Source organism: Carettochelys insculpta, chromosome 15, assembly GCF_033958435.1.
Source record: "Carettochelys insculpta isolate YL-2023 chromosome 15, ASM3395843v1, whole genome shotgun sequence".
Taxonomy (NCBI): Eukaryota; Metazoa; Chordata; order Testudines; family Carettochelyidae; genus Carettochelys; species Carettochelys insculpta.
Window position 1 is genome coordinate 32,772,996 of NC_134151.1, and position 136,701 is coordinate 32,909,696.

A 136,701-nucleotide genomic window follows, 5' to 3' on the forward strand; every position below is an offset into this window, starting at 1 on the left:
GACCACATGGCTCTGGAGAGGGGAGTGGCAGAACAGAACCCCTGGGCCTTTGCAGGGATGCTCTTATGCCAGGGAATGTCCTAAGCCTGGATCTCAGGAGGTCGGAGGAAGAACGTCCTGCCTGACCAGGGAAGTGACAGCGGGGCTGGAGATCAGGGAAGGTGCAAGATCCATTGTTACTGACTACTTTCCCGAGTCAGTTACACAGATGTCACTTCTGCTTCCGGGAGGTTTGTGTGATTGTCAGACACAGCAGCATCTCACGGGCTAGAGGATGGTCTCTGAGTTTCCTTACAGCATCAGAGACCCGCTGCTTTGTTTCCCAATGACCATACAACTGCCAACAGTGTAACTCTGGCTGCCTCCACTAGCTGTGCCGGGGGACTGTGCATGGAGGTCAGAGTGGTGTGCTGGAGAGGCACACCCATACCATGCATGAAGTACTGCTGCTCCAAGGTTACAGTGGCTTTTGGGAGGCTCTCAGCTTGGGAAAATTCCCCAGCCTGTCACTGCAGAGGGGAGTAGGCTTTTTGAGCTGTTTGATCTCCTAAGCTATTGGAAACCTGCAACTGACACCTGTTGCCTTATCTCTCTCTCACACACACACACACCCCGCCCCTACCGACACCATCACTTCTGTTAGTGGTGTGCACAGTTGCTCAGGAGCAACAACGCTGGATAATGGCAGGAAAGAAAAGCGCGAGTGGCAGCCACAGGTATTTCCCCCATTTTCACACTGTTCCCAGACACTGCCCTGATGGTCACTTTACTGGACTCATTAGCTACTTTTTTGCCAGTAATGTGCTAGGCCAGTGGTTCCCAACCTGCAGTGGGCAGGCCCCTCGGGGGTCCGTGAGGTTATTGCAGGGGGTCCATGAAAAAAATAAGATACATAAAAAAGATAATAGAAAATAAGTTTTAAATAGATTGCAAAGTTACAATCAAGTGTTTTCACATTAAATACCTTCTAATAATGTTATTAATCACTGTCTGAAAATCTATGCTGTGGCTTCCTTTTTCATTCAATGACGTGTACGTAGAGGCTAGAACTGGCATTGGTGAGGGCCTGCGAATGGTGTGAGGGATGAATGGGGGTCCATGGATGGGTTGGGGGTGTTGATTGGTGGTCTGCCCTAGTGAAAAGGTTGGCAGTAGGCACAGCAGGCTGTGGAACAAGCAGAGGACGCACACTGCAAGCAGAGACATTTAACCATTTCCCCACAGTTTTCAGCCTCTGCACCTCCAAACGGACCTGTAGCAACTTCTGCTTGCCCATGGGATGCCCTACACAGGCAATCATTCCAGTCTTGGATAGCTGCAGCCTGCTGCTCATGCATCATAATCACTTGAAACTGGCGGCTTCAGGAAACACCAGAGAACACTGTCACTACAGTACATTACAGGGGTAAACTCTCTGTCCCAGTTCCTCTCTGCTCCCAACAGAACAATGTCTTACAAGGTTTCATCTCACAGGTCACCTTGTTCTCAGACTGATTGGAGGACCCTCATGTCCTGCTTTTTGACCCAGTACAGGAAACATGGATGCCTATGTACTATAGCTGAGTATCTCACCCAGGCACTACAGGCACTCAGGAATCTATGGGACGCCTGGGACTGAAACCCACTCAAATGATCTCCACTTCCCCTAGAACCACGGGAGCTTTCGTTCTGGTTCTCCACAGCCAAATGCCATTCCATAAGCCAGCAGAAAGTGGGGAGTCAAAGCTAACTACAGCCATACTGAGCCACAAAGGGGCTTTTTTTAAAGATAAAGCCTCAGTCGAGCCTGCAGACAAGTAGCCTAGCACAGTGGAAAAACTCTGCTCTAGTCCTGTCCACGAGAGTGAAAGGAGTCGTGTCTCTCTGCCACCAGCGTTCCAGAATCTCAATAGACAACGTACCAACTGGGTCCTCTCACCTTCACTTTATCTAGCCTGTGCTTCAGCTAAAAAGAACCTTCTGCTACTCACCCAGGTACGGCAGAGGGGAGAGACAGCCTTCGACCTGGCCACCACAGCTGTTCAGCAGACACAGGAAGGAGAGCGCAGCCCTGTGTACTTTTAGGCAGGAAAAGGGGAATTCCCCAGGATGGGGCCCCAAACAGCCAGAGTGATTTTGGTAAAGAGCCAGGCACAGAGAAGAGCTCTTCTGTGTCCGGCCTCCTGCAGAGGGGGACTGGATGTAGCTAGTAACTGCAGCCAAGAGCCCCAGCACAGTGATTCAGGAATCCTAGAAAGACTGATGAGCTAATCCAGTTCCTGCCTGGCCCCTGTGTAATGCCCGCAGGCAGAATCAAACCTGCAACTTCTGAGCTTAATGCATATGAGCCTCTAACCGTAGGAGCTGAGAGCCCCTAGCTCTCTGTTAAGGCTGTCGAGGAAACAATCCTTCCCCTCTGAAAGTGGTCCAAGTGCCATTACATGGGACAGTCACCCACACCCCTCCCCAAGCATGTGGTTTGCATCTGGAAGATAACTCTTTTTCATCTGCAGATGTGGGTTTTACACACAAAAGCTCATGACCTAATACATTTGTTAGTCTCTAAGTTGTCACAGGACTGCTTGTTACATGTGAAGCCACAGACGAACACAGCTGCCCCTCTGAGAGCTGGAAAATTGTTCTCTTTACCACATCCCCTGTTTAGTGACTTCCCTCGGAAGCCTTGTTTGCTGTTGCTAAGAAATACGTCCTCCTGCCCAGAACAACAAGAAGTCCTGTGGTTGGCCTTATTCTCCCTTAGCAGTGATCAGCACTTCCCATTGATATTCCTAACACATCAGAGAAGTCCAGTGACCCCAGGGTACAATCCTGACGCCAGCCCTGCAGTCCAGATAAACCACGGCAAGTGGCTACCAAGTTCTGTGACAGGCTGCTCAAAGGCTAGGACTGGTTGGTGCTGAAATATATGTGAAAGAGTTTTAAAGAGTTTGATCCAACTCTCCGGGGTTCCTCAACAGAGGCCCAGGGTTGCATTAATTGTGCTCCAAACACTGCTCTGACAGCTGGGGCTTTGCTCTGCAATGATTCCCTCATTCTACAAGTAAAAAGATGACGGAGGCCTAGGTTCTGTTTCCAGATACACTCCTGCAGCCCCACTGATTCCAGCAGCTTGTCGATTCCTGTTTGTACTGCGTAACAGCTCTTGCATTGCTGTAAGCACCAGTGTAGACAGCGCTCAGACCGTGGTACCATGCGAATAGGCTTGGAATATATCCTGGCAGTAAAAAGGCCAGTGCCCCATTTCCTTGACAGTGTAACTCCGCTCCAGGCAGGGGGCTCTTGGCACTTTGAGCAGCTGTACGATTGTTGGCTCCCGCTCTATTGTGAGCATTTATTTTTCTGTTCTAGTCGTTCCCAGTGCCAGGTGCACCAATATAACTGACAGCCCAGCCAAGGGCAGGGTTGGAGGAGGGGCTGTCTTTTATTGGACCATCTGGCTCAGTTTTCCTAGCTGCCCGCCCTGCACCAAAGCCCTGCGTGAGAAATTCAGGCTGTGCCCTCCTGCTCCATTATCTCATCTCACTGCCACCGTGAGAATTAAGGGTCTCCTTGAGTGGTGCTGCATGAGGCAGACCGGCAGCCAGCTTGCTCCCCCTTGGCACTACCACGCCCGGCTTTGGCATTTGGAATAGGCACACTGGCATGCGTTAAGTTTTTCTTGTTTGGTTAAATGCCTGCAAACCCCGGGCTGTGTGCACTTTGTTCAGACCAGAAGGGGCTTGTTGCAGTTTAGCTTAAACTTGTTTCTAGTGATCAGCTCCTGCTCAACCCAAACAGACCTGGTATGAACCAGAGTTCTCCCTGCACCCCTCACCTTTTGCAGCAACTGATGCAGACCAGTTTAAAGTGGCATCTTTTGCTGATCAGGTGGAGATCTGCACGCAGCGGAGCCCTGAGTAACCAGACCCGGTGGCGCTGCCTGTTCACTTGCATATAGTCCGAGCTCTCTCCCTATAACTCTATGTACAGGAGAGGGGGTTAAAGAAGTTGGGGACAAAGGACAGGAAGCAATTACCAGGCACAGAGGCCACCTGGGAAAAGGCACAGGTGGGAGTGACACACAGTCACTGGCTTAGTGCTTTTTCTAGGCCATTTTTGCACTTGGATCCGCACCGGTCACCACCCCGCTGTCATTTCGGCACCTGTTGACATCAGAAGTGGGGTCGCACTGCTCCTGCGGCTGTAGTATTTACCAGCGCGGGCTGCTCTGTTGTGTTGCTCTGGTTGACAAAGGAAAGCAGAAGCGCGAGGATGACGCTTTCAGAGCGCAGGGAGGAAGCTTCGGCCGCAGAAGGGGATTTCCAGAACATTAAGATCTGACTATGTAAATCATGCACTCAGCCTACCCTGGCGGGAGGGGAGCCGAGGGCTCAGGGACAGAGTGCAAGGGAGGGGAATGAACAAGAAGGCTGGAGACAGGATAGGGGCAGGGGTGAGTCCGGAGAGGAGGAGGGCAGTGGAGAAAGGATACCGGGAAGGGAGGAGGCAACAGGGCACTGAGAGAGAGAAGAGAGCAGAGTTAAGGCGGCCAACCAGTCAGAGTCCAACAGCCAAAATAGCTGTGGCTGAAGCGTAAAAAACCACATGTTGTGTATTTATTGCAGTAGCTCTATTGGTCTCTCTGTCCATAGATATTATCTATCTTCTTATAGAGAGACAGATAAACACAAATATCTAAGATGTGGCTCAATACCCTCCCCCACAGACAAGCACCCCCAGCCACCCAGCTCTAAGCCTCTCCTCCCCACCCCTCCCCTTCCCCACAGCCAGGCACCCCCAGCCCCCCGGCTCTAACCTTTCCCTCCCCTCCCCCAGAGCCAGGCACCCCAACCCCCCCATTCTAACCCCCCCTCCCTTCCCCCAGAGCCAGCCCCCCCAGCTCTAACCCTTCCCTCCCCTCCCCCACAGCCAGGCACCCCCCAGGCCCCCTGGCTGTAACCCCACCCCCACCCCTCCCTAGAACCAGGCACCCCCAGCCCCCCGGCTCTAACCCCACCCCCTCCCCTCCCCCATATCCAGGCACCCTCAGTCCCCCGGCTCTAACCCCACCCTCTCCCCTCCACCAGAGCCAGGTACCCCCAGCGCCACCCCTGCCCTAACCCAACTCACTGTAGCCACCACTGCCGCGCGCCTCTCCCTCCAAGTGGGGCATGTGTGCAGAGCGGTGGTCAGCACGCCCAGGATGTGGCTCGGAGCAGGAGCTGCACATGGCTTAAGAGCCTCGGACTGGCCACCCCGCCCTATGCAATGCCCCAAGTCCTGTAAGCCTATGCCAGAGGGGGCAGGCTCCTCTCTGACCCATCTCATCTGCTGCGGCTTTCCCCCTTCCTTTAAAGCAACTAAATCCTTCCACTTCCCCGCACGTGCACCAAAGCTCTCTGCTACCCAGCTGCCCACCATGCAAGCAGCAGGAGCTTTGGCGGCACAATGAGATTGTCAGGGATGGACATACGTGCCTGCCCAGATTTCCATCAGGACCCAGCCAGAGACAGATCTGAGCAGCACTCTACCAGCAAGGAGGCCGTGCCCCTTTGGAATTTGCTCCAATGACTCCCCCGCTCCGCCCAGGATGGGCCACACTCTGGTGCAAATGGTGCAGCTCCAGTGATGGCCAGGGCACGCTCACCAACCTGCAGCCACAGAGCATTGGCTCAGAGGAGAGCTCCAATCACGCTTTTGCTTTGTTTTAATCTTTAGGTATCTCAAGCCTGAACTAGCGAGGCGGGTACCACTGGGGATTCTCTGACCTCACAGACGCAGGGTTTGCCACCAAATTGCCTTAGACAAGACACAAAGTCAGGAAATGATCAGCAGGGGCTCTCTCTCCTGGCATGCTGGCAGCACCCCAAAGATAAGCAGGCTCCTGGGACAGCCCCGTGTGGGTGGGGAAGGGGGTTTGCCGCAGGCACAGAACAAATTAAGCGGGGGAGACACAACTGAAAGTGTGACGCAATGGCATAACTCGGTCGTGCCTGGCAGGTTTCTTACGGGTAAATGGAGCTGTTGGTCTTTAAGGTGCTACAGGAACTACTTGGGAAGCTGCAGACTAACACAGCTACCTCTCTGCAGTGATGTTTCTTTTAACTGCCCCACGGGCTACACACCACCAGCATGGACCTCTGGAGACCCTGACTCTGGTGAGAACGCGTCTCTTTCTGCACGAGCCATTTTCCGGAAGCTGGCTTGCTCAGGTGGGCCATTAAAACTGGGATAGGGACTTTTGGCTGAATATAGCAGCAGGAAGGATTGCTAACCTTCCAGGATCGTCCTGGAGTCTCCAGGAATTAAAGCTTCAGCTTTAAAGATTATGTCACAGGATGACATCTCCAGGAATACATCTGGCCAAGCCTGGCAACCCTGCAATCACCGCTTTTGTCTCCTCGTCTGTCTAGCCAAAGGAAAAACAAATTCCCTTCCCACACGTACAGAGCAACATATTGAAACCATGGGTCCCCGCCTGAGCCTTTAGTGCTCTCTGAATTCTCCAGACGCACCATCGGTTTTGGCCAGAAGACAGCGGCCACCACGTGGAACGTAGGGAGGGGGCCCAAAGCCATCCTCACGCTGAGTAAGCTTGCTAGACCCAGCGTCTCTCAGCTGCGAAAAGGATCTGAAATGGTGTCATCCACTCAGGACTCAGATCGCTGGCTTGGGGAGGTTCTTTATGCATCGCAACTAACGAACTGCAGTTTTGCTGTGCCTGGAAACCCTTCCTCCCTGGCAGCCCTGCTGCAGCAGAATGCTCTGCAGCCGTGCGCCGATGGCCCTCGCTCTGCTCCTGCTGGTACATGGACCTTGCAGACGGTTTCCTGTGGGAACACCAAAGGCCTCGTTTTCCAGGAAGCGGGGGCAGGGCAGACCCAGCCCTGCATTCAAACCTCACCCACGAGCCAGCTTTCGGGTGCTTCCCTTTTTATATTACACCCCCTCACTTCCTTCTAGAGCTCTGCGGCTCTCAAACCCTTAGAACAACTTTCCTGTTGCATTTCTTTCTGTGCCTGCCCTGGCCCCTTTTCACAGACCTCCAGGAAGCAGGGGGAAAGCGGATATTTGGGGTGTGATGGGGAGAGAGGAAACAGCATTGGGGGACCAATAACTTTCCTGCTGACAGGTGTCTCAAACTACCAGAGGCTGATGATTGCCTTCCGAACCACATACCCTTGTCAGGCGAGGGCCTGAGAGAGATTTCAAGGCTAGGAAAGTTCAGCCCATGGGGCTGAGTTCAGCACAGGCTCAGCTCCAACTCACAATGATGGAGAAAGGTGTGCTGGAGGGACCCTGCCAACTCTCCTCTGGAGACCAGGCCGAAAAGCCTGGCTAAGTGAAGATGGCCTGGACCCCAGGCTTCTCACCTTCAAATAGCTCCGTTTCTAAAGGCCACACGTACTCCCCTGCCTGCAGACTCGCACAAGGAGCATCACAGACTCGGACAGAAGGGGCCAGCATTCCCCACAAGCTGTGTGCTCATGCAGCCACTCGGGCGCGATTCACATGCCGCCTGGCTGCTTAGCAAGGCACCCACAGGCAGGTCGGCATTGTGATAGGTGGTGCACATCACACAAGCCTTGGTGCACATAAACATTTTATTCCACCCATAGATGGAAGAGATGAGAGGGAACATTGGCGGGGACCTGGCAGAAGAGCATTCAGAGATGCTGCCAGAGGGGATCACAGGGCATGGTTCTTGCTGCTTCCATTAACCCTTTACTTTTAAAATCAGCCAGCACCTCGCAGCAGAGCCTGTTCTTTCCCCCAGGGTGACGCAGCACCAAGAAGAGCTTCAAGGTGAAATAAGATCACTGCTCCTGCCCCCACCAGCTTCCTGCACAGCAGAGAGTGCCAGTTGTTTACCCGGTGACTGAGTTATCCATCCAGGGCATGAGAAGTCAGGCTCACAGCTCAGAGCCCCAACGGCAAGAATCCCCCATTTCCTCCTCAGTGGCGGCTGCTGCGCTGCTGGTTGGTTACATCCCTCACTGCAGGGATAGCTGCTCCCTTCTGGAAGCGTCACTCCTGTCATGGGGGAAGGCAGGGCTGAGGATGCCCTCCCCTCTTGTACATGATGACTAGCAAGGACAATGCCCGGGGTGGAGGGTCGGCCTGGTAAGCAGAGAAACCAGTGGAACTGGATTATTTCCCCCAAGCATTGCAGGGTGGGGGGTGAAGAGGGAAAATATTCCAAATGAAGTCTGTAGACTGCATGTGAGTCCCCCAGAGATCTACAGGTCTCCTGCTCTTCTGGGGGTGGGGGTGAGTCATGGGGGAGCCCATCTCCGACATGCTCAAAGACCCCAGCGACTGCACCCTCCCGGGCGGGGATGCTCTTCGGGACTGCTGAGCTTCCCATTGTGTTGGGACACAGCTTGCTTGGGCTGCGTCTGCACTGAGCAGCTTCTGAAATACTCCCACTAGCGAGTGCTGGGACAGCCCCGCCAGCCTAGCAACCGCGGGAGCAGACACGGAGACCAGGGTGTTAGGGTTAGACCACAGGGTGGTTACAATGGTCATGGCTTGTTTCTGCTGGAGCTATAAGTAGCCGCCCACAGGTGGGCTCAAACCTAGGATCTCTAGAGCTTAGTGCAGGAGCCTTTACAGTTTGAGCTAAAACAGAGCGTCTCAGCCTTTTTTATTTTTTTTATAACGTATAAAAACATTATTTTAAAAGAAATTACAGGTACCCCCAGACTTCTCTCGGGTACACGTTCCTCTGGTTGAGAAATACGGTCCTAAGGAAATCTGAGGTCTTGAAACAAGTGCCATTCAACCTATATGGTTTCCTGTACCCTTTTCAAGAGCCAGGTGTGTTTTGCATATCACCAAGTTACACCTCGCTTAAAAATGCCCACCAAAAACACGCAGGACTATCACAGAGGATGAGTACTGAAAATGTGCTGCCTTTCTGCCATCTTATCAAATACGCGGATTGGAGCAGAAATATTGTACTTGCCCTTCAGCGTTAGGCAGATGAAGCAGTAGAAACAAGTCATTGTGTGAATGAAATTTTAGGTTGTACTGACGTTACTCATGTTTTTATGTAGCCTGTTGTAAAACGAGGCAAATATCGAGATCAGTTGATGTACCCCCTGGACGATCTCAGTGTACCCCCAATGGTACGTATACCCCTAGTTGAGGAACACTGAGCTAAAAGCCAGCTGCCTCTCAGCTAAGGCGGTAGAAGGGACTCATTCTCTCTCTTTCTAAGGTGCCACTGTATGGGACAATGAACCACTCCTCGGTGTGTGGATTACATATGCAGTAAACCCTGGAGACACACACAACCAAGTTGCACTTGTCACAGGTTCATGTGGCTGCTCACCCTGGTAGGAGCAGTTTCCTGGTCTGCAGAGTGGCAGGGAGCTGGGTACCAAGAGGCAGCCTGATTCCCGGCTCCCCTTGCTTCCCTGCTCAGTTTCCCCTCTCTGCAAGCGGAGGGGAGCCAGGCTGCCCACAAGTGGTGGGGAGACGGGAATCAGGCTGCCCCATGGTTCCCAGCTCTCTGCCAGTGTGGGAGCCAGGAAACTGACCAGCTGTGGTGGGCTGGTCAGTTTCCTGGCTCCCGCAAGCCCAGGCTGCAGGCTGGTTCCCATCTCCCCTTGACTTATGCAAAAATTTGAGTTACACGGGGGTTGCAGAAACTCGAGGGTTTACTGTATGTAGTGGAGCTTCCTTACCACAGCAGTAAGGGCTGGATAAGCTCCTAGATAGAAGGATGCCCTCTAGCTAAACCATCACTGGGGGGTTGTCTGAGAATTGGTGCTACAGAAAGAACCCCATTGACAGAGATTTCTCCCTCTCCACAGAGTCACTTTGGTGTCCTCCTCCACTCAACAGGGAGCAGCCAGGACTTGCATTCATGGCCACACCCTCCTAGGGAAATTCCTTGTGCACGCAAACAGAGTCACCGGTCTCGGTGTGTCAGGTTCAGCTGGAATTTCTGGCAGGTGGCGGAGAGGGAGTGTGGGCAGGACAAGCTCCTCTGAGCACGGCGCCAAAACAAACAGACCTCCTGGACTTCGGGGGACCACTGCCCTACGTGTGGCTTCCTAGGATTGGGAGTGGCTTGTCTAGTTGCGTGGTTCAGGGTGGCCCCCAGCAGGCCGCACCTTCCAGAGTCAGAGCTACACAGGGATGCCATGCCCAAGAGGGCAGTGGCAACTCACCGTCACATTTGGCAGCAGTGGTGTTGTGTGTTGCCGTCAACTTCCTTGTTTCCAAGCGACGGGTGACACTTGACAGACAGAAGAAATTCCTCTTCTGGCGGTGCTGTCACGTCTCCAGGAAGTCAGCGGAATTACTCTGAATTCATCTTTGGGTGACTAAAAGCAGTAACTGGCTCACAGCTTCCACAAAATAGATGCCTAGAACATCCTCCATGAGCAGAGAGGAGCAGGGAGCAGGTCAGAGCAACCACTAACTGGCTCCATTCATGAGTCCAACCCACTCATGCCCTCAAATCTGACAGGCCCAGCACTAAGCTGGCCTTCAAACCACAGCTTCAGCTCCTTTTAAAACATCCTTCTGCACAATGCTCTTAGCTCTTTCCAACAGATGGCAGCAACATGGCTTAAATCAAGGGGTGAGCAAACTTTTTACTTTGGGCCCTACTTTTCATCCCTGCAATTAACAGCTCCCACCCCTCCCCTGTCACATGTCATCCAAATCAACAGACATTTCAGTTATGTTCATATGATATATATATATATATATATATATATATATATATAAACCCTTTTGGCACATGTAAGAAAATAACAACAGAGAGGGAGCCGTGCTAGTCTATATATTATCAAAACAAAAAAGCAGTCCTGTAGCACTTTAAAGACTAACAAAATCATTTGTTAGGTGATGAGCTTTCGTGGGACAGACCCACTTCTTCAGATCTGGAAATTCTGAGGATTTCCAAAAAGGTCTTCACCTAATAAATGATTTTGTTAAAGTGCTACTGGACAGCTTTTCTGTTTTGTAAGAAAAGTCTGGGGAATGCAAAAATGTTATGATTTCGCATATCAGTGCGAATACACATATATAAAACAGTAACGTATTTCAACATTTATGAGAAGATCGATGAGCTTGGGATCCAGCAGCTGATCATGCTATGCCCCCATCCTTACAAAATTTCATGCCCCCCTCTTTGCACACCCCCTAGGTTAAATCCACGGTGTGCAACCGGTTCTGAGGCAGTAGCTGCTACAGCAAACTAGCCACATTATTCTAAAAATAGATTTATTTCTCAAGTCAATTAGCCATACTCAACTGCCCAGTTAGCCACATGTGGCTCACAGCTAGTGCATCGCACTCTCTAGAGTTAAAAGCTGCTAGTTTAGGTGGCCCATCCACAACCCAGCTATGTTTCAGGGATTAGGGGCTTGCATTGCAAAATTGTCTCTCTGCTCCGGCTCCCTGTTTGTCAGACACACAGCGGCAGGGTGTGGTAGGTTACGAGGAGAGTATGGCAAATGATTTGTGATGAAACAGTTTTCCGCTGGAACATGCCCCTTTGTCCAAACTCTAACATTTTATAGGAACACATCAATTGCAAGACATTTTCAGAAGCACTGGCTAAAGATGAGAGGTAAATAGGCTCCATTAGGAGCCTCTTTGTTATTTTAACTGGGGTAGAGCTTTGTTTCTGCCTGCTAAGAGCTAAAATGACAGGAAAGTGAAATCACTAGAGACAGGGCCCGGCTTCTGTCCAGCCTGCAAGAGCTGAAAGTTACGAAGTGAGTGCTGTGCAGCGGACACAGCTGAGAGATCTACGACAGTGGATGGCGACAGCCAGCAGAGCAGCGTCAGACAGGTGCAAAGAACAGCCAGCAGAGTGAGAGGTCTCTTTGTCTCCAGACACCCAGGGTGGGAGGTGAACTCTGCAGATGCACCTCTGACCTCTGATCTACCCCAGGGTTCCCTCTAATCTATTCCATTCATGTGCAGAATAATTTGCTGTGCACCAAGGCACGTGCGAACGTGCACCACCAGTAGAAACCAAAAACCCAGCCATGGGCACGCTGCCAATTGGCTGGATGGCACATGACTCACTCCAGAGCAGCTGGACAAAGGCACAGCCACCAGAGAACACTGGCCTGCACTGACCAACTACAACAGCTGTGAGTGGGGTGCAGAGAAGGGTTGGACATATGAAAGGGACATTCAGGTTGCTGAACTTATGAACCTGAATGGAAAAGGACATGACCCAACCTTCTGGGGGTGGGACTTTTCCTCTTGGGTCCAGGCCGTGGTATTTTCCCAAATTATGCCAAATTACTTCCTTCCCCTTCGTTAAAAGTTTCTGTTCTACATTCAGACTCTGCTGGCCAGAAGGGAGCCATTGCCCCTCAGAGGCACCCAGGGGTGGGTGTGTATTTCCCACAGTATTGAGCGGGGACACAAGCTGGTTCTGTGTTGGATGGATGGAAAGGAGCCCCTACATATTGAACCTGGCACTGGCTGTTGTTGGCTCCGCCCAGGTGAAGGGTGATATTTTCATTAAGTTTCCTTTGGCCGGTTATGCTCTAATTATTTTATTATATTTATAACAGTTTGAAGGTGCCAAATTGATTTTTTTTGGAACTTCCATTCGGTAAAAAAAGTTTTAAAATTTCAATCCCCACCCTCACCCCTCCACCCGCTCAGAATGAAAACAGTTTCCAAAGTGTTGGAATTTCTTGCAGAACAGGTAGTCCAATTTGCAACTGGAAACACTTGCCAGGAACTGAAGGCAATATCAAAGTAAGTAAGTGTTGAAAGCCTATTACAGCCTTGGCCCATGCATTCTGATGCCTCAGTAGCAGCTTGTAAAGCCCATCAAACCATGAATGGGACCAGAGATGAGAAAAGGAAGGTTAGATTTTTAGTTCAGCATGAACATTCTAAGGCTACAGTAACAAAGAGGAAGCCGTGCTAGTCTATACGCTATCAAAACAAAAAGCAGTCAAGTAGCACTTTAAAGACTAGCAAAATGGTTTATTAGGTGAGCTTTCGTGGGACAGACCCACTTCTTCAGACCATAGCCAGACCAGAACAGACTCAATATTTGAAACACAGAGAACCAAAAACAGTAAGCAAGGAGGACAAATCAGCACCTTGATTATCTTTTTCTGATTTGTCCTCCTTGCTTACTGTTTTTGGTTCTCTGTGTTTCAAATATTGAGTCTGTTCTGGTCTGGCTATGGTCTGAAGAAGTGGGTCTGTCCCACGAAAGCTCACCTAATAAACCATTTTGCTAGTCTTTAAAGTGCTACTTGACTGCTTTTTATTCTAAGGCTATGTCTCTAAGAAAGTCAACTGCAGCTATGCAAGTCCAGCTATGCCAACCACGTAGGTAAAATCAATGTATCAGGAGCCGGCAACTTGCCTGTTTATCCAGGGGCAGGTCGATGGGGTTGACCTCCCTTACTCCTCACATCTCGCGAGCAGTACAAGGGTCGACTGAGACCCCTGAGAGCTCGATTTCGCACACCTAGCGTAGATGTGCGAAATAGAATCAAATCCTGGAAGATCGACCCTGAGTGGGTCACTCTTCCACGGTAGTGTAGCTATAGCCCAACATCTGCACACATACCTGATGTCAAGAACTGTAAGCACAGTCCACAAGGGTACAGGAATCCACTCCAGATTTTTCACCCAAGAAAAAGGAGGCTTATGCAGGTTTCAGAGGTAACCCTGTTAGTCTGTTTCAGCAAAACAAAACAAATAAAACAAAAAAACAATCCTCCTACCCAAACAAACCCACAACCAAAGAGTCCAGTGACACCTTAAACTCTTAACAATTTTACTATGGAATAAGCTTTCATGAGTGGCAGCTCACTTTGTCAGATGCATGAAGGGGGAAAAAAAGAAACAGATACTAGGGATACAGAGCTGGGAGTGCTACGCTGGAGCTGATTCGACCAGGGTGGCTGTGGATTAGACGGTGAGAATACTGAAAGTGAAAAATTTCATATTGTGATGAGCGAGCCATTCCCAGTTCCTATTCAGACCCATTGTGATGGTGTCAAATTTGCATATGAACTCCAACTCAGCAGATTTTTTTTTGCTTGAGGCTGGCAACTTTTAAGGCTGTAGCTATGTGTCCAGGGCGGTTAAAATATCCTTCCGCTGGTTTTTGTATGGCACCACTCTGGACATCTGATTTGTGCCCATTTATTCGTTGCATAGAGACAGTCCAGTTTGTCCAGCGTACCTGGCAGAGGGGCACTGCAGGCACATGATGGCATATATCACATTAGTAAATGTGCAGGTGAATCACAGAATCACAGGGGGGGAAGGGACCTCAGGAGGTCATCTAGTCCAGCCCCCTGCCTAAAGCAGGATCAACCCCAACTAAATCATCCCAGCCAGGACCTTGTCAAGCTGGGACTTAAAAACCTCTAGGGATGAAGAATCTACCACCCATCTAGGTAATGCATTCCAGTGCTTCACCACCTCCTGGTGAAGTAGTTTTTCCCTAATATCCAACCTACACCTCTCACTCTTTAACTTCGGACCATTGTTCCTTGTTCTGCTGTCTGACCCCACTGGGAATAGTTTCTCACCCTCCTCTTTAGAGCTCCCCTAAATGAGCCTCTGATGGTGTGGTTGATGTGGTTAGGTCCTATGACTGTGTCACCAGGGTACATGTGTGGACAGAGCTGGCAATGGGGTTTGTTGCAGGGGTTGGTTCCCGGATTAGGGTTTCTGTTGCAGGGTGTGTACTTGGTGCTATTTGTTCCAAGTTGTAGGGCCGTCTGTAAGAGAGGACCGGCCTACCTCCCAAGGTCGGCAAGAACAAGTGATCATCATCTAGGAGAGGCAGTAGATCCTCGATAGTTGTTGGCAGGGCTTTTGTCCTGCTAGAACACCACAGAACAGCATTCTGAAACCATGTTTCTTGGCTCCACCATTTCAGAAGACAACTGGGTGGCTCTAGGGCAGCTGCATTGTCCAATGCACACAGTGAGGTGTGATGAACACGGCTCAGAATAGCCACGCATGTCGGGCACCTCTCTACGCAGATGCCCTACCGCTTGGCTGGACAAGCGTGGCAGCAGTGAAGGAGATGGCCCACCCCTGTTTCCCTGGCGTGGTTTTTGCAGCTCTAGCCGGGAGCTGTGTGACTTCTTCAGCCCCGGTGCAGCTCCAGCCAGGAGCCATGCAATTCCTGCTGCCCGAAGCTGCCCCAGCAGCTGTGACCTGGCACAGTGTGTGCTGCGCCTCAGCCAGGCTCAGCCTTGGGGCTTGGCACGGCACCTGGTCAGCCCAGGAGGCCAGGTTCAGCCCCGGAGGCCCAGTGTGACACATTCATCCTTGGCTCCATCAGTGGGTCTGGTGAGTTGGGTTGAATTACAGCAGTGGGGTGGGCTGGGGGTGCCTGGTTCTGGGGAAAGGCATTGATTTAGAACTGGGAGGAGGACTGGGGGAGCCTGATTTTGGGGTCCTGGCTCTGGAGGAGGGTGAGGGCATTCATTTAGAGCAGGGAGGGAGAGGTGGGGGTGCAGGGAGTGGTTAAGCCCAGGGACAGTTTGGGGCTGTGGGGGGGTTAAGCCTGTGGGCAGTTTGGGGCTGCAGGGGGGGGAGGTTATGCCTGGAGTGTGGGTGGTTTAGGGCTTGAGTTCCAGCACCTTTTTTTCTCGAAGAAGAAAAGCCCTGGTTGTTGGAGAGGGTTGGGGCTGTAGGAAATAGCCAGTGATGTTCTGTTGCTTTTGTTGTTGGGTCTGTCCAACAGTAGATGACTTATGTGTTCACTGCCAGTGAATAAACAACAGGTTTCATTAACCAACCTCTTCCCAGGTCAGACAAATCCTGGACTGGATTTCTGTTTCCATTTGGCGTGAACTTGGTCCCAGGATGCAGGAAACTCCTGGTAGTTCCATATCTTGGCATTTAACCCTGAAGTTCCTTGATGGCTTTTGCATGTGTCCTTCCTGCTATTTCCCCTGGGTACTGTGTTTCCCACTCCAGCAGAAAGAACACCGCTTTCCCACAGAACATATTACAGTAATGAAAGGGGCACCGCATGGGGCAGCCAATAAGATCATCTACAGGACTAAGAGGCACCTCAGCCCTACACAAGGCAGCTGAGAAGATGGGCTCTCTCACACAAGGGTCTTGCAATAAGCAAACCGGAGCCCTTCCACGGTCAGCAACATTAAGGTTTTATTTTGGTGGCTTAGACACTTCCTATATCACAGTAACGTCTTGGGTTAGTGACACATTTGGACACGAGTCATCTTGCACCAGTTCAGAGAATACTCCCCCTCCCCTGGCACTCCCTCCCATAAAGCCCCAGCCAGCTGGTCTCCACTGCTTGCAATGTTATGGTCTTCCGCGGTGAGTAGTTCTAGCACAAGGTGAATCTTCTTCCAAGTGGAACTGGACATTCCTCCAAAGCCCCTAGAAGCTACAGTGACAGGCTGCGTGTACGTGACGGCTCAGACCCAGGGACGGGCTTTTGCAGGGCGACTCAGTCGTCCCCTCCGCAGACGGCCAGCAGCGCTTTGCAGTAATCGCCGGAGGTGTCCTTCTGCAAGCAGGAAACAGCCGCCAGAGAGAAACGAGAAGCCACAATGCATCTGTGATCTCTGCCTGAGCAAATCAGTCTCATGCTCTGGGAAGGAGGAGACTCCTGTGTCAGCGCAATAAAGGGATCACCACGTGGCCCTGACAGCACTTTCCTCTCCTCCAGTCCCAGGCACGCTAGCAGTGATCAGCACTAGCGGTGCCCAGACATTAAGGGGCTCTTCGAAATACCTGGAATAACTTGGTGCTCTGGCCATCCCAGCAGGATGTACAGAGCAAGGAGTTAAATACCACAGTCCTCCAGCCCAGGCCATGGCAGCACAACAACAGCCAACGGAAACGTAAACATCTCAGCATCATGACTCCCCTGATTTTGGGTGCTCTGCTGCCCCGCCCGTAGGTGCTGGCGAGCTCCGTAAATGCAGCAGTCTCCGGATGGTTAGCAGCAGCTCCCGGGTTCAGCCCGCCGGATCTGCCTTTCTGAGGCAGCCCAATCCCTGCACTTGGCAGCCAAGCGCACTCTCTTTGTGCAGTGAGACTCTCATGGCTAACAGCTCACACCACTCCCTTTCCTCTGGGCACGTGTGATGTCCCTGTGTTTGAACTGCCTCCTGGCTCCTTCAGCCACATCCTGAAGATCTGATACCCAGGGACTTCCCTGCCTGGGACCTTTACAGTCGCAACGGACAACGTGCTGGTTACCATCCAGCAGGGCACAAACCTGTGCTCCTTTGGCAGGTGGACTAGGTGGCTACACAACGCCAGCCTGTCGAAAGCACCCAGCAGGCCCCACGGTGACTCTACAGGCCAGTGGTTCACAAGAGCCCAGGATACTTCCCTGCAGTCAACTTGAGAGACAAAGGCCCAGCTAAGAGGCATGTCTTTAAATCGATGGTGGGCAACCTGCAGGCTGCACATGGCCTACCGGGGCTCCAGCTGAAGGCTGCTGGCTTTCCCTGGCTGCTGTGGCCCACTGAGGTGAAGAAGGGCCACTCAAGCGGCCCCCTCAGTATTCATGGTGGCCCATCACTGCTTTAAAGCCAGACCTTGCCTTGGTCCATGGTACGGCGAGCGCCCAGGGGAACATGAGCAGAAAGTTCCCACCCCCTCCTCACCTCAATCATGTGGTGGAGGGACTTCTCATGCATCTCCTTGAACACACGCCGGATGTTCAGCAGGTCAGTCTCGCTCCTGGAAATCATGATCCTGGTCAGGGTTCTCTCATCGGTGCCGAGGCCCTAGCAACATGGGGGAGAAAATACAATAACCAATACAGGCAGGGCAGGGGAGTCGGGGGAGAGGTGTCCCCCCTCATCATTCCTCCCGGCTGATGCATGATACAAGTTACCCAAATCTGAATGCTGGGGTGGCCAACCCGCAACTCCCAAGCCACATGCAGCTCTTTGAGCAATTAAATGCAGCTCCTGCTTGGAGCCCTGCACCAGGGGAGCCATCAGCTGCCCTGCATGCGCGCCCCAGTGCTTGGTGGAGAAGCACATAGCGGAAGCAGCAATGGCAGCTCTGATGAGTCACCGGCATCGAGTTTGAGCAGGGGGCTGGGGGCGTCTGGCTCTGGGGGAGGGCATTAAGCCACATATTATACATTTATTTTGATCCCTCTATCTACCTTTCTATCCACCTATCTATCTATAGAGAGAGATCGATCAAAATAATTGTATAATACATGGTGGCTCTTTGCACTCAATCCACACGGCTCTTCAATGGCTATTAGCCAGGCTGGGTGGGAATGGTGTCACTGGCCTCCAGTTGTCAGAGGCTGGAAACGGACAACAGGGGATGGATCACATGATGATTCCCTGTTCTGTTCACGCCCTCTGGGGAACCTGGCACTGGTCACTGTTGGAAGACAGGACACTGGGCTAGATGGACCTTTGGGCTGACCCAGTGTGGCTGTTCTTATGGCTCTCAGTCCCTACCTGGTTGGCCTCCCCTGCTCTATGCTCAGGGAAGAGGCAGCAGCGCACTGTTCTCAGACACAGAGCCCCAAACAGGCTGAAAAATGGGAACCAGGCTGCCAAGGGAACCCCAGCCAGTGCCTCTGTTTTACCTTCATGGAGTCGTAGAGCTTGTCAGCAAAGAACGCCGGCTTGTCCTTGACACTGCGCACTGCAAGCAGAGCGAGGAGAGAGACAGCCTGGAAACTTTGCCAAGGACCATCAGTAACCAGCCCTGCCGCACACCCAGCAATAGTGGTACAGCTCTGGGATACCTAGTGGGCCTGGCACAATGCAGCTGCTCTCACGGCTTTGGCCTTGGGACTGCTGTTTGCTCTCCCACTGGGAATTTCCGAGAGCAGCCACCTTGAGCCACCTGGGGGACACCTGGTCCTACTCAAATCAGTGGCAAAACTCCCCTGGACTTCAGCAGGGCCAGAGTATCACAGCCTCAGATCATTAAGGGTCCCCCCTTCCAGGCAGGTAATTAGCAGGCTCTGAATTATCCAGCTGCCTCATCTCCACTGAAGGGAGAAGATGGAGTAGAAACAATCACAGATTTTCTTTTCTTCTCCCAGGTATTGTTCTGATCATGGTTTTCATCCAGCAAACAGGAGAGAAGAGAAGAGAACTTCCCAGATCCCATCACATTAGGTAAATAATGCACCCCCTTCCTATCCACGGGCCTTGCCCCTTTCCCACTGCAGTCCCCTGAGCCTACAGAACAGCACCAGGCAGTCGCTATGGCCCAATCCAGCAGAACACTGACAGCAGGGGAATGTGAGCAGCTCCACACACACCGACAGGATGTTCCTTGCCTACATTTTGCAAAGGGGGCAGAATATTGACGCCAACTATCAGATAAACCGACCCAGTGCTCTGGTCCCACTGGATTAGGTTCAGGAAGAGAAGAGACACCTCCATGGCAGCCCTAGGAAGGGTGGCACCCACGACTGATTGCTGGCCTACCGTGGATGGTGAGTCACAGGACCGAGGAGAGGAATCCCCTGCATGGGCAATGATGGAGAGAGCCAGAGGGCTATGCACCAGCAGATGCAGTAGGGTCGCAACAGTCGTGAGGGTTCGGTTTCGAGAACCCTCGCAAATATCATTTTATCCCATTTGACCCCAGCTGGGGAAGCAGAACTCGGCGGGCTCCTGGCCAGCTCTGGGCAGCAGCAGGGGCAGGAGAAGCCTGGCAGCGGGACCCTGGGGAGTCGGTCGCTGGCCGGGCTGTGCCCCTGGCTGAAGGCAGGTTTGGGCACCCTGGTCTACACAGGCCAGGCCGGGGCTGGCAGCCGCCGCTGTGGTGTGGGCCGTGTTGATGCTACCGGAGCTGCTGGATGACGGCCAGCAGGGGGCTTCGGTGGACCAAGGACCGAGGGGCTGGGTGAGATGCCTTCCTCTGCTGGTACCACACAGGGGACTCTGGCGTCCGCAAACAACTGAATTTGCACAGGTTAAACTTGCCAAAATCATGACCTCTCTGTACTGCACACGGCTGAACCCTGGGCCACTGAGCACCCAGCGGGGAACTGACCTATGGCCACAAAGGCGTCCCGTACGTCTCCAGACATGTGCTTTCGGATGGTGTGTGCCACGTCATGGTTGGTCATTTTAATGAACTCTTGGAACACTAAGGACCAAAGGAGAAGGAGCAAGTCACAAGACAGAGCAAAGGAAGCCCCCATCCTCCCAGTGCCAACGCTGCTCTACGTTCTGCTGCTGGGCAAACCAGCCTCTAGGTGACCCCCAGAGTCAGGGGGGAGCAGGGTACAAAGCCAACTATGTGTCTCCTCTGGGCCCTACCCCTGTCTCCTCGCCGCCTGACCAAATATCAAGCCCTCTAGTCTGGGTTTGGAAAGGCAAAGCAGGTGCCTGAAGGGACCGGGAGAACATTGCAAATGGGTATTTCCTTGGGCAGAAGTAGTTGGCAACCTGAACCCAGACCTTGAGGTGGGGGCCTGCCATTCTTCCCCTCGGACACCTTATCAGTACTGCATCACCGGACACTGGGGTGAGGCCGACACATGCTCATGCTTCCGGGAAGCAGCAATGTGGGTATTTGCACCTAGTTTCAGGGCCAGCTACTGGGGATTCATGGGCTCCTACCTCTCCGGAGATGGGGGTAGCTCCTGGTGCACAAAATGCTCAAGAAATGGGTTTCCAGGGACGTGGAGTCACCGCTGGAAACATCAGAGAGTTTCTGCAAAACCAAGCAAGAGTGAAGGGGAGAGGAGATGGGGGGCTGCTACACACACATTTCTTCTGGGGGGAGTTTACTGCAAAATTTATCAGCCGAAGAAGCTTCACAGCAAGAAAAAAGCTTCTTTGACAAAGCTGCGGTTTTTCCACAAAATAATTCACTTCTCTTGAAAATACTGGAATTAGCACTGGAAAGCAGGGAAACCCAGAAGCTGCAACACTGTGGTTTTTCAGCAAAAATCTGAAAAATTGCAACACAGGATTTTCTCTTTTCTTTTTCTGGAAAGCCATGAACAGGGAAAGTTAATTATTTCCCAACCAGCTTGACTGTCTAGCTTTGATTCTCCTCCAGGGGGCTGGACTTGACTTCCTGAGGTCCCGTCCAGCCCTGCGCTTCTGAGATCACATGTTTTACTCAGCACTTGCCTACACACAAAAGCTGTAATGCTTCAACATTCCCAGTGTAGTGAAAGATGCACACACATTGAGCATGTGTGTGTGTACTGGTGCCAAGGAGCCTTGCTCCTCTAGGAAGTAGAAAGAGGCTGGACTGACATAAAGCACTTTTAACCTGGTAGAATCCACCCATGGGATCGCACAGCTTGAACTGTTTATAAGAAAGTCACACCCCACACAGACATAGTTTAATCTGTCTAGAAACTGCGCAGGCCTGAGCACCTACAGCCAGCATGACCCCTGTTAGCGAGCACTCTGAGCAGTTGTGTGGTCCTGAATGGGCTGTATGCAGCTGGAACGCCCCAGCTGCGCGTTGTGTGCCAGGTCGTGCTGCATGCAGGGTGCCATTTTCAGAGCCATTTTCAGAGCTGGCGTGCTGGTCTGGCTCTGTGCTCCTGAAACACGCTGGCACATCCAGCTCCTGTTCTATGACCGTCTCTTCTCTCAGCCCAGGGGCCTGGACCACTGCAGTCTGTGGGAGTTTTGGCCTGGACCTTGTCAAGCCAGGACTTAAAAACCTCTAGGGATGGAGAATCCACCACCTCTGTAGGCAACACATTCCAGGGCTTCACCACCTCCTGGTGAAGTAGTTTTTCCTAACATCTAACCTACACCTCTCCCTCTTCAACTTGAGACCATTGCTCCTTGTTCTGCCATCTGACACCACTGAGAACAGTTTCTCACCCTCCTCTTTAGAGCTCCCCTTCAGGAAGTTGAAGGCTGCTATTAAATCACCCCTCAGTCTTCTCTTCTGTAAACTAAACAAGCCCAAATCCCTCAGCCTCTCCTCATAGGTCTTGTGCTCCAGGCCCTAAATCATTTTTGTTGCCCTCCACTGAACCTGCTCCAGCAAATCCACATCCTTTTTATACTGGGGGGCCAAAACTGGACACAATATTCCAGATGTGGCCTCACCAGTGCTGAATAGAGGGGAAAGAGAAGTTACTCACCGTAGTAACGATGGTTCTTCGAGATGTGTCCCTGTGGGTGCTCCACATTAGGTGTCGGGCTCGCCCCGGCGCCGCAGATCGGAATTTTTCCAGCAGTTTCTGCCGGACTGCGCATGCGCCGGTGCGCGCCGCTCCCTTGCGTGCTCCCGGCCACGTGCGCGATCCAGTCCCCGCAAGTTCCTTGACCAACCGCCTTGGATGCTCCTGAAAAACACTAAGCAGAGATCCGAAGCGGGGAGGATGGGCGGGTGGTGGAGCACCCACGGGGACACATCTCGAAGAACCATCGTTACTACGGTGAGTAACTTCTCTTTCTTCCTCGAGTGTCCCCGTGGGTGCTCCACGATAGGTGACTACCCAGCAGTAACCCAAGATAGGAGGTGGGTAATCGGTTTATGTGCAGCTTGCCCCCGAGAGGACTGCTGTCGAGAGGCGGGTATCCTCTTGGAATACCCGGTGTAGGGCATAATGCTTGGTGAAGATGTCATAGGATGACCAGGTCGCCGCTCTGCAGATGTCTTTTAGCGCGATGCCCTTGAAAAAGGCTGTTGATGCCGCCACCGCCCTGGTGGAGTGAGCCCTAGGCGGGGCCAGTAAAGGAGTTTTTCGAAGTTCGTAGCACATCATTATGCAGGACACAATGTGCTTCGAGATTCTCTGTGAAGAGAGACCCTCTCCTTTTGACCTGGGAGCGAGAGAGACTAGGAGTCTGTCCATTTTCCAGAAGGACTTAGTCCTGTCTATGTAGAAGGCCAACGCCCTCCTCACGTCCAGGAGGTGCAGGCGTGCCTCCTTGCTGGAGCTATGAGGCTTCGGGCGAAACGAGGGTAAAACTATAGGTTCAGTGAGATGGAACTCTGAAGAAACTTTCGGAACGAAGGCTGGGTGCAGCCGTAAGGTTACCACCTCCTTTGAGAATACTGTGCAGGGCGGCGTTGCCATAACTGCTGCGAGCTCACTGACCCTGCGAGCTGACGTGATTGCAAGAAGGTTGTCTTTATCGTAAGGAGACGGAGGGAAACTGTGGCTAAGGGTTAAAACGGTGGTCCCGTTAGCGTGCTGAGCACCAGGTCCAAGCTCCCCGATGGTGGAAGCGGTTTCCGAGGAGGGTACAAGTTTACCAGCCCCTTCAGGAACCTGGTAACAATAGGATGGGCAAACACCGTGGGCCCTTCCTCTTCATGCCGAAACGCCGATATAGCGGCGAGATGGACCTTCAACGAGGAGAGGGAGAGCCCGCCTCTCTTGAGGTCCAGTAAGTACTCTAGTATTACAGGTATAGGCACCTCAAGGGGAGCTAACTGCTTGGTGGAACACCATGCAGTGTATCGAGTCCATTTGTGCTTGTAGGTCTTCCTGGTGGAGATCCTTCGGCTACTTTCCAGGACTTGTTGTACTCCCTCCGTACATGTACTTTCTAGGGAGCTGAGCCATGAATTAATCATGCTTGGAGGCGCAGGCCTCAGCGGTGTGGATGCACTATGGACCCCTGGGCCTGCGTGAGTAGGTCCGGCGCCACTGGAAGGGGAAGCGGTGGACGATCTGACATGCGCAGAAGCAAGGGGAACCATTGCTGTCGATCCCATGTTGGGACCACTAGGATCATGTGGGCTCTCTCCCTCCTGGCTTTCTGCAGGACCTTGTGGATGAGCACTGTGGGGGGAAATGCGTAAAGCAGGGGGCCCTTCCACGGAATCGCGAATGCGTCCCCCAAGGACCCCCGCCCCAGTCCTGCCCTGGAGCAGTATTGGGGGCACTTCTTGTTGTGTTGAGTGGCAAACAGGTCTATCTGGGGAAATCCCCATGCATGAAAGATCGGTCGTAGCAGATCGGAGTGGATCTGCCACTCGTGTGTGAGTGTGAAGCGCCTGCTCAGCTGGTCTGCCTTCACATTGTGAGCGCCTGGTAAGTACGAGGCTTTCAACGTTATATTGTTGGCGATGCACCAGTTCCACAGGTGGACTGCTTCCGCACATAAGGCACGGGACCGAGCTCCTCCTTGTCGATTTATATAAAACATGGTGGAGGTATTGTCTGTATTGATCCCGACTACCTTGCCTTGTATGTGGTCTCGAAAGTGTTTGCAGGCGTTGAACACTGCTCTGAGCTCCAGTATATTTATATGCAGTGACTGTTCCGTAGGGGACCACAGTCCTTGCATCACCTTTTCACCAATGTGTGCTCCCCACCCTATGTGGGAGGCGTCAGTGGTGAGAAAAATACAGATTTGTGGTTGGTGAAAGGGTACCACTGTTAGCATGTTCTTCGGGTTTACCCACCATTGCAGGGATCTGCGCACCTCTGTCGTGGGCGACACCACCCTGCGGACGGTGTGGGACGCCGGCTTGTAGACGCTCGCCAGCCAATGTTGCTGGTCGCACATATGCAATCTGGCGTTCTGTACCACGAACGTTGCTGCTGCCATATGGCCGAGCAGCTGCAAGCACGTTAAAACCGGCACCGTGGGGCTGTATGTAATGACTTGTACCAGGGAACAGATGGTGCGAAAGCGAGCGTCGGGTAGATAAACCCTTGCTGTGATAGAATTTATGCGTGCCCCTATGAACTCTATGTCCTGTGTGAGGTCGATCTTTGACTTCGCAAGGTTGATGACCAGGCCCAGCGAAGAAAACGTGTTTGCTGTTACGCGTATCATGCGTAGACCTCTGCCTTCGAGGCCCCTTTCAGTAGGCAGTCGTCCAGATATGGGAATATAAATACCCCCTGTCTGTGCAGGCTGGCTGACACCACTGCCAGGGTCTTGGTAAAGACTCTGGGGGCCGAGGAGAGGTCGAACGGCAGAACCTTGTATTGGAAATGTTCTTTGCCGACCACAAAGCAGAGAAAACATCTGTGAGCCGGGTGGATTGTTATATGAAAATACGCATCTTGTAAGTCGAGGGCTGCAAACCAATCTCCATCGTCCAGTGCCGTGAGTATAGAGGCGACTGTGATCATCCGAAAGCGTTGCTTGCACAAGTACCGGTTGAGGCCTCGAAGATCTAAGATGGGCCTCCAGCCTCCTGTTTTCTTCTCTGTGAGGAAGTATCGTGAATAAAACCCTTTCTCCTGGAGTCGCTCCGGCACTCTTTCCACCGCCCCTATAAGCATCAGGTGGTCCACCCCGTGCTTGAGTTTCGCCTCATGGGAGGCATCCCTGAGATGAGGCCTGGGCAGAGGTCTTGGCGGTGGGAGCGACTGAAAGGGGATCACGTAACCCGTGGCTATGATCTCCAGTACCCATTTGTCTGTGGTGATCTTTTGCCATTGTGAGTGGAACGGTCGGAGGCAATGATGGAACATTAATTGTGGATGACATTGCGCGATGGTAGTAATAGTGCAGCCCTCGACCTGTCCGTCAAACTTGTTGCCTTTGGGCCTGCCCCGAGGATGCACGGCCTTGTTGGGAACGTTGCCTAGGAGTTCTATGCTGTTGTTGCTGTTGATGCCGCCCTTGGTCGTAGCCCCGTTGGTACTGAGCACGCTGAGGTTGGTACGGGTATCGCCTTTGTTGAGGGTAATACTTTTTCTTTCTGTATGGAGGGGTATAAATACCCAGGGTTCTAAGAGCAGCTCTTGAGTCTTTACTGGAATGAAGGACCGAATCAGCTGACTCTGCAAACAACTTCTGCGTGTCGAAAGGGAGATGGACAATTTTTGCCTGCAGATCCCTCGGGATACCCGATGTCTGGAGCCAGGATTCCCTGGGCATGACCACTGCCGTAGCCGTTGAGCGTGCCGCCGTGTCCGCTACGTCCAGGGCGATCTGGACTCCTGTCCTTGAAGCTGCATAGCCCTCTTGCACGATGGCCTTCAGCACCGGCTTCTTATCTTCTGGAAGTGAATCCATGAGAGAAGTAAGCCTGGAGTAATTGTCAAAATCGTGGTTCGCTAGATGTGCTGCATAATTAGCCACTCAGCAGCAGGGTGGAGGAGGAGTATACCTTTCTGCCAAACAGCTCTAGCTTCTTGGCATCTCTATCCGTTCCCCCCGCTTTGTACTGGGAAGTCTTCGATCTCTGCTGAGACGATTCTACCACCAGAGAATTTGGTTGTGGGTGACTGAACAGGAACTCCATGCCCTTCGCCGGGACAAAGTATTTCTTATCCGCCCTCTTGTTTATAGCTGGAGCGGAAGCCAGGGTCGGCCATATGGTGGTAGCAGACTCCATGATTGCTTCGTCGAGCGGGATAGCGATTTTGGACGAGGCCGGAGGCCTCAGGTTTTTGAGGAGCCTGTGGTGCTTCTCCTGCACCTCTGCTGTTTGGATGCCTTGCGTGAAAGCCACCCTTTTAAACAGCTCCTGAAACTGTTTGAGGTCGTCCGGGGGGGAAACATCCCTGGGGGCCGTAGCGTCGTCGGGGGAGGACAAGGAGGAACCACTAGGGTAGACCTCCCTTGAACTCTCAGGGTCCTGCTGTCGGTGGTACTCCCTCTCACTAGAGGCTTGCGAGGGAAAATCTCAGGGTTCCAAAATCAACTCCCCCTGAGACAGCTGTGTTTCCGTCCCCGTCCGTGAGTGCCCACGGGGGTACTGGGCGGTCGAGGGGGACCTGCCCCTGGGTGTATGCCTGTGGTGTCTATGCCCAGCGTGATAAGGACGACCGTGGCAGCATGGGCACGGTTCCTGGGATGGAGACCTGGACCACTCTCGAGGTGTATACCCCCTATGTCTGGGGGAGCGAGATCGTCTGGATGACTGAGACAATGGTGAAACTGGTTGGTGGTAGTACTCCAGGGGGTCAAATCCCAGAAAGGGCGAGGGTGGCCCGAGCCATGGTGATGCTGGTTGGAGGAACGGAGAACGAGGCTCTGGGTAGGCTGGGGGAGACCCATGTCTCCTGGTTGGTGTTCGCAGCATAAGGGGAGGACTTGTTGAGAGCAGCCCTGAAGCCCTGTCCAGAGAAGGGCTGCGGTGCCGGGTTTTCACTGCTGCCTTTCCCCTCCCCTGCGGGGCTGGCTCCGCCCCTTCCCGTGCTGGGGATCTCGGCCCCGCTGTCGTCGCCGCGCTTGGCACTCTTATCTGTGGTGCCACGCGGGTGGTCTCCTCCGGTGCCTGCAGGCTGCGTGCCTGTTGGCCCTGCACCATTGGTGCCGCGGGGGTCTGTGCCACTTGCGGTGGTGCTGCTGGTTCCGGCGCTTGCCTGGCCGCCGCTCTGAACGCTGCGCGGGCCGGCTACTTAGTAATCGGAGGCTCAGCCTCTGCCATGTGCGCTGCGCTGCCACTTGTTTGTGACTGCGGCTGGGGGCTGTGTGCTATGCCCGTCCCGCCCGCTGTGGCCGCCGGCAGGGATCGGGCTGGAGAGAGCTTCCTCTGCTTCTGCACCGAGGGGGTGAGGGACACTGCCTTCCTTTTATGGAGCCCTGTGGGTCCCTCCGGTTGAGGCCTCTCCGGCACGTCTGGCTGGAGGGCCTTATCAAACAGCAGCATTTTCAGCCACATTTCTCTATCCCTTCTGGCTCTGGCCGTGAGCTTTGCACAAAAGGAGCATTTCTGGGTGACGTGTGATTCCCCCAGGCACCTAATACATTGACTGTGTCCATCAGAGGCCGGCATAGCTTCGCGGCACGACTCACACTTCTTGAATCCTGAAGAGGACATTGCGGTGAGTCTTTGAGCTGTTAATAGGGTACTTAGCACCTTCTCTGTGCCTGTTCCCCTCTCACGGACCCCAGCCTGCCGCGGCAGGAGGCCTACTGGCCTTCACGTCCCCGGGTTGCCTCCTCTCCTCCTTCTCGTTTACTAAGACTTTCTACTTATGTATATATATATATTTTTTTTTTTTTGCAATAAAGAAACAATCTAAGAACTCTGAAAAGAAACTCTAAAAACTCTGAAAACTCTAAATACGCTGACTCTGGCCGCAGCCTGAGCGGATTCCGTCTGCAGCTGATGGCGGTTAAGAAGGAACTGGTGGGGACCGGATCGCGCACGTGGCTGGGAGCGTGCAAGGGAGTGGTGCAGACTGGCGCATGTGCAGTCCGGCAGAAACTTCTGGAAAGATCCGATCTGCGGCGCCGGGGTGAGCCCGACACCTATTGTGGAGCACCCACGGGGACACTCGAGGAAGAACAACCACTTCTCTAGATCTGCTCGAAATGCTCCTCCTAATGCACCCCAGTATGCCGTTAGCCCTCTTGGCTACAAGGGCACACTGTTTACTCATATCCAGCCTTTCATCCACCATAACCCCTAGGTCCCTTTCCATCGTACTGCTGCTGAGCCAGTCGGTCCCCAGCCTGTAACAATGTTTGGGATTCTTCCGCCCTAGGTGCAGGACTCTGCACTTCTCCTTGTTGAACCACATCAGAGTTCTTTTGGCCCAGTCCTCCAATTTATCTAGGTCCCTCTGGATCCTCTCTCTACCCTCCTATGTACCTACCTGTCCCACAGTCCTCCTTGAGGCTGGGCCAGACTCTGCCGCAGCAGGGCTAGCACACAGTCAGCAGAGCCCCCTTGCACACTGAGAGGCTTCTTAGTCTGCTTGGGGCAGCAATGGGCAACCTAGGCTAGGGAGTGACCCTCCTCTGTCTCCGTGGGCCACAAGATTGCCCTAAGCAAGGCGGTCTCCTGGCTTGGTAAGGTTTGCTCACCGCACCAGCATACCCAGCATCCCCGGGGAGCGCCGAGTGACCCGTAGCAGCGCTCTGATGGGTGGGAGAAGGAGCACACGGCTCTCACGGTCAATGTCGTGTGCAATCAGCACGCCCCTCCCTCCATGTGCCTGGGTTTTACGCGTGTGTCACTGCAGTATTACTGGGAGGGAAAACCTACAAGGGTGGAGCCCAGCGGAATCTGGCCATGCTGCACGTAGGCAGAGGTAAACCAAATGCCTTGTGGGCCTGCCCAGAACCCCAGGGGGCTGCGTGTGGCCCACAGGCCACTGGGTGGCCACCACTGGTCTGGGGTCTGCAGACACCTCTGTGGGCGGCTGGGAATGCAGACATAAAGCTTGCGCTGGTGTAAATGAGGAGTAATCCCGTGACAGACAATGGGGCTGCGTGGCACCGGGGTGAGCTTGGCCCAGGGGCATTGTTTCAGGGGAGCTGCGTCGGCACACAGAGCCCCGCCTGTGACTGTATTCCAGCCGGCAACGTGGAGGGAGGTGGAAGGTACAAGTGGAAGTCATAATGGAGAAGACAGACTTATAAAAAGCTCGGGGGGGGAGGCAGGACAAACCAAACTTGGGGGGGGGAGGGGGCTGCCCCTGCTTGGGCCCACAGTGCTGCCCCCTGGGATGTGACTTGGGACTGCCTTGGGAGGGACCCAGCCAGTACTCGCATTCCCAGGGCACCCACCTCTAGTCTTGTTGTCACTCAGGTTCCTATGGGGGGCGGGCGGGAGTGGAGGAGTTGGGCCATTGCCTAGGCTGCTCCCCAGACCCAGCGTACCCGGGCTCAGACCCAGAGCCCTCGTCACGCCTGCAGAATCCCCCAGCTGACTGCAAGGGAGAGCTGTGACAGCGGAAGCAGGTGGGATTTGGCCGGTGGGAACTTCTGGAGCGAGATGGAGCCTGGAGAACCCCGGTAGCCTGCAGCCTGGTCTGGGTGTGCAGTGGGTCGGCTTTTACTGCCCCCTCCCCCCCAACCCTCGTCCCCAGCACCGCAAACTACATACTAGCCACCGAGGGGCAGCCGTGTTAGTCTGTAGCATCACAAATAACGAGCAGTCCTGTGACCCCTTAGAGGCTAACAAATGTATTAGGTGACGAGCTTTGGTGGGTAAGACCCACTTCTTCCGATGAAAATGGAGCAGAAAAAACAGAATCCAGGGTTTATATAGCAGGGAGAGATGGGGGTAAGTTAAAATAAGGGGTTACCCTGGCACTTATAGGACCAGTTAATGAAGCAAATTAAGAGGAAAGTGTCTCATTCCTGGGAATATCAAAGGTGGGGAAATCTTATGCATTACAAGAGCAATTTTCCTACCTTTGATATTCCTGGGAACAAGACACATCCTATGTAACTGGTCCTCTGAGTGACAGGTCATTAACCCGTTTTCCCCTTCCCCACCCTCCCTGCTACCCAAACCCTGGATTCTGTTTTTCCACTCCATTTCCATGTAAGGAAGTTGGTTTTACCCACGAAAGCTCATTTGTTAGTGCCTAAGGTGTCACGAAACTGCTCATTATTTCCAGAGAATCCTGTTAATCATGCAGGGGGCTCAACGAACAGAAGGGCAGGCACTCACCAGGCTCTCAGCAACCACCTGGCAGAGAGAAAGAGGGAGGGAGGGAGAGAGGAAGGCAACAGGGTCAGAGCTGGGCAGCACACACCCCCGGCTGGGGGAGGCACCCATAATCTACCCGCCCTACAGAGAGAGAGGGAGGTGAGGGTGGCAGAAGAGGATAGAGGTCTCCACACTTCTGGCCACTGTGTGGCTCTGCCAGGCCCTTTTCTGAGCTGGCTGCTGGAAAGGCCGGCAGGAGCCAGGGCAGGCAACCAGGCCATTAACAAGTGCCAGGAGCCCTCGCTGCAAAGGGTCCCTTGAAGAGAGGAGCCTCCCGGGGTAAAGGAGACTGAAGAGTACAACCAGCACCCCTTTTGGGAGGGGGTCCCTCAATGGGGTGATGGCGGCAACATCGCTGATATTCACAGAGCTCTGTCAATGCCCCCGGAGTTTGCAAACACAACAGCAGACACGGCCCCTGCTCTGACGCGCCTGCAGGCTCTGGGGAGGTCTGTGCTGCAGTCCCGGAGGGCGATTACAGCTTTAATCTCACTACCTCTGGTGCAGTAGCAGGGAAGCACGTCAGGCCAGGCTGTCCAAGCCAGCCTGGAGCCAGATGTAATTACGACTGTCACAGCTTCACTGCTCTGGTACCTGACCTGGCTGGACTACAGCTCGTTCAGGTGTGCCCGTGGGAGCTGCAGGCACACTTCGGGAGTGTGGCTGTACCTCCAGAGAGGCGGTTGGACAGGTAGGATCACCTGCGCACATGCCAGAGAGGAGCTGGGGACACAAGGCCAATTCAAAGGACCTGGAGGAGGTCGGGGGCGTGGCTTGGTGCGGGGAGATGGGAAAGGCGTTTCCACCCACAGAAAGTGGTCCACGAAAATTCACAGGGACTGTTGTTCTCTTCTCTCAGCCTCCAAAACCTGCTCTGCCCCACTGACCCCCTGCTGCTAGAACTAGGAGTGCAGCTGCCCCACCCCCCCACCCCAGCTGGACATGGGCTCCATTCTGCACAAGGTTCACTTGGGTTCAGTGGCTCTCATCACCCCCACTGTACAAGCTGCTCCAGCCCACTGGCTCACTCCCCTGAGCCCGCGGGAAGGTTAGGCGCCGGGCAGGGCAGCTCTCCATCTCGGTGTCTGATAAAATGTGAGATTGTTCCAGTGCATCCCTCCAGGGCTGACCCAGCAGCAGTTTGGCTGGATTGGCCTGAATAGAACAGGCCTCAGGGGGGTTGAATTCCTCTGCTCAGCCAGTGCTGGTCATTTTAGCCGTTGATCGCTGCCTCTCTTTCCCTGGTGCTCTCTGCATGCAGCATTTGCACAGGACAGCCATGGGAATGCTAGCAGCATGCAGCCGTGACACTAGCCCCTCCGCCAGTAGCAACACTAACGACAGCCTGCAGGAGAGCAGCCGCGACAGTGCTAAGGAATGGCACAGGCCCGCATGCTTCAAGTGCAGAGAGCTGCAAAGAGAGGTGTCACGGAGCTGCCATGTCCACAGGCCTTGCAGCAGCAGGATACTTAAGCTAAGGCCAGCGCAGTTCCTAGTGTCCCGAAATCAGCAAGCCCCAGACTGTGCTTCTGGTCTGGACTTTGCAGCTCAGGCTCCCTCCTAATTAGGAATTCACCCTGAAGCACCCTGCAGCCTCCAGGCCTGCTGGTGCAGTGTGGGGAGGGGAGGGGGTGATGATACTCATCACAAGGGTTGAAATGTCTGCACTGGGGAGGTCACAGCTGGGCCCTGGATGCTGGACCCCACCAGGTTCACCTTGCCTGATTCCAGTTGACTAACCCAGCTGGCACTCAAGCTGTGCTCGCTGGGGACCAGGGGACTTTCAAGAAAGCCCGGCACGGTTCAGGGGCTTGGGCTGAAATCATGCAAGGAGCAGCTCTTTGTTGATTCTGATTAGGAGCCAGGGGCAGCTCAGCCACGGCAGCTGCATTTCACGCTGACTCTGAGTCAGTGCCAGCAAAATGCAGGGGATCAGTAACTCCTGCGGATCGATGCTGGAACAGCTACTGGCCCCGGCCTGCGCAAAGCAAAAGCTCTGAGCTGCTCCCCAAGGGACAGACTTCCAAAGCTAACTGCATTGGCCGCACCAGCTGGAGGATGGAGGAAGAGGCAGAACAGCTGGGCCCCTGGGCAAGGTATTGGCGGGGCAGCTCCAGGCTCCTGGAAGGGGTGAGGCCTCAGGTGGAAGGGCAGAGCTGGGGGCAGCCAGCCCTGAGTGCTGCCAGGACTGGGCCGCACCCCCACCCAGCCAGCCCTTAGCACTGCCGGGGGCTCCAGCAGTGATTTAAAGGGGCCAGGGCTCCAACCAACTGTCTCTGCTGTAGTAGTGGTGGCTGGGAGCCCTGACCCCTTTTGAATGGCTGGGCTCTGGGGCAGGTGGCCCCTTTGCCCTGCCCCGCTGCTGGTGGGCCTGCTGGGGACATCTCACTTTTACTTGTGCAGCCCACGAAAAGGGTGGCTCTTTTGCACACAAGCTTCGGAAAAACCTAGTGGAGGCGGTCATTGTGGTGGGGTGTGTGTCCCCCTTTGGTAAGCACATTTCGAATGCAGGGGACAGGCCTGGGGGCTTCTCAGGAGAGGGACCTTGTCTTCTCTCACAGTTTGCAGCCATCATGTACAGTGACAGAGCTCTGCCAACAGCAGTGGCTCCAGGCTGTTAGAATCAGGGCTTGCACAAATCAAGGGCGGCAGCTTTATCCCAACACACATAACCTCGGCCAGGACTCCCTCGCATTTTTGCCATCCGGGGCAGAATAAATTTTGTTATGTGCGCCCAGGTATGTGCAGATGTGCACCACCAGCAGAAAGACAGGCTGGCAGCTTGGATGGCTGGGGGCGTGCTGCTGATCAGCTGGGTGGCATGTGACTCCCTCGTGGGTGGCTGCCCAAGTGGTCATCTTACAGGGAACACCAGCCTTGTCCCAGAAAGGCTCCGCTTCACAAGGCGCATGCACACGCACACAGGAGTGCGTCTGTACATGGGACCAACTGAGCCATCAAAGCCAGTCGCTCCAAACAGGGAGGCCTGATGGCAGACACATGAAACCTTGGCTTGTTTCACAGGGGTGCTGAGTGCATGCAGCTCCCCCGGGAGCACCTCTGAAGAGTGGGCTCCTTGTGTGGGTACCAGACATCCGTCTCCCAGTTTGAACCTTTTGGCTTTGATGACTTTCCAAGCACAGCGGCTGGGGTGGTTCAGGCAGCTGGAATGAGCACAGCCACAGCCAGAGACAAACGGGACAAGAGTCAGCGATCACACAAACCTGCGTGAAACCCTCTGGGAACCCAGGAAGGAAATCCCACCAGAATGGTCTGCAAATCCCATCCAATTCAATGGCAAAGTGGTGTCTTGGCAGATGGACACATTACAGTACTTCATCCAGGGCCTCGGACACCAGCCCGCTCACAAATTCTACAGCTTTTTAACTAGTAACATGATTTAAAATCTATAAAGAAGAACGTTCGTCCCCTCCGATTTCTCCCAGTTCTACCAGCACAGTATGATTTCTGCAAGCCCCTGCTAGACTATTGTCATGGAAAATGTCCCTGAGTTTCCCATTAGGTTGGGAAAAGAGCAGCTAGGAAATGCAAACTCTTTGAAGGCTATGAACAGCACCGCTGGGCGGAGGGAACCCCCAGAACTGGAGAGGGCAGGCAGTCTCCGTCAGGGTGGGCATCCCCAGACCCACGCAGCTGAGCAGAGGTTGGTAAGTAACACACTCCCGCTCTCATGTCCGTGCACACACGCGACATCACATGCCAGAACGCGCAGCGCTCACCTTAGCATCTTCATGAGCTTGTGAGAGGTCTTCTGCTCCTTCGTCACGGTTGCCCTGTGTTTAAAAAGAATAGTAATGGAGACAGGATCTCGGGAGAAACGTCTGCTCGGAGCAGAAAGGCTCCCGGTCCTTGCTGCAGACCAAAATGACGTTTCATAGCCAGGACAAGTGACAGCAGAGAATTTTTCACAGCCAAGTCACGTGGCTCATGGCAAAAGCCTGACAATGGTTGGTGACCTCTGCCTGTTCCTAATGCACGTCTCCACCCCAAAGGCACTCTGGGGCATGGAGCTGTGCTCCCTTTTCACCCCAACAAGGAATCTCTCCATAAAGAGCCTGACCACACATGGATGGGACGGGAAAGCCTGCAGGGCTGCTGCCTATTGCGTGTTGAATTAGAGGACTGGAGTCTGTTGTACTATCTGCGTAGCCGCAGCCCTTTGAACCACGTGGCTTTCTGTACCTTCCCTGTTCTCTGTAGTGCCCATCTATTTAACAGGACTTTACCTGGGGCATAAAGGACCCCAGGACCATCCCGTTGGCCCAGAGACAGTCAGATCTCCAGTCCCACCCCAGCATGTGGTCCCAAGTGTGTTTCCTCCAACACTCCTTAACCAGCTGTGATGGAGCATCACCAAGTCCTGCTCCTTAAGGACAGGCTGTCCAAGAGCCCTGACCATTTCCTGTCCACCACTCAATGACGACCTGAGAAACCGAGATGAGACAGAGCCAGATCCTCAGCTGGGGTCTATCATTACAGCACCCTGGACCTCAGAGCAGGAGGAGCGTTCCCCGTAAGCTGAGCACTTGGGCAGCCACCCAGGAGAGATTCAGGTGCCGCCCAGCTGATTAGCAGAACGCCCACAGCTGGCAGCAGTCAGTAGCATGTGTTTCCATTGGTGGTGCACATCAGCACATGCCTCGGTGCACATCACAAAATTTATTCCACCCAGGGATGGAAAACAGAGGGAACCCTGAGCAGGAGGTTGACTTTAGCAGAGCTACACCAACTGACCCCCAGCTGAGGATCTGGTCCAGTTACTCCAGAGACATTTTTGTTTGTGTTTATAGGCTCCTCTCCCCCATTTCCTCTCTGGCTCTAGAGCTTCATCTTTTCGAGAGTCTGCACTTCGGCAGGCTGGCCATTTGTTTGCCCGTAGGCTCCAGGAGCTGGAAGTGAAAGATCTGAGCCAGCACAGCTCACTGAAGGCCAAACACCGAGACATCCCGGCATCTCCTGAGTTCTGCAAGCTCATAGGCTCTGCCTGAAGAGACACACTCACACCCTTCTCGGCTCTTGGGGAGGAGGCGGACTATGAGGAAGATGCAGTTTTGAGAGAGGGAAAGTGGAAAATGGATTTCCATCCAGCAAAGTGCACTGGAGAAAAAGTGACCCTACCAGAGCCAGGGAGACAAGAATCCTCTTGAAATGTCCTGATGTGTCAGAGCTCAGCGCATCCTCCAGAGATTTGTGATAGGCTGAGGAGAAAGAGCCGCAAAGGTGAGCACAATAGAAATGTGAAGCCCACCAAGAGTCAGCCCCTGCTGGCCGCCTATACATCTGTTTTGGCTCAGGCAGCTGATGGTGCTCACCACACGGGCCCTGGGCATGGAACGGTGCACACGAGAGCCGGCCTGGGCACCTACGCCCTGAGTCCAGCTGCCTTATGCACACATCACACTGCGACATATCAACGTCTAGAGGCACAGATCTGAACGCAGAAAAATGGGTGCTCGGAATTGAAGCCCTGCTGATAAGCCTTGCCCGGATCCCTCGGGCTGAAGGACACACCCATGGTCCCGCAGAGACCATAATGAAAGGGATAGACGGAGGAAGGCTGGGCGGAGGTGAGGGCCAGCCATGTAACCGGGCCATGGTGAGGTTCGGGAGCGGGTGTACAGCTAGTTTCCAGGGATGGAGCTGCCTGAATTGTGTTTGGTCGGCAGAGCAGTGGGAGGTTGGGAGACAAGAGGAAGGGCTTGGAATGGGACCCTGCTCCGCTCCTGTTTTCTATCGCCAGACCCTCAGGGAGGTGCAGTCACAACAGGCACTAAGGGCTTGGCTATACTTGTCGCTGGCTCGACGTGCCGGAGGCCCATCGTCCAGCCTTTGATTGGGGGGTCTGGTAGGGACCCATTAAATCGAACGCTGAGGGTTCCCCTCATCAACCCCAGTACTCCTGGCTGTCACGAGGAGTCAGGGAAGTCAATGGGAGAGCTCCCGTCGACCTCCCGCTGTGGGGATGGTGGAGTAAGATACAGCAACTCGAGCTACGTTATTCTCACTGCCGGAGTTGGGTATCTTAGGTCAACTTTCCCCCTGAGGGCAGATCTGGCCTGAGACAAGACACTTTCGGAGGATGGACGTACAGACTCATGCCAAGCATCCGAGATGCTTCTGTCACCCCCACTTGGGAGGTGCTGGACAGGCCTAGAAGGCTCGAAGTGCCTTTGTAGAGCGGTGTGAGGAACCCAAGCCTGGAACAGCACCAGCACATAGACCACCTACCCTGGCAGAGCTGTACTGGGAAGTTGGGCAGCACTGGTTGAAAATCACTTATTTCCACTGGCACGGACCTGTAGCCCTCTGCTCCCTCAGCTCTCCACCCATGCAGATCCCTGGCATTGCCCTACCATCTCTCCTCCGGCCAGCTCACCTGCTCTGTATGCCTCGTTAATGGCCTGGATCTCCCGATTGTTCCGAGTGGTCAAAATTTCAATGAGAATGCTCTCATCAGTGCCGGCTCCCTGCAAGCACAGGGGAGAGAACAGAACGTCCGGGGAAGCTGAGAAGAAAACCCCTCCTAGCTGGGCAGTTCCGCCTCATCCCGGTCATGCAATAAGGAAGAGCTCTTTGACTCACATGCCAAAATGCATAACTCCAGGGTAAATGCTCTGCTGCTGTGTCAGCACTTCTTTTTATCTCCCCCCCTTCCCTCCCGCAAGGCAGTGACACACAGTGCTGCTGTGTCTAGGGTCCACAAGCCACGACTAAGTCCCAGCACAGCAGACAGAATCTGTTCTCCTTGGATTGCTGGTTTGGGCCCTTCAGAGCTCTCAGGATTCAAGGTGAGAAAAATCCCACACATGCCCGGTGGGTTTTTCAAGGGAAGCTGCGCTGGTGTATACGCAGAAGCGGCAGCAGGCTCCGGAGAAAGGAATCCCAGCAACGCACTTCTCCATCATTACGATGTTTTCTTGTTGGGGTGGGGACATTTCCAACACGGCGGGGCACAGCCAGACTCTGAGCTGCATCAGCCTCAGAGCTGCTGCTCTCGCTCTTGGCTGATGAGCAGTGCTGTGCCAGGTGGATCGTGTTCTGCTTTCCCTCCCGTGACGGCGCCCATCCCAAATCCCTGCTGGCACGGCCTCATGCAGGGGTGGAGAACTCTGGGGCGCCAGCCGCATGATGCTTGCCAGGTGAAGCCGCTGGCGGGCTGCCAGATGGTTTCTTTATCTGAGTCTCCCAGACACAGAGCTCTGCAGTCCCCAGTGGCTGCGGTTCGCCAATCCTGGCCAATGGGAGCTACGGGAAGCAGCCCAGGCTGGACCACAGCTTCTTGGGATTGGCTGGGAGCCATGAACCGCAGCCATTGTGAGCAGCCCTGCCGGCAGGCGTTCAGACGGCTGGCAGCCTGCCCACAGCTAACCTTAATGAACCATGTCTGGCCTGTGGGCGGGCACTTCCCCACCTGGCCTAGTGGGTAGAGCATTGCATTGGCCCTCAGTGGACCTGTGTCCTATTGCCAGCTGTGCCCCAGGCCTGCTGAATGACCTACAGCAAGTCACATCGCCACCCTGTGACTCAGTTTCCCCTCCTTTGTTAAGGTCTATTGACGACAAGAGCTGCAGGAGGGCCTGACATTCAATTTCTGATTACTTCTGCTTGGGGCCTCGGTGGCCCATCCCCTGCCTCTCCCCCTCTTTGTTTGTTGCAACAGGAGATGCACACAGAAGCTGCCGGTTGGGTAACAGATGCCACCCAATGGCACTGCTCCCACACATGGGGCCACACAGCCCTGGAGGCTCAGCTAGAGAGCAGTGGGAGCACCAGGTCTGACTCCAGACACTGCCATGGAGAATTTTTCAACTGGACAATTTACCTCCATGGCCTTTTTCAGCTGCTTGGCATCATACTCTGCTGGGGTCATCATCAGTCCAAGGATCAGCTTGGCTAGGCTCCCTGACAGCTCTGACTTCAGATCGGCCATCAGATCCTGCAAAGGGACAGACGGGTGTTGCCACAGTTAGCTCTGCCTGCCTCCCATCCTGAAAGCTCAGAGCAGCCAGTGACGGTGGGAGCCAGGACTACCCCAAAGCTTCAGCGCTCCCTGCTGGCCAGCAGGGGGAAAGGGGCAAAGCACAGGAACCAGAGAGGAGAGCAAAGAAATACCAGGGGCAAAGACTTAGGCTACCCCATGCCTCAGTTTCCCTGCTAGACAAAGCAGTGAAATGCTGTCACATGTTGCGTGGCAGAAGGAGGAACTCCGTCAGGGAGTGCGAAGTGCATGACAGCGAGACAGGCAAGTGGTATATCCGGGGCCGAGTTCTCCAGCGTCACCTGTACTGACGGATGTCTCAGTTCTGGGATGCCCCACATCACAGGCAGGAGCTCAGAAGATCTGCGCCGCCCCCCCACCCCGCCCTGCTCCCACTCCATCTCTTCATTTAAGCTCTGCTTCTGCTCCATCCTGACCCACTTCTTCCAGCCCGCTCCCCTGAGCAATGCAACTCAAGAGGTTACTGGGGGGCCTGGTGTAGGGCGGCAACGGGGACAGGGCTGCCCTGCACTCACCGAGGTGGTGGGATCTGCAGGAAGTGGAGTCACCCAGTAGCTTACTCTGCTCCACTGCCCATCCCCCAGCTGGGTCATGGTGAGTGTCGGGGGGGGCAAACCCCACTGCTGGCCCCGGGCCCCCCAAACCCCCACTGCTGTCCCCAGGCCCCCCAACCCCTGCTGCTGGCCCCGGGCCCCCCAAACCCCCGCTGCTGGCCCTGGGCCCCCCAAACCCCTGCTGTTGGCCCCGGGCCCTCCAACCCCACACTGCTGGCCCCAGGTCCCCCAAACCCCCACTACTGGCCCAAGGCCCCCCAACCCCCGCTGCTGGCCCAAGGCCCCCCAACCCCCCACTCCTGGCCCCAGGCCCCCCAGTCTCCCACTGGTGGCTCCAGGTCCCCCCAACCCCCCACTGCTGGCCCCAGGCCCCCTGGGCCTTGGCTAACCTCAATATGGGGGACTGTCCCATCCATAGGATGGTTGGGGCGGCTGGTGCAGGGCCCCCCAAAGTGCAGAGCCTGGGGCTGCTGCCCTGAACCGTCCTATGGCTGGGACAGCTCCACCTGGGTATTCTAAAGCTGGGTGCTCAAAACCTGAGGCATCCAAAAGTGGGGGCCATTTGAAAACATGGCCCTTCCTGGTCGGGTTATTTGGGCGCCGGGAAGACCAGCCTCCTGACTGCCTGGAATTCCTGTCACAGGAAACGGAGCAATATGAAGATGGTCAACGCTGTGAATCCTTCTCCCCCTCCCAGCACCTCAGGCCAGGGAGAGACAGAGGAGCCAGTGGCTGGGAAGCAGACGGTGCAAGTGAGCAGCCAGAGGGACGGGAGAGAGCAGAAGGAAGGGAACGTGGCAGGAGGCCTCGGGCACAGGAGCCAGTGTCGTTACCCGGCCAAAGTGGGATTTGTAGGTTCTCAGGATCAGCTGCCTCTGGGCGTTGCTCCTCTGTGTGACCACATCGATGATGGCGCCTTCGTCCGTGCCTGCAGTGACACAGAAAGCAGCCCACGTACAGACCAGGGGGCTTTGCGTTCGGGCAGTGGTGGGCACGGACTGGCCGTGGCTTGTCAGGGTAAGTCCTGGCAGACCACCAGACAGGGTGTTTACCCTGTCAGCAGGTCCAGCCGCTCACAGCTCCCGTTGGCTGGGAATGGGTGAATCACGGCCACTGGGAGACAATGGACGCGGCGCAGACTGCAGGGACTTACTGGCCACCGCTTCCCACAGCTCCCTTCAGCCGGGAACAGCAAACCGTGGCCCAGGGGAGCTGCAGGTGGCCGCACCTGTGGGCATAAGGTAAACAACTTGTCTGGTGGCCTCTCAGCGACTTACCCTGATGAGCCACCTGTGGCCCACAGGCTGCAGGCCGCCCACTGCTGCATTAGGGCATGGGCCTGCAGGGCAGGTTGGCACAGGCTGAGCTGGCACAGGCTCTGGACAGGGCCTCTCAGCAAGGCCCAAGCCCCTGGGACGTGTTTGCTTCCACCGTACCTGTGAGGTAGCAAGTTGGGTCTCCAGGTGATTGAGAACCCTGCTACCTTGACCCTTCCCAGCAGGACTGGGAGGAGCAGAAGCCTTCCTCACCCCCAGGCCATTTCTAACACCAGGCCGCGTACTCAGAGGCAGTCTGGGATGGCTGGGGCGTTACGGCACAGCACCTCTACAGCGCTGGTGTCACACAGTCACCCCAGGCTGGCTTGTGCTGCGCCTGTCGGTCACAGAGGAGCACCTGGCCGGGAAGCAGAGGAAGGCTGGAACAGCAGAATTTTCCTAAGCGTCCAGAAATCCGCAAGGAGCACATCCCATGTTCCAAAGTGACACAGGCACCTGAATCCCACGGGCAGTCCACAGGGTGTTCTCTCACTCGGGTACCTGCAAGACTGGGATTCTCCGCTACCAGGAGAAGGTGCCGTGATAACAAGCTGGGAGGCGTACATTAACCTGCTTCCTCTGGACCAGCGTCCCCTGTAAGCGGGGTGCTTGGGCGGCTGCCCAGGGGAGATTCAGGGGCTGCCTGGCACAAGAGCAGAGCGCCCATAGGGGGCAGCGTCTGCTTCTATTGGTGGTGCACATCTGCACATGCCTGGGTGCACATAGTAAATGCACATTAATGTTAAAAATTAGAGGGAACCTGCCCTGGATTCCAGCGTGTTAGCTGTGGGCTTGTGCTCTAGGGCTAAACGTAGCAGTGTAGGCATTCTGGATTAGGTTGCAGCGTGGGCGGCAAGACCCTCCTCCCCACTGGGTTTCAGACCCAGGCACCAGCCTGAGCCCAAGCGGCTACCCTGCATCGCATGCCCTGAGAGCTAGTTAGCTGAACCAGGCTGTGAGATTTGCACCCCTGGGTACCCCAGACACCTTCCTCAGTTCTTGACTGTATGATCTCCAGTCTAATTTTCAATGGCCTAAGAGATGGGCTTTAGCTGCCCAGACAGAGACGCAAGCCCCAGGAAATGCCACTGGCAGGAACAGGCCTGCTGTTTAGTCTAAATTTTCCTTTGGTCACATTTCAACCCATCCTCTGATATCCCACCTGGGCCATCGCAAACACCCCCACTGCTTCCTACTTGCAGACCAGAGCTGAGTGAATCGAGAGCAACTATCCATAAACATCTCATTTGCCTAGTGCTCATCGCTGCTTCTCGGTCCCTTCCCACAAAGACGTGCACAAGAAAACTGCAGAGAAGAAGAGTTCATGGGCTGTACGTTTGGGGCCCATGGCCCAAAATCATCTGTTTACTCAGGAATCAGAGTTTGTTCCTTAACTAAATCAGATTCGTGTCAGGTGGACGTCATTTCTCATAGTGAAGCCATCCAGCTGGCGAGGAGAACAGAAAAATCACACAACTTTCCTGACCTCTCACCCAAGTACGAATCTCTAACACTTGAAAGAATGCCCCCCCATTAGGAGGCGTTTGCACAGGCTTCATAGGCAGAAATAAGTTTGCAGAAAACACGCAAACCAAAGTCCGCCTGTGGAGGAACAATTCGTGATATGGCAAATGGGCCAAACTTGCCAAGCAGATCCTTCCTGACAAGCTTGCTGCTCTCCTGCAGCTCCCACTCCAGCAGCCTGAGCTTAATGCAGACAGTTCTTTCCTCTAGTTCATCTGCAGAACTGTTTCCAGATCTCTGTTCAGATGGGCTCAGTCCTTTGAGGGTTTTCTGCTCTAGAATCCACTAGGGAGTGGAACGTTTCCCTAGAAGACAGACAAGACGGGGCCTCCCCACCTTCCACCAGTGCTATCGCCTACGACGTCCCACTTACCAAGTCCCTTCATTGCCTTCCTCAGCACCTTTGCATCATCATCGGCATTGAAGACTGCAGCCGGGCGCACGGTTCCTTTCAGCTGCAGAGATGTTGAGAGGTTTTAGATGAAAGCCAGAAGCCACCGGGGCCAGCGAGGGGACAGAGGGGAAGGCGAGTTAGCCAGCAAGCCAAAGGCAGAGCAGCTAGTGGGATTAGAAAGCAGTTGGGAGTCTGTGTGTGGGCGCCAAGCCAGCAAAGTGTCCAGATCCTGGAGCCAGGGAAGGAAAAGAGCCAGAAAAGCCCCGGGGAAGAGGTGCCGTTACTTGTATAAATACCGTCCTTCCCTCCAGCCACATGACAGCCAGAGTGGGCTCCACCACCTCGGACCCAGCAGAGGGACAGAGCTGAGGAGTAGGAGTCAGCAAGACAAAGGGATGAAACTCTCTCCCCTGACGTGCTAGACCAAATTCAGCCCCCGGGTATCATCACGCAGCTCCCACCAAAGGGAAGGGCGCTATGCATGCCTCTCCAGAGCCTGGCTGGGCAGGGAAGGCCCTTGCCAAACAACCCAGCACCGTTCCTGACCTAATACACAGCCAGGCAACAACGGTCCTGCAGGGCTCCTTTGGCAGTCTCTGTGTTGGGGACACAGCTCCCAGCCAAGCAGATCAATCAGGGAAAGACTAGCAAAATAATTTATTAGGTGATGAGCTTCCGTGGGATGGACCCACTGCTTCAGAAAGCTCATCACCTAATAAATTATTTTGTTAGTCTTCAAAGTGCTTCAGGACGGCTGGCTTGTTTCTATAGAATACAGACTAACTCGGCTGTCCGCAATCTGGGAAAGGTTCTAGATCTGCCACCCAGCCATTCCTCAGGGGCATGAAGGCACATCTACCCACCCCTCCAGCCCCCAGAGACGCCTCATCAGTGCAGCCCCATTAACGTGCAGTGCAAGGACACGCAGCTGCCTATGCCTGGGATTTCCACGTGGCACTGAAGCCGGCCTCCAGCCTCCAGATTGCAGAGTGAGCTGTGCTGACGTGGCACTGGGCAGCACCAGCACCCCGCAGGAACCACCTGTCCTGCATTTCAGGGTTAGCAACATGTTAGTAGACATATGCACTGTGCCTGGGCATAGGAGAGCATCCAGCACCTCAGGGGTTAATTCACACTGACCCATCACTCAAGATCAGAGCAGAAATCAAAACCTCAAAGGAAGCCACTGTTAATATGTGCGGTAAAGAGGCCTGATTGGCTAGGGCAGCAGGCAGTTGGAAGGTGCCAGTGCATAGAGGGGGGAAGCTGTGATTTCCAAGCCAGCAGGGAGCAGAGAGGCGGGGATTGGAGCGGGTTCTGACCTCCACTTTAGCCACTGCACTAAGCTCCCACATCCGATAGGCCACCTGCGCAGCTTCGGGGAAGAACTCACCTGCGGCACTGCAATGGGAGGGGACAGGACAGAAGGACAATGAGCAACCAGGGAACTCACTGACGCAGGACAGATCAGCCAGCAACATGGCCCAGATCCAGAATCATTCCACGCCACATCAGCCCACGCCCCGGCTGACCTCTAATGCCCCCACACCACGCCAGCCCACGCCCCGGCTGACCTCTAATGCCCCCACACCACGCCAGCCCACGCCCCGGCTGACCTCTAATGCCCCCACACCACGCCAGCCCACGCCCCGGCTGACCTCTAATGCCCCCACACCACGCCAGCCCACGCCCCGGCTGACCTCTAATGCCCCCACACCACGCCAGCCCACGCCCCGGCTGACCTCTAATGCCCCCACACCACGCCAGCCCACGCCCCGGCTGACCTCTAATGCCCCCACACCACGCCAGCCCACGCCCCGGCTGACCTCTAATGCCCCCACACCACGCCAGCCCACGCCCCAGCCGACCTCTAATGCCCCCACACCACGCCAGCCCACGCCCCAGCCGACCTCTAATGCCCCCACACCACACCAGCCTGCCCTGTCTGCTGATCTCTGCCACCCCCACGCCATGCCAGCCCACCCCTGGCTGACCTCTGTCACCCCCATGCCACACCAGCCTGCCCTGTCTGCTGACCTCTGCCACCCCCACGCCATGACAGCCCACCCCCAGCCAAACTCTGCAACCCCCACGCTATGCGAGCCCACCCCCGGCCAACCTCTGTCACCCCCACGCCACGTCAGCCCACCCCCCAGCTGACCTCTGACACCCCCATGCCACGCCACCCTGCCCTGTCTGCCAACTTCTCACACCCCCATGCCACGCCAGCCCACCCCTGGCCGACCTTTGTCACTCCCATGCCACATCAGCCTGCCCTGTCTGCCGACCTCTGACACCCCCACTCCACACCAGCCCACCCCCCAGCCGACCTCTGTCACCCCCATGCCACACCAGCCTGCCCTGTCTGCCAACCTCTGCCACCCCCACGCCACGCCATGCCAGCCCACCCCTCAGCCGACCTCTGACACCCCCACGCTACGTCAGCCAACACTGCAATTCAGTTCCTAACACCTGGGTAGCAAATCTGCCACCATGCTAATCCGGTCCCTAGACGCCCCTCAGGATAAATCATCCAGCGTCCAACCCTACACCTACGGCGCCTCTCCCCACAGCCTGATTCTTAACACGACCCAGAGCTGCTGAGACAGCAGAGGGGCGTCTGCACGTTGCCAGGATCACCAGACCGGGAGCTGGGTGCACTGAGCCTGGGGGATGAAGGTGTGTTTCACGCTAGCACTGCATGACTTGGGGCGCTGTGGCTCACTGAGCTGACGCTGCATCGGCTGTTCACCTGCTTCCCTGCTGCTCCATAACCTGTGTGTGTGGTGGGTGGGAACAGGGCAGGGAGATTTCTCTGATCCTGGCACCCACCACCCAGGGGGCTCTTCTCCACCCTTGCCCGCAGCAGGGTGCCACTGCCCAGTCCATATCCTGCATCTGCGGCTCTCTCCTATAACATCCCGGCCTTCCTCCAGCTTGCAGCATCAGGCTGCTATGGGAGAGGACTGCAGGGCTGGGAACCAGGTCGGTTTCTCATCAGATGGTGCTGGGGCTTGCACAGGACTGGCCTTGGCCCTGTCCCCTGCAAGGTAGAGGTGGAGCTGAGTCCTCCCAGCTGCACTCGGGGGCAGCTGCTACGAAGCGAGGCTGTTTGGCGCTGGCAGGGCACCCCGGTGAGAGCAACTCAGCTGCAGAGGTGGAGCTGGGGCTACAGGCTGGGGCGGTATCGCTTTGGCAGCTCCCCCAGTCCCACGGGCTGGGCAGCTCCCCGCAGCTACACCTCAGGTAGGGGCTGCCCCCAGCAGCGCCGCTTGCGAGGGGTCTCCAGAGGCAATGATGAGGGAGGGGACGTGGGAGGGAGATGGAACTGGGGGGACCCCTCTGTCTGGGCTGCTGCTGACGACGGGGCCTGCTCCTGCTCCCGCTGAACACAATGGCCAACCCTTTCCTGTGTCAGTGATGGAGGATCTGGCCCAAGACGTGGACGCTCCACTTTGGCCCCAGGCCAGGGCGGGGTGGCTGTCCCTGGACCGCAGTGGGAAGCCTCCAGTGGGCCCCAGACGGCGCTCAAGAGCCTTGGGCCTGGCCCTCTCCACAGGCCCCCGGAGCAGCTGGTGGGCACGGCGGGCGCACTCACTCATCATCTCCTCCGCACAGCTTCAGCAGGGCCTTCTTGTACTCGCCCGACGTGTCGTCCTGCAATGCAAGCAGCAGAGGGAGACGCTAGAGCCGCACGTGGGTGGTGACAGACCTTGAGGGGGCCTCCAGCCGCAGGCAGGAGCGTCGTGTCAAGCTCAAGCAGGGCAGGATGCTGGGGCTCACCCCATAGCTCGTGAGCGGGAGGGGCTTTCGGGGAGCACCTCCAAAGGAGCCCCAGTAACAAGGCCCATTGGGCTTGGCTGGGTGGTAAGATACCCAGCCCTGGGCGGGGGAACCCCTGAGCTCACCTGGGTGTCCTGACCCAGGCGGGAAGGCTTTGGGCAACTCCAGGGAGAATCGGACAATCCCTCCCGGGGGCTGCCCCAGCGCTGGGTGGGGATCGAGGAGATCTGCGCCTCAGAAGTGGGGGAAGAGCTTTTCACAAAGCAAAATGCAATCCCCACAGCCACCAAGGGCGATGCCTGGCAGGGGGTGAGGAGACACATGCAGGAGGGTCCGGGGGCCGGCCAGCAGCCAGCGGGGCCTGAGTCCCCGGGCGTGCTGGGGAACCAGGGTGTGGGGCCTGGGGCCCACAGCAGAGACCCCCTCCCCTGAATTGCCCAGCAGCGGCAGGGAAATGGCGCAATGCAGCCCCAGCTTGATCTGCTCTCCAGGCTGCCTTGCTTGGGGTGGGGTGGGACCATCCTCCGCCCTCACCGCCAGGGAGTGGAGCGATATGTCTGGGGTGCAGAGCGTGCAGGGGCTTTGTTGCTCCGCTTCCCCCCACTGCTGCCGGTGAGGGGGGCGGCCCCCCCGCTGCCAGTGCCACCCTCCAAGCCCTGCCAGGCCTTTGGGCTGCGTCCCTCAGGGCAGGGGCAGAGCAGGTGTGAGGCAGGGCCTGTCCTGACCCTTCCCTGGGCTGGAGGGAGTCAGATGGCTGCACCCTCCCGGCCGCCTCTCCTTCCTCAGTCGCCCCTGCAGCTACGCAATGGCCTGCTGACAGGTCCGTGTGCCCCTCCCTGCCCTGTCAAAAGGTGGGAGAGGAACCCTGTGGGCCGGGTGCTTGGGTGGCTGCCCAGGAGAGAGTCCAGTGCTGCCGCTGATTAGCAGAGTGCCTACAGCCAGGGTTGTGTTTCTTCTGGCGGCGCCCATCTGCACGTCTCAGTGCACACAACAGAGTTTATTCCGCACATGGATGGAAACGATTAGCGGTTACATGGGAGGGGCTGGGACTCCCCAGCTCTACTTGTCTCCTTTACCTACGTGGGCATGGAAGTGAGGCTGAATTGCTGGGTATTCTCCACTCACCTTGATCATGCTGTGCAGGGACTTCTCATACTTGGTCCTGAACACTTCCCGGACGTCCAGCATGTCGATCTCGCTGCGGGATACCATGATGCGGATCAGTGTGTTGTCCTTGGTTCCCAGGCCCTGGAATGGGGGAGGAGGGAGGCCCCAGGCCACAGATTAACCACACCTACACCACCAAGTCACAGCTTGTTGCCAGACAATTCACCGGCCAAGAAACAGGGGAAGCTCTGTAGGGTGGGTTCTCTGCACAAGTCACCCAGCCGGGCTCCTAGCATCTGGCTAACCCGCCCAAGTGGCAGCCAGGCAATATCCCCAGGGCCCGCTGCCACACTGCTAGTCCACAAGCCCTTGATGGTTAAAGCTGCTGGAGCTGCAGCCGCGTGATCACCTCCTGCTTCCGAGGAGAGCACCCAGCACAGAGCCTTGTGTGATGACGTTAGCCTGGACTCACTTTTCCATGGAAAGTGCATCTGCCCCGGGATTCCCCACACGGGATTCTCCTCCACCCCCTGTTGGGTGGAACTCTCCCTGTGCCTGCCTCAGAGTTTGAACAGTGCCAGGCCTGGGCCCAGAAGAGACGCCCTGCGCCTCTCCCGGACTAAAGGAGACTGGGCTTGTGCCTTCCTGGAGGGATTCCCTGACGTCTGCCCCACTCACCTTCATGGCCTTGTAGAGCCTTTCCGCGAAGTACTCGGGGGTGCTGCGGGTGCACTTCACTGCCAGAGAAACACCGCAAATGAACAACCAAGAAGAGTCACCAGCAGAGCCCAGGGACCCCATCAGACAGAGCTCCCCACTGGCCAGCGGAGCTCAGCGGCTTCCTCAGCCCTTCAAACCAGTTTCCCAGCTCAGGGCATGAGTGACCCCCTCAAATCCTCCAGGCTCCTGGTCTTTCCTCCTTCACCTCCCAGTCCACATTAGATGCTGCATCCTAACCTGCACCTCCAGCCTTCCGGACCTTAGTCACTCTCCCTGTACCTTCTGGCTCAGCTCAGCTCCAGGGGCTCCCACTAAAGCGCATTGTAACCCACCTGTATGGCGGTGGTCTCCCTCTAAGGCGCATTGTAACCCGCCTGTATGGTGGTGGTCTCCCTTTAAAGGTGTATTGTAACCCGCCTGTATGGCGGTGGTCTGCCTCTAAGGCGCATTGTAACCCGCCTGTATGGCGGTGGTCTCCCTCTAAGGCGCATTGTAACCCGCCTGTATGGCGGTGGTCTGCCTCTAAGGCGCATTGTAACCCACCTGTATGGTGGTGGTCTGCCTCTAAGGCGCATTGTAACCCGCCTGTATGGTGGTGGTCTCCCTTTAAAGGTGTATTGTAACCCGCCTGTATGGCGGTGGTCTGCCTCTAAGGCGCATTGTAACCTGCCTGTATGGCGGTGGTCTGCCTCTAAGGCGCATTGTAACCCGCCTGTATGGCGGTGGTCTGCCTCTAAGGTGCATTGTAACCCGCCTGTATGGCGGTGGTCTCCCTCTAAGGCGCATTGTAACCCGCCTGTGTGGTGGTGGTCTCCCTTTAAAGGTGTATTGTAACCCGCCTGTATGGTGGTGGTCTCCCTCTAAGGCGCATTGTAACCCCCCTGTATGGTTGAGGTCTCCCTCTAAGGCGCATTGTAACCTGCTTGCAGGGCATTGGTTACCACTAAAGAGCCAGAATGAGTTATAGTCTTGCACTGTCTCAGCTGTCAGCTAATCTAGGTCCAGGGAAAGCAGTGTGACATCGCAGATGCTGCTGAGATGTAATTGCCAGCAAGGGTCTTTCTAACGCTGGTCATCACGGAGCTCTACTTTCCAAGCAGTAACTCCAGCAGACGTGGGGCCCTCCCATCTCCTCCTGCGCCCTTGCTCGCTGCAGTAACCAGGGTACGGACTGAAAGATTGCAGGAATCGGCCCAGCATTTACACACACACAAGGTTTGCTCCTATGACACAGCAAGAATTTGCATCTATTTCCAAGAGTCCACCTTGCCATTCATCATGGGCAGCTTTCTGCTGTCCAAGGCTCTCCAGCCATTCGCTGCCCATTCGGCTGAATGGTGCTGAATCCTGGACATTACACATTTTAGCACAAATGACTGCCCCTCCCAATCTCCTTTGCCACTAGGACAGCAGACTAAACAGCCCCAACCTCATGCGGTAGGGCAAGTCCTACATTCATTTGCATACGTTTGGGAGGGGGGGGGAACCGCAAGGTGTTTTTTCACAGGGCTCAGCTTCAACTTTTCAAATTTGGGGGCCTACAGCTGAGCACCTGGCAACAAATCCAAAGCCCATTGAGACCGATGGGAATTCTGCCATGGACTTGAGTGTGCTTTGCAGTCTAAACATCGAGATGGGCCTTTCACTTTCAGCGCCCACATTTGACCCCTTTGGCTCCAGCGCCTCCACCAGACAGCACCAGCTCACCCACAGCCAGCATCAGCTGCTCAAAGTCCCCGGACAGCTCGCCGTGGATGCTCTGCTCAATGGGTTTCCCGGAAATCTTCATATACTCATCGAAAACTGCGGGGTGAAAACAGGAGAGAGGTCCCGTCACACACCAGCGTCGGGGGGAACAGAGGCCAGGCTCTCTATGAGTGAGCGGACACTGCTCTGTGTGCTGGGGACCCCCAGCGGTAGGGATTATTGCCTTGCATGTGTTTAGCTGGCAGAGGCAGCAGAGCCTCTGGCTGTCCTCAGTAACCCTGCCCAGGGCCGCACGGGACAGTGGGAGGAACTAGTCTGTTGTGTTTTCTGGTCACCGCCTACGCCAGGGTTGCAGCTGTCACTGCAGTGCTCCCCCAGTGGGTACTGGGAGGGAGGCAGAGAGCGTCAGCCTCCCTAAATCTTCAGCTGACACGCTGGGGATTGACCTGGGAAACTTCAGAACGAAAAGAAGGGGCCCCTACAGCTTGAGTTAAAACCCCCAAACGCCTACTGCGTGGGGCTATAATAACTCCTCGCCTGTGTGTACTGGTAGAGAAGGTCCCTGTAACCAACACCCCTGGGCTTGGAGCGGCTTCCATCATATGCAGGCTTTTACTGCTGGGATGGGCAACCCTGAATAGAGGGTAGGCTGCAGGCGAGACCCTCCTTCACCACAGTGGGCTAAGGCAGCTCGCAGCCCACTGAGGCTTCACTTGTGGCCTGGCAGTGCCCCCGCCTACCCCTCGTGCATTGGGACACTGGGGCCAGCACTTACCTGCTCCTCCCCCACCTGCCCAGCACTTCCGAACCACCACGAATTCCCTGATTCATGCGCCACCTGTACTCCTCCCCGACCCTCCCAGAGCCGGAGAGCTGCCAACCAGCTGGCTACAGCGGTCCCAGCTCTGGGAGGGAGGGGGGACAGAGCATGTATCTCAGGGCTCCTCCAAAAGTGCTGGGAGGGAGGTGGAGACGTACGAAGTGTGAGGCTCTGGTGCCCCCCTGCATGAGAGACATATGGGGGGGACAGTCAGGGGTCTGCAGGCAGCAGGTGGAGCCCTAGTGGCTGCACGTGACCCCTGGGCCGCAGGCTGCCCACTGCTGGTCTACAGTGTGATACAATGGCTCTGAGCACCCCCCCACAGTACAAGCTGTCCCAGCACTACTGCCTGTAGCACACACTCGCCCATGAGCCAGACAGGCACACGGCAGCCCTTTGCGCAGTAGCCAGGCTGAGAGTCATTCGGGCACTACAGCACGAAGCCAGCCATCCAATGGCTGCCTAACGCTTTCCGAGCACGGCTGCTTTTAGGGCAGCTGCCCAGCAGCCGCCTCGCGGACGGCTTTTAATCGGCGTAGGCGCCACTGACAAGGAGGAAAGTGACGAAGCAGCCCTACAGACACAAAATCTCTCGGGGTGACCCAGTGACTGCAGCCCCGAGGCCTGAGAGCCGATCCCGAGAGCAGGGTCCTTCGGCAATCAGCGATATCCCAGCAACAGCCCAAAAGATTTTACCAGGGGTGGTGGACACTGGGGTCTCCCCCCGTCAAAATTCATTAGATGGCATGGAAAGCTGCTCCTTGTCTTTCCCATCATGACCACCAGATGGCAGGAGTCCAGACTGGCCCCTTACAGCCAATGCTGCCAGCTGCTTTGTCAGAAGGGAGGGGCATTGTGGTTCAGCCAAGATCCCTCCACAAGTGGCTCACCCAGGCGGAGATGCTGTTTGCTTCGGTTTCCCAGAATGTAGATGAATTGGGCCTCGTCTGTGCCCCATTTCAACTCACCGGCTTCCAAAAGGTCCTGGTGCAAAGGTGAAAATAGCAGCAAAAGCGCAGTCAGAGGGTGCTAAAATACCAGCAAACCTTCAGTGCCAGCTCCAAACTCTCATGTCACTGCTGACAAAAGGCAACGCTCCTCCCAGATGTCACTCAGGTGCATGGAATATTTCAGCTGGATCCTTTGTTTAACTGACTTCTTCTCTATAGGGCCGTTGTCAATTCAAAAATCTGACCTGTCTTGTCTTCCTTCCCCTCCACTAGCTCTGACTCAGTGTCCACTCAGTGCCAGAAAAACAGTTATAGCCCCACAAGATCACAGGGCTGGAAGGAGAAGCTGGGGGCAGGGTGTGCGCATAAAAATCACTTACAATCGGGGTGAAAGCGGATGCACACTGGTGTGCAACTCCGGCAGAGCTGGCTGAGCTGCGGCAAAAGCCAGCAGGGAGCTATTTAAGGAACTGGCAGGGATCTGGGTTGCAATAGGACAGCACCTGTGAGAAACTGTAAGTTAGGCCAGGTGTATGCTAGACCTTAAAGTCGACAGTAGCTGGGCAATTCCAGTACGGCAACTGTGTAGCTAGAACTGACTCACCTACAGTCGACTTACCTGGCCATCCTCCCTGAGGGAGGTCGACGGGAGATCAAGGAGTATGGGGGCTGACCGTCAATAGTTTGATTTTGCGTGTCCCCACTAGGCGCGTGAAATTGAACCCCGGAATATTGACCCTGACTGAGTTGATCTTCTGGGTAGCGAAGACACACACTTACTTTCACCCCGTGGGATCACAAGGCTGGAAGTAAAGGCTTCTCTGTGTGTGTGTGTGTGTGTGTAAAACCAGTTATGACAGGATGCAGTGTCTGTGAATAAAACAAGCTACAGCCACAGCATTGTGTATGTGTGTGGGGCGGGGTGAATAAAACAAGTTACAACCGCAGCAAGAGCAGGTGGCTGGAAGTGGCGGGGGCAGGCTCTGCAGAGCAGACAAGCACAGCAGCTCTGTGTACGTGTGCATAAACCACTGAAATGCCTTCATGATCCTGTGGCCGGTCGCAGGGGGTGTGGGGGCTCAGTTAATTAGCTTCCCCAGCCTGTTGTTGCTGGAGACCTGGCAGCCTTCTGCTCAGTTACAAAGGCCCAGTGGGTGGCTCTTGTGCATGCGACTTCTTAAATACTGCGAGACAAACACAGGCCTGAGCCGCAGAAGTTGGTACCAAACTTTCCCACTGTGGGGTGCCCGCAGCCGGGGCCTGGGGTGCCCTCCATTAGCGCAGCCACACAGCAGAGCAATGAATGAACTGCAAAAAGCATGTCTAAAACCGAAGTCCCAGGGGCTAGATTCTCTGCTGGTGTAAATCAGCTTTCCTCCAATTTGAGCCAGATGGAGATCCAGCCAGGGCTCTGAAAAAGCTCAGTCTTTGGCCCTGATTCATCTGGCCTGACATTCTTCCTCTCAGTCACCGGCTGTGCCAGGGAGCCAGTCCCCATTCAGCTACACCTACCTTGGCATCTTGCTCCACCAGGTCCTCGCTCACAACATCGTCCTCCTCCCGGGTGCCCTGCAGCAGAGACAAGAGGCCGGTGCTGCAGTCGGGGCAGCTGCTGCATGGGGAGGCAAGCTCCCCAGCCTGTGACCTTATCCATCCTCCAAACCTGCTCCTTCTAGACCACGCCCCCTCCCCACTGTCCCCCTCTTCTCTCTGCTCACCCACTCCAGCAAAACGGCACTCTTCTAACATTTCTTTCCAAAGAAAACATTTTCCGCTGCAGGCCAGGCTGTGATGCTGGGACATACAGAAGGCACTTAATTAAAAGCACCAAATTTGGGAACAAAAATATCAGTCACAGGTTTTGCAATATAACCTGAAGTTTGTCAGAAAGTTCTGGGCAAAAAACCTCTGTAATGAGGGCAAGTCACTTGTCCTGCTGAATACAACATTAAATATTATGGAGTACATGGTGCAGCCCTTCTCTGTTTCACATTTCCTTCATCAATATTTCTAAGCTGATTTTACATTTTAAATAAACCCTTAAACCTTCTTAAAGTAATTGTTCTAGATTACTGCATATTTAAACTTCCTGAAACAAAGCCATTGTTTGAAACTAATCAGTCAGAGCTGTTTAGTGCGTTCATAGCAAAGTTCATTGCTTTTAGCTAAAGGGAACAAAAATTTATTTTGTGTGATTTTCATAACAACAGAAGTTTATAAAATTTCACTGTAAGTTTAAATATGCCCATCTCCTGGAGCTGGAAGGGACCTTAAGAGGTCCTCAAATCCAGACCCCTGCACTGAGAGCAGGACCTATTCACCATCCTTCACAGGATTTTTTTTCCCCCTAAATCTCTTTGCCCCAGATCCCTCCACGGCCCCCTCAAGGATTGGGCTCACAACCCTGAGTTTAGCAGGCCACTGTTCAAACCACTGAGCTATGCGTATGTTTCCAAAGATCTCAGGCATGACAAAGGACTGATTTTAGTGGCAGGCGCTCTTAAAACTAGCCCATCAAATAGTCAGAAATAAAAGGGAAACTCATTTGCCCAGCTATCTGTAAGGAAAGGAATGTTGTTCTCTTCAAAGGGAAAGTGCGGGGAACAAGAGGAGGGATGGCTAGAAAGGACAGGAGGATTTTGGAAGCAAGTGTTTGTACTGTGTTTTTATGTAAGGGTGGTCTTTTGAAAAATTTGGTAAAAAAGCCTGTGTCTGAAGATCCAGGCATTTAAGACTAATGCTGAATACTCAGATCATGCATCTAAGTATCTATGCAAGGGTTTTAGAGATGGGATTTTATACGATTCAGCCACAAACTAAGGAAATATTTAAAGCAAATTTTAAGCTAAGATCCTGTAGACATCATGATGCACAAGTATTGGAGGGGTAGCCGTGTTAGTCTGGATCTGTAACAGCAACAAAGGGTCCTGTGGCACCTTATAGACTAACAGAAAAGTTTTGATGATGCACAACTGTTTGTTTCAGTAGATTCAAGTTTGGCACATGCCTGCTAAATGGTTTTAATTGCTACATCCCGGATCTTTCTCAGGTTCAATGTTATGCTAATAGATCTGGCAAGCTAAAAGGCTTTTCACTTTTAAGTTATCACCCTGGGGGAAGAGCCACCTGTCTGCAATGCAGCCACCTGTTTCAGGAGCCTCCAGGAGCTGTCAGAATAGGGATAGGAAGAGAGCAGGTGCTGAGTGCTAAGACCCAGGGAAGACGTTGCCTCCCCTTGCCTCGTACACCCACTGCCCATGGAGGGCAGCCAAGACAGAATGAATGGGGAGGCGCAGGCAGATCCACATACCTGTGGGTGATGGGTATTGTAGGCAAGGGGTGGCTGAGCCTCCCCAAACAGTGAGACCCTCCCCAGGCGTGGCTCCCAGCATGCCCGGAGGTGAATTTCTGCTCTTTCATGGCCCAGCAGGCAGGCTTGGGATGGGCTGGAGTTGGGTGGCCTGAGGATTTGGGGAGGCTCGGGCTAGGGCCTCACCTGGTGCTCCAGAGGGGGGCGCTCACTCTGGGGCTGGGGAGCTGTGATGGGGCTACCCACATTGGGCTCCTGGGTGGGGGTGCTGTTGCCATCCTGCCCACTCGGTGCTCTGCGGCTGGCTTGGGAGCACTGCCCTGGTGCCCACTTTGGAGCTGGGGAGGGAGGGTGGCACTATCCTGAGGCAGGGACCAGCAGCACGGGGTCAGGGCTCTGGACTCCAGCGAGGGAAGGATGGGGCCTCCAGCAGAAGGGAATGGTGGAATGGGGAGGGGACCAGCCTCCCCCACCTGCCAGTTCACTCCATGCCCACAGCATACCTGAAGCAAAACAACGAGCATCTTCCTGAAGTGGCCGGAGGTGTCCCCCAGGACGTCTGCCTCCAGGTCCCGCTCGTAGGCTGGGGAGGAAAGGGAAAGGGGAAGCTCTTCAGTTCTGGGTTCAAGTTAGGCTGGAGCCCAACACAATGGAGCTTCCCTGGCTCCCTGCGCCCCTCCCCAGGCTCAAGGGGTGGTGGTGGCACTGGGCTGGCAGCACGCCATCCTGCATGCACAGGCGAGCAAAGCTGCACCACCTTTCACAGCCAGCCCCAAACAAGCCACATCCACGTCAGAGGCAACTGCCCCTGCCAAGAACTCCCCCTCCGGCACAGCCCCTCATCATAGGCAGTGTGAATTCTATATGTGGGGGCAGCTCCAGTCTAGCCAATGGGGTTTAATATCATCATGTATTATTACTCAGCTGCTCTTACTGAAGTCCGAAGGAACAAGCAGTCCTGTAGCACTGTCAGGGAAAATGCATTTATCTATTAGGTAATGAGCTCTCGTGGGCAAGACCACTAAGTCGGATCATCAGTCGGACCCGCTGCACGTTGTTGCCCACAGAACCTCCCCCTCACAACCACTCCTGTCAGAGACTCAGAGGCAAGAACAGATCACCACTTGTCATCACCCATAGCCCCCAACTCAAACCAAATCTACAACCTATTCTGGATCGCGATGCTACACTCCAGAAGGCTCTAGGTGACAGGCCTGTCTGTTCCTGCAGACAACTTCCTAACCTGAGAAAGATTCTCACCAGCAATCCCAGCCTACACCACAGTAATACTAATCCTGGAACTCTTCCTTGCAACAAACTCCGCTGCCACCTTTGTCCGCACGTTTATTCTGGGGATACCATCACTGGGCCTAACCAAGTTAGTTACAAGATCAAAGGCACATTCTCATGCACTTCTAGCAACATCATATATGCCATTGTGTGCCAACAATGCCCTGACACTACGTACATTGGACAGATGGGGCAAAACCTTCGCCAAAGAACAAATGGACACAGAGCAGACATCAACAAACTCAATACACATAAGCCAGTCAGTGAACAATAGAGTGGTCCATTCTGTTAAAGACCCGTGAATTTGTGTCCTGGAAGAAAAAGAATTTAGTAATGGATTAGAGGGAGAAATTTGTGAGTTAGAGTTCATATTCAAATTTGACACATTAACACGTGGTATGAACAGAGACATCAATTACCTCATGCATTACAAGGACTGCTTCCCTTCCTTTGATGCTCGTAATTATCTCAGACAGGACAATTAGCACCCCCCACCCCCTTCCTTCAATCCTATTTGATTTTTCAGTTTTTATTGCAATTTTTTTTGGCCCTCTGTACTTACAAATGTCAGTCTGTATTGGAAATAAGTATCAGAGAGGTAGCCATGTTAGTCTGTAGCTTTGAGAACAACAAGAAGTCTTGTGGCACCTTATAGACTAACACATTTTGGAGCATAAGCTTTCATGGGCAAAGACCTGCTTCATCAGATGCATGAGTGGGGGGGTGGTATGACTCATGCATCTGATGAAGCAGGTCTTTGCCCACAAAAGCTTATGCTCCAAAGTATCTGTTAGCCTATAAGGTGCCACAAGACTTCTTGTTGTATTGGAAATGAAATTGAGCTGAAGAAGTGGGTCTGTCCCACGAAAGCTCATGACTGAATAAATCATTTTGTTCATCTTTAAAGTGCTACATTTCTGCTGTTTTGTTTTGCTGGAGCACAGACTAACACAGCCACTGCTCAGTTACAAGACTCTGGCTGAGTTAAAGATGTCCTGAAAACATGGTTTAAAGACTTCAGGTGACAGAAAGTTCACCATGTATGCTGTTTTAAAGCTACCAGTGACCCCAGGCTACAGGAGAAGCGAAAAACCACAAGTGTGTCCCATCTGACTTGGGGAAACCGGCACTTTGCACTCCACAACTCCTCTCTTCCTCTCCCTATCTGCACAATTAAATATCCTCCGATTTCCGTTCTGCCAGTTGATAAGGCCATCCAGCTCTTGTACGATCTTCCGATCCTTCACCAAACTGACAATACCTCCCAACTTCATGTCATCTGCAGATATTACTAGCACACTTCCACTTCTGTGCCAAGGTCAGTGATACCATAAGGTTGGTCCCAGGACTGATTTCTGAGGAACTCCACTATTAACTGCCCTCTCACCTGAGAGTTCATGCACCTTCCAGTATGACTCACGGTAGTTTCTCCTTCAATCAGTTCCTCACCCATGTTTCACTTCTCATATTAATCCCCATCTTCTCCAAATTTAATTTATAATTTCTCATGTGCCACTGTATTAAACGCCTTACGGACATCTAGGTAGATTGGATCCATTACAATTCCTTTGGCTAAAAAAATCCAAGTTCTCTTCTCAGTGAAAAATATTATTGGCTTTGACAATTGGAACAATTGTAGAAAAAAATCTTCCGTTACTTTCTATCATTTATGGTAATCACTTTCTCCATTTTTCATCTGAAGATGTGGGTGTTACCCACAAAAGCTCATGTCCTAATACATTTGTTAGTCTCTAAGGCAGAGGTGGGAAAAAGTACCCAAAAGTTACTTAAGTACATCTAACGGGGAGAGGAAGGGGTGGCTTGTGTACAAGCCACAAGGGGTGGCTTAAGTACAAGTCACCGGTGTCTGTCTAGAAAACTACTTGAGTAAAAGTATACCCACACAAGTATGCACGTGTCACATCTTGATTGTACTCATGTACCCAGAAGTAAAAGCAGCGGCACTTCTAAAAGTAACTTTTGGGATACTTTTTCCACCTCTGCTCTAAGGTGCCCCAGGACTGCTTGTCACTTTCTGCAGCTCACCAAGCTTGGAACAGATCACTGGACTTTAGGAAACACCCATCAGCCCTTTTACTCTCCTGTTAATCGCGCCATTTATAAACACAATGCTGACTCCCTGGGATCCAATCTGCAATCGGCTCTCTCTAAGTCCAGACGCCTGGCACCAACCAGAAAGCTGGACACAAAGGCCCAGAAATATTTGGAAAGTGCAAGGCCTTCTCCCAGCCTCGTGTCAGGCCGTGGTCCTAGGCCACCATGAGCGTGCATGGAGTTCTGCCGGGAAGAGTCCATCTTAGGAGTGTGGGGAGGATGTGTGGATGTCCTGTGCCCCATTTGACTTTTCTCCTCCCCTGCCCATAGGGTAGTGACTGCTGGCCTCCTGGCTGCACTGCCAGCCCCAGAGAAGCCGAGACACTCCTGTTTCCCAGGCTCACCATCTCTGTAGGCTTCCACCAGCTTGTGGATCTGCTGGTTGGTCCGGGACGCCAGGATCTCAATCAGGCACTTCTCATCGGTACCGATGCCCTGCAGGCAGGAAAAGCAACCGCGCTGTGAGATGCCATGCACTGACACCAGCTGGGCCTCACTCTGAGGACAGCCTCTGAGAACTGCACAGAGGAGCTGACTAAGTACACGCGCCCTTAGAGGGAGCATTGCGTGCTGGGCTGTTCCCTAGGATGGTCAGAGTGCCCCTTCCTGCCCCTTACCTGAAGCGCATCTTTAATCTCCTTGGCATCAAAGTATGCCAGTGGGCGCATCAGACCCACAATCAGCCTCTCAAATTTCCCCATCAGCTCCCGCTTCAGCTCTGTGATCAGGTCCTGGCCATTGGCACAGAAAAGAGGGCAAGAAGAGAGAGAGAAAGGAGGAGGCATGAGCTCACCGGAGGAAGGACTTACGAAGGTAGTCACCGTAGAGGTTTGAGAGGAGGTCCTGACTTTCTCAGCAGGGCTGTTGGGAGAGTCCAGGCCAGCCACAGGCAGGGCTCCCACTAATTTTTACCATCCATGTGCAGAATAAGTTTTGTTATGTGCATGTGAGGATGTGCACCACCAACAGAAATGCACGCTACCAGCTGTGGGCGCTCTGCTAATCAGCTGGGCGGCACCTGAATCTCTCCTGGGTGGCCGCCCAAGCGCTCAGCTTAGAGGGAACCCTGGCCACAGGTGTTGGAAGGCTGTCTGAGTGTCACCTGCCCTGCAGTCAGCCAGTGAATTTTCCCAAGGGAATGGTTTTGTTTTGTGTGGAGCCACCGCCAGCGTGGCAGAGACAGACAGAGCAGGGGCTGTACCCCCTGCCTGATCGGGGTTGGCGGAAGCTGCAGAGGCTCCCTCTCCTGCGGCTCGCAGAGCAGGGTTTGGCGCCATCTGATTCTCTGGAGTTACCTTTCCGTAGAGCGATTTGTAGGCCTGGCCGATCTCGATCCTCTGCTTGTTGTTCCTGGAGGTTATCAGGTCCAGTATGGCCTCCTTGTCACTGCCTGCAGGGAGAGGCGGTCAGTCACCCTCCTCCCACAGCTCAGATGTGCCCCTGCGCCAAGGCCCAGCTTTGCCTGGGCCAGAAGAGGATTCCAGCTCTGCGCTGGAGTTGGTAGGACAGGGAGCTGGTCTGCCTGGGGAAAAGGCAGGGACTGGCTGGTCTGTGGGGCCCCACTGGGGCAAGGGAGAGAGCAGGGGGAGTAGCATGGAGTCCCCAGTTCTTTCGCTCTCTTATAGGGATCCTGCACTTGGGCGGGAGAGACTGTCCCTGGTCAGACCCAGAGGGAAGTTCTCTGCCTTTCTACCTGCCCCAGATAAAGTGCAGACATGCTGCTTCCCCTCTCCCGCACAGTGAGGCAAGCCACGGCACCCCCCAGCCCCCTGCTTTAACCTAGTCCCCCTCCCCCAGAGCCAGGCACCCCTCAGCCCCCCTCTCTAACCCAATGCCTGGGACTTGCCGCAGCCACGCACATCTCCCTCCCGGCGCCGGGGCGCGTGCGTGAGCAGTCTGGTGCGTGGCTCCGAGCAGGAGCTGCATTTCTTTGACCCAAGAGCCACATGCAGCTCAAGAGCTGCAGGCTGGCCACCCCTGCCCTAGCGGGAGGGTGGTGAGAAGCCATTCCAGCACCCTCCAGCCCAGGCAGCGGTGTCTGGAAAACCCAGGCACCGTGTCTCCTTGTTTACCGGTTCCGCCGTGGCGGCCCAGGGAGGCAATGCCATGTGTGTTCCCTGCCAGCACCCGAGAGTGCAACACTCATGGATGAGGGGGTGCTTTCACAGCCGTCTCCCCCTAACACTCTCCCTTGCCTTCAGCAAAGGGGCCCTGCATGCTCCCACACCCAGGCACCCTGCCCAGAGGTCAGTAGCAGGCTGCTGGCACCAGGCCCCCGCAGACTCAGCGGACATCAACCCGGGCGCGGTGACAGGGGGGCATACGCACCGAAGCCCTTCATAGCATTGTACAGCGCCTCTGCATCCTGGCTCGCATTGAAGTTGGGGAACTCCTTCACGGAACCCCGGTACCTGCCCACCTAGAGAGAGGGAAGAAGAAAACAAAGAGGGAAGAGCTGGCGCGAGGGCGGCAACCTGAATGGGGGTTAGGGGCAACTCAGCATCTCATCCCCACAGCCACAACTGAGTTAGAATCATAGAACCTGGGACTGGAAGGGACCTTGAGAGGTCATCGAGTCCAGCCCCTGCCCTCATGGCAGGACCAAGTACTGTCTAGTCCATCCCTGACAGACATTTATCTAACCTGTCCTTAAATATCTCCAGAGATGGAGATTCCACAATCTCCCTAGCAATTTATTCCAGTGTTTGACCACCCTGACAGTTAGGAACTTCTTCCTAATGTCCAACCTAAACCTCCCTTGTTGAAGTTTAAGCCTGTTGCTCCTTCTTCTATCCTCAGAGGCCAAGAAAAACAAGTTTTCTCCCTCCTCCTTATGACACCCTTTTAGATACCTGAAAACCGCTATCGTGGCCCCCCTCAATCTTCTTTTTTCCAAACTAAACAAGCCCAATTCTTTCAGCCTTTCTTCATAGGTCATGTTCTCTAGACCTTTGATCATACTTGTTGCTCTTTTCTGGACCCTTTCCAATTTCTCCACATCTTTCTTGAAATGCGGCGCCCAGAACTGGACACAATATTCCAACTGAGGCCTGACCAGCACAGAGTAGAGCGGGAGAATGACTTCTCGTGTCTTGTTCACAACACATCTGTTAATGCATCCCAGAATCATGTTTGCTTTTTTTGCAAGAGCGTCACACTGTTGACTCATATTTAGCTTGTGGTCCTCTATAACCCCTAGATGCCTTTCTACAGTAGTCATTCCTGGACAGTCTCTCCCCATTCTGTAAGCGGGAAACTGATTCCTAAGTGGAGCACTTTGCATTTGTCTTTATTAAACTTCATCCTGTTTACTTCAGACCATTTCTCCAATTTGTCCAGATCATCTTAAATTTTGACCCTATCCTCCAAAGCAGTTGCAACCCCTCCCAGCTTGGCATCATCTGCAAACATAATAAGCCTACTTTCAGCCTCCACGGCGGGACTGAGGGGAAACAGAGCCATGAGCAGCAGTGGCCGAGGCCCCAACAGCTGGGTGTGGCTCTGCCCATGCTCTGTCCCCAGACCCCCCCCCACTCCTGTTTCCCACTCGCTGTGGCTCCAGCCGCCCTGAGGGGTGCCCTTGGCTCAGGCCATGCCCCCGGCCCTGCCAGTATTCTGGAACTGGGGTTGCAGAAGCATGGTGCCCACCTTTCCCGTGCTCTGGGAGCTAGCTAGGGGCAGGGGCTGGCAGCTCAGCCCCACCAGCAAGCAGCAGTGCCACAATCGCCTGGGCCCCAAACTTTGGCCTGGGTCTCACGGAGACACCTGAGCCTGCTCCAACCACAGGGATCAGGCCCCAGGACGCACTCTTAACCCTTCGTCTTTGCCGTCCTGCTGCTCCAGCGCACACGGTGCTAGCACAACGAACCGAGCCAGCTGCAGGCAGGTGGGTGACAGGCACGGCCTGAGGCGTTCTAGAGAACCCAGAACCAAAATGCTGTGGGGAGACGCACACACATCTGCTTCCTGGCATGAGCCAACCTACCGCCATGGGGCGGGGGCAGAGTGGAGGCCTCCTGAGGGGCAGCTTATCCCACCCATCTCCTTTGGGGTTCACACCCCTTCCTCTGAGGCAGCTAGGACTGACTAAGGCCATAGGCAGAACCCTAGAAGAGGGGGACCCTGGAGTGATGCCCTGGCAGGTGCGCTGTCCCAGGCATGAGGATAGGTACATGGTGGCCAGGAACGAGCCTGGATTACTGCTGGGTGGGGGAAGGAGATGTTTCCAGGTGAGCTCGGTCTCTCCTGGAAGCCATGTGCTGAAGCGGAGTGAGAAATGGCCGAGGTTTAGAAGCGGCAACCAGAATTTTCTGCCAAATGCTGCCAGACTGACAAGTGGCAGGCGGGCAGGAGTGCTGCCCATAGCAATGTCACTTGGGGCGATGCTTCGGCCCTGTCCAGTCAGTTTACAAACCGCAGTGCTGCTAACCGCGAGCTCCTCATCAGCAGATCGCCAGCTCCTTCCAAAAGAGTCAGTATCACAAGTCCCATTTTACAGATGGGGAAACTGAGGGCAAGGAACAAGGACGTGAATGGCTGATTGTCCCCCAGCAAGTCGGTGGCAGAGCCAGGAGCACAACCCAGGTCTCCCTGGATACAGTCCAGGGCTCTGTCCTCTGAGCCAAGCTGCTTCTCAGAATAACCAAATGATTCCCCCTCCAGAGCATGCCATCCCGCAGCACAGTGCTGTATGCTTCCATACCAGCCAGACACAAGCCAGCTGGACCCGGGCCTTGTAAATCCACCCACCCCCACAAATCAGTGCACGTTTTGTCTCTACATTCAGCAGGAGGAGGATTTGCCCAGTTTCACGCCAGGAGCTGCACAGATGCTGAGCTCTCGCAGTGCTAAGATCTAGTTTGGTCCCATCTCCCCCTTCCCCCACCAACGACGGAGGGGCTGATTGCCTCGGCCTTCCCGGGGGGAGGGCATGGGGCATGGGGAAGGAGCTTGTGGCTAATTTACTTAGTAAGGTTGAAGGCCTAAGCCCATTCAGCACAGGCCTGGTGTGAGGCCCGAGGCCTAGCAACAATGGACAAAACCTGGCTCAAAGCAAAGCTAAGCTGTGAGCAAGAGGCAGGCCCCTGCTAACAGACTGTGGCACAGGCAGGACTGAGAGTACAGAACACTCACTGGTAATCGGTCCGGGTGCAGAACAATGACTGGTATACGTTGAAATCACCAAGTCTCACCAGCTCTTTAAAAAAGACCTCGGAAGCCACCCCTTACAGATACAGACCCAGGTCTAAAAGGAGAGCGTGATGGATAGAGGTGATCTAACCAGACCTCGGGGTACAGGGTCCTGGGGGATATCTAAGTAGCATCAGAAGGAGGTAACCTGATATGCCAGCGGTGAGCTGTGCTTGTATAGAATGTGGTTTTTTTGGGGACCGTCTTTGTCTGACCTGGGGGGCAGTGGAATTCCCACTGGTTGTATCAGTCCATCGCAGCAGGTGCCTACAGTATACCGTACCGAACAGCTCAAAAAAGCAGCCCAGCAACACCTCAAAGACTCACAAAATAATTTATTAGGTGATGAGCTTTCATGGGACAGACCTAATCAACTATTTTGTGAGTCTCTAAAGTGCTACTGGACTGCTTTTTTGTTTCAATGGTATATAGGCTAGCACGGCTTTCTCTCCATACCTAACAACTGTTACTCGTACCATTCTTAGCAATAAATCCCAGCTGGGGGCCTTCCATCCTTGCCTGGTGTGTGGTTTTTGGGAAGCCTCAGCTGCAGTCAGTGGGCCCACTTCATCACACGCACACACACACACACACACGCAGCCTTCTGATTATCCTCACTGATGGAGCCAAAGACCCGTGAGGACACCGGGGCAGTAAATCCGCCAAACTACATCTACCTCTTCTTAGGGACCTGTGCACAGACACCTCTGCTCTAGCCATGCCCCCCACCCAGAGCGGGACGAACTGGTCGTGGGCACAGCCCCTGGCGTGGGTACTAGGAGATGCCACCATTCTCCTGCTGCCAGGGCAGGCTCATGTGGCGGGTGATTCACGGGGAGGGCCAGGTTTTACCCCTGCTTTCCCAGAACGAAGTTCCTGTGAGCCTTTTCATCAGCGTAAGCCGCTTCCCACACAAATGCCTTAGAGAGACAGGAATAAAAGGTTACACGGCCCAGCTGCTGGCTGACAGCTGTTGGCTGAGGAGTCATTTGTCACAGGCTCCTGCCAAGCGTGCGTGGGTGGTGGGGGAGGTTCTCTGGGGATAGTTATCTGAGGGGGGAGCTCAGAACCAGGCTAATTGGATACCAGCAGGTGAGGCCTAACTCAGGTCTACCCTCTTCCTACCAAAGGCAGGGGTGCACTCAGCTCCCACCACTCAGGCAGAGGCTTCAGTAGCACCCAGCACTAGCAAAACACTTCCGACTCCTAATGTGCTCTACAAAGATTAACTTGTTCCTCTTCACTACCACTCTGAGCCTGGGGCTAAGAGTCATAGGCAAGGCTGCACAGTGCGCCAGTAGCAAAGGAGAGAACCGACTACAGGCACTTGAAATGAAGCTGTATATGTGCTGAGCAAGAATGGGGGGGAACCTCTGACACCAAATGAGGAGAGAGGAAGCAGAGGTTGTTCCATGCTGGTGCTGAACTTTCCCCTATCCCTGCCTTGCTGGGCAGTGGCAGAGAAAGCTGCTGGAAAGGAGCCTGGGGGGCTTTCGTCCCGCCCTCCATTTCCTGTGCTGTTTCAGTTAGTGCACAGGCTGCAAGACTCTCTCTTGCTTCCATCCCCCACTTCTGAGTCACGCCAGCCTCCAGACAACTGGAGCCCTTGACGTTATAAATAGCAAGCTGCTCTGCGCTGGGGGGGAGCCGAATTCCCTGCACAGCTTCACTCGCTTCTCCTCACACAGTGCCATGCGGCTGGCTGCCTGCCTCCATATCCACCCAGGGTCCAGAGAGCCCGGGATGCACATCCTCCCCTGCCCAGCCCCTATGCCTGTGCCACAGTTCTCTCAGAGGGCTCACTTCCTTTCTAGTGTACCTATTGGATGCCGGGGGAGTGGGCAGGCGTAGCCTGCCCACGGCTACAAGGCCCCTCTCACGATGAGAGGGGACCCATTAAAAACAGCCCGGTTCCAAGTAAATACGGGGGACAACGAAAGAAAAACCAGGAGCGGCAGTGAGGGTCAAAGGTTTAAAATGAGGGAGCCGGAGGGGGACACCGAGCAGAGGACCCCGGACAGCGCCCACCGTTCCTCAAAGGCATCCAGGGAGTTGGTGGACGCCGCCCAGAGGAACTCTGCGCGGATTCGTGAGCGGAGGGAGGAACGGAAGTAGGCCCCACAGTCGCAGGTCACCCCCCCTGCCAGCCCCCTCTCCCTGGTTTTGTAAATGGCCATTTTGGCCGTGGCCAGGAGGAGGCTGACGAGGAGGTCCCGCGACTTTGTGGGGCCACGGATAGGGTGTGAGAGGATGAGAAGGTGTGGGAAGAAGTGCAGCCAGAACCTCAAGAGGAGGTTCTGGAGGAGCCGGAAGAGGGGCTGCAGCCTGGCGCACTCGATGTAGATGTGCGCCAGGTTCTCCCTCGTGCCGCAAAAGGTACAGGTGTCCGGGATGGGGGTGAATCACGCCAGGTACACGCCCGTGCTCACCGCTCCGTGGAGGATTCTCCAGCTGATATCCCCGGCGGGCCGCGGGACCAAGGTGGAGTAGAGGCCGGCCCACTGGGGCTCCCCACCCTCCGATGACGGCAAGAGGTCGCGCCATTTGTGATCGGGGCGGGACACGAGGGTGGGGAAGTGGAGCGTGTGAAGCACGAGCGCGTACAGAAGGTGTCGAGGCGCGGTTCGGAAGGGGACCGGCTGGAAAGTGTGCAGCCGGCTGAGGTGATGGGGGGGAGGGGGGCGGGCAGGATCGCGAAGCCGGGGGCCCACGAAGAGGTCCGGAGGGCTAGGAGTGGGAGGGGGGCGGGGTGCACCCTCTCGCAGGACCCGGCCGAGGTAACTGTGAGCGGTGGAGGGCAGGGCAGCCTTCACCTCCTGGAGTACGAGACGGGGGGAGCGTAGGTCGGAGAGCCCCATGCGCCGGGCGAGCGCCGGGGCCTCCATCCAGTCCCCCCACTCGTAGTCCAGGAGGTCTCCGACCCTGGTGATTCCACCTAGGACCAGCCTCCGGCGCACCGTGCGAGACTCCGCTGCCTGCACACGAAGGTGGGGGTTGTGTAGCAGGGGCTCCGCGAGGAGGTCTTCTCCCACGGTGGCCCCTAAGGACCTGGAGGCTGCGAGCAGCCGCGAAGTGCGGAGGAGGTCCTGGTAGAAGGCCGGCAGCTCCGAGAGGCCTCGCGGACGGTCTCTGCAGGATATATAGAGGAGCTGCCGGTCGCATCGGAGCCCTCAATAACGGCGGAGGAAAGCGTGCGCCAGCGTGCTCCACGCAGGACTATCTGCACTGTTGGTGTTGAGAAGCCTCTGCAGGGCCCGGAGGCAGAAGACATGGACCTGAGTGCGCGTGCAGGTCAGGCCCTGTCCCCCCTCCTCCGGGGGAAGATAGAGTACCCCTGCAGGGACCCAGTGCAGTCCTAGCCAGAAGAACTCCAGGATTAACCTCTGGAGCTGGTCCAGGAACCCGGGGGGTGGGACCAGGGTGCTGAGGCGGTGCCAGAGCATGGACAGGACTAGTTGGTTCAACACCAGCGCTCTCCCTCGGAGGGAGAGACACTGGAGTAGCCCTGTCCACCTCCGCAACCGCTCAGCGACCCTGCTCTCTAGGCCTTGCCAGTTTTCCGGCGGAGAGGGATGCATGGCGGAGAGAAAGACGCCTAGATAGAGCAGCGGACCCGCGCTCCACCGGATGGCCTGAAGCGCGGGTGGGAGGCGGCTCGTCTGCCATCCGGTCCCGACCACCAGGCCAGAGCTCTTGACCCAGTTGACCCGGGCGGAGGAGGCTGCCGAGTAGATAGCTTGGCAGGCCTCCAGACGCGCCAGGTCTCCCGGGTCCTGGACCACGAGGAGCACGTCGTCGGCGTATGCCGACAGGACTGGCCGCAGCCCTGCCTCTGGAAGCGCCAACCCCGTCAACCTTCGCCGAAGGAGGCAGAGGAAGGGCTCGATGGCCAGAGCGTACAGCTGTCCTGAGAGCGGGCAGCCTTGTCGTACTCCCCGTCCGAAGCTGACCGGAGCGGTCAGGGTCCAGTTGAGCTTGACCATGCACTCCGAGGCAGCGTACAGCACCTGGAGAAACCCAACGAAGCGGGGTCCGAAGCTGAAGGCCTGCAGGGTGCCCAGGAGATACCCGTGGTCCACCCTGTCGAACGCCTTCTCCTGGTCCAGGGACAGCAGGGCGAACGACAGGCCGTCCCTACACCCAAGCTCTAAGAGATCCCGAACCAGGGACAAATTCTGCAAGATGGTGCGGCCCAGGACGGTGTAGGTCTGGTCGGGGTGGACCACGTCCTGCAGCACGGACCCCAAGCGACGGGAGATGGCTTTGGCAATGATCTTGTAGTCCGTGCTGAGGAGCGAGATGGGACGCCAGTTCTTGAGGTCGTGGGGGTCCCCCTTCTTGGGTAGCAGGCTGAGGACTGCACGCCTGCACGAGAGGGGGAGCACCCCGCTTTGCAGGGCCTCGGCCCAGACGCCGAGCAGGTCTGGGCCGAGGACGTCCCAAAACACGCGGTAAAACTCCACGGTCAGCCCGTCCATGCCCGGGGATTTATTGGTGGGCATGAGACGGAGGGCTTCCGAGAGCTCGGCCAGAGTGAGAGGAAGCTCCAGCTGGTCCCGGTCGCCCGTGCTGACCGACGGGAGTTGGTCCCAGAGCGCCCTGCGGGCATCGGCGTCAGTCGGATCCGGGGAGAAAAGGGCGGCGTAGAAGGCGCGAGCCCTCTCGCGCATCTCCACCGGATCCGTAAGAGGGGTGCCATCCTCCGCCAGAACGCAGAGGATATGTTTTTGGGCGCCCCTCTTTTTCTCCAGGGTGTAGAAGAAGCGGGAGCCGCGGTCCATCTCCCGGAGGAGTTGGATTCGCGACCTCACCAAGGCCCCCTGTGCCCGATGGGCATCGAGGGTCCTGAGCTCGTCCCGCTTCTCCTGGTACGTGCCGCAGAGGGATGGATCTCCGGGGCTGGTGGCTAGACGCCTCTCCAGCTCAAGGACCTCCCGTTCCAGCTGCCCTATCAACGCATCCCGCCGCCGGCTGGCCCCCCGAGTATAGTCGCGGCAGAAGAGCCGCGCGCGCACCTTTCCCAGGTCCCACCACCGCCGTGCCGAGGGAAAGGCGTGCCGCTGCTCGCGCCAGACCAGCCAGAACTCCCGGAAGGACGCCACGAAGCCCACGTCCTCCAGCAGGCTGTTGTTAAAATGCCAGTAGGCCGACCCCCGCTTCCCCGGCGAGAGGGAAGCCTTCACGGCCACCAGATGGTGGTCCGAGAAGGGGGCCTGCCGTACGCTGGAGGCGTGGGCCTGGAAGAGATGGTGCCGCAAGATGTAAATGCGGTCCAACTGGGAGTGTGCAGATTTATGGCCCACCACCCGGACGTAGGTGAAACCGGCGTCCTCGTCCAGGTGGTGGCTGCGCCAGACGTCCACCAGGGAACGACGGTTAATGAGCTCCCTGAGGACGTCTGCAGCGGCCTGGCACTTCTTGGTCCCCGTGCGGTCCCGCTCCTCTCGGGTGCAGTTGAAATCCCCGCCGAGGACCACGCACTCGCAAGGATCGATGGTGTCGAGGAAGGCCACCGCCCGCCGGAAGAAGGGGGTTCTCTCCGGGCCGAGTGTCGGGGCGTAGATGTTGACAAGGTGAAGAGGCAGCCCCTCCACCCGCACCCGGAGATACAGCAGGCGGCCCGGCACGACCTTGACGCTCCCCAGCACCTCGGGCTGCAGGTCTGGGGAGAACAGGGTCGCTACCCCGGCCCGCTGGGCCGAGAGATGACTAAAGTGGACCCCGTCTCCCCACTCCAGCCGCCACTTGGCTTCGGCGGCCGGAGTAGTGTGGGTCTCCTGTAGAAAGGTGACCGAGTACCCCGCCTCTCGGAGGAAGGAGAGCACTCGGCACCTGCGGAGACCTGACCCGCAGCCCCTGACGTTTAGTGTGGCAAAGATGAACGGTGCCATTTGGAGGGCTGGGGAGGATCCTCGCCAGAGGGAGCGCCGGCGGTTCCCGTGGGGCCACGCAGCAAACCGTGAGCGACGCCAAAGGTGACGAGGGCGTCACGGAAGCCACGGGCCCGTTGGTAGACCGTGGCGTCCCTCTTCCCGGTCCCCTTGCCCTCCCTCAGAAGGGCCCTTGCGGACTCCAGGGCAGAGTGAAAGTCTCCCCAGCACTGGAGGGAGAGAGTAACCTTGTTCTTGGAGCCGTGAACGTCCTCCAAGAACTGGCGCATCTCGCCCGCCAGCGCGTGGGGTGCCGAGGTCTCGGGGTCTTGAGAACCCGTCGGCCTCGCATTCTTTTGGGCCCCCCCGGCCAGAGAAGAGGTTGGGGTAGGGACTGGGGCCTGAGTTTGGGAGGGATGAGGGCGGCGGGGGGAGAGCAGCCCCGGAAGTGCTGGGAGAGGGCAGTGCAAGAGGGGCCTCCTGAGGGGTTACGACCTCGGGGGCAGGTATGAGTGGGCAGGGGTAAAAAGGAGGGGGGGGGATGGGGGCAGGGGAGGTAGAGATCAGTGGGGGAAGAGAGGGGTCATGGGGGGGAGGGAAAGGAGGGAGTGGGGGGGGAGGAGGAAGGGGAGGGTTTAGAGTGGGGGGGATTATGGGTTCTGGAGCGGGGCATTGGCCGGGAAGGGGTATGGCGGGGGTGGCAAGCAGTGAGGCCAAGGTGGGAGCAAGGGCGGAAACACGGGCCAAGGAGGTCTCCAGGAGCGGGGCTTCCTCAGGCAATGGCAGGGTAGAGGTTGAGGTGCCGGCACTCTCAGCGGGAGGCGCCGGCAGGTCGGGGGAGAGGGTATCGGGGTTTTCAGTTGCGGGGACAAAGGGGGGGGGCAAGGGGAGCCCTAATTCTCCTGGGGCGTCCGGGGGCTGGCCGACCTCCGCCGGGGGGTCATCCCTAGTTGAGGGAGGGGTTGCCCCTTGGGACAGCTCAGGGCAGAAGGAGGTGGCAATTGAGGGGTCGCTGGTGGGAGGGGTGGGGGAAAGTGGGAGGGGTGGGGGAGAGTCCATAGGCGGCCCACAGGCCTCTAATAGCAGGCCTTCCATGTCCAGGGCCACCGGGTGAGGCCCAGGGCCTCGACCTCCTGCGAGAGGAGGGCGAGGCCGGGAGCCACCTCCTCCGGGCGCTCCATTACAGCCGCCTGGGTAGCGGCCGGAGGGGTGTCGGAGGAGGGCGCGGGCACAGGGAGGGCCGTCTCGGCCTCTTTTGGGCCGAGGGGGTGTTAATCTCCTCGGCCACCGCTGTGGCAACCTCCGTCGCCTCCGGCAGATGGTTGGTAGCAGGGGGTTCGGCGGGTGGAGCGGGGCTGGCGGATCTCTTGGGTGCCTTGCGCGGCACCTCCACCCCGTCCTCCGGCAGGGTGGGGTGCCGGACGCGCGCACCCCCTTTTTTCCTTTTCCCCCCCACCAATACCCAGCCCTCCGAGGAGGCGGGCTGGGCAGTAGAGGAGGAGGGGCCAGGGGATAGGGCCGACAAGGAGGGAGGGAGGGAGGAGGGGGGTGGGGCGGCGAGGGAGAGGAGCGACCCGCCCTGGGGTGGGCCCTCTTTTGGTCCTGCCGCCGGCCCTGCCTCCCTCTCCTCCACGGGCCCGGCTTTTGTGCCCGCTCGGGCGCCGGTGCCCGCTTCTTCTCTCCCGGCACCATGCTGCCGGGCGCCCTCCGATGCCCGAGCGGCGATGGATCCGTCCGGGCCTAAAAGAGGAGGGGCGGTCCCAGGGTCTGTCGCGGTCGGGGCGCCGCCGGTCTCGTGGCTGACACCCCCCGGGTCGGAGGAGGTCCCGGGCTCCTCTTCTTTGTGCCGGGCCAGGGGGCAATCCCTCCGCACATGCCCCGCCGCCCGGCACCCAAAGCACCGGGCCTCCCCCAGGGTGTAGAAGACCCGGTACTGGGCCCCTTGATAGGGCACCAGTATAGTCCCCTCCTGGGCCACCCCGCCCTGTGCTGCCGCCGGCGGCAGTTGGACTCGGGCCTGCCGGCGGAATGAGAGCACGTGCCGGAGGGCGGGGTCTTTGCAGCCTAGGGGGAGGGGACTCAGGACCGTCAAAGGCCGGCCCAGGGCGGTGAGGAAAGGCAGAAGGGCAGCGTTGGGAAGGAAGGGCGGGACGGACGAGAAGACCACCCGCACGCCCAGGTCTTCCAGCGGCTCCAGGGGCACGTGCACGCCCCCAACCGCCAGGCCCCTCTCCACCGCCTCCTGGGCGGCGGCCTCCGAAGCCAGGAAGAAGACGATCTTCCCGAACATCCGGGAGGCCGCCACCACGGCCGCGGACCCCACCACCCGTGCCAACGCCCGCATGTAGGTTTCCACGTGGGGCGAGGCAGCCACCAGGAGGCAGCGGACCCCGTGCCTCCTGGTGAGCGCGGGGAAGGGGCCGCGACCATCGGGGATGGTAGTCCTGGCGGAGGTGGAAGGAGCAGGGTGCGGGGCGGCGGCCGCCGCCTGGGCGTACGACCTGGGGGCCGAGATGTCGGGGCCCCCAGGGGTGGTGGAGGGAGCAGGGGGAAGGGGAGAAGGGGAGGCTGCGGCGAGTGCTTAGGCAGCGGGGGGGAGGGTCCCCGCCGCGGGGGGTTTAGCCTTCCGGGCGGGGCTCTTGCCCTTCCTTTTCCCCTGGCCCTTCCTGCCCTTTTGGGGGGGTGGGTGCGGGGCCAGGTTGCTGGAGGACGCCGCGGCGGAGGTGGTGGGAGCCCCGGAGCCTGTGCCCGCGCCCTCAGCCAACATGGCGGCAGAGTCTTGGGCGGCCCTGGATGAGTGGGCCGCCGTTTCGGGGGTGGGAGGGGTGACAGTGGAAGACGAGGGGAGGAGGGGGTCACTGGATGACCCTCCGGCGGGTGTGGGGGTCATGGTGGTGGGTTTGTAAGATGGGGGAGGTTTGTTGGGCGTGGGGGCCTTTAAGAGAGAGCGGGGGAGGGGAGGAGAGTGGAGGGGAAGGAAGGGTGGAGGCGTGGCTGCCCCTCCCCCACCAGCCGGGCTGAGGACCCAGTCAGGTGGGGGAAGGGCAGAGCAAGGGCAGTGAGGTCAGGGGAAGGTGAGACCTAAGATGGCCGCTGCTCCCAGCACAAGATGGTCAGATGGCTCCTTTTCTGCACTGGGATGTGAGGGAGTAAAGTTTGTGCGTGTGTGGCGGGGGGGAAGGGGGGGGCCTCAGGCGGTTGGGTGAAGTGAAAAATAAAGGGGGGTGGGAGGGGGCGTGGGCACAGCCAACCTGGGGGAAATGGGGGGGTGGGGGTGCCCACATGCGCCTGAGGGTGGGGGGGGGCCCACAGCAGCTGCTGCAGAGCCCTCAGGAAACCAGGGGGAGAAGGAAGGGGCAGCTGGTTAGAAGGGGGCCTAGGTGGAGGAGGGGCCCCCAGCGGCGGCTGGGTGTGGGTGGGGGGGCAGTAAGGGGGGGTGGCTGCAGGGGTGGGGCAGGGGCACACCCTAACACCCCACCCCTGGCTATGCAGCCACCCCTCTGGAGCCCCGGTGGAAAGGAAGGGCTCTGCCCAAACTCACTCCTCCCAGGCCACTCCACAGGAAGAGGCCTGTGGAGGGGGCCCAACCGCTGCTTTCAGAAGCCCCTTACCTTTCCTGGGGGGTGAGGATGCAGCAGCTGCTGGATGAGGAGGTGGGCTGCTCAAGTGGGGGGCAGCAGCAGTTCCCCTGTCTTTGGCAGTGTGGGGAATGGGGAGCAGGAGAGCGCAGTGTTGCTGAAGGCTGGGAGGAATGAGTCTCCCAGAGGTCATCTGCATGAGAATGCAAAAGGTGTGCATGTGTGATACCTTTTCAGGCAAAGCCTAATGGGTAGCAAGTCAGCCATGAGATTTGGTCTATTGTAAACGTGTAGTTGTAAAATCACAATTTAAGCTGACACTTAAGGTGGGAGTTGTGAGATCTCACCAGTGCTCTGGGTTGTTGTGGGGGACAGGGCAGTCGCCTTAGCTGTGTAAGACATTGATTACACAGGGCTCCCTGGTTTAAAGCATTGTGAGAGAGAAGTGGGAGGGGTACTGGTTGAGCCAGCTTGCTGAGTGCCTTGGCCCTGCCTATGCCTTGGCTGTATACCTGTAAACCTGGTTCGACTAACCCTCCCCACCTGTTGAAAGATAGAGCTGGATACTAGGGTGTTTGTGAAACCCCACACTAGAGATACCAGGAGTTGAAATCACAGAGTGGCAGCTCAGGCCACACAGAGCTGAAATCACTGGGTTCTGCCTTAGGGCAGTCTCAAGCAGTGGGGTTAGGACCAGCGAACAACAGCAGGACCACCGGGTGGCTAGTAGGAGCAGTGGCACCTGCTGGGCGGCTCGTAGGAAAGACGGCGACTGGCGGGCGGCCGGTCAGAGCGGCGGTGGATGATGGCGGCGGATGACAGCAAGGGGAGGCTACAGACAAGTGGACAGCTAGTATTGCCCTGGTGATGTATCTGTGGGCTTTGGGTTTGGGACTGCACCGCAGAGGGTACACCCTGTAACTGTGTGTGTGTGTGTGGAAAAGGGCCAAGAGCCCCAGCAAGAGACTGGGTTCTACTGCATATGGGGATGGTATCTGGGTAAAAGGGGTTCTGTCTCTTCTCTGCTGAGATATACTGCATCTGTCGCTGTAACCTTGGGGTAGGTTACGGTCATTAAACAAGCCATTTCTATCTCAGACTCAGTACTTGCGAGGGGGAGCGGGGGAAGAGAACCGCCTTACAGGCACCCAGCACAGGGGTGAAATTGTCCCAGGCCACTGGGTGGGTGCTTGAGCCGGTTGGTTGTATCCTTGATAGGAAAACCCCACAAGAGTTGAACCCGGCCCTTCTGGCAGGCATCTGGCGTTAACAGAAGGGTTACACCAGTGTGCCCAGATGTCTGTCCCTGAAGGGAGGTCCCTTGTCTGGGGACAGAACTTCCCCAGCAGAAGAGAAGAGAGCATGCCAGCTTCCCCGCAGAGACATGGGGACCTCCGTCCCCCAGGGAGGTAAGCAGTGCTGCTCCCTGACAGCCACAGGGTGGCCAGCACCAGGATTGAACCTGGGCCCTCTGGATCAGTAAGGGGCAACGTGGGCTGCTGGCAACCATGGGGGTTCCATGTGCAGCCTGCAAACCCCCTAGCTGCTTGCACCATGCATACACTTCTCATGCACCAGAGCACCAGACCCTGCATGTCCAATGCCGCCCCCTCCCTCCCAGCCATGCACGGCCTGGTCGGTGCTCCATCCCCTCCCTCCCAGCCACACACAGCCTGGTCTGTGCTCCATCCCCTCCCTCCCAGCCGTGCACAGCCTGGTCTGTGCTCCATCCCCTCCCTCCCAGCCGTGCACAGCCTGGTCGGTGCTCCATCCCCTCCCTCCCAGCCGTGCACGGCCTGGTCTGTGCTCCATCCCCTCCCTCCCAGAGCTGGAATGCCACAAATCAGCTGTTTGCGGCATTCCAGCTGTGGGGAGGATCGGGAACAGAGAGTGAATCAGGGGATCTGTGTGCCCCAAAAGTGCTGGGAGAGGGGGGGAGGAGGAAGCAAGTGTGTGGCTCTAGTCCCCCTGAGTGTGAGAGATGCGTCAGGGTGGGAAGGCTGATGGGGCCTGTGGGGCCACAGCTGGAGGCCCACTGGGCTGCAGGATGCTGTGGGCCACTGAGACAAAGGAGGGCCACTCGTGTGGTTCACCCACTATTGGCGGTTGCCCATCCCTGCTCTAGATCCAGACACACAAGGCGCTGCAGTCTGAACTGAGCAGGGAGACTGTTCAGCCAGGGGCTCTAACAGACTCACCCTGGTGTGGCTCGGGCACAGAGGGGAGACACAACACACCCTGCAGGGCGACTGGGCGCATGGCATTGGGAAGACGCGCCAGCCACACACGCACATGGGGGCTGCTAGGGATCAGCCAGCAGGAGCTGCCCTCCAGCAGCGGCTGTCGTGGGTGCCATGCAGTCCACTGGCACCAGGGATGGGATTGCCCCTGCCCTGGCCCAGGGTTCGTCAGCAAGGGGGTGTTTCCTAATAGAGCAGCCAGATGGCGAAGGGACCAGCTTTCTTAGCAGAAGGGAGTTGTTCTTTTGCAGGGGAATCACCACATGGATTTCCTCTGGGTGTGAGAAGTCAGGCTGGGGCATGGTAGGTTCACGGAAAAGCCCACTAAGGACACAGCTGAGCACTTCCTAGTCCCAATATGCGCTACAAATACTAACTTGTCCTTCCTCACTGCCACTCTGAGTGCGGTCGAGAAACTGCGGAGCACAGAGGCTAAGTGTCATGGGCAAGGCTCCACATTCCATTGGTAGTGGAGCTGGGAACAGAATGTGGGAGCCTGAAACTGAGCTATACATGCACTTAGCAAGAATGGTGGGGAGGAGAAGGATTCCTCCCCCAGTCTGATAAGTGCAGGGTTTGCAGCAAACTGCATCCGCCATTAAAGGTCGCTCCCAGGTGGCTGTCCCTGCTCCAGGCAGGGGGGAGCTGCGGTAACCTGTCCCTAGACTCACTCATCCCCATCCTCACCCCGGCTAGGCTACAACAAGGGGATCGCACAAAGCTCTCCCACCGAACTCCTCAAGCCTCCAGCACCCGACTGGCATGTGGCATCCAGCCACAACCGCCCCCTGGGCACTTTAAAACCAGGGCAGTGGGGCCAGCCTGCGACCTCCCTCATGTAAATCTGGAGCCAGCCCTTTGGCTTCTGCAAAGCTGCTCTGGATTTCCCCGGAAGCAGTGCAGACCACAGTCAGGGCTGAGATCCGTGTGAACAGGTCTGATGTAGAACCTCCCCAGAGTGAAGGAGAGGGTTGCTGAACACTCCACTTCTGGCTCTGGCCAGGATCCCTGCACTCCTCTCTCTAGTCCCAGTTTCCTTTCTTCTTCTTACTAATTCTTTCCCCCCTTTCTGTTCCCCTTTGTCTTTCTTCCCAGATCACAACCACTGGGATTTTACTGTACATCTGCTTCATGTTTAACCAGAGAGCCAGCCGAGCCCAAAGCCTGTGTAAACAGTCTCTGTCAGCAAGACCTCAAGCCTCTTTGACGTCCCTCCTGGATGAAAGGCAAGGCCAGCTGCCAAAGCCAGCACTCCTTCACTGCTGCTCAGGCTCTTAAAGCTGCACAAACAAATTAAGTCCCCCAGCGCTGAGCAGAAAGGCTCAATTATCCATTACCTCTATGGCAAGAAACACAAACTGGGTCCGTAGATAGTGGCACTCAAGGGCTGGGACTATCAGGGCTCCCTGATAAAACATGGCACAGATTGGTGGGAGTCAACCCTTCAGCCAGAACTCTGCCTGCTTTACACCGGCAGAGAGACGCAAAGCAACCAGAGCAAACCCAAGAATCGGTCCCAAGCACAACATGGGAGATCCCTGAGCTGCTCCGTTTCTGCAGAGGAGCTGGCAGGAGGTAACCAGTGCTAGGACACATCCCCTAGAGCATGTACAGTACCTTTCCCGTGGGTGCCATGGCTTCGGGATCAGAGTCAACAGAGGAGGAGGAGGAGGAGGAAGCTGCAGAAAAAAAAGGAAAGAGACGTCAACCAACCCGTCCTTTCACCCAACAGTCATACGGAGGGGATTGTGCTCACAGCCACAGCAATGTAAATTCAGAGAGATGCCACGGAAGTCACCGGATCCACTTCATATTTACACCAGCACAGCCAAGGAGACGTTTAGCCCATTATCAGGGCAGCAGGTGGGCAGAAATTTCGAAGGTGCCCAGCATGCAAAGAGGTCTTTCCCCTTCCTCCACTGTAAATCCCTCCCCCCCACCTGTCTAAGCCTTTGGGCGGGAGTTTGGGTGCTGGGTGCAGGCTCTGGGCTGGGGCAGGGGATTGGGGTGTACGGGAGGTGGGCTGCAGGCTCTGGGAGGGAGTTGAGTGACAGGTATGAGGAAAGGGGTGCAGGCTCTGAGAGGGGGGCAGCTGCAGAGACACCCTCCATCCCAGGGCCAAAGGGTTGTGCCAGCAGCCATGCAAAGTGGGCGGAAGCCATTCTAGGCCCATTGTGTGGCTAGTGGGGGGCCTCCTGGCTGTTTTAAATTGCTGGGGGGTGGGGCAGGGAATTCACTGGGGAGGGGAGAGCACACAGGGGTGGCCAGCTGGGCTGGAGAGAGACCCAGCACCAAACTCCAGTGGAGCGAGGCCCCAGCCTGGGAATATTCCTGGTGCCTGGGCACCACGCCCCACAGAACTCACCTCCCTTGACCGTTATGGCCAGGCTCACACAACACACCACTGCAGGGCATGGAGGCCTCTGTCGGGCGGACAGGCCGCCCAGGTTTGCTCTGCCCTTTGTGTCCTCTCTTCCCTAAAGCCATTCTGCAGGCGTTGATAGAGCTGGAGGGCGGAAATCAGCCAGCGCGTGCTGGCACATGGCGCACCATTCCAAGAAATCACTGGCACTCACCAGCGAGAGCCGCACACACACCTCAAGACAGACACCGGGTAGGGCACGGGGCAAAGGAAGACACACACAGCTTTGCCCTGAGGCAGTAAGGAGCAGAGTGTGGCCCCTGGAGAACAGCTGCATTCTGGGGTGCCAATAGCAGCCCGCGGGTGGAACACCTGCTAGAGCCGCTGGCCGTTCAGCACCTGGGGCTTAAGTGCAGTGCTGAAAAGACCTCGGTGCTCAGGAGACAGCCTCTCCCCCTGCATCCTGAGTGCTCGAGATGCTCCTGCTGTTTCTCCCTCAGGCTGAGCTCCCCACGGCTGGTGAGAGATGACCCCTCTCCCGAGGCCAGGTTTGGGGAGATCACACAACGGCCCTGGCTCCTCTGGGCCCTTTAGCCCCTGGCTGATCGCTGCGGCGCGTTCGGTCTCTTGCCGCACACTTGGTCTCCGCTGGAGACAAGTTCTTGCCATGGCTCAGGTCACACCTCCTCCTGCTGGGACTGGTGATGGGCCCAAGCCAACACCTATCAGTCGATGGAATATCTCCCACTGAACTCAGTGGACTCTGGACCAGGCCCTGTGTGTTTCCACGTGTGTAATTAACCCCCAGCATTGCTCCAGTTCCAGTAACAAACTGTATGGCCCTACAATGAAACAGACAGACCCCACGGGAGCAGGCCAGGAAGATTCAGATGTTGCCCCAGGTGGAAGAGCTTCCCTCTTCCTGCTCCAGTCGCCTTGTATTCTCCTCTCCCTCGGCATTCCCAGCTGTCCTCTCGGGAGCTCATTTACTGGAGATCTCTAGGGGAGGGATGAATTGCTCTGGATGGCTACAGAGCAAGCAGTGCTAAGCAAACTTCCCCTCCAGGGCTCTGCCCATACACCTCGGGCCTGGCCTGCACTAGCCCCTGCTATCTCAGCTCTTGGCTTCTCCCAAGGAAGCCACCCACTGTGTTCAATGGGCTGAACTGTGTCATGAGCTCAACCTCCACCTGGAGCTGGCTGGAAGCAGCAAAGAGGTTTTATTTGTAATCAAAGCCTCATTCCAGCTCAGGCTCATCAGGAGTGGAACACAAAGGCTTGATCCTGGCAGGCCCGATCCTGGCAGGTGGGGGCAGGGAATTCATAGCGGGGAGAGCACACAGGGGTGGCCTGCTGGGCGAGAGAGAGACCCAGTACCAAACTTCAGTGGGGCGAGGCCCCAGCCCGGGAATATTCCTGGTGCCTTGGCACCACGCCCCAGAGAACTCACCTCCCATGACTGTTATGACCTTTATTGGCCCCCACGCAAGGCTGGGCCTGACTGCTGAGTGAGGACTCAGAATGGAGCTCGGCATTCGGAGCTGGCTGAGTGATAACTGTGGGCGAGGCATTTGCCTCAGGAACAGCACCATGTCCCTGTCGCTTGACGTCGCCCTGTGGCGAGCTCACATCCCGTACCAGCCTCCTGGGTGTGGGGCTGGCGGCCAGACAGACCAGGCGGGGAGTGGGGCCCTAGCTGAGCAGGTGCTGTAGCACCACGAGGAGAGAAAGCCGGAGGGAGCCAAGCCATTCAGGCACATCTTACAAAACCCGGGGGCAGCCCTGCCAGGCTGGAGAGCCAGCTGAGGAAACTGCCATATGGGAACCAGGAACAGTCCTGGCTTGGGGGCTCTGCTCCTTCAAAATCTGGGGCCAGGTCTCCCCCTCAGCCCCACCTGCTGCCCTGCCCAGAGTCCCTCCCCCGTGCAAACTCCGTCCCAGAGCCTTGTGGGGGAGGGGAGCGTTGAGTGGGGGAGGGGAACTAGCTCTGAGCACCACCAACGTTTCTGCAAACCTGAAGTCCCTGGAAAGAGGGGTGGCAGGTGCTGCAGGGCGGCCACCTCCAGGTACAGCCGTGGCACAGAGCACCTGTTCCAGTGCCGACCCATTCAGACACAAGGGATTTTGGCTCAGCCTTGCCTGGTCTGGCACCGGTGAGGGGAGTGAGTGCAGGGCCACAGCATGTTGGGGGCCTGAGAGAGAGGGTTGGCCAGAGCTCCCAGGTGGACACAAGCCTGCAGGGGACAGGAGCTGGAGAGGAGGGTGTAGGGGAGAGGGAGCAACAGTCTGAGGAGTGATGGGCCCTGCCCCAAAGGGCGTGATGCAGCAGGAGGCAGGGCGGGCAGCTTGCATGCTGTGTGCTGTTAAATTGGGCTTCCAGCAGGGCTGTTGTGATATACCTGCAGGGGGAAACTTACTGAGGGAAGAAGGGAAACTGAGGCACCAGCCAAGGCCAGGGGCTAACTGGAAAAGCCCCTGCTACAAGTGACAAGCTCTCAGTCCGGACCCCCTGCCATGAGGGGCTGCGTTCAGAGACCTGGCAGAGCTGGGCTCCCTGCTCACCGTTTCACACCGGAGTCCCTGGGGAGACAGAACCCACCTCAGCCTCACCCCATCCTCTGTTTCTCCGGGGAGCTGGTGCTAGAACCAACTGCTACATTTCCAGGTGTGCGGTGCCGGGCAGCCCCCACTCGGGGGCTGCGCCCTCTATCCGGACGAGAAAGCAAGCCCATGCCAGAGGCACAGAGCCCCGACCCCTGGAAATACGGCTCGGTTTCATGGCAGCTCACTGCAAAAGAGAAACTTTACCCCCATGGAAACCAGTCCTCACCGCTAAAGCCACTGCAACACCCATGGCCTCAAGGGCAGAGATTTGCCCAAGAGGGGAGGCCATTCTCCTTTTAGAGAGGAGCAAAAGCCCACTGAGAGAGGCAAACAGCTGGAGATCGGAGCCGGGAATGAATGAGTTGATTGTTATCTGACACCCATTGGGTCTCCACGTAACTTATATCCCCCCAGTGTCTTGGAGCCAAGGCAGGAAAATTCCACGGTGGCCAAGCTCCAGTCAGGCAGGGCTCTCATGCTGGGAGCAAACCTACTTTACATGCATTTTGCTCCCCCTCTGATCTACCTCCCCAAAGCTGGGCTATGTTTGCAGACGGCCAAAGCTCACTGCACTCTCCCATTCATTCCCAGACGCATCCATGGGGAGGTTGTGCGGCCGCAGAGCTGGAAGAGCGGGTTTGCCTCATTGTTCCAAATGAGGCGTCAGAAGTTCTGCGTTCTCTTCTTCACAGCCACAGACTTCCTGGTGGCCCCAGGCAAGTCACTTAACCTCCTCTGGGCCTCAGTTTCCCCCTTGCTAAACTGGAAACAAAATTGTCTCAGGAGTGTTGCAGTGCTCTCCAAATGGGAATTAAGTGCTTTGAGAGGCTACAGAAGTAGCCGGCACCCTCAAGGTTTGACTTGAGTCACAAAACATGAGCACAGGGCAGGATTTCAAACTAGCGGGCCCTGCTGCAGGTGAGGAGGAGGGGCGCTGGCGTCTGCTCTGCTGGAAATGGAGTGGACTCTTCTGCCCCACTTTGCTATCTTTTCTTTCTAAGGCTGCCTCAACTGCTGCTTTGCCCAGAGAGGGTGGGAGAGACCTGCCTGGTGGGGGCTGAGAGCGCTCAGCTCAGATCTCCAGCTGGCAGCGAGAGGCCTGGCTGGCTGCTGGCAGACAGCCTGGTGCTGCATTGCAGTCTGGCTGCAGGGCAGAGATCCAAAAACCAGCCAGAGTCAGCCCTCCGCCTCCGAGCTACGCTGCCTGACTGCAAACCAGGCAAGAGGCACAGAACCCGGCCACCCGGCTGGTCGTCCCGACCTGACCCAGTGGGAGCTGGTGTGTGCTCGCGGAGGCAAAAACCTCCTGGCAGACTCTTTGCCTGCTGTATTGTCTCGGGGCCGGGTCCCAGAACTGGGCTTTGACAAATGCCGAAGAAAGAAGCCTGGAGAGTAAAATACCAGCACCGGGCAGGGCTCAAGGCTGAGAGCAGCTGAACAGACAGGCCTTGCAAAGGGAGCCCAGCACCTGCCATGGCTCCTCAAGGCCCAGAGCTGTGCTGAAAGAGGGCGGGGGTGTGTGCAGGGTACATGCACAGATGGGGCACTGGGTGGGGGAGGGGCTGGTTGCAAACATGGCTGCGAGGAAATAAAGAGACTTGTAGCTGTTGCAAACTTCCTGCCTTACTTCCTTTGACAGAACACCTGCCCAGGCCTGGCTCCCCCCTCTGCATGTAGCCCCAGGGATCTGAGCCACAGGCACTAGACAGAGACAGCCACACTCATCTCACTGGTGTCTGCTAACTCCTAACGGACAGCATCTGGATCATAGAACCCGAGGGCTGGAAGGGACCTCAGGAGGTCATCTAGTCCAGCCCCCTGCCCAAAGCAGGATCAACCCCAACTAAGTCATCCCAGCCAGGACCTCGTCAAGCCGGGATTTAAAAACCTCTAAGGATGGAGAATCCACCACCTCTCTAGGCAACGCACCTCATTGGAACAAGCAGCTGCCCAGGGCTGCAGCTGGCCGTCTGCATCATCCCTGCTCTAGGACGGTCCACGCCCATATGGGAGCCCCCTCCCCCATCCACCCTGGTCTCTCATGGAAGAGGCAAGGCCAGGTCCAGCTACGCAAGACAGGCAGCCGGAGCCAGTCGCCCCTCAGGGCGCTCATCAGAAGACAAAGACGGGGGCGCAGATGGGCGATGAAATATTCAACACGCCATTGTGCTGCACAGCCCCCGTCTGCAGCACACCCCCTGATGGGGGGCAGACGGGCCCCTGCTTGGGGGGCTGGCCCTACGGGACACCGCGGTGCAGCTCCTTCCCAAAGGCCAAGCACCAGGCAGAGCGGCTAGCGCAAGGGAGCCAACAGAAAGCCCTGACGGCTGGGGCTGGGGCTGGGGCTGGGGGCTGGGGGCTGAGGGCGGGGCGGGGCGGAATCTGGGAGGTCAGGCAGCCCTGTTTGTCCGCTCTTGGGCAAACACAAGGAGTCACTGCTCATTAGGTTTTGTCAGAGCTTCCAGGGATTTCCTCACTGCACCTAATAAATCATTGACCCAGCGGAGGGAGAGCTCTCTGCTGCTGCATCCAGGGTCCCTGGGGACTCAGCAGCCCCACCCTTTAAATCCTTGGTAAAGTGGCAGGATAATGGGGTTGAGCTCCCCTCCCACACAGGGCCAGGGAAAGCCTTGGTGCATGGGCCAGGCACAGCCCCTGCCTTCTACAGGCGGATTTGCTTCCCCAGCCAGCCTGGCCCACCTTGGCACAGCCCCTCGGAGCAGCAGGGCTGTGGTTTTCTGTCATTCCCAGCCCTGCCAGTTCATGCTAGGGTGGCACATGGACCCAGACAACGGACCCAGAGGTTATTTTTACAGCTGGCAGCAGTACTCTGCAAACCCCTCCCCAGCTCTTACCCAGGCTCCTATCAGGCTGCAGAACCAGGAGGGATTCACTTCTTCTATGAACAGGAGGGAGGTTTTCAGACAGTCACACCCAGAGCAAAAGTGAAGCCACAACCCCCACCCCCCCCCAGCCCAGCCCCCTGCAATCAGGGCGTTGGCTCGTAGACCCTGGGCTCTTCATGTTAAAAGGAGCACCTTGTAGGGCAGCACACGAAGCATCGGGAGGGTTAAAAAAAGATGCAGGAGCCGCCTCAGAAGGCAGAGACATGGGAGTGACAAAGGCAACGCTGTCCGTGTTTTACAATTCAGCCGCAAGCCTAAGGAGAGACAACCCAGCTCTGCAAAAAGGGCCTAGAACTCAAGCTCCCCACACCCCCGGCCCACGAGTCACTCAAACATGCATTATAAAACACCTATTGCATGGGAGATTTAGGAAACAGGAGAACACAATTCTCTGGGGCGGGGTCCGCTGTCCTCAAACCAAGTTCACAGATTTAACTCATCCCAAGGGGAATTTTGCAGGGAAATTTTCCTTTTTCGGTCGTCCGCCCTAATGCCACCACCAATGCCCTTCAGTTGGGGTTTGCACCCCTGGCACAGGGCCCAGGACACACCCACTAGCTCCCAACCATCTCTGATTATAGAAGCGTCACCCAGACTCTCCCCCAGGGGATCTCAGGGGTAGAGGGGGCTGGAATGAGGCTTGTTTGCTGTTTGGAGAGCGCCAGGGAGACTTGTGAAGAGTTTCAATAATATTATAAATAATAATTAATTTGCTCTAAGAAGAAAATGACCCTGAAACTCTCCAGGAAGCCAACAATGTTGCAATGCAGGCAGGAGAGGCTATTGGTTTGCCTCAGTCCCATTGCTTGCCAGACCCCGCTTCCCTGTGACCCGCCCTTGTGCTCGCCAGCTGCCCCTCTGAGTGAGGATCCACCCCCGGGATGGTCCAGACTTACATGTTCAGCCAAGGCCTCTTCCCCTGGAGCAGCCCTTCTCAGCCTGCAGCCAGACAGCCCGGAGCTGTGCAGAGCCGCGCTCCGTATGGCACTGAGCAGCCTGGCCTCGTTGCACTGCAGCTGTTTCCTCTCCTCTGGCGGAGCAACGTCACACGCTCCAGAGCCTTCCAATCCGGGCTAGCCCCCGGCTGTTACCCTGACCTCCCAGGCAGGGCCGAGGCCACCAGGAAAGCCACTGGTGGGGTCCCCGCTGCCCGCCTCACCCGTGGCAGCAGAGAAGGAACAGGCCCCCAGAAACTGACGTGTCACCCTCGTGGAGAAAAGGCCACAGGGGGCAGGGGAATAATCCAGCTCCCGCCTCAAACTGGATTATATTAACACCCGCCATGCCAGAGCTCAGCAATGCTGCTTAGGAGCCACCTGCAACAAGAGGGATAACTCAGGTGCCTGTACAGGCTGCAGAGACAGGACCGCAGCCCCCCGCGTGGAGGGCACAGCATGGTGGAAAAGCCATTGTGCTTTCCCCAGTGGCCCTACACCACCAACTGCTGTCCACCTGGTGATGTGCATTAGGTGGCATGCACTGGGGAGAACCCTTGTGTGCACTATACAGCGTGAATCTTGTCCTTGCAGCCGTGCTGCGCTCCGATCAGCACCAGAGCATCCGCCACGGTTACGCTGTTGATACATACAGCAACCTGCCACCGACCACCAGTGTAACCACCCACCAACCACCAACCCTCAGCCCCATCGACTCATCCCCGGCCCTGAGCCAGGAGAAATCACAGGCTGTAGGAAAGTTAACTGAGGAAGCTGTGCCCTTGTGCAGCTGCCCAGGAGACAGTCACAGACTAGCAGAGCGCCCATGGCTGGTTTTTCTGTTCCTGCGGGTGGTGCACATCCACACATGCCTCAGTGCACAGAAAATTTATTCCACACATGGATGGAAAAGATTAGAGGGGACATTGGCCCCAGCTCAAGCACCTCTGGTGATCAATCGCGCGTGGTGGCAGCATGGCACTGCATGGGAGCAAAGGAGAGGAGACAGAGGATGGCGGAGTGGCTGTAGGCATGCATCCTTCCAGCGCCGTCTGGTCCATAGGATGAACTGGGGTAGCCATTCCAGGCCCCAGAGGCCCCTGTGGCAGTTGCCCCAGCTGTTCTACGGACAGAAGGGTCAGATGGCAGAGGGAGCAGGGGTCAGATCACCATACAGGCAGCAGGAGGGCAGCCTGCTCCACCCTGCTCTGCCACGCCCCACTCCCAGCTCCGTGTCTCGCCCCTCTGCAGCAGTGGGAAGCAGGGCATTGCTCCGGTTCCCACCCCCTGCGGAAAAGCAGGGTGCAGCAGGCCGGGAAGGTGGCACAGTACAGCAGGGCACAGCAGGCTGCTGCTTCCACCGCCTATGTGGTGAGTTGAGGAGGGAGGGACAACAGCCCCTGTTGTATCCACTGTGCCTGGCCCTCTGTGTGGAGCAATCTGTGGGCCCCCTTGCCTGAGGGGAAGGGGGCAGGGTGGGGTGGGAGCAGGGCTGTGGTGGAGGGGGGATGAGGCCTGCAACTCAATGCAGATTACCTCAAGCCTCACGCTTTGGACGTGGGGGGGCGGGAGAGCGGCCCCAGCTCCCGCCTTGGGACAGCCCTGCATCCTCCATCTCAGTGCAGAGAGGTCTAGCAACAGCCAGCCCATCGGTAGGGCCTCTCCCACGTGCTCGCTGAAGAGGTGAAAGACTCAGTCTCTCAGGTCAGACACCAAGCAGGGTTTTCCACCATTCACCAGCTCCTGAAAAGTGGGCCTGATCCCGGAAAGACGATCTTCACGCTTGTGTGGTGGTAGGTCTGGGTGCGCACTCAGAACTCTGGGGCCCCTGGTTTTCAGGGCTTTGCACCCTGAAATGTGAAGCCCTCTTCCTGTTCCAGCAGCCATTTCCATCTCCCCAGCTGCTGCAGCCACACAGGGAGGAGATGTGCACACTGTGCTCGCTCGCTCTCTCATGGAGAGTTTACTTTGGTTCTCATTGATTTTTCCCAGGCTCTTTGCTTCTGGAAGCATCAGCAACAGCCCCACAATTCAGGAACTAATTAACACAACCCATAGTTGGGGCCTGTGCTTTTTTTGTGTGAAAGAAAAAAGGAACCAGTACTCAGCCAGCTTCCAGCGCATCCTCCCGCTAGCCCCACCAATCCTGTGGCTGGGACTGCTGCAGTGCTGGTACTCAGTGCCAGCAAGTAGCAGCTCAAAACAAGCACTGGTTGGGACTGAAGAAAACCAGAACCCCACTGATGCATTCAAGGGAGCAGGAAATCTCAGCTGACAACACACTTTCCTTTAAAACAAAAAGCAGTCAAGTAGCACTTTAAAGACTAGCAAAATGGTTTATTAGGTGAGCTTTCATGGGACAGACCCACTTCTTCAGACCATAGCCAGACCAGAACAGACTCAATATTTAAGGCACAGAGAACCAAAAACAGTAAGCAAGGAGGACAAATCAGAAAAAGATAATCAAGGTGAGCAAATCAGAGAGTGGAGGGGTGGGGGGGAAGGTCAAGAATTAGATTGAGCCAAGTATGCAGATGAGCCCCTATAGTGACTCAGAAAGTTCCCATCACGATTTAAACCATATGTTAATGTGCCGAATTTGAATATAAAAGCCAGCTCAAAAATTTATGCGTGTTACTGAAAAAAAATTTTCGCACTGCTATTCAAAGGGAAGCAGCCGAGCTGTCTTTTATATTCAAATTGTCACGTTAACATGTGGTTTGAACTGGGATGGGAATTTTCTGAGTCACTACAGGGGCTCGTCTGCATACTTGGCTCAATCTAATTCTTGACCTTCCCCCCACCCCTCCACTCTCTGATTTGCTCACCTGGATCATTTTTTTCTGATTTGTCCTCCTTGATAACTGTTTTTGGTTCTCTGTGCCTTAAATATTGAGTCTGTTCTGGTCTGAAGAAGTGGGTCTGTCCCACTAAAGCTCACCTAATAAATTATTTTGCTTGTCTTTAAAGTGCTACTTGTCTGCTTTTTGTTTTGATAGTATATAGACTAGCACGGCTCCCTCTCTGTTACTGTCCCCAAATGATTATGGGAGACAACTAAAGAAGAAAAAATACCAGAAACAGGTGTGGGAGTCAAAGGGCTAAAATAAGGGAGCCAGAGGGGGATACCGAGCAGAGAGCTCTGGACGGTGCCCACTGCTCCCCAAAGGTGACGAGGGAGTCAGCGGACACTGCCCAGGGGAACTCTGCCTGGATCTGTGAGCGGATGGTGGAAAGGAAGTAGGTCCCACGGTCACAGCCCCGCCCCCCACTCAGCCAGCCTCCTCTCCCTGGTGTTGTAGATGGCCACCTTGGCCATGGCCAGGAGGAGGCTGACGAGGAGGTCCCATGACTTTGTGGGGCCACAGATGGAGTGTGCCAGGATCAGAAGGTGCGGGGAGAAGTGCAGCCAGAACCTCCGTGGGAGGTTTGGGAGGAGCCGGAAGAGGGGCTGCAACCCAGCACACTCAAGGTAAGTGTGTGCCAGGGTCTCCCTTGTGCCACAGAAGGAGCAGGTATCCGTGATGGGGTGCACTGTGCCAAGTACACATCTATGCTCACTGAGGTTTGTTCCTTGGTGTAAGCTTGGTTATTTTCAAAAAATGTGTCCCAAGCCCCAAACACAGTAAAAATAAACACCTGCCACCAGTTTCCTTGCTCAGAAAGCCCTGAATCTGTCCCTCCACCATCACCAAAAGCTCTGTGTGTCTCTGCTTTCTCTTTGGCTCAGACTCACACTCCCAGCTCTTACTGCCTGCAAAGGATGCAAACCCAGAGTCACCCCTAACCCCTGCATCTGCCTTCCCACCAAAGAAACCCCTGTTCCTCTACCTGGGATGGCTCTGCTCAGGCCCTAACCACCATGTGCTGCAGCTGTTTTAACACCTACCTACTACTGCTGCTCTTTCCATTGTAGCTAAAGAGGGAAGGGGAACTTGGCCCACCCCTAATAAGGGCTGTGATTGGTCAAAGGCTCACCTGGTGGCACTGTGGCAGCCATTAGCACCATTCAAGGGACTAGTGCTTCTGGGAAGGAATTTGAACAAAACCACCCACCAGCATTGCCTAGCTGGAATTTAAAGCAGCTGCTGAGGGCCTGGCTGGTACTGTGGTATGGGGGCTCTGCTGCTGGCTGGCGTGGCTTGCCCCAACTTAGGAAGGCTTTTGGATTCTTCACTGTGGTTCCTGCAAGCAGCTGGGACAGGCTCTCATGCGCGAAGACACGTGGTTGTGCTCCTAGAAGGCTGGTGAAATAGTTCCCATTGAAATCACTAGGGGCCTGATTCTTATGTACGCAAAGGTGCTTTTGCACCATGCTGGAAGGGTAAAGAGGCTTTACTAGCTTTGAAGCCTCTCCACTGTCTTAATGCAAATGAAAATTGGGCCTCTGTTTTTTTCCAGAAAGGTGTTTTGGGCCTGCTGCCCCATATTGCACAGACCTTACAGCAGATCCCTCTCTAAAAGGTTTTTAAAAGGGTCAGTTGTGTGACCCCATCACCTGGCTGTTTCTTTGGCACTTCCAGTCTGTTTGCTGGGGTCTTCTCCTAGATGTAGAAAGCAGAAGGGATGAAATTGACAGCTGACAATGCGAACAATCCCTGTGCTGCATGTGCAGATACGGGCAGTGATCCTGCTAACTTTTTCCATCTGTGGGTGGAATAAACTTTGTGCACAGAGGTATGTGCAGATGTGCACCACCAATAGAAACACAGGCTGCCAGCTGCGGGCTCTCTGTTAATCAGCTGGATGGCACCTGAATCTCTCTTGGGCAGCTGCCCAAGTGCTCAGCTTACAAGGAACACTGGATATGGGGTGTGATACAGGGGCAAATGTGTGGGTGGGGGAGTGCACGGGTTTATGCACAACTCTTTTGCCTGCAGACCTGTGCCCCCCTTAATGAAAATATTTGCACCCTAACGATCTTGAATGGGCAGGAAACTGGTTTAGTGGCTTGTGAAACAGCACAATCACACTCAGGGGACCTGAGCCATTCCTGAATTTGAAAGTCCTTAGAGTTGAACACATCACTGTTACAGGCACAGTGCAGGCTGGCCTCTCTCATAGCTACCCACAGCCTCGCCAAGTTGTCTTCTGGAAAAGAATCAGGGGAGGCAGGCTGGTGTAATGCAGTGGCTCCCAGCCTTTCTCTTTCTGGGGTCTCTGCCCAACATGCTCCAAAACTTCACCGCTCAGCAGTGCCACAACGTCTGCTTTGCTGCTCTCTGCCTCAGTATCCCCATCTGCAAAAGCAGGCTACTGATCTCCTTTGTAAAGCTCTTGGAGAGCTCAGATATGGAATGTGCTCCCCCACAAGGCACATTCATCACCAAAAGCAGTGGCAGAACTCTCTTTGGTGTCAGGCAGGTGGGGATTTCACATTCAGTGACTAAGAGGATGTGGTGAGGAGATAAGGGATGGCTCTTGTTTGCAAGAGGTCCACCCTGCCTGCTCTTGACAACCAGCCCTGCATGTGGTATGACGCTGCCAGAAGACGCTGCTCAGCACCTCCTGCTCATTTACAGGGAAAGAGAAGAGCTACAGCCATCTTTGGCAGTGCCACACATGTGGCGACAAGGCCTTTGGCCTGGGACCTACCCTATATTTATGGGCAAAATGGCTCGTTTTTTCATTCTACTCAGGCATGGCTTTCGGGTCCCAGCTGCCTCTGGCTGGCAAATTCACTGGGAAATGCAGCAGTAGGGCCTGGAAAAAGGATTCCTAGTGGCTCCCCATCAGGAGCCCCGTACTCCATCCCTGCAGAAATGGAGTCATAGAATCATAGAATCCTGGGGCTGGAAGGGACCTCAGGAGTTCATCTAGTCCAGCCCCCTGCTACAAGCAGGATCAACCCCAACTAAGTCATCTCAGCCTGGACCTTGTCAAGCCGGGACTTTAAAATCTCCAGGGATGGAGGTTCCACCACCTCTCTAGGCAACACATTCCAGTGCTTCACCACCTCCTGGTGAAGTAGTTTCTCCTAATATCTAACCTACACCTCCCCCTCTGTAACTTCAGACCATTGTTCCATGTTCTGTCAAGAGTAAAAAGAGAATGAACCAAACAGAGTGTGTTGGGGCGATCTAGCCCTCCTCCTGCCCCAGCTTTGAGCAGTCAGAGGTTGAAGGACCCCCAGAGTATGGGGGTGCATTCTGGTGACCTTGGCTAGCAGCTGCTGTTGGACCAATCCCCTACGTAGAACATGGTTCCCCACAACTGTTCCAAAACCACAAGGCAGCTCCCCCCAAGGGAGAGCTTTGTTTGAACTTCAGGGGATTTGTTTCAGTCGCTGGGGCTGGGATCCTTTTCTTTGCCGACTGGTTTCTGGGCCTTGCAGCTGCACTTGCAGCAGGTTTCCAGGCTTTCCTCTGCCACCGCAAGGGCTCGAAAGTCAGGTCCCTCTGTGATTCACAGATCAGCAGGGATTCTCCTGCAAGCCCTCGATTCCTATGTGGGGACTTAAAGAGAAACACCAGCTATTACAGAGTGGGCCCTGCTGCATGTTGCGCAGTGTGGCTGGGAGGCACAGCACCTGGTGAGGGGGCTCAAACCTAGCTGCAGCCTCACCAGGCCTGGCCGTGAGGGGACAAGGGGCCCAAGTGCATAAGGGTCTGACTCTTCAAAGGGTCCAGAGATCCTGGCCACCTCCGCAGTAGCAGTGTTGTTGCTTGGGAGCTGCGGGTCTCTTTGAAACACCACGGGAGTGTCACTATGGCTTCAAGGGCTGGGAGCGGCCCAGCGCCATGCTCTGAGCCTCGCTAAGGGCTGACTGCTTTTGGCCACACCCCTTCCACCAGAGGCTCCACCCCTTCCAGGGACATGAACCCCCCCCCCCCCCACACACACCTTGCCCCCAGGCCTATGGTGACTGTCAGCCCTGCTGGGCATCCCTGAATTTTCTCTTCTGCAGCCTGTCTGTAGCTTTCACTTGCCAGCAGGTCTCATGGGGAGACTAGATGTCCTGAGATTCAGAGCCCTGGCTTACACATGCAACTGTAACATCCTCCCCACACCCCCAATGCCTGGCTCCTTCCCATGTGCTGTCTGGTCTGGTGAGGTCGGACGGTGCCTGACACTGCGCCAGGCTCCTTAGCTGCTTCAGACCCAGACAGTTCAGAACCGCTCCCTGCAGGAGCTTTGGGGTCAAGGCACAATGTCGCTCCTGCCTCTGCCCACCGCAGGCTGAGATCTGCCTTCCTCACTGCAGGGGCAACAGCCAGCCCTGCAGCAGGGCCTCAGGACTCTGTGCGTGGCCACGCTGCCACCTGCTGGCTGGACAGGGCCAAGCACGGCCCCCCGGGGCTGGGGGGCACCAGAGCAGTTTGGGTGGGGGTGGCGGCACAGAGGGTCTTTGCAGAGGAGCAGCACTGCAGGAGCAGAGAGGAGCACCCCACCACCAACCTCCTGCTGGCTGCAGTGACAGCGGCATCCCAGCAATTAGCAGAACGGGCACCCTGGTCATAAGCCCCAGCTGCTTCCCAGGGCCTATTTCTGCTCTCCCATGGGCTGTTGGGGTCAAGCGGGAAAGGGCAGAGACGACAGCAGGACAGAGGGGAGCTGCCCTGGGTGTGGGCAGGCAAGGCTTTCTCCTGGATCGAAAACCCAGCTGAATCTTTGCTCACACCCATTTCCCACCCTGGAGCTAACTAGTGCTGGCCGGGTGCAGTGCTACCTCCCCATGGAGCGCTCACCCAGCTAGCCTTGTCATCAACCCTGTGCACCAAGCAGTCCCAGGCACGGAGCGGGAATCCCTCTGCGCTGTGCAAACACAGAACTAAGCAACGGGCCCTGCCACAAAGAGCTACGGGTGGGACAAGAGACAGACAGACAGACAGGCCCAGAAGAACAGGTGGGGGAGCCCAGGGAGACAACACGGCTCAGCCGGACAGGTGGTGGTCTTGGCACTCCCACCAGCTGTTTTTGTAGGCATCCTGGCGGAGGGGAGTGTGGGAAGGGGGAGCTGAAGGACAAGCAAAGATGTTTGTGGATGTTGATGGAGAAGACAAGTTTCCTCGAGTTTGGTTACTCCCCACTAGTCATTCCAGCAATGCCCCAGGCTGCCAGCCAAGCCTGGCTATCTGGCTAAACCAATCCATCAGCTATGGCTGCAGTGACGGTCACAATGGCTGACATGATCGAGTGTATTTGGAGCAGTTGCTCCCTGCAGATGGCTGCAGGAGATAAGAAATGCTTTGTTAACATCATCAGGCTGCTCCCTTCTATGAGACAGAAAACAACATTTGTCTCCATTCTTTGCCCTCTTACCAGCTAGCCAGAGGCAGAAAGAGTACCCCCGAAGGTTACTTGAGTAAAAGTATAGCACACCTTGATTGTACTCAAGTATCCAGAAGTGCAAGCAGGTGCACTTTTCCTCAAGTAAGCTTTTGGGTACTTTTTTCACCTCTGGCTGGGACTCCACTCCAGGCAGCTTGGCCATGACAATTTTGCCAGGCACCCTCTCAGAGGGTGAGCATGATTTCTCACTACACAGCTGAAGTAGCACGCTGGAACCCAGCAACTTATTCTCTCAATAAGCAATGCCTAGGACATAACGACAGAGCAGCTGTGGTCTCCGCAGCTCCCGGTGGCTTGGTCCCTGGTATTTCAGCTGCAGATTTTTTGGCAATGTTGTATTTAGGCTTGGCAGAATTCAATTTTTAATTATTATATAAATATCATTTAATTTGACATCATTTCAGAAGAGATCCCATAACAACCATGATAATATCACTTAAATCAAGAGGCATTTCCTTACTGGCTCAATTCACTCCTGTCTATCAGACCCAGACAGCTCAGCCACCTCTTGGGGTTGGTGTACATATGTCATAGAGCTAGAAGGTCATCAAGTTTAGTCCACTGCTCTTTTAGCAGGACCCTTTTTGCCCCAAATGGCCACATCAGGGATGGAGCTCACAACCCTGGGTGTAGTAGGCCAATGTGCAAGCCACTGAGCTATTCCTTAGGGCTAAGCCTCACTATTCTCTGTTATTTGTCTGGGCTCTGCAGCATCATCAAATGAGCTGGAACCTGTTTATCCAAAGAACCAGTTGCTCTGTGCGCATGGTTAGTATGAGTGGGACCAGCCTCTAAGCATGCGCCTGACTTGTTAGGTAGCCAGTCACACTGTCTATCTAAGGGACTCATCTGCTCCCCCATCCCCCATTGTGTCTGGGCACTTCACATCCCATCATTACAGCCCTGTGATGGAGGGACATGCTATTCCTTCCATTGCACAGCCAGGGAACTGAGACCCAGAGAAATGATGGGTATGGCTATGCTGAAGCTGGAGGGGTATTTCCAGCTCGGGGAGACACTGCTCGCTCAGACCCAGCTAGCACGCTAACAATAGCGATGTGGTCGCCACAATGTGGCAGGCTAGCCACCCTGAGAACGAGCCTATTCGAAACCCTACAAGCAACCAGCCTGTCCCGTGGTTCACAGCACGGCAGCCACAGGCTCTTTTGACCAGGCTGGGAGCAGGACATCTACCTGAGCTGGAAATTACAACTCCATCACGGAGAGCACTGTAAGCCATCTGCCCTCAGGACAAGGGGAAGCCTGGGGGATTAAGCCTGGCTCTCTCAGATGCTAGGTGAGTTCGCTGGACCATCCGTCCGGTCTCCACCCCTTTCTGGAATTCACTCCCCTTTGCAGCCTGTCAGACTGAGCCCAGGGCACAAGGCCTGGGTTTCGTTTGGCATTTGGATGAGCTGGTTTTGTCTTCAGGCACAGACACAAGACAAAAGCACTGAAATCCTTGGGCCGGGGTGCTTCCCATGCCTGTCAGAGCCCTAAGGCCCTGCTTTGTTCACCTCCTCCACACCCAGCACCCCAGCCCTCATATCACAGTCGCTCCTGAGAGACGAGCAGACAGTTCTTCCACCAGTGCAACTCTTGCAATGACCTCTAGGGGTCACTGCTGCCTGCCAAAAGTGCTGGGAAGCAGCGCCATGGGGGGAGCTGTTTAGAGCATCTTTGTGTTGGTTGCAAACCAATTCTTTGGGCTGTATGACACAATCAATAACAGTTGTCTTAGGCGAATTGGCAGCAAAGCTGCTTTGGCAAAGCAGGCAGCTTAGCAGTGCAGGTCTGCAGCATGTTCTATGGATCTCTGTGTGGGCGGCAGCCTCCCTCAAATGAGCATCCCCCCTTTTGAGAGCATCACCAGAGCCCTCAACCCTCCACATGCCCCAGTCCAGGTCCCCCTGGCCCAGCCCTGCCTGTGTAGCACACAGGTTTTCACTGACATGGCTTAGAACCTCACCCAAAGCCCACTGAAGTCAATGGGAGTTTGTGGATGTTTATAGGGAACAAAGGTTTCCTCAAGTTTGGTTGCCTTAACTCTGAGCTCTGAAGGGGCATCTGTGAGAGTCAATTATTCCTGCCTTGTGTGGATACAACATTGATATCCATATGTGCATCTTCAGAAATGATCCATGGATACCCATGGAGGTGAATACCTGCAGCTACAGAGCAGATAGCCACACATTTGCAGAGTTCTAGATGTAAAATTTGTGTCTGCATCTAAATCTGTATCTGCAAAAATGAGCTGTTAATATCCTCATGCATGGATATGAATACCCGCAGATATAACTTGAATTCCAAGCAAATCAGTTGAAACTATAGTAAAGAACAGAATTGTCAGACAAACAAATGAAACTAATTTGTTGGGGAAAAGGCAACACGATTTTTCCAAATGGTTTGCGCAACATGGTTTTTGTAAAGAGAAATCGTGCCTCACCAATTTACTAGAATTCTTTGAAGGGGTCACCAAGCATGGGGATAAGGGGATCCAGTGCATATCGATTACTTAGATTTCCAGAAAGCCTTTGACAAGGTCCCTCACCAAAGACTCTTAAACAAAGTATGCTGTCATGGGATAAAAGGGAAGGTCCTCTTGTAGATTGATAACTGGTAAAAGACAGGAAGCAAGGGGTACAAATAAATAGTTCTCAGAATGGAAAGCATTAACTACAGGTTGAACCTTTCTAGTCCAGCACTTTCTGGCCTTACATGATTTTAGTTAGCTGGATGTCCACTTATCAGGAGTGTGGCCAAGTTTCCCGTGGTCCCATAAAGTTTGTTTACAGACACCAGTCCTGGCTCTCACTATTCTATGCTGTTATTTAGCTCTAATTTTAGCCCCGAAGAGCCCAGTAAGCAGTGCAGGTGTTGGTAATGCTGCTAGACAATACTGACCTCCTGTGCTTTGGCAAATTCTCTATTTCAGCACCGGTCAGGTCCTGAGGGTGCCGGGCTAGAGAGGTTCAACCTTAATGCTAGCATCAAGTTTGGATGAGACATCAAGCCTCATTCTTCAGGGCTAGAGCCATGTTCTAATTGCTAGGGATTAGGAGGGTTCTTCTACCTTCCTTTGATGCCTCTGGCCCTAGCTACTATCAGACACAGGACACTTGGCCAGATGGTCTGGGGTCAGATCCAATTTGGTGATTCCGACGTGAGGCTCTAAGCAAAACTGACCCTGCCTTGTTACAGGCTGACTGTGTGGTTGGTGATGAGGGTGTAAGTGGGCCGAGGCCTTTCCCTGCTGCACACTCAACAAACCTATAAACTTTGTGTTGGTGCCTGAATGCTCCCTTCTTTCTGGCAGCTTGTCTCTTCTGTCTGTTGAAATACCAGTCACACAGCACAATGCTCAGCCCAGGCCCATGGCTCGCAGGCTTTTCAGACTACTGCACTTCTTTCAAGAGTCTGATTTGTCTTGCATGCCCCCAGGTTTCACTTAAAAATGACCTGCATACAAAATCAGACATAAAAATACCAGTGTCACACCACAGTAGCACTGAAAAACTGCTGACTGCCACATGCTCACCGCATAATCAGAAAATAAATCAACTGGAATATCACTAGGGTACTTACATGTCCGTGTATAATATCGAAAGCAGTATAAACTAATCACTATATGAAATCTTAGCGTGTGCTGACTTTGCTTGTGCTTTTTGTGTAGCATGTTGTAAACCTAGGCCAACCTCTAGAGGAACTGATGCAGCACTGGAGGTTGCCTGAATACCCCCGAGATACACACCCCTGCTTCAGAGCCCCCAGCCAATACTGTCACCTCCAGCTACCCTGTGGCTAGGGGCTGGTTTCTTGTGGGAACTCACATCGGCGTAGCTGTGTCTTTCAGGGGTGTGAAAAATTCACCAGCTACATGACACCCCCCATATATGATGCCTCCCCACGCCACCCCTAGCTTGAGGAAGAGCCGGGACAAAGCTCCCTCCACCCCAGGCTCTGCTCCTGCTCTGCCTCCCCCAAGCCCTGTGCTGCCCCCACCCCACCTCTTTCCCCAACTCTCCTCCGCCAAGTGTTGTGGCCCAGGCGATTAACAGGGACCTGGTGCCAGCACCAAGGTTTAGCCCACCCCTCCATGGCTCGCAGTGCCAGGGGCAGGTGGAGCCATGTGGCCCTCGCTTACTGCTCCCCCAGCTCCTGGCCGCCTTGCTCCCGTTTCTGCCAGCAGGTACAGGGGGTGGTCCTGCTCCCTCCCTGCACGAGGTGGCTGGGAGCTGGGGGGGCGACACCCAGTTTCTCTGCTTTCCCCTACCACTGATGGTAAGCCCAGGGGGGCTGACTCCTGTTGCTGGCCCCGGGCCCTGTCGCTAGCCTAGGGCCCCCTCAGCTGCTCCTCATGTGCCACTCTGTAGGGTCTGAACCACCAGGCCCGGAGGTGCTGAGCTCTGCCCTGCCACGTCCAGAGGTGCCAGGCTCTGCACCCCCGGGCCTAGCCCCCATCGACTCACTAAGTTTCCTTGAGCTAGTCCATTCACGTCTTAGTGTCTCAGCTTCCCCAGCTGTGCTGCAGGGATGGGGCTTTCCGGTCGGAGGAGCACAGTGTTCCGTTACTGCCGGCTGCTGGCCTGCATTTCACTGCACTGCAGCATTTGACCTCCCGTGCTGGGTGTCACAGGTGCTAGCTGGGAGGGGAAGGAAACCACAGGCTTCCAACTAGCAGCTCCCCCACCCACACTGCTCTCACAGTCATCATGGCAGGAGCCTCAGGTTTGGCCCCTTGCACTGGAAGGGTGTGAGGGAGAGCTCAGTGCTTTGCATCAGCCTTGCCCAGCCAGGGCTGTGAACTAGTTCAGTCCTCAAAGGGGCTATTTAGAGCTTGGGGGGAAAGAGAGTTTTTTAAAGAGTCACAGACAGTGCTTGGCCCTGACGTGAGGGCAGGCAACTGGCCTCGATGACCCTCAGGTCCCTTCCAGCTCTGAGATATGGAAATCACTGGGGCCCAGCCGGCCCCTTCTCCAAGGCACTTTGCCTCTAACCACCCCACCTGCCCTGTGCTCTCCATTGCCTAACTGGACCGGGCACAGCCCGGAAATGGGATAAGTGCAATCTGTTTGCTTTCGGAGCCTGGTGTGTGACTGCTGGAGCCCGGCTCTGAATAGCTCCTTTCACCTCCTCCGAAGGAACCTGAAAGCCTTCATGGCACGCGGGGGTGAAAGGAATTTTGTTTAACCAGGCGAAGAGTCAAGCCTTTGATTTGCTTTGAAATCTCTCCCCTCCATCTCCGGGTCCTCTGGCCTCCCTGGCCCCTCGCTGGCCCCCTCCTCCTTGGGAGAGTGTAAAAGTGCTGCAGTTGGAAACTTGCCTGCTCCTGGAGCCATTAGCCTCTCACACTCCAGCCCGTCAGCAGCACAGCTCCATGCTCTGTGCCCGCTTCGCCCCAGCATGAGCTCCAGGGCACTGGCTGTCCTGGGCTGCAGCCTTCTCCTCCTCCTCTGGGGTAAGTCTGGCTTTTCCCCTTCCTCCTACTCCTTTCCCAAGCGCATATGATTCCCTCCCCCTAGCTAGCATGGTGCTCCCTGCATTCCTCCCAGGGCTGCACAAAGATGCCTTGTTGGAGGGCAGCACGCTGGAAAGGCAGGGAATGAAGACAGTCACTTATCACCGGCAATACCAGCAGGGACTCAGGGACTGGGCTGCCCAGGGACTTGCTTCTGCAGCTTTGGCCACATACTGGCACTGACACCACTTTGCCAATGGGCCGCAGCCTCTGTTGTTGTCACTGGAGTGTCATCCAGGGAATGAGTCCAAGTTTTGCTGGCGCTGAATCAGCAGCAAAGGATGGTGATGAGTTGCCAGTCAGACGTGCACCAGGCAGAGGAGCTGTCCCTTCCCTGACCTGGGGATGAGGGTTGGGAGCCTATCGGATGGCTCAGCAGACTGCAGAGATCCACATCTAAATTAGGATGTTGGCGCTCTTGCTCTTTGCTAGGTGCAGCCCAGAAGTCCTGTGCTTGGGCGCAGGTGAGGTGGGCAGGTAAGTAGCACAAGCCAATTGCTACAAAAGTCTCCCCACAATCAATAACCAGAGAGGAGCAAAACAAAGAGTGAACAGAGAGGCCTCTTGTCAACTTAGCTCTGGCTCTGTCACAGCGCCTGCCTGTGCCAGAACCCAGCACCAGCTTAGGGCTGGAGGACAGCTACCTGTTCTAGGTAACGCCTTGTCTGAGAATTTGTGTCCTGGAACACAGGGAATTTAGCAACAGATTAGAGCGAGAGATTTGTGAGTTCGAGTAACATATTCTAATTCCACACATTAACTCGTGGTACGAACAGAGACATCCATTACCGCAGGCATTACAAGGACTGCTCCCTTCCTTTGATGCTTGTCATTATCTCAGACAGGACAATTAGCATCCCCCCACCCCTCAACCCCTTCCTTCAATCCTATTTGATTTATCAGTTTTTATCGAAATTTTTTTTCTTTGTGGTCTTCTATACTTGTAAACGTCAGTCTGCATTGGAAATGAAATTCATCTGAAGAAGTGGGTCTGTCCCACAAAAGCTCATCACTGAATAAATCATTTTGTTAGTCTTTAAAGTGCTACATTTCTGCTGCTTTGTTTTGCCTTGTCTCAGGGTCTATCTACGCTGTGAAGCTGTTAGCCACAAGGTTGTGTCGACACAGCCCTGTTGCTAAGGTCCGTGCCTGTGAACGCTGTTTGTTGGCACTTTTGCTGGCAAAAGACTGCCAACCCCAGGAAGTGGCTTTCACTTTGTCAGCATTTGGCAACATTTAGCCACAGCAAAACTTCTGCCATTCACAGGGGTGGCTGGGGGGGCAGGGGGAGGTTAAGCACCTGTGAATGACAAAAGTTTTGTCGAGCAAATGCATGTGTAGACACAGCTGTATGCAGCACAGAGCTCTTGCCAGTCACATTCTTTGCACAGTAAGCAGCTAAGAAGTTCCTTGGTAAATAACTGTACCCTGCAAGAATTGCAGATTCCTGCTGCTTAGGGATACGAGGTGAAGGCCCAGGCTCCCAGAACAGGCCTCTCAGTTTTCACACACAACTGAGGGAGGCTGTAGGGTCAGGCACACGCCCATTTTGAAATGCAGACAGCTTTTTTGTAGATGTGAATTCTGGGATCCAAGGACCTAGGACCAGAGGCTCAGCTGGGGTAGTGTCCCGCATTCTCTGTAAGCTGAGCGACTGGGCAGCTGCCCAGGAGAGAGTCAGGTGCGGCCCAGCTGATTAGCAGAGTGCCCACAGCCAGCAGCCTGTGTGGTGCACATCTTCAGTGCCTTGGTGCATATAGCAAAATGTCTTCCACTCATGGATGGCAAAACACTAGAGAGACCCCGGGTAGCTTCATCAGCGTCACTGGAATAACATTGGTGAAAATCTGCTGAGCTGCTGGGCCCCACCCCAGGTGATCTGTTGCAGCAAATTGGTCCCCGACCCGCATTTTGAGGCTCAAGTTAGCTGCCCACATAGACATGGGGCATCTCCTAGCTGATCCCTTGGTGTGCCCGGGAAGCCTGTGCTGTGGGTTAGGAGGGGGAATAGGCCTGTACACTGGGGCTCTGATCTAACTGTATGGAAGCTCGTGTAAGGCCCTTTGCCTGTGGCCGCTGCAGCGCTGCTCTCAACCACGTCTCCTCTGTCCTCAGGTGAATGTCAGGAGAGGGAAAAGCCCCACAAAGCTGCCAAGAAGAAGGTTGCCACAGAGCCCAAGCTGAACGAGCTCAGACCTCCTAAAGCAACAGGGCACCAGCGCCAACCGGCAGCAGCCAAGGCCCTGAAGGCCAAAGCCCAAGTGAAAGCCCCAGTGTCCCCCAGCCAGGTGCACCCACCGGTGTCCATCCTGACTCAGGTGGTGGCCAAGGGGCAGTTCCAGAAGGTGCTCGACTCCCTGACACTGGCAGCAGGTGACACCTTGGAGCTGCGCTGCAGAGGGCGGTCTGTCCGGTGGAGGTTCCCTGCCTACCTGGAGGACGAAGATGAGGGGCGGCTCAAGTGCGTGTCCATGACTCGTGAGGGGCTCCGGGGGGCTGTCGAGGCCTGGGGTGTTTGTCCAGGCCCTGTTATGGACGAGGGGGTGCATTGAGCGGGGCCTGTGTGGGGTCTGTTCCCCTGAGATGCCAAATGGCTTCACTAAGCGACCTGCAGCAGGCCTGGCTTTGAGGATGCTGGGCAGACCCTCATTCTGGAGAGGCAGCTGGAGGCCAGACAGGGGTGAGGGCATGCACAGACCTGCCTCAGAGGGAATTAACAGAACAAGGCAGTTCTTAAGTGACCAATCTCCTGCCTCCAGCTTCTGGCAAACAGAGGCTGGGGACACCCAGAGCATGGGGTTGCTTCCCTGACCATCTTGGCTAGGAGCCCTGGATGGACCTATTCTCCAGGGACTGATCTAATTCCCTTTGGAACCCTGTTGTGGTTTGGGCCTTTACAGCATCCCCTGGCAAGGAGTTGCACAGGTGCGCAGTGCACTGTGTGAAGGAGAAAAACACCCGTTCAGTGCCACGCCCACAGTGACCCCCTGGGGAAAGGGAGTGGCTCCCTGCAAAGCCTGAGCTAGCCTGGACCCTGCTCCTGAGGGCAGAGGGTGCATGTGAGCAGATCCCACCTGGGACAGCGTGACCTACTGGCTAGGCCCCCTGGCCAGGGCCTGGGTCTTCAGCCCCATCCAAGAGTCTATGGGATAAGTATGGGGCATGGCCCCAAGAACCTAGCTCCCCCTTTGGTGGGAGAGGGGCTCCTCTCCATGCCTGGGGGAGGTCCTGAGGCCATGGCCTCTGGCGGCCCACCGGGTTGCAGCTCTGGCTCAGGCCCTGCTGCCTCAAAGCCAGCTCCTGCCTCTTGGCTTCCCTCCCTTTATACCCCTCCAGGGCTGACCTTGGCTGCAGGTGAACCGGGGTGGGGCTGACTGGGCCAACATGCTCTGTTTATCCCCTGCCCTGCCTGGCCTCCCTCTCACACTCCGACAGTGCGCGACAGGCTTGTGGTAGCAATTCCCACTGGGCACTGAATGCCAGGCTCGCTCGCTCTGGCCCGCCTGCCCGGAGGGGTGACGCTGAGGATGGTTAGTAACCGGAGACGTGGCCAGCGCTGAGAGATGGCCAGTGGCTCATGGCACAGCCCCTCCTTGTGTGTGCTCCTATGAGCTGTGTAGCATGCACTGGCCCCTGGCCCGTGGGAAGTGGAAGCTGCAGCCAGGCTCCCACCAGGCTCAGGAGCACCTAGGGTGGGCGGCGGCGGGAGGACAGGACCCAGGGCGAGCTGGACCTTGGAGAGAGCCTGTGCGGCTGTCAGCCTGTTGCTGCGGTCGATTCAGAGCCCCGGGTGACTCTCTCCCAGAGGCTGAGCGGGGCCCTCTCCCCTCTCCTTCAGAATCAAGCACTTTGAGAGGTACAGCCAGCTGCTGGTGCTGAACGCCACAGCTGCAGACACGGGCGAGTACAGCTGCTGGGCCTTCCAGTGCCGGGACAGCGCGTGCTGGGACAGAGAGGACAGGACGGGCCAGGCTTTCGTCTTCTTCACAGGTCAGGTGGAGAGCGGCTTGGAAGGGGCAGGGGCCTCGAGCTGGACAGCATCAGCATCAGCTCTCATAGGCTGGTGGGCAGGGCAGCCCTAAGTGTGGCCTGCCCCAGGGTAGGACGTTACACAGGTGATGGGGGTGTGGGAGAGCCAGAAAGTGTCTCCCTGCCTCCCTCCAGGGCATAACCCCACTGTGCTCCTCCCTCCCCAGACCCCCAGGAGCTGTTTGTGCCCACAGAGGATTACTATGAAGTGGTCCAGCTGCGCACGAACCACCCCACGCTGCTGCCGTGCCAGGTGACCAGCCCTGGGGCCCAGGTGACGCTGCACCGTGAATTCCCCCCCGAGGAGGTGGCCGTGGACGGGGTCGACATCTCATACGACGTGAAGAGGGGGTTCGTGATCCACCGCCCACAGCCCTCCTGCGCAGGGTCACTCTTCTGCATGGCCAGCCTGGGTGGTGTGCGGCAGATATCCACCAAGTACATGCTGATCTACATCAACTGTGAGTGAGCGCCGCCTGGCAGGGGCGCGAGAGCCGGCGGCCAGAGCTGCTTTCGCCGTCCCAGCCTCCCCGTTGGTTTGGAGACCTCCCCCTGCCTGCTTCCTGCTGTCCTTACCTTGAACTCAGCTAGCGCAGCTCCGGATCTGTGCTAGCGAGCCAGAATCGCTCGGCTACACTAGCAGCGGGGCCAGCAATAGTGGTACACAGTCCCACCAGTCTTCCTAAGACAGAGCGGGAGGAGTTGGCTCTGGAGAGTGTGTATTGTCCTGCTCTTCTGGCTGTCACTAGCCTGTACGGGAACTGCTGCCGTGCCGAGCAGTCCTCCTGCCAGCTGAGCTACCAGGGCATGGTAACATGGGGATTCCCTGTTCTAGGGTGGCCGTATCTCCCCCAGCCAAATATGGGACAAGGGGAATGATGCTGTCCCGGCCAAAATGGGACGGATGGTCACATTAGCTGGGAGGCAGGAGATGGCTGCCCTCTGGGGTCTGTCACCCTCCCAGTGAAGCTCCTGGCTTCCACCAGCTGGGGCGGGGGCCACCGTCCTGCGGCTCTGGCTCCCCCAGCCGAGGGAAGCTGGGGTTGCAGCCATGGCATGGGTCCGGCTCCCAGCTCCCGCAGCTGGGGAAAGCTGGGGGGCAGCTGTGATGCTGTGAGGGAGCTGAGGGAGGCTGGGGGGTGGGGAAGCCGTGGCTGGGTCCAGCTCATGGCTCCCCCAGTCAGGGGAAAGCGGGCGGCAGCTGCCTGAAAATATGGGACAATTAGCTGCTGGCATCCCAAATACGGGGCTGTCCTGCTGAAAGTGGGACGGATGGTCCCCCTACGCTTGCCACCTGCACCAGCCTGTCAGCCCTGCGGGCCACACACGCATTCCTCAGCCAGCCAGAGGAACACACACCATCCAGCACAAGCAGACGTACTACGCTACATAGATGGTAAACAGCCCTAGCAACCCCCTTAGCTCGAGGTACCCGGCAGCAGGCCTGTCCCTGGCTGAGCCCAGCCCTGCAGCCCAGAAGCGTTGGCAGGGGCATGGTAGGTGGATAGAATCTCAGCGGTATGGCCCCTCAGCGGTATGGCCCCATGAACTGCCATTGATTGACTAGAACGTCTCCGCTGTTTAGAGGGATGGTGGGTAACCCCTGGTAGCGTGCAGCCCTGCAGATTCCTGCTTCTCACCCCTTCCCTCTCGCCCTCGCAGACCCACCCTCAGCTCCCAAACCTACCGTCAGGGCCTCAGCCACCACCGTGGGGGCTGGAGAGAACTTCAACGTGACCTGCACAGTGTTTGGGGAACCCGAAGTCGCCGTCGATTTCACCTGGGAGTACCCTGGGCAAAAGGTAGGGAAGAGAGGTGTGGGTCAGTGTGAGGGGGCGTTGTTAGCCTGGTGTCTTCGTTTTACAGCAGGGTCGAAAGTCTCCAGCCAAGATCAGGGCCCCTTTGCGCCAGGCACTGTACCTACAAGGAGTAAGAGAGCCCCTGCCCCAGGCGGTTTGGACAAAGAAAGAGCAAGGGAGACATAAAGGCCAGAGCCAGGGAGAAGTTGCTCCAGGTCACACAGCAGCTCAGAACCAGCACCAGAACCCAGTTCTCCTTCTTCTCAAGCCTGGTGCCTCCCAAGCTGTAAGGGCCTCCGGAGAGAACGGGGCTTGTGCTGCACTGAACTGGCCTGTCAAGGGCTTCTCTGCCGCGGACCGGTGGCATTTTGCCCCATAGAAGACAGCACAAAGGGCTGCCGGGATCTTGCCAGTAGCTCTGTTAACTCAGCCCAGGAAGGACAACAAGCTAGACCTGAAATGGGCTGGGGCAGCTGGGAGCATGGATGGTTCCATTGAAACAAACCAACAGGAGAGGGGGAGGGATGCGAGAGATGGGGCAAATTCATTGGACGTGTTCCTGTTCGTGACATGTACAAGGGCACCGGTCGCGACCCAAAAGCAGCTTTGGAGCAGCGGGGGGGCTGCACGTCCCTGCCTGGCCCTTGTCCTCACCATGACCATCTTTTCTTCACACCTCTGGCCCGTGCCAGCTCCCAGGAGAGGGCGTGGCCTGCTTCATGCTGGGCAGCCAGCTGGCGTAGCAGGAGCCCGTGCAGCCCAGCCTATTGTTGAGCCAGAAATGGGATGAGTCCAGCGCACGACAGCCTGGGGCTGGGTCATATGGGGCGGGGATGGCACAGTTGGCTGGACCACCCTGTGGACCAGGTGTGAAGTTGAGGTCCCCTCTGCCCACCTCTGGTGACACTGCGGAGGGAGGCCCAAAGACCCCGTACTGGTCTGTGAATAGAAGAGGGGCTGGCCCGGAGCTGGGGAATAGACCCCCTCTTGCTACAGCAGATTCCAGGGCTACATGGGAGGGGCTGATGAGCGTCACATGAGCCCTTTTCCTGCCTCCAGCCCTACACTTCCCAGTCCCTGGCCCGCCTGCAGGTGCTGGGAGCTGCCTGGGGAAGGAGAGGCATTCTCCAACCCCCGTCCCTCATGTGCTTTTCAGATTGGCCGGCCGCCCTATGTCCGCGAATGCGCCGACCTGGCGCGCCGGGGTGGGCAGGTGCAGCAGGAATCCGAGAGCGTCTTCTACGTGGATGAAGCGCGTGCCATAGATGAGGGGCTTTACACCTGCAGTGCCACCAACCTGCAGGGCACCACGGCTGTGTCTACCCGGGTCCGGGTACTCCCAGCCTCCCTGGCCAGGAGAGGGGCCCGCTCTGGCTAGCCAGCCTGTGCTCCGGTCAGTCAGTGCATCCTGAGGTGCTAGAAATAATAGAAGAACCAGAGATGGATTTGTGACGCAGGGACCACGCCTGCTTCCATTCCCCACTCCTCACCCTCATGTGGTTTATTTACTCATTAAACAGACCAGCTTCGTCAAAGAGCAGAGACTTTGTTTTGTCCCTGGGGTGCACTGCAGGGAGGAGAGAGGCAGGGTTCCCACTAATTTTTGCCATCCATGGGCAGAATAAATTTTGTTACCTGCACCGAGGCATGTGCAGATGTGTACCACCATAGAAACACAGGCTACCACATGTGGGCGCTCTGTCAATCAGCTGGGCAGCCTCTGAATCTCTCCTGGACAGCTGCCCCAGCTTAGAGGGCACACTGGTGAGAAGCTGCCCCAGGTGTGTCTGGGTCTGCCCTGCGCAAGCAGAGCATTTCAATGGGATCCCAGAGGGATGGGGAAATCAGTCTCTCTGGGTCCCATAGTCCTTGCAGGGCTCATGGCTGCCTGGTGGGTTCTATCACTACTTCTGTTCTCTTGAGCTCTCAACACACCCAGGCACTAGGCCCAGGGTAGCAGAACCATGCCAGTTGGGTCACAGCTGCTGGGAAAGAAAATGGATCTGGACAAAGCTTCCCAAAGGGAAGACAGAGCTGGATGGTCTGAGCAGTTACGGCCAGATCCAGAGCAGTGTCTGGATTTCTGCCCATATGACTTTCAGCTTCTGCCCAGGGCTCATTGGCTATAGAGGGGCAAACCCACTGTTCGGATGTGAGGGCCCAATCCAGACTAAAGTTCAGAGCTGGCGGGATCCATCTTGTTCAGGCTGGCCCATGGCCCTGTCATATTATTGTCACCAGCGAGCTGTGTGTGACCGCACCTGCATGTGGGTGTGCAGTGCACGGAAGTGGGCATGTGCTTGCATGCACACTCATGGGTAGGGCCCTACTGATTTCACGGATGTGAAAAATGCATCCTAGTGAAATAAGCCCTTCCTTGCGAAATCTGACATCTCCTTGTTCCTAGGGTTGCCCTATCAAAGAGGCTTCCTAGCTCCAGCTGGGCAAAGGAATGACAGAACCAGTGCTCCCTGGAGGCTGAGCACTCGGGCAGCCACCCAATGAGAGATTCAGGTGCCACCCAGCTGATAAGCAGAGTGCCCACAGTCAGCAGTGTGTGTTTCTTTTGGTGGTGCACATCCACACATGCTGTGGTGCGCCTAGTAAAATTTATTCCACACATCGATGGAAAAACTTGAGGGGCCATTGGACAGGACATGTCCCTCCCCTGCAGTCTGCTCTGGTGAGGGAAGGGAGAGACCAGACCCACCTCTGGGTGCCTCCCCCAGCTGCAGGACGCTGTCCAGGACTGGGCAGCTGGCTGAGGTTCCTGCTGCTGAGTGCAGGGCAGGGGGTGCAGAGAGCAAGTATTGTCTCTCCCAAGCCAGCCAGAACAAGCAGTGAGGAGCCCCTGGCTGGGGCTCTCCCAGCAGCAAGAGGAAATCAGACCCACTTCCACCTCTTGGAACCTCCTGGGATAGCAGGAAACTGGGGTTGCTGCCTTCAGAGTCCAGCCCTGAAGGCAGCCCAGGAGTGAGGTTTACACCCCTGTCCCCTCTCTCCTTTGGATTGGAACCCCACAGTCACCATGCTGTGAAATTTCAGGTTCAAACAGTTGAAAATGTGAAACTTACCAATTTCCAAACCCTATGGCTGTGAAATTGGCCATAAAGGAGAGTGGATTTGGTAGGGCCCTACTCAGGGGGACATGCGGACAGTCTGCCTACATAGCTCTGTGTGTGCGCGCGCACTTGTCTGCTCACCTCCACATCAGTACAGGCATATGCCTGCATGTGCACGTACCTCCCCCGTACACGCATGGATTCGTGCAGTGCAGAGGGGTCCTCACACACCTACGCTGGAGCTTGCTTTCCCATGTGCACACCAGCCTCCACAGGGACACCTGTATGTCCTGCCCAGCAGCCACTAACTCTAATTTCCCCGGGAAAGCCCAAAATAGCCACAAGGAAGAAATACATCCGGCCTGAACTTTGCTGCTCTCAGTTACTGCCTGGTTCACAGCTCACCCAGGAGCATCCCTGCCTGCAGTCCTTCTGCAGACCAGGCGCCCATTGCAGCCAGCCCTGTTGTGGCCTAGGTAAAGACTGTCCCTCGGGGAGATGACAAATACCCCCTAGGAGAGCAGGCCAGAGAAATGACTGATGGCTGAGGCCTTGTCTCCCTGTACCGCCCCCGCTTCCTTCCTGACCTAGCAGGCTGGACAGAAATGATCAGACTCCCAGTCTGGGAGAGAGACAGCAAGCACCACAGGGCGTCCTGCAGCCGAACTGGTCCCAGGCATTGGTGACTGCTGGAGGTGTGACAGCACCTGGCCAGACTCCAGCAACCCTCTGGGTCAGAGACAGCAGAGGCAGCCTTGGTGCAGGCCCAGCCAGCTCTCCTGGGCTGGGTCCCCAGTGTAACTATGCGAGTGCTGCTGTGGTCCTGAGGGTCCAGCTTGGAGCCCATAACAGCAGCACCCAAGCTGAACTTGGCATCTGCCCATCCCTTCCTGTCCCCTGGCTCACAAGGCAGGGAGACTTCTCTCAGGCAGCTGCTTCCTTTTCAAACAGGCTTAGTGCTGGTGACAATGGCTGGACTGACAGCTCTGGAGAGCCCTGGCCTCGCTGTCTCTGCAGAGTGGTGGTGGGTTTTGCTGGTAGGACAATCACAGGGGGAACCAGGCTGTGGCGTTCAGGTCCCAATTCTGCCATGGACTCCTGGCACGTCCTTGACAACGTTGCAGAGGGCCAGATTTTCCAAAGAGCTCGGCTCCCCTATTCCATCTTGGGGATTCATTCTGCCCATCTCCGTCAGCTCTCAGCACCTTCTACACACAGTCAGAGGTAAGAGAAAGGCTCTGGTGAGCATCTTGGTGTCTCTGTTAATGACACCAGGAGGATGTTTTTAAAAACAAGGATTAATTTCTTTCTGTTGTGGAGTTCATTCAGTGCCTCCTTGCAGGGTTTGCTCTGGTTGGGCAGTAAGGGGACGTCCTTCAGGCAGGTTGAGAAGGGCCAGAACTTCTACTGTTCTGCCCCTAGGAGCTCCCATTGCAAGACCAGGTTTTCAAGAGCACAGCACCCCAGACTCCCAGCCCAGAGTCCTTGTCACCATCCTTAGCCTCTGTGCTGCTCTGTCCCCAGCTGTAACATGGGGATAACAGGTGGGATAATAAAACCAGGACTTTTGAAGAGCTCAGCTTAGGGGTGGGCAGCCTGCAGCCCTGCAAACTGGTTTTCATCCATGTATTTTTCTCCCTACTGGTATTGCAAATGTGACACGCATACAAAGCAAGGGCACCTGCTGTGCTGTGCACACAGACTGTGAGAGCCCTGTGCTCCCTCTGCATCTGTTCAAAGCACTGCTATGGGTCAGTCGGCACAACCTGCTAACTCCAGGTACGCCAGTGCTGTTAGAACACTCCCTGGCCTGGGAGACTCTCTTGGTGGTGACCAATCCTGCAGCCCCCTGAGATGAAGGGGGACCACTCCTGTGGCCCACTTGCTAGCCCAGATCTGGACCTAGAAAGTGATCAGAGTGCAGTACCTGCCCTCCTCCCTCCTAGCCGTGCTCCCTGACAGGGAGGAGCAGGAAGCAGCTAAGACAGTAACTGGGTCAGTCCTTGACTTCTCTGCAGATGGGGCTGACTCCAGCTCTGAGTGTGAGCCAGAGACCCAAGATCAACAGCTCCTCTGTGCTGGGCGGGAGCCCTTGGGGCCCTCTGAGCCCACGCAGCATGCTGAAATAGGGAGGCAGTTCCTAGGCTACATGCATTAGGAACATGTGTCCCCACTCAGTCAGGTGGAGGATCCGAGCAAGGATCATTGTATGCAGTCAAAACACACTGCAGGGGGAGATACATTGCAAGAGCTTTCTGCTTTCCGCTCCCAGCTGAATGGGAGCTTTAGAAACATCTCAGCCAGTGCCAGAGGGACTCCAGGGCAGCAGAAAAGAGACAGGATCCAGCCCTGGAACACCTCCTTCCCAAGGGCCCACACTTGTGCCATGGCCATTGCAGGGCAAGGCAAAGCACTGCAAGACAAGAACCTGAGATCCTGTCACAGCCCCACACATGGGAAAGTGTGTGTCACTGACCTGGCTTAAACCCGGCACTGTGAAGGGTCCCTGCTGAGCTCCAGCATCATCCCGGCTGGGGCTGCACCTTCTGAGGCGTGGCTACCCTGCCCTCCCACACACCGGGCAGGTTCTCTGCAGCCCACTGGTGCTGGGGCAGAGAAGTTACAACCCTCCCACTAGTCACAAAGAGCTCCTGTCCCACCCTGCCATACCTGGGCAACTTGTGTCAACCCTGGGGCTGGGCCCTCCCAAGGCAGACCCAGCCCGGCGTGGCTGCTGGATCAGGGCCCTGGCTCACAGCTGAGGAACAGCTTGGGAACACTGCCGGCCCGAGAAGAGAAGATGGGCCAGGCCCAGGACTAACTCTTGGCCTTCAGCCACAGGGAAGGTGGGAGCCAGCTTTCCTGCACGGCCTGAGACTGCTTCCCTCCTTTGCATGCAGGAAGGAGGGCCTGGCACCCTCCGAGTCCTGGAGCTCCTTTCCTTTTTGTCTGGACTGTTTCCTACCCGGGGAAGAGGGAAACTCAACAGCAGTGCAGCCAGAGGGCTCTGTCCTTGACCTGCAGGCCAGCCCACAGGGGAACGCTTTCTGAGGTAAGTAGGCTACCCCAAGGGCAACAACAAGAGACAGTCTTCAACACCCTCCAGCGAGCAGCTGAAGCAGCGTGTGACATGAGCCAAACAAACCCGTCGCTCACACCGCACATGGAAAATACTGACATTTCATTCTTTGGTAGCTTCCGCTTGCACAACTGGTGTTACAGCCGTTAGCTCGTGGGCCGGCCACACACACACACACACACACACACACACCCCACCACCACCCCCCCCCCCAGTGGACAGCTCAGGGCAGGAGGTAGCACTAGCTAACATGCCACATGGCCTCATTTGCACGCCTAGTGGAAAGTGCTTGTGTGCATCTGAGTGGCACTGTCATCCACCCACCACCACATGCAGCAAACTCCCCCCCACTGACAAACAGGACAAGGGAGCTGCAGGCTTCAGAGCTCGCTGGGGGAGAATTTCAGTGCTCAGCAGTGTGGGGGAAGGCACCCGGGGCCCTGGCAGGGTCAGAGGCTCCAAGGCTTTGTGTTATCAGGACTCCTGGGTGGAGTGAGCATTGGGGTTCTGGAGTGCACAGCTGCTCCCACGGCTTGTTCACAGCCATGGCATGTTCTTCCGTGCTCACCCTCATTTCCACGGATGAAAGGTTCATATGGGGAGTAAACAGCAAGAGCAGGCCAACTTGCAAGGAACACAGACCCTTTTCCAGGTGCCGTTGGGCTCCAGGGGACTCAACCCCACAGAATGCAGGACTAGAGGTGCAGCACGGATGCTTTGCAAACGGCCAAGGGCAAATCTGAGATGGTGTCCAGGGGCCAGATCCTTAATTACGAAAAGGCGGCTTTACACCACACGGGCAGTGCAAAGGGGGCTTAAAGGGAGAATAAATATCTGTGCTGTCTTGCAGGGTGCTGGACCCTGCTGAAGTGGTGTAAAGGAGCCCTAGTGTAAGGGGAGGCCTGGCCCTGTGAGGGCTTATACACCTCCAGCTTGGTTAACCCCGCCGAGCTCAATGAGGCCGCTAGGAGGCAGACATACCTGGTGAGCCAGCCTGGCAGGGGTGGACCTGGGCTTGAAAGAAAGACCTGGCAGGAGAGTGGGAGCTGGGACTTCACTTTCTCAGGCTACTGGCTGAGACGAGACTAGAACCAGAGTTAGAAGGTCCAGCCAAGGAGGACGAGGTGGGAGCAGAAAGGTTGTCCTGAACCAGGAAGAAGCCAGAGCTGTGACAGGCCAGCGTAAGGGGGATTGGGAGAGCAGCCTACAGGACTGTAAAGGGGAGCGAGAGAAACAGACAGGCCCCTGTGGCAGCTGCAGAGGAGGGGAGATGCCCAGGAGGAAGCCCTGGGAGGTGGCACTTGGAAACAGGTGTCAGAACTTGGCTGGCTGTGGGTGGAGCCCAGCAAGAAGCCAGGAGGAAGGAGGGTGTGGGAGTGAGCAGGGAAACCAAGGCTGTCAGGGAAGGCTGCTGGTGGCAGGTAAGCCCTGGCCGTGGACACTCATGAGGTGAACGCTGCAGGAGATGGGGATGCTCCCTGCAGAAGGCCCCAAGGAAGGCTCACTAGGGAGCTGGGAGCCAGAGAGGACCTGCACATCAAGAGATGAGCAGTGGCTCCTGGGTGAGCCCAGCACAGAGGTCAGTACTGAGTGGGGCTGAACAAGCAGCCCTGCCCAGTCACTCGCCAGGGTCTCCTGTATCTTAGTCACTGGGTACCAGGAGCTCTCGGCCAGTCCCATCTTCTCCACACAGGCGCTGCTGGACCACACAGTACCAGCCCAGGCAGACCTGGGGTGGGTGAGACGGGCATGTTTGTCACCCTGCAGCTGTCCGTCCTCCCTGCTTCGGCTCCCCAAGCTCCTTATAAGGCACTTCCGAGGCGAGGTCGGTGGTCACTGCCAGATGCTTTCTGGGACAGGATGTGAGCAACACGCTGGAGCTTTCTGCTCCCGAACAGCCTGGCCCATGAGCCTGCCAAGGGAGACAAGTGCTGGCCAGCTCTCGCTCACCACATGACCTTTCCCCATCCGCCCACGGCCCAAGAGACATTCATCCCTCTGCTGCCCCCAGCTCACCACATTGGCTGGCAGCTACTGGCCAGGGGAGCAGTAACTGGGAGCGTCAGGTGAGCTGCTTTGTCTGAAGGACATCGCCTTCTGTCGGCGTCAGCCCTGAGCCTGGGTCACACAAGGCAGCACGTCCCTCCTCTGTGCTGCTCAAACTCTTCCCTTGCGGGGCTGCTCTTGATGGGGACCCGAGAGAGATGCCTGGGGGACCCCTCTCCAGCTGCCTGTCAGTGTACACCGCACAGGGCAGCTGCTGGAGTCAGCGAGGTGCTCTTTCAAACAGCTCCTGCTGAGAGGACCACCCTTTGCTTTGGTTCTGGTTACAGACAGCCCCAAGTGGCAAACTTCAGCCCTGGAGCCTAATCGAAACTTCCCCAAGGGCTGAGGTTGCTCAGATGCAGGGCTCTGGTTCAGATTCACCTGGACAAGACAGTTCTTCCCCACCTTGAACACACCGGAGAGCCCCTTGGCTTTGCTAGCTTGTACCTCTGGTAACACCAGCTACTGACTGAGCTAGGAAGGCAGGTGCAGCCCATGAGCCGCTTGTGTCTACGTTTCTGGGGGGTCTCATAAGCTCCCCCATGTTCAGAGTCAGACAGGGGACACAGGAGGAGTAAAAGCCCATTGAGAAGGTCCCATGAAACACTGCACTGTCACCTTAGAGGGAGGACATCCCAAGGGGCTGGAAGTGCTCAGGAGCTCCTGAGACTAGAGTCCCCTTGACGGCAGCTCTGGACCCGTGCAATGAAGGAAGGGCTAAAACGAAAGGGGAAGAGTCACTGGTGCCCCTCGCTTTCTTCCTCAACCCAGCAGCCTTCGTCACCGCTTCCCCTAGTGCTACGTGGCGATGAGTGGCGCCTCGCTGGAGGGGAGGGAGAAAGTTGGGGAGCTGCCATTCAGGACCCGGTAGAGCAACTCTTCCTTCTCCCGGCAAGCCTGCTCCCGCAGCTGGGACTCCTTGTCCAGAGCCTCCCGAACCACCAGGAGCTCGTCAGACAGCTGCCTGCAAAGGAACATCCGGCAATGAAGCTGAGCTGGTCAAAGAACCCCTCAGGGAGATGGAGAGGGAACCACACCCTGACCCGCCGTTCCTCTCCCTGACAAAGGAGCCTGGGGCCATGGGGACACGAAATGGCTTTGCAAAGGGGAGGGTGGATTAAATTCACTCACAGAGCCAGCAGGGTGCTGGGCAAGGTTGGAGGCAGATGAGAGCTATGCAAATCCAAATTCACGCGTGCAATAGGAACCCGCATATTCACCTGAGCTGCACGGGTGCTGTGCAAAGTCCACCCCCGCCCCGCAGGCCTACAATGCAGCACCCCTAGAATATCTCTGTGCAGGTTTCTCCCCCTGACCTGCAGCTTCTGTGCTAGGCACGTCGCTGCCATCAAACCCACTGTGTGCTCTGTCGTGTTGTCGAGTTCTCTTCACCCCTAGCCCACAGCTCAGAAGATGGCACTAGGCTGCAGATGTTACCTTGTCATTGTCAAGTGGTTCTGTGCCCGAACGTGCAGATCCTCGTTCTCCTGCTGGAGGGTTTTCACTTTCTCCTCCAGAAGCAGGTTCCTCTCCATCTGTGACGTCCCAGGAGGGTTTGGGGAGGGAAGATTCAAAGGAGAGGACAAGGGTCAGAAGAGATATGGCTTTGGCAATGGATGATCCCCTTAATGAGGTCCTACCTAAGCACCCACATACAAACATGGATGATTCCTGACAATGCACAGCAGCAACCTGTGCCACATGTCAGCAAGTACCTAGTACTGCAGCAGCCTTGTCCAATTAACATAGGTCTCCACTTGCTGGCTGGAATCTCCACATCTGTGCCGTACACGTTAACTCCCTTGAGAGGCCGGCCAGGACACAGCTGCTAGTAGGCAGCAGATGAGCCAGAGAGGGACACACCTGAGAAGGCTGTTTATATTCAGGTGGGTGGAACACACTCCTGGAGGTTGTGCTTTGCTTTTCCATGTTTGCTACTGCTGCACCTGGAAAGGGCTCTATGGACTTTCTGGGAGAAAAAAAAGAAACTACCAAACCCACCACTGTTTGCAAGTTCAGCAGCTTCCTGTCCAGATCATGAATGCGTTCGTTCTTCATCTCTATGACAAAATGAAGACTCTCCAGTTCTTGTTCCCAGAACTGACTGGGGCTCCCATAATCCTAGAAGGGGACAAAGAGAACACGTAAGACCCCCACAGACTGGAGAGGTTGGAGGAGCTACGGCGTGGGTCTGTTTGGAGGGACGCTCTTTATTCTTTAACAAAGGCGAGCCAAAGATGACGACAGAGAGAAGCAGAATTGTCCAGTGGTCTCAGTGTTAGACAGATAGGATTCTTACACCAGAAAACATGCTTGCTGGTGTTCTTTCAAACCCTAACTGTACTTCTGTATGGCATTTGCATTAGCTCTCTGCGTGTGTGTGCAAGGACCTAATGCATATAACATGTACCCTTAAGTTTCTTACAGTCCACATCCTACCCCTTAGCTTACTTCAACCACACTGCAGGTTTAGCAGATACTCAGAACACTGCCCTCTCCAGAGCCAGTGCTGGGGAGTCTTCGACAGAGCTTCCCTTTGGGTTTTATGGTGGTGACAAAACCATTCAGCACACAGAGATGCTGCTATGACTCTGCCCATAGGAGCCCTCCATTGCCATGACTGCGAATCTAACAGGCTTGCCCTGAGACATGATGGGTTAAAGAAATACCCGCCACTTGTTTTCCTGCACCTGAATATGTTTCTTAAAGTCTCGGCTCAAGATTGATTCCTCCACCCGTTTCATTTTCTCCTGGAAGGATTTCAGCTGGGAAGTCAACCTGTCGATCGTCTCCTGGGTGGAAGAGAAAGGAGGAGGGACATGATTATCTGTCCTGGTTTATGGTCTCCTGTCCAGCAGAGGCACTGCTCAGATAAGGGAAGAAAACAGCCTACTGCATTGCACAGAGGCAGCATGAGTCAAACTCAAAGATGTTTTGCAAGGAATAATGAAGCCCCATGTGGCAATACCCTACTACAGTACTCAGGGAATATGACAAGATTTCTGAGACCCTGAGCAATCAGGGGGCTGGCTCCATGCTCTCGAATGGGGCGTGGTCTCAGGCAGAAAGGGCAGGGCTGGGCCCTCACTGCCACCTGGACTACACGGCACCCTCCTTACCCCTACTGGCCTTGCGAGCTTGCTGGAGCATGTGGCACAGGGCTCTGGAATACGCCACTCAGTGCTGTGGCAGTGATTCTAAAGGGCTCGGGGCAACTGCCTGCTTTGCCACCCTGTCAGCAGGCCTGACAGTATTTAATGGTGGCAGGGAGCAGTTCCCATGGTAACGCCTTCCGCCATCATGGCGGCCTTGTTGCAGTGGGTCCATCGGTAACCACAGGAGAGATTTTTTTATGAGCGCGCCTCCGGGGTCACCTGCAGAAATCAGAACGGACTCCCTGACTCTACGAGCCACAGTAGGGCAGCTAGGCAACTCATTTGCACCAGCCTCTCTCTGCGGCAGTGTTCAGCTTGCCAACTGGCCTGCCAGGCGAGAGGTGCCCAACCACACCCTGCGCTCTGAGCACCAATAACGACATGGGGGCATTCCAAACACAGCCTCATCTCTCCATGCCCTGCCCAAGTCCTTTGCATCTGTCCCTGAGGTCAATAGTGGTGTGATGGAGTGTTGGTCCCATGCAAGGGGTTAACAGAGCCCTAGTGAGGCTGGGCAGGAAGCAGCCAATAGGAGAGGGACTGTGAGGATCAGTCAATCAGGGCTTGGCAGGCCCATATAAAAATGCTGCAGGATGGAAGAGAATCAGTGACTCTCTGGTGCCCAAAGAGGACTGTCTGCTTTGCATGCTGGACAGAGCAACCCAGAGGAGGCAGAGGGAGCTGGAGACTAGGACTGGCATGATGAGGTGAGGGTGGAGGGGGGGCTGCTGCTGTGGGGAATTCTGACTGCACTTTTTTGATTGAACCCATGAAGGGTTGCTTTATATTTTGGAATTTAAACTCCTGGTGGCCATCTTGATTTAAATACCTATTCAACTGCTGCAAAATTAAGGAAAGCTCATTTCATGAGGTGCCCCCTGGTTCAGGGGGGCCACTCAGTTCCATACCCAGCCAACCAACCAGCCTGGGTTACCCCAAGGACGGTGGACTCAGGGTAACTCAAACAACCAGTGCTATTGTGCCTCAGGGATAGGTCAAGCTTCCCTGAGAGCCCTTAAACCTCTGCACTGAATCTAGGGAGCTCTGCTCTGCAGAGGCTTTCATCACAAGGTAAAGCCCGAGGGCCAGTACCTGCAAGGAAGACTGGGACCTTTGGTAGGATTCCTTCAAGAGCAGCATCTCCTGGAGGTGGGCCTGCTGGAGTTCTGCAAGGCAAACACAGAGCTAATATCAGAAGCAGGAGGTAGGAAAGCAAGCTCAGTCCAGCCCCTTGCCTACACTAATGGCACTGCCAGGAAGGGGACCACAGTTACTCTAAGCTGAGGCTCAGCAGGGATTTGGGACTGTTAGAGGAAATGCAGTTTCTTGGAGCAGCCTTGCAGTTGGGAACTCCCTGGAGGACTACCTCCGCTACAGTGACAAGGCTCCTAGGTAAGCAATTGCTGTGCTAAAGAGAGAGGCAAAATGCTGCTGTAGCAGAGGGAAGGACCAGGGTTCCCCTATTTCCTTCCATCCATGGCTGGAATAAACTTTGTTATGTGCACCAAGATCACACATGGTTGGCTGCCATATGATTGCTCCCAGCCCACAAGCTCACTGGAAAGCTTCCACCTCTGATGGATGGAGCCTCCTTTATGGCAAATTTTAGATTAATTTCAGAGACATTGGCACTGCAAGAGTAATATCCCAGGGGAGTCAATTTCCCAAATGGAGAGGTGGGCTACTACAAGTGCACCATGAAGGTTAATGCAATACAGAGTAATATCTCCTACCGACATCTCTCCATGCCCCGCCCAGGGCATCCTCCCACATGGCTTGAAGAGATGCTGACAAGAGAAGCAGTGTGGATGCAGCTCTTTCAAAAGTAATCCCCAGCTTTGAAAGAACCCTTCTTTCTATCTTTAGGAAGAAGGGTTCTTTTGAAGCTGGGGTTTACTTTCAAAAGAGTGGTGTCCACACTGCTTTTCTTTTGAAAGAATAGGCAAATGAAGTGCCAGATATGTAAATCTGCCTCATTTGCATTTGATTTCCCTGATTGCACTAGCCGTCCTCTTTTGAGAGAGGCATGCAAGACACAGCCAACATGACACTAAAGTTATGTCGACACAGCTTGGGTATTTTGGAATAAGCTATTCTGGAAGGCTGTGTCTAAACGGGCACAAATCTTCGAAATAGCCATATTTTGAAGACTACTAATGAGGTGCTGAATTGAATATTCAGCACCTCATTAGCATTAGGACACTTCTGGTCATGGCACTTCGAAAGCATGCAGCTACACGGGGGGGGGTCCTTTTCTAAAGGACCTTTCGAAATCCCCTTATTCCAATCAGCGAGCAGGATAATGGGATTTCGAAAGGTGTGGGGTCCTTTCAAAAAGGACCCCCGTGTAGCCGCGTGCTTTCGAAGTGCTGCAGCCAGAAGTGTCCTAATGCTAATAAGGCACTGAATAGTCAATTCAGTGCCTCATTAGTAATCTTCAAAATGGCCATTAGCATGGCCATTTCAAAGATTTGTGCCCGTGTAGACACACCTGAAAAGATTTTCCATAATAGCTTATTTCAAAATAGTGTCTATATACAAAATGTGTATCAAAACAGCACTCATCTAGTCTGAAATAAGACTGCTGTGCTGACATAGCCCAAGGCCCAATATTTCAAAATTGGAGGCCGCCTATTTTGAAATAGCCCTTCTTCTCTTGCCACATCTACACTGGCATGTTCTTCCAAAATATCCAGTGGTGAAAGCGTTCTAATTCAAAGCAAAAGAATGCGGCGCTCCTTTCGAAAGTGCTTTTCTACGCCTGTTCCAGGAAGAGAGCCTTCTTTAGAAAGAAAGCATGTGTAGACCCTCCATGGACTCCTCTTCTCACCCCGCCCCCCAAAGAGTAGTCCTCATATTGCCTGATTTTTTTCGATCCCTGGTCCTTTCTTTCAAAAGAGTCGGGGAGGGGTGTGTGTGAACGCTCTCTTTTAAAAGAGCAGATTGCTCTTTTGATGTGGCGGGGGTGTGGGGAGGGGAGGGGATGCATCCTTTCTAAAGAAATTCTTTTGGAAGAAGTCTTCTGGAAGGACTTATTTCAAGAGATTGCTGTAGTGTAGCTGTAGCCTCTGTCTACACGGCCCCTATTCTGAAATATCTATTTTGGAAGGGGGCTATTCCTTGTAGAACGAGGTTCACAGAATTCAACATTCTTTCAAAGTAGCAGTTTTACTGTGTAGACGCTTGCAAAGCTATTTCGGAACAGTGGCCGTTATTCCGAAATAACTTTGCTGTGTAGTCAAACCCTAAGTGAGCATCACAGCAGCACCAAGCGCGTGACAGGAGACAACATGGGAAATCCAGCAGGTAAGGTAGGTGAGTGCCAAAAAAGGGAGAGGGAAGAACGCTTGGGCATGTAGCATCCAATGACAATACTGAATAGGAGGGATAGGTCCCTGTTTGAGAGAGCCCATGAGAGGAGAAATGATGGAAGAAAAGCCCTGTGAGAAGTTTTAACCATAACAGTGGCGGCACAGAGGGAAGGCAGCACCCAGCAAAGGAGAGATTCTGGCCTCACCTCGGAGGTTCTCATCATGCTCTCTCTTCAGTGTGTTGAACTGCTCAGAGAGCTGCTTTTTAAGCTCTAAGTCACTTTCCTTTTCCACCTAGAAACAGAGGGAAAAGAAGCCCTAAGTATCTGGGGGTTTCCGAGACACTGAAGTGGTCTGTGGTGCAATCTCTCGCACCCTGGCCTGCAGATCCAGGGCCCTGCTGCTATTTTTATGAATTTAACTTTGGTATGTGTGACAGTGAGGTGTAATACCACCGGCAGCAATATGGGGGTGTGCATGGGGTGTGTGTGTGTGCGCGCGTGCGCATGCACATGCATGCAGGGGAGTGTCACACACAGCTCTGAACTGCAGGGCCCTGGATTTGTCCAGGATTTCCTGCACAACTGCCCTCTTTGCTGCAGTTCGTGATCTCAGGAAAAGGCAGACGAGGAGTGAACCACTGAGCTCCATTTCCCTCAACTAAGGCTGATTTGGGCTTGGGATGTTCTGGTAACATTCACCAGAGAGGCTCAGGAAATAAACCCCAGCAGACCAGGGAAGGGAGGAGAGGTCGGAGAGCAAGCTCACCTCGCAGCTGTTGTCTGGTGGGGCTAGGTGTTAGCTTCCAGTTCCGGGCATTGCATGCTGCTGGATGGGTCACAGCACCTCTCTGGCTGAGTCTGTCCACTCCTCTAAGTGGAACCGTAGAGGCCAAAAGCAAGCAAAGCTGTGACCCTCCTCCCCAGCACCATCTCAAATGCCCTGATCAAACGTGTTTTTTACAGCCACTTCTGAGGTTTTGATATTTATTCAATTTCATGATTTCTGTGACCACTGTGACAAACCTGTCACCTTACTCAGGGGCTGAGTGGTGACAACTGAGGACACCTACCCCAGCATATCCCGGCCCACCTGTACCACAGGAGAGGCCTGACGTGGTTTAAGGAGATGTGTCAGGTGGATCCTGACCTTTCCTGGCATTGTCTCAATGATGTGGCAAACAGTCCAGGGACTTCACAAGTCAAGAACACCAAACAAAACAAATACAGCATGTTTCCTACTCTGTCAGAATTGGTAGTGTGCCCCATAATGACTGGCTGGAAGTTTCTACAGGACAAATCGTTCATCTGGATAAGAACCAGCCTGAATTGTGAGCAGGTCTAAAATAGCTTTCTGAACAGCCCTGCCCAGATCTGATGGGTTTAAACATCCTGCCCCAGCAGCCTCATTCCTCTGCTGCTGCTTGGTCCTTTGTTATCATAAAGATTCTCAAAGGGCTCTCAGCTGGGATTTGCTGGTGACACAGTGGCTTTGGGGCAGCTGTTTAAGCTTTCCAAGGTGAGGGTCAGTATTTCAAGTAGAAGGCACAAAGTGAACAAGTGGGAGCGTCACTAGCTAGTGGCAATGAACTAGTTTTGATGGTAAAGGACTTGACCTGGATCTCTGCTTCCAGTTAGAGACCCGACTGATGTTCCCTGAAACCCCACTGATGTTCCCTCTAACTCTTTCCATCCGTTGGCAGAATACATTTTGTGACGTGCACCAAACCAGTGGGTGCTGGGGGCACTCTGCTAATCAGCTGGGTGGCATTTGAATGTCTCCTGGATAGCTGCCCAAGCGCTCAGCTAACAGGGAATTCTGATCCTGACCAACCCACTTACTGATGTTTCTCTCCTTTTCTTTCCTCTGCTGAAGGGCAAGATCAAAGCAAAACAGGCTGAAATTCACTCAGCAAGGCTGCTCAGCCCCCTGGGTCTTCCTTGCCCTGCTGGAACCAGGCTGTACAGGAAATCTCATGAATGCAGCTGCTGAGAACTCTGAGTCCACCAACCTTGGGGAGGGCAGCTTGGTGAGTCTGTTTAGGGCAGCAGGCCAGGTGGCTGTGAATGCAAGATCAGGGCTGAATGGGGGAATGTCAAAGACTCTCACGCTGCCTGGTGTCTGTGGAGACTATCAGATAACCAAAGTCCTGTTGTAAACTACACCATAGCTCTGAACCTGTGAAAGTGCTGCAGTTTGAATGTTAGGAAGCAGAAGGTGTTTGCCCAGGACTGGGGTGACTGGGCTTGGACATGAGACAGACCCTTGGGATACGGAAGCCTCTTTAATCCAACCTGGATTTTAATGTCTTCAGTCAGTCTCTTGGTCTCGGCCTGGTGGGCTTCCTTCAGCCTCTCCTCTTCCTCCTGCCTTCCTTGTAGGAGCCTCACAATCTCATTCTCCTGCTCCTCCGCCAGTGCTGCTGCCTTTGTCTCCAGGTCCTCATGCAATGGGGCTGCAAATAAACAGAAATGGCTAGGACTGGGGCTGGCTGGTTTTGCGGACAGGATTCTGGGGCTGTTCTCCACTTGGTCACCCAGGTGAAGCCAGGCCTGGTTCAGCCATTATCAGTTGGTGGCAGGCTGGTGGCCCACCTATGCTAGGATCTCAGTCTAGTTCCTAGTGGACAATTACCCACACTAGTGAGGGTCTCTGCAATGGCGACAAATATTGAAAAGAGACTGGAGACTCACTCAGCCTCTCAGTCACGTCCAGGGCTGAGGGGTACAAGCAGCTATTTCTCACTGGACCACAAGCATGTCTCATTGAGGTCTCGCCCCCCAGTCATCCATCCCAGTTTCCACTCAGTAACTAGTTTCAGCCAATCCTCTCCAGCCCCTGGGTGCCTTGCGCAGTCTGCTACAGCTGAGTACTAGCTAGTCACAATGGGCTGGGTGTGAATGGTCATGAGGTACAGGACCCACTTCCTGATTGGTTGACTGAAGCAATTTAAAGAGCTCTTCAAACAATGACAAGTGCTGCTGCTGAATAACTCAGTGGGTAGAGAGCACTTACCCCTAAGCTAGTCTAGTTCTCTGCCTGTGTCAGCCAGTCACACAAGAGTTAGCCTGCATCAGCTGTGAATTAATATGCAATTCGCCTACCCTCAGGGGGTACAATCATCCCACTGGGGTACAATCACCCTCTTCTCCAGCCAGAATGCAATATCCCCCATCTCTGCACCTGTCAGGGGCTGGGCTGTTTGTTTGCTGGGATGCTTTGGCCAGTTCATGCAGTGTGGTTTGTGGGGTTGGGTGGGTGGGTGGTAGGTTTTTTTTGTTGTTGTTTTGTTTTGGGAGCTTGCCAAGTGGGGTGTTCGCTGGGTCACACACATGACTAGACTTCAGTCATTGATTTCTCTGTCTATAAATGAACACTAACCACCTTCCCAGCTCTCTATTCACTTGCTTTTCTATTCACTTCCTTTATGAATTCATGACACTTGCAGACTCTTTCGTGTTTTCTCGAGCATTGGGCAGTCGAGAGTCACTAATGCTCACTAAGGGGGTCAATCCAAAAACAGCCAGGTCTGGAATTTGCTGTTCACTGTTTGTGAATCTCTTAGCTTTCCCTGTGCTGTCTGGGAGAAGAATCAAACACTGTGGTCCCTGCCAGTGCCAGCTTGTTCTGTGAGTAGATGGGCTTTGGAGACAGCAGCATGGAGTCTTTGTTAGCATCAGATGGACTTCTGCAAATCTCCCCAGCTGGTGTAAATCTGCATTGCTCCACACAGTCAATGAAGCAGAGCTAACTTACACCAGTGACTCAAATCTTTATTTCTAGCCTGACTCTGCATTGTGCAGTCTGTCTCCTGCAAAGTTTGCAATATTTCCACTTGCAGCAGGATGCATTTGCAGGAATGCCCACTAAATACTCCAGTGATTTCTAGGGCAGTGTCCTTGGAAAAAGTGGAAGTCTCATGTCATATGTTCATGATTCCCAGGCCTGTCCCAGTTTCTGTATGTTCTTTGCCCGGCTCCCAGGGAGTGCAAAACGGCTGAATCTGGGACGGAGAGACGTGAAGTGCTGTGTGACGTGCCTGTTTGGGATGAATGGGTTGGGTAAGTACTGGCTGAAACTGACCCATATCAGTGGAGGGCTGCAAAGGCAATGGACACAACATGGACTGAGCAGCAGACATAGATCCATGGGAATCTCCAGCAGGCAAGGTGTGTGAACTCAGCCTGGGTTGGTGGCAGAAGGTGGTCACTGGACCAAAAAGTTTCAGGTGTCTGGGACAAGAGCTGGTTTTCACAGGGTCTCAGCATCTTGTACCTGGGCACAACTGAGGGAAGCAGAGAGCCAGAGCCAAAAAGGGACATGACCATGGAACACAAGAGTGGCCAGAAGAGATGATGTTTTAATCTTTATTCTTCTGTGCTAACCTCAGGCCTTCCCGGTGCTGGGTTCCAGACTGTTCCGAAAAGCCTGCCTAGCACCACTGACAATACTTGCTGTGGTTCTCTGGTCCCCGGATTGCATCCAGCCTCTGCCCAGGAGTCTGTCTCAGCTGGACTTGCTGGGCAGAGCTCCTGGTGTGCTGCAGGAGAGCTGAGCCCAGAGGCTCAGTTTTGGAGGTACTGAGACCGCATGCCTTGCCTTAAGAAAAAAGCAGGGCCACCTGGGGGTTTGCCATGCAAAAGTGGGTTCTCTATAGGGGTATTTAAAAGCTGGGGGGTAGCACTGATTTTTGTGGCTCTGTGACACCATCTCAAAGCCAAGATCCCCTGGGAAATTGGAGTGAGTATCCACCTTGATTTAACCCAAGTCAGTAAAGATCTTTTACCCGGTGCCCTCAGCCACAGTTCACTCTAATTTTTCCACCCCTGTGCACAATAAATTTTATGTGCACCATGAGCAGAAACACAGGCTGCTGGCTGTGGGCGCTCTGCTGATCAGCTGGGTGGTACTTAAATCTGTCCTGCATGGCTGCCCAACCACTCAGCTTACAGGAAACACTGGACACAGGGCTTCCCATCCTCAGCAGCCTTCTGAAGACATGTAGGATTTGGCCTTGATAGGGACCAGAATAGGAGACTTGCTATTTGTGGTGCCACTTTGGCTGCATCAGTATTCACAATGCTGCCTGTCATTGCAGGTCCAGGGTGGGTCTGTGCATGGAGCATGCTGGCCTGTCTTTTTGGACCTATCTTAGCGTAATGCTTTTAAAGGGGTCAGACCATTGAAAAGCCCCGGGGAGAAGGAAGGTGCACCTCACCATTGTCTGTCTTCAAAGCTGTCAGCTCCTGGGAAACCGGCTGCCCCTTTGGCTGCTGTGTTCTTCGTCGTCTCTGGGGGTATAAATCAGAAAACAGGAGCCATAAAACGTGGGGAGGAAAATGTCCAACACCTGCTGGCTTTTGGCAGAGCTGAAGCCTGAAGGGAATCACACGAAAGGCCCTGAAAGGAGTCCCCCTCAGAAAGGGGCATTTTAAGGGGGTTCCTCCCCGCCCAAGACCATTATTAGCAGGCCTGCTCAATGAAAGAGCCGCAGCACCATTCACATCCCAGCATGTACCCGGAAGACTGCTCCCCAGAGCCAGCCGCTGCTGCTAAAATGTACCCAGCCCTTAGTATTTGTCCCGGGGTAACATTACCTGGAGCCACTGCTGCACCTCTGTCAAACTCCAGCCTGCTCTGACTCTGTGCCTGTTCTCCTCCGAGGGAGCTCAGAATTTCTGCTCTCTCCACTTTTGGCCTCTGATTTCAGGTGACTACAGCTCCACTTAATCCAGTTTGCCCTTCTGCCATCTCTCGCCTTTGGGAATGATGGAAAGCGGCATGCTGGCCAGCTGGATTGCTAGCCTGGTACGTGTAGCCTGGCTGCTCTCATGCAGAGGGACTTGGCCTCCATTGTAAGGGAGAGATGCTGTGCTCTGGCGGGGAGGGATATTCAGTAGTTTGAGCATGGGCCTACTAAACCCAGGGCTGTGAGTTTAATCCTAGAAGGAGCCATTTAGGGATCTGGGGCAAATAGATTTAAAAAAAAAAAATTCTGTCAAGGATGGTGAGATGGTGCTAGGTGCTGCCGTGAGGGCAGGGGACTGGACCTGATGACCTCTGAAGGCCCTTTGCAGTTCTCGGAGAGAGGTATAGCTCCATGGAGAGGGCCAGCCACCAGTTAATCCCCACAGAGGGTGGAACTGGGTCACACACACCTGCCTGTTTGCTCTCGCTCCAGGTTACTCACTGTCCCATTTGGCCCTGGATTCCTGTTTGCAGAGGTGCTCTGTGGAGAAGGCACATCTCTCACAAGGGAGCAGACAGGCCCACCCAGCCCTTCACAATGCCACCCACAAAGGCACACCCCTCCCACACATGTATCCTATGTGGCCGCCCAGCTACACAGACAGGCTAGAGGATTTATTGCCCTACCACCTCTCTTTGGGAGGGAGGAGGCTGTCAGTCTCAGCAGCAGGCTGAACTGCCCTCCCCCTGGGTTTTGCCAGCTCGCAGGACACATCTGCACTTTGCTTAGTATCGCTATCAGCACCACACTCCCTCACAGGGCGCCTGGGATGGGAGGACTGAGCAGCATGAGGTACACGTACAAGTAAGCCATCGGAATTAGTGCCCAAAGCTCTGCAGCTAGAGGGATGGGAACATTTCCCAGGGCTCTTGCTGTGCCCCTCTCTCAACCCCCTCTTCACACCACCTCCGCATGCCGGGTCACTGGACAGCTCGCGAGTGGGGTCGGATAGTGGCTGTGGGTCTGTTAGCAACACCCACCAACCTGTAGTTCAGCTGGTGCTTTTCATAGTCAGGCGCAGAGCCTAGAAATAGCTTCGGCCGCAGCCCTGAGCCAGGGCAGGAATGAGAAACGCAAACCAACTCTAACTCAAAGGCAATGACAGGGATAAAGCCCAGTCCCAACAACGCCTCAGGATATCTGGCACCCGCAGAGCCTCTCTCTAGTTCAAACAATTACTTCATCACCAGAGGAATGCTTTGCTAGAGGGTTCTGCAGCCAGGGCTGGGTGTAAGCGCCAAGGGCTAGTCACAGTTTCCATCCTAGTATCCATGTCTCAGGGGGTTTAGAGAGCTCAGCTTTAGGGCCCTGCTCACGGGATACAGGCAGGGCAGGTCACGTTCCAGCCCCACAGTAGCTTTGTTTAGTGACATTAATAACACTGGAAGGAAAAAAAGGATTATTTTTAGCTCTTGTCCCCCTGCCAAAGAGCAGCCCTGCTCTCTCCCTGGCCCCCCGCCCTGCACCTCTAAAGCCCTCAGCCATCGCGGTGTTGATGCGGTGTAAAGCAAGAACAGCTCCACTGACCCCAGTGCAGAATGGCACAAAAAGACCTACTCCAAGGTGATGTCTTCACCAGAAACGGAGCAGCAATCCAGCAGGAGCGCTTCAGTGGAGCTACGCCCCCAAGGCAGGAGGCACTGTCTGCACTAGGGACTGGGTCGGTTTAACTCTGTGGCTGAGGTGGGTGGATTTTTCACATCCCACAATGAGGAAGCAGGGTCAGCCTAGCTCTGCAGCGTAGACCTAGCATCAAGGAACGGGAAGGAATCCCATCAGTGCCACTTCAGCTTTCTTCCACCAGCTGTGCTTCTCTCAGCCTCAGCCAGCGTCCTGAAAATTCACACGTACGGCCCAACGTGTAATGTACACGGCTCCATGTGTAACAAACACTAAGTGCCAATGTGCAACTCACAACCACGGCCTCGCAAGCAACTCATGCATTGCCCAATGTGCAACACACACACGTGACCAAATGTGCAACACACGTGCACTGTTCCATGTGTAACACACATGCATTGCCCAGCATCTAACAGGGTGTGTGTTACGTGTCGGGCAATGCAACACACACCTTATTACGTGCCGGGTAATGTGTGTGTGTTACACATGGAACAGTGCATGTGTGTCACACATTTGGCAGTGTGCATGTGTGTGTGTTGCACTGCCCAATGTGTAATCACAACCACTATCCTGCACGTAAGTCATATGCACCGCTCAATGTGCAACACACCCACTGTCCAATGTGTAACACACATGCACTACCCGACACGTAACACACCGAGTGCCAATATGTAACTCACACCCACTGCCCCACATGGCACTCACACCCACTGCCCAATGTGTAATACACACACACAACCCCCATGTAACACACACACCCAGCATCCAATGTGTAACTTACAGAACCAGGCTGAACCAAGGACAGCATGCAGTTACTGTAAATGCCCAAGGAGACAGAAAGAGATGCAAGTCCATTCGGTGAGGCCCTGTGCACATTCAGGAAACCTGTGCCCATGTAACTACCCTGATGGAACTATGGCAGGGCACGACTCCTTATTATCAACAGGGCCTTAGAGCCACTTGTACTGCTTTCCTGGGTTCAACTCTAAATGTGGCCTGTCTCTGATAGAGCAGAGGAATGCAAACCCGGGCCTCCAGATTCTGTTCCAGACTGACACCGATTTGCTGCATGAGTTAAGAAAAGTCCTGGGTAAATGTCTCTGCTTCCGCAGCTTTCTCTGAAAACCAGAGGTGAGAGATTAGGTACCAGGGACGTTTTTGCAAAAGGCTAGGGAAGTCCTCCTATCAGTGTAGTGGGGCTCTGCCTTGGGGCCCACTGTGCTCGGAGCTGTACATATGCCAAACAGTCAATCCCTGCACCAGCTGAAAGGCAATATATGAGTGCCTTGCATTTCTGTTATTTCATGTCCCAGGACTTTCAAACTGACTCTGTTAATAGCCAGGGCAATAACAATTTAACTCAGAAAAGCTGTAGGTAGTAGTACCCCTGTGTAAATCACCTATCACTGTAAAGCTGTGAATGAAGTAAAACCGCAGAGATTTGCGTATAACAAAACAGCCACATGCCCAATGTGAGGAGCTGCATCACAATTTCATGGCGCAGCTACACTTCTTGCATGGTGGTGATGTATATCTGGCAATGAAAGATTCCCAGGTAAGTAGTCTGTGAAAAACCAGAACTGAAATATTCCCAGCCTGCCACACCTGCTACTATAGGCAGGAAAGAGCTCCCAGAACAGGGCAAGTGTAGACATATGGAATGCAGGCAGATGCAGATCCTTGACCTGAATGTTTTCTTGTGCTTGGAGGGGAAGTCTGAAGAAAACCTATCTCATAGATTTCCAGGCCAAAGGACCCTGGTGACATCGAGTCTGACTTCTTAAAAGAGGCCAGAGCATTTCACCCCATGAGCTCTGCATTGTAAGCTGCCTCCCATGGTAAATTTGGCATTCACTGACTCCTGAAACTCCTATTGGGATTAGAGGGTGGCACGTGAGGTTTTCTGCATCCTTTGTTTTGACCTTGTTTCCTGCACCCTGTCCCTGGTTTTTCATTCTCGGTTCCAGGGGATTGTTTGATCTGCTGGGATCTTGGCCTGCCTCCATCATGTGAGGGGCCTGTCCTTGCCCTGGTGGGCTCTGCCCTGGAAATCAGCTAGGCTGTGGTGAACTGAAGACAAACTGGCTGCCTGCCTTTCCTTGCAGAGAGGAGAGTCCCGCAGCCTGACAGGCGCAGTGCACAGAAAACAAAGGCAAGTCAGTCACCCAGGTAAAGGCACTTCCAAGGGAATCTGTGCCCAGCTCCTCCCATGCAGGCAGATATTGAACCGTGACTGATAACTATTCAGGACCCAATCTGGGGCAAAACAGTCCATTAACTGAGCCAGAACTCTAGAGTTGCCAGACATCCTGCAATCTGCAGGACAGTCCTGAATGTCCCCCCCTTTATGTAAAAATGTCCCACAGGGCTGCTGAGGTCCCACCCCCTGGGGACATGTGGGTCTTGTCAAGGAAATTCCCTGCCCACATCCAGTGATCCCACAACTGTAGCTGCCAGTGAGGTTCTGTGTCCCACATGAGCTCTTTGAAAAAAATCAGGCAAGCCTACAGAACTCCCACTCCCACTAGGAGCCGGACAGCCAGGAAAACAAAGGCCTGAAAATTCATTTCAGTTGTACAAACAGTGGCACCATGCCCACAACGGGAGGGAGGAGAAAAGAGTGGTCCCAGCCCCCTACAATTTACAGAACCCTCCTGCTCTGGCTTACCCTGCCAAGGCGGATTTTGGTCCCTGACTCTCAGTGCTCATGTGCTGACAGCGCATGGTTCATTCCCTTGGGCCAGCAGGCTCCACACCACCGACACATACACAATGCAAGAAGGAGCCAAGTTTCAGAAGCAGCAGCACAAAACTAATCAAGCCTGTCCACAGCCCACAGGGGTGCCTGCATCCTCCCCAGAACATCCCCAGAAGGACTTTGCAAGGAGCACTTTTATCTTGCTGCAACAACCAGGGAAAGGCGGCAAGGAGAGCCCTTTGCTGCCTGCTGCCATGGCTGCAGGGAGACTGAAAACTTAATGCGGAGGGTGATGCCCGTTGCTGCAAACGGAGATTAGGGCCGTGCCTACTTTCCTAAAAACTGCAGGACTCTCTGAGTGTTGAACTCTGGCTTGGAACACTCCAGACCTCCAAGCCATAGTGTGTGCTGAGGAGAGAGACTGAGTGAGGTCCAGACATGTTGAACAATATCTGAGGCTGCTACTTTCTGACCTCTAAAGCGTGACAGCTGCATTCAGGAAGTGGTAAAGGACAGCCGAGTTTTATGTATGATCTCCTAGGGCAGGAAAAGGTCAAAGAGGTTGTTCTTGGTGCATCCCAGAGTGTCCGGGGGTCCAGAGGGAGTGACAATGAGGAGCGTGAAATACACTGCAGAGACCAGGAATGCGTGATCCTCCTCGGCACAGGGAATGCTTCTTACAGAGGGATCATGCACACCTACCATGCCTGGTACAATAGGTCACCGAATGCTCTGACCTGAGCACCACAATGGACAGCGGATTCAGCTGTATCAGCCCTGAGGGGAGAGGAGGTGGGCAGGACGACCCCACTCTCCCCAAGACACCTGTCCTTGATGGGTCAGCACTGGGCTCCCCTCAGTCCCAGCTGCCCTCTTCCCACCCTCAGAGATGGCTCCAGAGGCCCACTTCACCCCCTAGCCTTCTGCCTAAGGGAGACCACAAGATCAGGCTCTGTAGATGCCTAGTGGAGAGACCTGAACTCCTGGTGCCGTTTCAAACTTCAGAGTGCCCTGCAGAGAATCTACCTCCCACCTCAGCACTGGTCAGGCCAACACGGACCTTACCCCGGCCTAGGAACTGGAGGGAGCCTGCAAAGGCTATGGAGCGTGTGGTTAACACGGCTCTTTCTCATAGGGACCAGCTGCTCTCCCTGGCACCACGCCTGCCAGCTGCTTCTGCTCCCCTGCCCAGTGGGATAATGGCAGCAATTTCCCTGTTCCAGTCTGGGATTCACAGACAGAGTCCCTCTTTGCCCAGTGCACTTTGATAGTCCAGAGGAGATGCTGCCCAGCTCGATCTACGAGGCCCAACGACAGGCCGGCCCTAAAGGCCTTTCCCTGGGCAAACCTAAGGCTGAGGCTGATATTCTTTGCATTTGTATTCCGCTCCCTGGCTAAAGGAACTGAAAGAAATGCTGGGCCGAGTTATTCCACTTTTCAGCTCGGTCTGGTCTGCACTTCTCATGTGCACCACATCGGAGCCCTCTCCCTGGAAGGGGGCAGCACACAACACATGCGGGCTGTTCTCCCCACTACGTGCAGAAGATGAGACACCTCCCTGGAATTCAATGAGTGTTGGTTGTTAGGAGCAAACTGTGCCTTTAACAGCCCCAGTGGTGGCACACTCTAGGGCGGGGTCAGCAACCCCCTGCACAGGTGCCAGGAGCGGCACACAAGCCAATTTTCATCAGCATGCAAGGAGGGAGCTCAGCCCCGCCCCTCCTCCTCCAGGCAGCTGGGAGCTTGCTCAAAGCCAGGCCGCCTGCTGACTGACAAATGTCCGGCTGATGCTACCAACCACCACCTAAATGGTAAAGCTCTGCATCTTCACGTATTTATTAACGAAGCTGTTCTAAGTAGGACTATTAGTGCCTTTAAAACGTATCACCAGCACTCGGCCCATACACAGAGGTAAAATTTTGGCCCTCAGCCTTGGAAAGGTTGCTGACCCCTGGTCTAGGAGACACAAGCACAGTCTCTGAGCAAGCTGCAGTATAGGGCTGTTTGTTGGAAGCTCTTGGACTGTGCATCTGTCTATTGGTCCAATAAACCACCTACGCGGTCCATGCCCTGCCAGGGGAGAACAGGCCCTAAAGCTCGCACCGTGAAAAAAAAGGATGAGCATTCCACATGCGCAAAACAATCTCTCTCTGTTTCCGTGACAGTCTCTCTAGGAGTATCCCATAGAGACTGTTAACCGCTTCACAGCTGCCAGAATGAGCACACGTCCCTGGCTGCAATTTCTGGTAGAAAGACTATCTGAATAAGCAGAGCAGCAAGATATCAGCCATCCAGGAAGGCTATGTATCAAGAGCCCACTGTTCTGGCAATGGAAAGAGGCCTTAAAGTGTGTGAATTATTTTCCAGAACTTGGTCCAAATCCATTTCACTATTTTTTGGATGATGAGTATGGGCAGAAGAAAATCAAACCACTTTCTCCCTACCTCCGAGAGGTAACTTCAAAATATCTACAGCTATGAAGCTCAATTCTTAGACATCAGCTCAATCTAACTGGGGAGAAAGTTCATAACCAAGTATCAAAACAAAACCTGACTTCAAATTAAGAACATTTGGAATGTACTTCTGGATCACAGGCACTTTTGCCGAGATATCTTGGGGCAGGGGCACAGATCGGTATGTATTTGCTGTATCCCTTTGTTCCTCCACACTGCTCCAAAGAAACTGAGGTGGCACCAGTCAGCCTTTGACTGAATGACCCGTGCAGTCCTGCAATTGACTATGTATATGCTACCCTGTGGAGTTGATGGCCACAGTTACACTACAGCTATCTGTCGACAGAAGTCACTGTCCAAAGAGATTTTCCAATAAAATTTCTGTCAAATTTTTGTCAAACAGTGCAGCCACATACAAAAGCCAATAGGGAGAGCACTCTGCTCTGTCGATAGAGCAGCCAGACTCCCCGGCCGCTCTCTTGACAAAACAGGCACCCGGAAGCACAGCAGACAGGGCTTCCCATTGTCCTAGACACCCTGTTTGTCAAGAGAAGATCCCCAGAGAGCGTCCATACAGCTTTTTTGTCAACAGGACCTGTCAACAAAACACATTTTGTGTGTGGCTGTTCCACCAGCTTTGTCAACAAAACTGGGGTTTGGTCAGCAAAACTCGCTAGCATAACCATAACCAATGAGTCCGAGTGTGGGCAGGCTCAGTATTCCCTAACACAAAAAAGCAGTCCTGGAGCACTCTACAGACTAAAAATATAATTCATTAGGTGATGAGCTTTTGTGGGACAGACCCACTGCTTCAGATCTAGAAAATCCACTGTAAGCCGAGCTCTTGTGCAACCGCTCGGGGGGAGATTCAAGTTTTGCCCAGCTGATTAGCACTGCGCCCATAACTAGGTTTTTGTTTTGCTGGCAGTGTACATTTACACATGCCTTGGTACCATAAAATTATTCTGCATATAGATGGAAAAAAATCCACACATGGCTGGAAAAGATTAATGGGGACATTGGTGGAGAGATGCACCCATTAGCAGCTAATGATGCCAGGTCAGGGCATTATATTTTACTGTAACTTTTTTTCTAAAACTGCACTTCAAATGCATACTGCAATGTCAATGTCGCAGAAGGAAATCACCAAAAAACAGAGAACGTGTGTTTAAAGCCTGATGCTGCTGTTCCTAAAGTCGCCAGGAGCTTTGCTTTGGGACGGTTATTGGCACCAATGGAGGGGAAGGTTAGGCCAATAGCTTCAATACAAGGAGGTCCACCACGCTTCAAGAGCAGCATTGGCAGAGGCATAGTGCACTTATGTACCACTGTCTATTCACGACTTTCAACGTATTATCCTTTGTGCAATTACACCTGCACCATACACATACGGACTGAGCTGTGTGGCTGAATTGACCCTCTTGTAAGCATCTCTACCTTCTTTCTGATTTTAAATAAATCCAGTAGAACCTCAGCACTACAAACCTGTCGGGAATGGAGGTTGTTTGCAATACTGAAATGTTCCTAACTTTGAACAAAACACCATGGTTGTTCTTTTAAAAGTTTGCAACTGAACACTGACCTAATAAAGCATAGAAACTGTGCTTTGCCTAAGAAAAAATGCTGCTTTTAACCATTCTAGTTTAAAAGAAAGAAGCACAGAAATAATTTCCTTCCCTGGCCAATTTTTTCCACTTTTCTTCGTTTATAGTTTTAGTCCTTTCCATTTAATAATTTGCTTTTTTGTCTCTGTTGCTGCCTGACTGCGCACTTCCAGTTCCAAATGAGGTGCGTGGTTGACTGGATAGTTTGTAATTCCTCCATTTGCAACTCTGGAGGTTCTACACATGTGCGAGTGTACGCAGAGGTAGCATTTAATTGTAAGGCATATAACCCACTGTTGGAATGATGCCAGGTTTGAGCCCTGATCTTTCAAGAAGGCCTCTTAGCATCTCTCACGTCACATGAGATGCAGGTTGTATCCTGCTACTTCAAGCAGCTGAATTACAGAGCTGATCACACTTCAGTGACTTCATGACTACAAGATCCCCTGCTGGGTTCTTGTGAACGGCACCTGCCCAGTCACTTTCTTTTCTTTTTGTTCTTGTAAGAGAAGGAAATAGATGGCATGAGGAACTGAAAACAAGCAGTACTGTTGCACCTTAACAACTAACAGGTTTATTTGTTAGGTAATGAGCTTTCTTGGGTAAGATCCACTTTTTCAGGGACTCGGAACTGCTAAGTGTACTTCCCTTGCACCTCCCCAGAAGATGTGATTATATCCACTTGATCTGAACATGTGATCCCTGGTTAATAAGCGAAAGGTAGGTGATGACTCCCCAAGGTCATTTCCACTATGGGTCCTGGGGAAAAAAAAAATCCATTCTGTGCCAGGTGCTGGCAAGTACATTAAACCCCATACTATGGTGAAAGAATCACAGGAGTTAAAAGATCCACTCCCATTAAAAACATATGAATCACTGGTGTCCAAGGGTCTTTTCTTAGCCTGAAAAGTCCCTAATCATGAATGGAATCTAAGCCCCTTGTGTCTGACCGTTTATTCTTTTTAAATTCTAGCACTCAGAATTTGTCTTTTACTTCTTTTTGACTTTCTAAAATTTCCCTCCCTGCAATCCCTTTTAAACACCTGCTTTCAGGCTTTCTGAGCTATCCTGGTGTCAGTGATTTTAAACTAGAAGGAACCCCGGTGATCACTTAGTCAGGCCCACTGCTTAACACCCACCCAATGCTTTTTGCATCAAGCCCATAAATTCTGGCTGAGCTAGGCATACCCTTTAGAAAGGCATCCAATCTTGATTTAATGACGTGGCCATCAAGGGCTGCATCTTCCTACCTTGCCCCAGCTTAGTTTATGGTTTTTACTGGACATATCAGAATCAAATGGAAGTATCTACAAACAACTTCAATCTCATGCCAACGCAATGCCCTCATCGCTATTCCTGGAGCTCATGTATGCTGCATGTCTCACACAGTGTCTCTTTTACACAGAGAGAGAGAGCATCCAGAGCTACGGACTGGCCTAGAAGTGTTTGAGCTTGTGCACAAGAAATTAGTACTCTTCTTTACTATACAGCAAAGCATGCACTTTGGTCTGAAAAAATATTCACAGGCATTTGTCTGCAACTCCCCTGCAAATTCTCTTGGGCAGGACACGTGTCTCTTTGTAGTAGTTCTCCCTGAAAATCTTTGCAAGTGTTTTTTTCTGCCTCAGCATTCTGGTAAGTCTCAGAACTATTGCCTTGTGCAAATATTAATATATGCAAAGCTTTCTGCAGCCAGCTTGCAATCTGTGATTTCCCTCTTCCTTTTAAAATCACCCATAAAGGGTGCACCGCCTGGCTTAGGTAACCAATCACAGGCCCTGCATAACAAATCGCAAATAACAGTAAGCACAAGGGAAGGCAACAGTTCACAATGAACTAGGAAACTAGCAGTGACGCTGCTTTCAAATAACGAACACGCTTGTAAGACTGGTCTGTTTGCAGATAGTTCCGGAACTGGAGAAAGGTTAAATCTGCTGAATAAATACCCTGTTAGTCTGTAGCTTCACAAATAACAAGCAATCCTGTCGCACCTTCAAGACTAACAAATGTGTGTATTAGGTAATGAGTTTTCCTGGGTAAGGCCCACTTCCTCAGGTCTGACCAGTGAAAGCTCATTACCCAATAAATAAATTTGTTAGTCTTTGGTGTGTTCCAGTACTGTTTGTTATTACTGAATACATAGTTGGGGAGACTACTTTGCTGGTAGTTAGCAGCCTGAGAATCATCAGCTCTTACTCCTCCTGCTGAGCAGCCCAGGTAGTGCTGAGGGGAGGGTTTGCAGACATTTAACTTCTCTGGGGCTGCTTCCCCATTCTAGATCTCACACCTAGAATCTCTAGATCACCACACCACGTTGTAGAACAGTTCCTTTGCTCAGCCGAAAAAGCATCTCTCTCACTGGACACTCCACTGCCAGGAACCAGTTAGGGGCTAGAGGCAGCTGGACACCCCACTCTTATTTAAACCAAAGGGAAAATGGCCTTGATTTTACTGCCTCTGGGCTCTGCTGCTAACTCTCTCCTGTCACAGAAGTTCTGCTGTCTGATTTCGGGGCTCATCAGAGTTTACTGATGCTCTGAATCACTCCACATCCCCTGCACTGTGGAAGGAACCTCTCGCCCTGCTCCAGCCTCCCTCCAGCTCTATTCTCAGCACCCCCCGCCAAGGGACACACACACACCAACAACGTCTCCCCGCTTCAAGCCAGGGACTCCCCCGCCCCGCGAACGGGCCAGCTCGTGGTTTTGGGGAAGGGGCTTTGCATAAAGCTCCCCCACCAACCGGGGGTCACTAAGGGGGGGTTGATCTGCACATTCCCGGGGGAAGAGGGTGGCTCCTGGGGCTCCACGCGGGCAGCCCGGCAACTCTTGCCCCCGTCCCGGTCTCTCTGGGGAGCTCTGTGCCCGGGCTGCAGCCGCGGGACGCTGGCGAGGGGACCCAGAAAAAGCAGGAGGCGGTGCGCCCCTTCCCCGGGCGCTGGAGTGGCTGTCAAAGCGCAAGCCGGGGGACGGGGGGGGGTCTCTCGCCGTTACCTTGTTCCTGGCCGAGCAGCGGCCCGTCGTGCTGCACGTGCAGCCCATGGCCAGCCGGGCGGGCGGAGCTGGCAGCGGGGCCGCAGCAGTCGGTGCCCGGCGCTGCACTGCCGCGGCCAGCCGGAGAACGCCGCGCCAGCTGCCTGCGGCTTGAACTTCTGCTGGGACCGCCGCGCGCCGTAAATACCCGAGCAGAAGCCCCTCCAAAAACTAGCCCTACACGGCGGGCCCGGCTCAGTCTCGTCCATAGCGGGCACCGGGGGGATAACACTCCTTGGCATGGCAGGGGAGCTGCAGCCCGCTCCGGGGCCAGCGCCACAGGAAGCTGCTGCCCCAAAGGGGCTCTTGTGCCGTGGAGCACCTCCAGGCTCGCAGCTTACAGCCAAGGTTCCCCTTCGGCTCTCCCCTCCACCTGCCTTTTTCCCCATCGGTGTGTGGAATAACTTTTCTATGTGCCCCGAGGCACGTGCGGGTGTGCACCACGCCTAGAAACAAAGCGCCAGCTGCGGGCGCTCTGCCGGTCATCTGGGCGGCATTGGACTCTTTCCCCAGCAGCCCCACAAGTGCAGAGGGGACAGAGCACACCGCACCCCCCCCCAGTAGGGGAAGGGCCAACATCCATTTTAGATGTGCAAATCCAGCTACAAGCATTGCGTCGCTGGACTCAATGTGTCTCACATAGATTTTTGCCACCGTCCACTGTCGACGGGAAAAACTCTCCCGTCAATTTCCCCCACTCCCAATGGGGGCAGGAGTACCGCCCCTTAGCACATCCCCACTAGGCGCACTAAACCGAACTCCAGAAGATCGACCGTGGCGGGGTCGATCTTCCCTGTAGTGAAGACGTATCCCTAGTCTCTCGGTGGCAGGGCTGGGCAGCTCTGGGGTCTCAGTTCCACTTAAGGGTATGTTCATGCAACTGCAAGTTCTATGCGCCACAATCAAGCTGCTGCAGTTTGATTTTGCCGTGTCAGTGAACATGTGGCAAAATTGATCTCTCTCGGCTCGGCTGTCGACCCCGCTGCACCACACTACTGGGTAGAGTAAGGGATGTTGGCACGAGCCCTAAGAGCCCTGATCTACACCAGGGGACAAAGTTGATCCTGATACATTGATTTTAGCTACGCTGATGACGTGGCTAGAATTGCTTATCTGGGATCAGCTTCGGTAGACCAGAACTTAGGGCCACCTGTGCTTCCCCCACTTCTCTCCTCAAACACAGGCCTTCTGCCTCTGCACTGGGCTCCATGCAGGGGGAGGGAGGAAGTGGTTGCGAGCTTTTAAGGCCAGAGGGGATCATTTGTCAATGCAATCTATCTTTCTCCAGCTAGGCCGGATAACACCTTCCCATGATCCCTGCATCAAACCCACAAGTGCTGGGGGCACTTTTTGCAAGAGTCCAGTTTGAATCACAAGCAAACTTCTTGCATTTTGTCATGCAAATTCCGCCCCTGCCAGGAGTTGCTGGTCCTCTGTATTGAGGAACAGAAGGAAAAGAACCAGAGGATTCCCTATCCCTCCTGACGGCAGCAGCTATTGTCTTCGGTCAGCCTAGGCCAGCACTTTTGCCAATCTTTGTTATGATGGGCACGGTGACCATCTGTCCCATTTTTCTAGGACAGTCCCTTAGTTGAGCTGTAACAGCACCCTGACTTTTTACAGAAAATGGGCAAATTGTCCGTATTTTGTGGGGCTTCTGTTTCCCGG

At 55.1% G+C, this 136,701-nt stretch overlaps 3 protein-coding genes across 6 annotated transcripts; 1 reads left to right on the forward strand and 2 right to left on the reverse strand.

Moving 5' to 3' along the window:
- Nucleotides 1-16,115: 16,115 nt before the first annotated feature.
- On the reverse strand, nt 16,116-83,800 carry ANXA6 (annexin A6). 4 transcript variants are annotated; one of them, XM_075010169.1, is made up of 26 exons: nt 83,548-83,800; nt 76,397-76,458; nt 60,230-60,320; nt 59,197-59,291; nt 58,519-58,632; nt 58,246-58,336; nt 55,000-55,079; nt 52,699-52,755; nt 51,127-51,220; nt 49,417-49,512; nt 47,668-47,726; nt 47,008-47,130; nt 45,698-45,756; nt 43,422-43,500; nt 42,079-42,160; nt 39,699-39,793; nt 38,135-38,248; nt 36,689-36,779; nt 35,431-35,510; nt 34,032-34,085; nt 30,253-30,270; nt 20,562-20,655; nt 19,990-20,085; nt 18,563-18,621; nt 17,610-17,732; nt 16,116-16,498 (listed from the first exon to the last, which is right to left on the reverse strand). In XM_075010169.1, exons 2-26 carry the CDS (start codon nt 76,412-76,414, stop codon nt 16,439-16,441), a joined length of 2,022 nt encoding a protein of 673 aa, XP_074866270.1. In that variant the 5' UTR covers nt 76,415-76,458; nt 83,548-83,800; the 3' UTR covers nt 16,116-16,438. The 4 variants fall into 4 exon arrangements, with proteins under 4 accessions (XP_074866270.1, XP_074866272.1, XP_074866268.1 ...); XM_075010171.1 differs by lacking the exons at nt 76,397-76,458; nt 83,548-83,800 and adding an exon at nt 72,573-72,629; XM_075010167.1 differs by lacking the exons at nt 76,397-76,458; nt 83,548-83,800 and adding an exon at nt 60,863-60,971.
- Nucleotides 83,801-97,212: 13,412 nt separating this feature from the next.
- On the forward strand, nt 97,213-104,708 carry LOC142021239 (platelet-derived growth factor receptor-like protein). The gene is made up of 6 exons (XM_075009819.1): nt 97,213-97,336; nt 99,512-99,857; nt 101,235-101,386; nt 101,593-101,886; nt 103,088-103,227; nt 104,381-104,708. The coding sequence occupies exons 1-6, from the start codon at nt 97,282-97,284 to the stop codon at nt 104,600-104,602; spliced, it is 1,209 nt and encodes a 402-aa protein (XP_074865920.1). The 5' UTR covers nt 97,213-97,281; the 3' UTR covers nt 104,603-104,708.
- Nucleotides 104,709-108,978: 4,270 nt separating this feature from the next.
- Nucleotides 108,979-135,122, reverse strand: CCDC69 (coiled-coil domain containing 69). The gene is made up of 10 exons (XM_075009940.1): nt 134,995-135,122; nt 126,028-126,061; nt 123,096-123,168; nt 120,172-120,332; nt 118,084-118,171; nt 115,659-115,732; nt 114,102-114,203; nt 113,413-113,532; nt 112,849-112,946; nt 108,979-112,375 (listed from the first exon to the last, which is right to left on the reverse strand). The coding sequence occupies exons 2-10, from the start codon at nt 126,052-126,054 to the stop codon at nt 112,210-112,212; spliced, it is 909 nt and encodes a 302-aa protein (XP_074866041.1). The 5' UTR covers nt 126,055-126,061; nt 134,995-135,122; the 3' UTR covers nt 108,979-112,209.
- Nucleotides 135,123-136,701: the final 1,579 nt, after the last annotated feature.

Coding starts and splice junctions, on each gene's coding strand:
- CCDC69 (XM_075009940.1), bottom strand. CDS start 126,054: ATGCTGTCCTTGGTTCAGCCTGGTTCT. Junction 120,333..123,095: donor AGCTTTGAAGACAGACAATG/GTGAGGTGCACC, acceptor GTTTATTTGCAG/CCCCATTGCATGAGGACCTG. Junction 118,172..120,171: donor CTGAAGACATTAAAATCCAG/GTTGGATTAAAG, acceptor CTCTGTTTCTAG/GTGGAAAAGGAAAGTGACTT.
- ANXA6 (XM_075010167.1), bottom strand. CDS start 60,901: ATGTGGAGAAATTGGAAAGGGTCCAGAAAAGAGCAACAA. Junction 58,337..58,518: donor AGATTAAAGATGCGCTTCAG/GTAAGGGGCAGG, acceptor TCCTGCCTGCAG/GGCATCGGTACCGATGAGAA. Junction 39,794..42,078: donor GAAGGCAATGAAGGGACTTG/GTAAGTGGGACG, acceptor GTGTCACTGCAG/GCACGGACGAAGGCGCCATC.
- LOC142021239 (XM_075009819.1), top strand. CDS start 97,282: ATGAGCTCCAGGGCACTGGCTGTCCTGGGCTGCAGCCTTCTCCTCCTC. Junction 101,387..101,592: donor GGCTTTCGTCTTCTTCACAG/GTCAGGTGGAGA, acceptor CTCCCTCCCCAG/ACCCCCAGGAGCTGTTTGTG. Junction 101,887..103,087: donor CATGCTGATCTACATCAACT/GTGAGTGAGCGC, acceptor TCGCCCTCGCAG/ACCCACCCTCAGCTCCCAAA.